Source organism: Contarinia nasturtii, unplaced genomic scaffold, assembly GCF_009176525.2.
Source record: "Contarinia nasturtii isolate CC-2019 unplaced genomic scaffold, AAFC_CNas_1.1 Cnas_scaffold_1371, whole genome shotgun sequence".
Lineage (NCBI taxonomy): Eukaryota > Metazoa > Arthropoda > Insecta > Diptera > Cecidomyiidae > Contarinia > Contarinia nasturtii.
In genome coordinates this window covers 4,487,322-4,604,182 of record NW_022198708.1, presented here as the reverse complement: position 1 = coordinate 4,604,182, position 116,861 = coordinate 4,487,322, and the positions used below count along the sequence as shown (strand labels likewise).

Below are 116,861 nucleotides of genomic sequence, written 5' to 3'. Positions count from 1 at the left end.
CCTCTGTTTCTCCGAAGATGTGCTGACTTATTGGCTGATCCACTGATGAAGATTTTTAGAAAGTCAATCATAGACTGTCAATTTCCAAAACAATGAAAAATCGGTGAAACTATCCCCATATTCAAATGTGGTAAAAGATCTGATATTTGAAGCGAATTTGGCCAAGGTCTTTGAGATTATTATTCATAAACAACTGAAATTGTCGATAACGCCATTACTGTCCAAAACCCAACATGGATTTCTTCCAAATCGAAATATCGAAACCAATCTTATGGAGTTATCATTGCACGCGACCAAAGCGTTTGAAGAAAAAAAAAGCAATTAGACATTTTTATGCTGACATCCAGAAGGCGTTTGATGTGGTAAATCAACCCCTGTTAATTAGAAAAATGGCACGATTTCCTATTAGCAATGATTCGCTTCGTTGGTTTATTTCCTACTTCTCAAATCGTAAACAATATGTGAGACTAAACGGATCAGTTTCTGAATCATTCGCGGCTCCATCGTCAGTTGGTTAGGGAACAATTTTGGGACCACTATTATTCTTGATTTTTTTCGATGATTCCGACAACAACAATGGATCAGTCTCGTCATTAAACTTTGCCGATGACAAGAAATTACTTAGAATAATTAGGAGAGAGGACGATGCATTGGATCTTCAAAATTCAATTGATGATTTCATGAGGTAGTGTGATTAGAATGGGCTTCAGGTGAACATTGCAAAGTGTAAATTATTGACATTGACACATATGAGAAATCCCATAGTTCATAATTATTTCATCAATGGGAAAATGGTTGAAAGAGTCACTGAAATTAGAGAATTGGGTGTGTTTATTGATTATAAGCTCAGTTTCTCTAAACATATTGAATTGATGAAAAATAAATCAACGTCAATGTTGGCATTTGTTAAGAGAACTTGTAGACGGAAATTCGGCATAAAATGTTCCAAACTACTATATAGCTCTTTAGTACGGTCTAATTTAGAGTTTGCCAGTAACATTTAGCTACCACATCACAAAAGCTACAGGATTTCGGTTGAAAGTGTGCAGAAACAAGCAGTTATCTATCTAAATGGTGATTATTTGAACAGAGAAGAAAACAACTATCAACTAGTGCCGTATTTTGTATGAGTTGGAACTAGTGACATTAGTTCGTCGTCGTTTAAATGCAGCAATTCTGTTTCTGCATAAAATTATTTCCGAAAAATATAATGATGCAATGATTCGCAATCAAATCCAGATAAACACTGGAAGAAGAACCATCAGGAATCCTGAATTCATTAAAGTCCAATTTTGTAGCACGGATTATGGACTAAATTCACCATTTAACATTGCCTGCCGAGCTTTTAATCATGCCTCGATGTTTATTGATCCAACTTTACCGTTCATTAATTTCAAATACAAACTTTTAAATGACGGATTACGGGATTATATCTGCTGCTAAATAAACTGAGTTTGATGAAGGAATCGATTGCCCATGATAACAGAAACAGACTTTATGACGATGATAATTTATGACTGATTTTAGAGTATTAACTGTTTATTTTGCTTAACGTAGTGCAAGAGACTAATTTTTTTGATATCTATTTGATTTATTTATTGACCAGCAACTATTGTTGTAATTTTTATTGACATCGAATTTTGTTTTGAATTCTATACTTTTGTTATTTACGTTTTGTAGTGAAATTTTGTGATAACTTATTTTGCTATTAGTATTATACTGATTAAATATTGAAATCTGAATTGATTTTGATTGAAAAGATCTTGGTTTTTAATGTGGGTATATTCCACTCTTTTCCAAGCATAACTATTGTACTGTCGTCCTGCTTTAGGTAGACATTAAAACCTCAAATAAATAAATAAAAAATGTTCAATTCGCTACAATTTCAATGGAATAATACTTGACGCTCAACTTACCCGAAAAGCATAGATTGCTTGTGAATCCGTGCGAAGAACAAAGATAAACGAAGACAACAATCGTAAAAGAACAAGTTAAAATTTGTTTCCAGAAAATTTGGGTAACAGAGAAATCAAATCGAACGATTTCTATGTTTGCTACATTTGAGAATGTTTACAGTGGTTGTGCATGTAGTTTTTATCTTTTTCGCAAAAAAAAAACCAACAGAAAATCGGTTGCCCATGTCAAATAGAAAAAAAGAACATTTGAACGCTCTAGAATAAAAACAACGTACAGAATGTTTGTTATATCAAAGCGGAACACAGCGTTTTTTTAACATAGATTTGTTGGTATGATTGTTTTTATTCTAGAGCGTTCATTTATACATTGACACTGGTAATGTTGTTTGAACTGAGTGTGTCACAGCAATGAAACGACAACAACAATAACACATATTTTTACTGTCAAAATTTTGATGTCAAATGGTGTCGACATTGGTGACGGTATTTTGAAACAGACTGTGTAATCCATATTCATCGTATATGGTCATATGTAAAGTTCTATACTTGATCTAGTTCACATTGCCGGTTCAAATCGTGTATGTCCACTAGCGAGGACATGGACTGTGTGTTTCTTCTGTTACATGTACGTTGTAATGGACAAGTATAGTAACATGGCGTCGTTTAAATAAATTTAAAAATCCGTCCACTCGTGTCGACACCATCTAGCACGGTATTAGGGATTTCATTGCTGTGGAGTGTGTTTGAAGGATTGCAATTTGTAAACATTCTATTTTTCGTAATGTTTGTCGTTGTTGGTTATTTAACGTGTGATTCCTGATTTGTATTTAATCAAGATTGAACTGCCGTTTTGTTCTTCCATCGAATTTGTCCATTTAAATTACGGAACACTTTTTGTAGAGAGTTTTAATTTTAATGGGTGTGAAACCATTTCACGAGCGAGTGGAACAAAGTATTAAATGAAAAATAAACAATTGAATTTAATATAAATGTTAACAACAAAGTTAGATTGAACCACAGAAATGTGAATGAATATTGTTAAATGATTCGCAAAGCTTTTCGAGTACATTGCCCATTTTCAGGTATTTTGTGCGTTGTGTTTGCATAAGTGATTTGCACCGCAACTTTTTTCCACATCACATTCAACGGATTTTGGTGCGAAGAAAGCATCAATTCTTAGGCTAGTCAAAACACAACGTACCAAATCGATGTCGTTGTTAAAACATCGGACGACTACTAGACACTCCATCTGCTCTAGACAAATCAATGAATTTAATTAAATAGAAACTTATAGCGAAAGTTGTAATTCATTTAGAGAATTTCTCACTTAGACCAACCCAAATAACACCCCAGAGATTTTTTGTTATTTTTCTATTCGTCCAGTGCCAAGCATCCACATTTACGTATACAATTTGATCAACTTCAATCAATAATGAATCCTTTTAGGCTGATAATAAATGCTTTCACTATAAATAATGCATTTAAAATTGTACGCGATACGGCTAATCGTTATTTTTAGTTAATTCCATGCATGGTCATTCACATTTCGTTCTGAAATTTCTAGAATCGAATGACATGCGGATAGATAACGAATGAATGAAATCAAGAGAGAAATTTTGAGAGATTGAATAGAGTAATGTTTGTTGCATTACACAATCATTGGCACATTTAATTCGAAAATGAATAAGAAAAAAATTATGTGTTTGTATTTTATGCCATATAAAATTATGTGCTATTTTATTTGGACATTATTTACGCTAATCTTAATATGAGTCTGGTTTTGGATATTGGAAAATACAACCAAATATTTACAGTACAAATGTAAATATGAAAATGCTAACTTACGCAGAAAAATTTCGCGTCTGAAAGAGAGAAGCGTTGTGTAATATCTTTATTATTAGTTAAGTGGTGGCATCAGTACGATCTATAGCATCCATCGTTGTCACAAATATACGAGCAAATTGGCTTTCATGAAGCAAAGCCAATTCACCACGAAACAATATATTCGGCGTGATGTATTTTCTCATTGCTTTTCTTCATCACTCACCCTCTCTCTCACTCTCTGGCAGCGTCACCTTGTTGCATGTAAATAAAAAAAATAATCTAATGAAATAAATATGATTTACATAATATTATGCGTGTCACATTCGTTATTTTTATCCGTCACTTGTGTTTTTATGTGTCTCTTGTCTCTTGAATGTGAGCATATTTTTGTCATCTACCAGAATCTATCGCCAATCACAAAACATTATGCTGTGCTATATGTTTTGTTTTTTTTTGAGTTAAACGTATAACCCTTCTATTGATGTTAGGCTACATGTTATCTGTATTTTGTAATATGTTGAATTTTGCCGCCAATTTTTCTGATTGTTTTAAGTTGTTTTGTCAATATTTTTCCATTTCTGAAATTTAATTCATTTTGAGTTTTTATCGAGGCTGACGCCACAATTGAGACGAGAAAAAAAACATATACTGAAAATTGTGAGTGAACAAAACGAAAAAAAGGAGATGGGCAAAAGAGCCAACTATGATTTATATAGCAGGCGTGCAATGCGTGTGCTGCAGTTGATTGGTGGCAAATTATTTGATTGACATAAGTAATGAAATTAATGCAAACTCAACCACCGAACTTGATTTAAGTTAAAACTTTTCATTACATATTCTTTTATTTTTTTTTGCTGTTGTCATTTTGGATTGCGGCTGTGTGTCTGTGTGTGTATGAAATGGTCGAAAATGTTCATGCAAATGGTCTGGTTTTTTTTAGTTAATGTTGGTCTTTCATAATTCCTGTTTAATGTGCTCAGCGCTAAGAGTTTTATTCATTCAATTGCATTTTTGTCTGCTCAAAAAAAGAACTTAATTTCCATTTTTTTCGAGTGCACCGTATGTTTTTTACCTCGTATAATTTTTAAATTAAAATGTTTAATATATAATTTTAAATCAATTTCTGAATTTTAAAAAGTACTTTGCCGGGCAAAGTTTGCCCAATCAATGCTCGCATATTAATAGGCTTAAAATCGACTTTCAGCGCAGAAAGTGCAAATAAGCTGGTCGAGCAGCATAAACAAGTACGATTATTCGAAATGCATTCGATCGAAAGTGGCCAATTCAATTGACTTCAATGATTTCGATGTTTTTGTTTTTATCATTTTGTTTGTGTATTTACTGGCTTTTGTGAACATTTTCCGTTTAAATTCGCATTTATGAAAATGACTTCATGAGCAAAGGGTCAATTTTAAATATTTATTTAGGGCAATTTGTTTGTTCACAGAAATCTGACCAAAATGTTCTTTATCATATCGCAATTCTGTATGATGAATAAATAGATTCACATCTCGATTTTATTTTGACTATTCAATTAAATGCGTTGAGAGCGGAGTGTTCCATATGTCAATGATGTTTTTGTTGATATTGCAAATTTCAACATCATTGGTTATATTTTCAGCCGGTGGTGGATTGGCAAAATGTTGAAAGTCAAAAGTTGAAAACGTACAATATTCCGTCGAAAGTACACCAAAAAAGAAAAGGGACGACAGAGAGAGAGTTTAGGGGGTGGGCACGAATTTTCACTATATGAAATTAGAAGTTACTAGAAAAATGTTTGTGAAATAATGTTCATGCCGAATCTTCCATAAGAAAAGTATTGGCGATATGAAACTAGCTACTTTAGAAATTGGTGTCTATACTTTAGGAGTGAAAGAGAGGGGTTAAAAGAAAACGAAAAAAATGGAAGTGAAACTAATATTTGAAGTTTTTACTGTGATGTCTTCTTTTAAAAATGTGAAATTATGCAAAATGTATGAAAGCATGGTAATCGAATACGTGACAATATCTTGCATTTCCTTTAGTACCATTTTTTCATCTCTTATAAATCCGGGCAATTTTTATCTCACAGTTATCCAAATGAATAACAAAAGTGCATCATGAACGTACGCTCAAAATGGCTTCCTCAATTCACATTCCTTTTTTCTCGGTTTTTTCTTTCTATCGAAGAAAATAGTTTGATTTAAATTGTTTCGTTTTGATATATATCAAACTGTCTTCGTCACATTTTCAAAATATCTATCGAAAACCATAAGCCCAGATGTAAACAAATATTTGTTTGGATTGCGTGAGCTTATTTTGTCCCCGTCGTTTACATATTTTCAGTGATTTGGATGATGAGTTCGCCAAAGCCACAACATCACAGCCGATGACTGCTGATACAACGCTCTGAATTCATAAGAACCGTGTAACCGCCGTTGTTATCGTCATCGTTGTCGTCTCTTAACGACCCAACGATACAACTAAATGAATGAAGATAAGCGCGTTAGAATCGAAAACAATACCGGCGGTTTTTTTCGCAATTTCTCTCATGCTCTTTTCAATGAAACAAAACTTATCAGAGATTTTCATAGGAATTCGTCTGCGAATAACCGAAACGATAACATAAAAAAAAGTTCAAAGAACACTAATGATAAAGTCCATTGATGACTTTCACTTTCACTCTCACGCTTGTTTCATCTATTTTTCGAAATCAATTCTCGTCTATTGCCAAAGTAATTAGCAAACATGTTCGAACGAGACGAAGACTTGTCAAATGCTATAAAAATGTTTATTGTTTCAAATTTGTTGATTATTGAACAAATCGTAACCACATAAGATCGTATTTCAGCGGCTTCGGCTACTCTATTTTAATAGATGAATTTTATCCACAACTCGACTTTTAATCTTGTGTCGCCAGAGAAGTTTTCCACAATCCCAACTGAATTGTGTCTAATAAATATGGTGAACAATTTTTGCACGTTTTCCGATGACGATGACGACCAGAATGACGAAGACCACGACAATGATGACAACGAAGGCAAACCGATAAAAATGGCATGCGAACGACAATTGGCGTTGATGTTCGATATGAATCGCATTGACAGAAGCACTTGCACATCCATGTGCCGAATCAAATCGATTGATGAATGAAATTGATATGTTTCAGGGTGTGTGATGAGCGCCGGCAATGTATATATAGCCGAAATATAGCATGCGGCACTTTTTCCAGCTGATTCCTATCAGTCAAATGTTGCTTGCAAATGTCTTAATAGTATTTGGTTAAATGCCAACGGACCCTATCCCACTAACCAATTTATATAACACCAAATGGATTTTACGTGTTTTATTCAATCACATCCATTGCTGATGTTCACTTTGACATTCATCGACATTTGCGGCGAACTTGTATCAATTTGAAAATACGGACCACAATTGAGCGATTAAGAACACTTTCAACTTATGTGAATAGTATACACATGGCACATTGAATGCCACCACCCATTATGACTGAGAGATAGTGAATGGAACGGAACAAAAACAAAATCGCACAAAAAAAATCATAAATAAATTTTTAAGCTTAATGATTTCATTTTTTACATCGCCAAACTATATTTCATAAGTAAGCGAAATGTGAGTTGTGACTATTTTTCTTTTCTAAATTACATTTTGCTTTGCCCAACATGCATTCGTACCACGAATTTCGTACTTCCGCATATCGACGAAAAATAGTATATAATATAACATACAACACTTCAAGTGAACTTCAATTTGTGTATATGCAGACAATATATTTGGATTTTGTCATCTGGATAATTCAGCTCATCTGGATCACGATTGTTGTATTGTATAGGTATAAAAATATACGAGGATGCGAAAGAAATATATTTGTTTCAGTTCTTGGCAACATATATCAGCTACTTTTGTTGACTTTCATTTCAATCAAAAATGTACAGTACAATATCAAACTTGAACGAAAACGAGTAGATTTAAATATTGTTGTCAAGTGATATGCTTCACACTAGTAAGCGTCTTTGATTTATATCATGTATGTTTTGTCGTTTTTTTTAGTGTGTTTTTATGCCTGAAGCGTGAATTTCAGAGAGTGTCTACGCAGGTAGGTATCAATCATATATTTTGATTTATTGTAAAGGAGTTCACTGAACATGATCGATACATGCAACATCCGGTATGTTTTGTATTTGTGGCCAACATAAAAGGATGACTTTTCAATGGAATGAATCGTGGATTTTCGTTGAATCTCTCTTCAATATTTTTTTTCTATATCTCCCATTTTCACTTTCCCATTTTCTCACACAAACACACATTAATCTAAGTTGAATAGCGTGATATAATGCGTGTAAAGTGTTAATTACAATTGAACAATTAAAGCAAAGAAGGGAGTATACACATAAATGGGTGGTATTAGACACGACATTTTGTATTTGACTTAAAAGACAAAAAATATAAATGACTTACTACTTATTTGATGCCTCAATATATTTTAATTGAATGGCGTCCGTATTAGTCTCGAAGCCACATTTGTACCACTCCAATTTGTCGACATTCTGATTAAATAGTATAAATTTACAATGAACTATTGGCATTCGTAGCGAATGGGACACAGTTAGAGATGAAAAGAAGGAGAGAGAGAGAGAGAAAGGACGAATGCTTGTGAGACTAACTGTTATCATTATGACTAATAGGTGTGACAATGCAGAGGTCACGCTATGTTCTCAATTTATTTATTGGATGTACTTGTGGTTTGGATTAGGTGAATTGTATGCCAATAGATAAGTCAATGAAAGGGCTCCCATCATGTTAGCCAAACTGATGTGTTCTTAACTATTGTCAGCGTTCTCTATTCACTCTCTTTCTCTTTCGGCATAATGACGTGGCACAATTATCATTTAAACTTAATGAATTTTCGGCAAACCAATATCATTAAATGACTTGCGGAGAAACTGGCAAAGCCCCTTTTCAATTTTCAAAAACCATGCCACTGTAGAACCAATTTTGATTGAACAACACTAACAAAAACAATTAATTTACCGACTTAAGCTACTTGCCTTCCATTCTCTTTATTCATCGTAGAATTTTTTAATTCCATTTTTGTGTATCCAACTGGGCTACAATTTTTTTAATTACTAATGACAATGTGCTGTGTAATTTTGTAATATATACGCATGTTTATATTATTTGAATTTATTGATTTCAATCGTCGACGTCAATCATCCGAGCACATCATAGAATTGTTTTCCAAGTTCGATAGCAATTTATATAAGAATGTCTTATCATCCATTATCAATTTTTTTTTATTGAAGCGAGAGAGACATTGAAAGCAAACGACAAATAAAATCAATATTCTCTAGAAAGTCTTCACGCGTTGAAAAATAAATGAAATTATTACAAAAGCTACTATTTATAGTTTTAGACAATTAAACAAACTGTTTTACTGCTATAACTAGACTAACCATATACAAGAAATAGTTTGCAATTTATAGTAATTTACACGGAAACAAATTAATATGTTCTACGGAACTGAATGAAACTTTTGCTTATGTTACCATGTTTGTAAGATGCGGAAATCATACATTTACATTTTACGAAATAAAATAAGTTTTGTAATAAATTCAGTCTGTAATCAGACGGTGGATAAAATAATAATAATAATAACTAGCCAACATACGTAACATAATTGCATATGAACATAAACATAAACATTATTGTTATGAGTTGACCTAGGAATTGACAGTAGTAGATTTTTGCCGGTTTTGGCATGAAAAAGAGGAGAGAGAAGAGAGAGGAGAGAGGTCTCAATACCTCTTTCCTTATGATAAATATATACGCGGTAAAAGTTACATATCCGTATCCACTGGCCTAAAACAAGATAATACAGACACATCCATCTATTCGCGAATACTGATACAATCAGTCAGTGTATTCAGTCCACCGTGGCGTCAGTATACGAATGTTTGAAATGAAATGATTTCTTAATATAAAAACATTAGCCTATCAGTGGAGTTCTGCTCGTATTCTTTCAAACCCATTATATACATCAATCCGGATGTATATATGAATTTGTTTTTATAGTTTTTTAACGGATTTCAGATAAATATTTTAAAGTACTATGCGAAATATCAAATGTGATATTTGTTGTTTTCTGCAAGCATCTTTATTTCCAACATTGTTAACTTTTGATGGAAGTAGTATATACTTTTTTACTACTGACGGAAGCATTAAGACACTTGATGAATTGGTCGCGCCTGTTGTCATCATTGGCGCATACAAAAGAGTTTATTAAGAAAAAGCTGAGGTTCGTTATAAATATTTGAAATTGTAAAAATTATTTTATTCCAGTCATATTTGCATACGATCTTTTGATTTCATTCCAGTAAAAAAATAAAAACAATTCACGACGATGAAAGACGTGAATTTGATGTTTTGGAAGAATCTATAGGTATCCGATCTTTTTAAAGTGTAGATGACTGATTATACGCAGTCCACCACAGTGGAAACATAATTATATGAATGCTTTATATTCTAGATTCTATGGCCTTTACATTTCAATTACGTGCAAATCAACATGTTCAAGAGCAAAAAATGCGCGAAATAGACCAAATTTGTAGTAGTTAGTTCATTGATAGTGAATTGCATAAATTTTATGAGTCTTTTTCGGCATTTTTGACTAAAATACGTATTCATCAAATTACCAAAGTAGATGATGACGAGGTTCAAGGTTTAACAGTTGAACAGTTCAAGAGCCCATTAATCATATTTTTGGTCCTTTCAGGAATAAGTTTTATTAAAATCATCACCCATCGCTTAAACAGGCGATTACGTCGTTTGAACTCACAATTTGAATATTTTTCGAATGTTTGTCATATTAATTGAAGTATGAAGATTGGGTCATTGTTACATTCGTGTTTATCACAACTGTTAATCGTTTCATTATGAAATGAAACCAGTGTATATTTTAAGAAGAATTTTATGATTTTTTTTCTCGAAACTTTAAAATTGAAAATCTAACAAAATAAAAAATCCAAAGATTTAAAATGTGACGTAATTTTAAGTCAATTTGTTATTTTTGGTCAGCCTTAGGTGGAACGTATCCGTTAAGGTGGATAAATTTAACAATACCTACTTAATTGAATGGTAAACACATTACTTTGAGTTATGCCATTTGTAATATACGCCATTTCGGAAACAAATAATTCCAAACATTCAAATATTTATACTTATTATGTTGCCTGCAGTCATTTTATTTACCTGCGAATGCTAAATGGGCTGCTCAAAATCACGATCTAAACAGCATTATTTTGGAAAATGATTTAATTTTAAATATATATTTGCAATCATAGAATATTGTAGACTCAAGTAGAATCCATTTGAATACAGTAATGTTGTTTAACACCATTAAAGCCATCGTGCGATATCATATGCATTATTGATAATTAAAATGTCGATAGGTTGAGCCGCTTGTGGTTTCAATAACAATCAATTTTTGGAAGTTTTGAGTGCATAAACATCACTCCAGACATAATATTACGCCTAATGTAATACTCACCACATTATTATGTTCATAAAATATACGTCTCAAACAATTCCGATCAAAGCTGAATGCCGTTATATTTTTCCTATGATAAAAACGGCTGAACTACTTTTTTTGGTCATTAATTTTGATAGTTTTGCGACAGAAAAACAGCAACATCAAGTGAATGTGGCAAATGCAGTTATATCACAACCATCGAGCATATGTTGATTACTTAACTTATGTGTAACTTGAGAAAGTGCCAGTTTGAAACACTCTTATCATAACGAGCCGCTAAACAATAAAAAAAGTATATAATTCTTTTTATTTGGCGGAACGCATTCATATTTTGGTGATGGTGACGTAGAGGTGAGTATCTATATTTATTTTCTTTTAAGAATATTGTTTAAATTGCGTGATTGTCTTGAGTCGAAATAACTTATTCACGGAGTTGGCATACAACGAATGTTAAATTATCGCCGAAAATATTTATCAAAGTTATCTAATGTCATGGTTATTACGATTTCGACAGTTGAACTCGAATATTGTTGGCAAATATTTAGTGGTGGATCTTGAGACGACTAAAATTATGGCGGTTTTTCTTGTGGCATTATAAAAGTTATACATAATATAAACCTCATAAAATTCAGTTTTCCCCGTTCATGGATTAAATTTTATTCTGCCTTCTATGCCATAAATTTTTTTCTCTTCACAAATTGTTTTCATGCCATTAAGCTCTCCCGCATATATATTCTCGCTATGTTTATCGACTGTAAACAGAACTCCATCATTTGCTTGCACGAACTTCCCGTTTTGCTGCGTAAAACGATACTAAAATGTAAGGAAGACGAAGTAAAAAATAACAAGTAAACCAAGTTTAATAAGGATTACAATTTATTATTTAGTTTGCCGATTATTGCGTTTAAGGCTCGTGATTCGTTTGAATTACAACGTGTTTTCAACCCATTTACAACAACCAGTTTCAGTGCGTTTTTTATATTCAAAACGGTCTACAATTTTATTGGAAGAAAATTTGATTTTGTTGCTATAATAAAAAAAAAGAAGACATTTGCGTATTCCGACGTAGATTGAATTAAACAAAGAAATTAATTCGCTCACTGTGGGTTGAATGGTTATGGTTTTGTCGCAAATGAAACATTTAAAACGGTCTAATTATTTTAAATGAACCTTACCGTCGGCCATGGCTGTCACGTCATAAATGTAAGATATTGTTCTTGAATTTCAGACGAATTGCTTTTTTTTTTAAATAATATCAAAGTAGTAGAAAATGTTTGATTGAAGTTTGGCTTCCCTTTTTTTTTAATTTAATTAATTCGAAATAAGGTTTTTTCGAAGGAGAAAAAAGCCACGTTTTTATGTAATTCGTAATAAACTGTGTCTAAAAGTTGTTGTTGATCGTCTTATTCACGAATCGACAAAAAATATACAAAAATGATTTCGGATAAAAACAAAAGTTGTATATTTTAAACGCAAGCTCGATTTTATCACATGTCTGTATTTTCACTGTGTGTATATATGTAGATATTTTTAGGAATTTGTCTTTTTAAACAACAATTACGATAAAACGCACAAAATCTACCTATGCGATGAGAAACCATACGCCACCCGTCGGTGCCGTTATTTGTCTATTACTTCATAACTTTTTGATGTATTTCACTCTCAATGCGAGAAGAAAGAAATGGAGACAACTCACACTATTTATTTTCGGATCGTAGGTAATACACAAAAAAGCACATCGCGCTATATATAATCACAAAGCACTAGGAAGACATTACGCATCAAGAGAAGGATTCATACAAAAATAAAAATAAGAGTAGAATTAATTTCAATAATCTTTCCAGGAATGTATATATTGTAAAAGCTTTTCGTTTGAATTGCAGCAAATTAAACCAAAATGAAAATCGAGAAAAGTGAGCGATTAATCAATATAAAATTGAAAAACCATTACTAATATTTGATTTAGTGGTTTTAATATGAGCGCAAACATGTTCTTAGCGGTGTTGTTGAAATACCATGGTAAGAGAAAAAAATCTTTTAAAATCCTACGTTCGTTGGCGGTATATGCATTCAAGCCAACCACATATTATGAATAAAATCGATATGAAATTTTCTCGATTTCTATGGAAAATAATAATATTGAGAGAGAGGAGACTGAGAGAAAGAATGAGGCAAAGAGTGTGTGTGTGAGAGAGGAAAAAAATGAGAACACATATGAATGGTTGAGAAAAATCATGACTCAAACTATTTTTAATTTTCAAAAGTGAAATATAGAAAAATGTGCATTACTAAGATTGAAACTTTATAAAACAACTCACAAAATCGATTCATAAGAAAAAAATTCCATTGAAACATAAAAAAATATCCCAAATGTAGGCAAATTTGAATCATAAAATTTGAACACGCAAGAGTGAAACAAAATAAATATCCATGTGGTATTTTATTACGTTTCAATTATTGATATTAATTTTCCAAATTTCATTCATATTTATATATTCCTTATATTTCATTCTTCAAATCATACATGGGCACGGAAAAAATTTAAGATGGGGTCCATCAGCCAACCAAAAACCCTAGCAAATCGAAAGAATTTTTCTCTCGACATACCTTAGCAAAACGGGATTTTTTCGTTTTTTTTAGAGATCACATTTTTGACGAAAATCCCTAGCAAATCGAAAGAATTTTTCGCGAAAAATCCTAGCAATTTTAAAGATTTTCTTCCATTTCTGATTGATTAGCAAAAAAAAAGATCTTCACTTTCCAGTGAAAAATCCCTAGCAAATCGGAAGATTTCTCTGCTGCCGTCGGGGGGGGGGGGGGTTGGCTCGGACGATTTAAGAGGGGGATTATCCGGGCTTACACCCCCCTGTGCCCATGTATGCTTCAAATTAAAAATATCTGAGTCATGATTTTTCTCAGTCATTCATATATGAACACCGTTGCAAACGATCTCTCCATATGTGAAACTATATTCTTCATCGTTTCCCAGTGTTCACACGATGATTACGTAAGCAAATGTTAGCATTGGCTGGCGCATAATATTATCATAATATCACATTTTTGTTTCTATGATTTTCCCATAAAACACACTCTAATTGCATTCGAGTGTAATAAGTGGCATTGCTGCGAGCACACGATTAAAAATGGCCCAACAAATACTGTTCACATAATAAAAACAAACAGGTTAACATGACATAATATTTGGCAAAAAAAAATTGGTTCTGGTTTTTATACGCCTATACACATTGTATTGATTGTATCTGAATGATAAAATCCTATTCACGGCGCAGTTAAAAGTGTGCGTACGATTCAGTAAAATATATCTGATATATATTGACAATGTCTTTTTATTTTCGATTTCTTTAGCTATGCGTGTGTATATATATATGTCAAACAGTGTTAAATGCATAGTTCATATAACCCATAACCTTTCCTTCCATCAAATTTAGCAAAAGCATCAAAAAATATGATAATGTATGCAAATACTCTTTCCATGGTTACTTTGCCACCGAAAAATGTCTACCAATATTTTCTCATATTCTTATAGTATTTATTTTAAATATTATTCTTCAGATGGAATAATAAGGACTAAAAATAGACATAATGATTATTATCTGATGAATTCCAAAGTACACAGGCACCCACCGCCTTATACTTATCCACAGTAGATGTTGAAAAAAAAAGAAGTTATTTCCAAAACGATGTTTTAAATGTCTATATTATTTGACAAAGACAGATGCTGATGACAATTTTCGTATGCAATTCGCGTGCACATTTCAATTTGGCATTCATTGAAAATGTTTTCAACTTTTGTTTTTGTCTGTTATTTTGTTTTTCGCTCATTCGCATGCATCTTAAAAAAATGGAATTGTTTTCAATGTTCGGCCCGCAACCAAATGGCATTCGAATTCGGACGCATTTATACTCTATTTATAGATAGGCAAACGATATCGGTATGATTGTACGTGAAAATAAAATTCATTTAACTGAAATTATTGTCAATTACGTTTCGTTTAAGTGTGTATATGCGTGTTTTTCTTGTGTCTAACGATCTGCAAAAGGACTTGCTATAAATAATGAGGACAGTGGTATCTTAGTCTCTTTTTTAATGATTTGCATAATCACACTTTCGTCGATGTTGCGATGGAACTGTTGCTGGCAACGACAGTGAATTCAGATTAAAAACGAACAATCTAATGTAATATATTGCATGAATAGTGATAAAAATAGAAAGTAATCAACGCAATAATACTTTGTCCGCATGAATTTTGAGGTAGGATGAAAGGACTGTTTTGAAAGGCTGTTGTATAGTTTGTGTTTTGTGTTGACACTGCTGAAATTATTAGAAAAGTATCATCATTTACTTTAGAATAATGGGCTATATTTTTTACTTTAAAGGTAAGACAAAATGCCCTAGGATCATTTGGACTACAAATTCTATATGCGAAATACAATATAAGTGGCGTCAAAAAAAGAGAGAAATTCTTATGCCACGAATAATACGTTTGGCAATCATCAAAGTGAAGCTTTCTAAGCTTCGACAATAATAAATCTTGTTAATAAGATGTCCGACCCTTATTTTCCCTTCTTTATTCGTATGTATGTGATCTTTTTTTTAACAGTTTATGACAATGGACTACTCATTCAACCAATAAGCGACATGAATTCCATCGAACAATGTATTCTCCATAAATACTTTTTTTTTCATTCATTCTATCGTGTTTCAAACAATTCGTCGTGTAATCAATGTGACATACACATAATGAAACGACCGAGTGACACACAAACGAAAACTAATTGCTGCATCAACATTGAATGTGCTGTTTATATTAATAAAAATACAATAAAAGCTTAAAATCACAATACGTGTTGAGCACCATCAACATTCTTTATTTTGAAGACTCTCAAAACTTTTCATTTGTTTTTCTTGACTTTTTCGGCTTTTTTTCTCTCTTCAAAACAAACTCAAACATAAAATAATACCATGTTTGCTATTATGTGTGGTAATTCCAAGCTTCTTTTCTAATTGTTTTTACTTTATTTTTCTTTCGAAATTTTTGGCCTCATCAACTAAGATCAACGTATATTCTTACAGTATCCGGATTATTTATCGCTGTGTAATGATGGCATAGGTGCCATTTTATGTCTATGCTTCTTCAGCATTTTGATCAAGTTGACTACTAAGTCGATGCAAAAGTACATACTCATTTTCAAAAAAAGACACACATACAAAACACAAAACCGCACCATACTCTTCGCTCGAAAAACTCTCTCGAACCAAAACATATGGATGGCGAAAATGTAAGGATATATTAATCACACAACAAAATAAACTCAGTGTTACGGAACGGTAGTAGCAACAAGGGCGAGAACATTAGATTGCCGTATATTTAATGATATCTATTTATGAAAAGAAAAACGAAAAAAAAAAAAAACAACCAACATACACTCACACAAAGTACTAATGAAACAGAATGTGCATGAAAATTTCTTTGATCAAAAGTGGAAAAGATTTACATTGAAACGTTTTATTTGTGAGATCGAGAGTATCACATGGTTTTCCTATCTACGATAAATCACATTAGAAGAAGAAGAAGAAGAAGAAAATATTTTGCGATGACGCTTTCTCTGCAAATACAACACACACACAGTAAGTAATAAGATATGATATTTTGTTTTCCCATTTGTGTTTTATGAAAACATTCACACAAATGACGAACATCCGTTACAAATTCATTTGAACATTTTCATCAAATGAAACCCTTGTGGAAATATTTCGACTTCATAGCCGACTATAAATTGACTAATTTGGGACAAAAATGGCTGATATTTCAGCCAGCTAAAGTTAACTATAAGTAACTATATGCGTCTTCATGTAACTTGAGTTGAGAAATGTCGATTGTGATCATAGTTAACTATAAGTATATGAAATTGACTTTTGTCAACTATGTCGACTATAATCACTTTTAGTTAACTCTGAAACATAACCGCGAGAGTCAAGCGCAATAAGGGCACACTATATAAACGCCATCTATTAATAACCGACTAACTACAATGTAAATCAAACGTATCTGTTTCCCCTTTCTATTTACTCCCTTCCCCTCTCGCTATACTTTTACATTGTAGTTAGTCTGTTTTACAAAGATGTCGTTTCTGTGTAAGATGTGTGACGTCACAATGTATTTATATGGATAGAGCTCGACTCTCGCATAACCGACTATATTCGATTTCAATCATCTATTGATAATTTTAACCGAATAAAAGTGATTAAAATTAACTTAATTTATTTTTTTTTTTTCACAAGGGAAAACATCACCATATGGCTTTTATGTTTTTATCAAAATTATCTTCTACCGATACAAGTCACACGCGTCTAATTTCGTATAATATGGTGAACTTTCAACCCATAACATGTCGTGACATACATTATATTGGGATGTATTATGACCGAATATTTACTTTGATGTGCTTTTATCGATGTGAGAGTGTCAGTAATAATAATAATTGTCACAATGTAATGAGTTTGTTATCCGTCACGCATTTATTGCGCTTTCATCAATGTAACATAAAAACTATTTTCACTATCACACGAATGCGTTAATTTGATTCATTTTCAATGCAAAAAGATAACATTATTTCAATAAAAATGCTGTGTAACGTTGTTAAGGTAAAACTATAAATAAAATCGTTGATAAGTATGGCATTGATTTCAAAATGTAGCTAAACAAAATTGTGTCTGTGCATTTACCCGAATCCCTCAGGCGATTTTATCTTAGCTATAATTGACTAAACTTTGGTTCTGTGTCTTTCCTCGCATCGAAACTAATAATATAAGCACTTGTGAATTTCGAATATCTCTACTGAAAAAGATTAGTAGACTTTTTGCTCTTGAATTTTCGTGTCTTGAATCAGCCTTAATCTTGAACTTCAGAAGATATGGCAACATCATAATCAAATGAATAATGATGCGAATGCAGAACATACGTAACAGATAACAGTGTGAATATGATTGAGCTACTTATATTTGGACACTAAACAATTTTTTATCATTTTCCTCATAGTGCAGAATTAGTGATGAATAGAATCATTGTCATGAGTGCTGATCGCTCCATTCAATTGTCTCAATCTCAAAATGATGAAATCACATGAACGATGCAGATAATAACAACATTGTTATTCAATTAACGATCCTTCTGATCTTTACAATCATTACATTTTCATCAATTATTGAAATAGAATACGATTTCAAGTGCATTAATTTCTGCAATACGTATATTGGATCTATGCACATACATAATACGTATTAATGAAATTGAAATTAGTCTTTTTCTCAAGGCAATATCTCTGTCATCTATTTTGGTAGAGCGAAACCAAACGCGAGAGTTTTTCCGTTAATAATTGCTTTGTAATTTCACATCATTCTACTTGAAGGAGCAAACGAAGTATGAAATGCAAAGGGCTTGGATAAGGATACGATTGAAATCACCTTACGGCTATTCAAGCAACGGTATGTGAACATTGCTCGGTAATAAATAAAGAAAGAGCGAGCTAAAAATATTTAAATTTAATCCTTAAAACTGGATCAAGATTCTTGAATCAAGAATCTTCCTCTAAACCTGTATCAATTTCGAACTGATACTGGAAAATGGAATGACACGCGTACAAATACAAAAGACGTGGTTACAAATGAAACGCAAGCGAATACATTTCAAACGCAGAATGATTTACTCAATTACTGACTCGATTTTGTGGAGTATAAAATAGGGACACTGAGTACGTGTTTGAAAATCCCGTTGAAATTAGATATCATGAATATCTAGATATCTTTGGTGAAACGAAGCACTGTCACATATTGTTGACTTTTCGCTTAAATTTACACGCGCCATAAATTCGTCGAAGCTGATGACGGCTTATGTTTGTCGAAGGATATTAGTAGAAAAAAACGAAATTGAATGATTTGCACATGATAATTCAATTTTAATTCTGCTAAACGTTACATATTTGATTTAAATGTCAATCTATTCCAATTGGCATATATGCGTAGCATGTTAACGATTCGTGGATCAAATAAAAATCTGTAAATAATACGATGATACGGAAAAATCACACGTAGCACGAACACAAAAAGGCGCACAAAGGATCTGGAACGCCTTTGACAGACGAGTTCAAATATAAAAAAAAAAAACAATAATAAATCACATTGAGGTACTTGGTATGCACGCATTGAGCTTTAATGAATAATTTTATTCGTGTATATTTGTCCATAGTCTGTGCGCTTGTTAATACTGAACACTGTTCAGTGAACAGTGTGTATCAACGTTTATTTTAAATTATACTCTTTTTCCGTTCCGTTGCCGTGTTGTGCATTTTGGCTGAACAACGACATACAAATGACTTACAATTTTAATTCAAACAAGATATATAATTATGCTGTTGAACAGATATAAATGCAAGATGCTAGGGGCAGAGTAGTACTAGAATAATAATTTTAGTCTAAAGTAATTCTACGTTGTAAGCAGTAATCCTTACTATTCCACAGTAATACACACTTGTGTAAATTCTAACAGCAGTGCAATGACGTTTCATCTGTATGTTGTCTATTACATTTGTTAGGAATAAAGCGATCGTCGTATATTGCGGATTGAAACAATTTATTCGATATTTATTAAATTAAATTCGATATTTTCCATTTTTTTAAGAATAAAATGTCTCATCCGAAATATACGGCGATCGCTTTATGCCTAGCAAATGTCATACACAACGTACACATGAAACGTCAATGCACTGCTGTTAGAATTTACGTAAGTGTGTATTACTTTAAACCAAAATGATTATTGTAGTACTGCTCTGCCCCTAGGCAAGATGTCATTCAAACTTCATCTTTCACTCTTTAAAAACACTCTTTGCATTCAATGATCTTAAGACGTGCCAGCAAATACATGTTTACATCAAAGTTTAAATATACTTGCATGAATCTACATATGCAACGCACATTATGCATACATTCCGAAGTGTTATAAACCAAATAAATTTTAAGCTTGAATCGAAGGTGTAAAACGAATTTTGATATTATTCAATAATGTGTGAATTTTATGTTGAAAAGAAGTTACCAATTTAACAGAAACTCGGTCATCAGAAAAAGTATCTAATAGAGTTTTGTCGGCTAAATGTTCTATTAAAAAGCTTTAAGGTAAAAGGCTAAATATTGAATTTAATTCGTTGTGCATTGAAGACGAGCATAGATTATATGCATTGCATTTAATCTCGACATATGTATCACAGCGGAAATGGTTTTTTTTACAAATAAAATTCAATGAAATCCAATAGAGTGTGGAGTCACGCATACCAAATTTGAACAGGTGGAATAAAGTGGATCTCATAGAAGAAGAAGAAAAAGAAACAAACGATGGAACGCATGTTAGTGTTGTTTTACAAAATATTTTTTCACATTCATCTATGTCCCATTGACTGTTGTAGCAGTTAACGTCGCTCAAAAATTAAGTAAAATATGAGCTATAGAAGAAACACGAGCTGCCAAGATTCGCAAGTGTTGTGTGGTGTAACGACGTTGGATTGTGTTTTATGGCAGTTTGAAGGGAAACGAGAAAATCATCAGATGTATTGCGCTTTATAAACTGACAACTGAAGTGCCAAAAATGTAATTTCATTTCATACAGTTGGTTGCGCACAAATAAAGCCATATCTATCATCATTTTCCCGAAAACATTGTGAAGCATGTAGAATGTATACTCTTCAAATATAGATTCACAATCAGAATCCGAATCCAGTTGGATGGAACCAATTTTGTGTTCTTTCAGCTCCGTAGCATGCTATCGACATTTTAAAGGCTCACCATATCTCATTCTCTTTTTTTTTCGATTTTATTTAATGAATTTATTATATTTAACATACACGTAGGCTGTTGACGTTATGTGAAGGTTTTGCATTGTTTTTAGCGGCATGGTTTCAAACTTTTTATAAGTGAGCCGGGCCTTAAGATTTCGCTTGGTAGGTACGGCGCTGATTTGTTTACTTTTTGCTCGCTTAGTAATTGTAGCATTGACAACATGTGCTCGTACATGTTCTTGACATTCATCATTAATGTCATAACTATATATTGTGGTGGTTTTGTAAGCACTTGTCGTTGTTGCTAGTGTGCGAGTGAGGGGCGAGACATAGAATGAGTTGAGTGAAAGAGCGTATTGATGCTGAACGATGCTAATCTATGTTTGCCTCAAAAATCCGCTCTGATAACGAATCCAAAGCAAACCAAATTTTCTATTTGCATTTTGATCAGATTTTCTTTCGCTTTCCTGCTTCAGTACAATCGCATTCAATTCCCTCTCCCTTTTCCTGTGTCTCTCAGCGCTGGCTGGATAATGAATTTTCACAATGAATGTTCATTGTGTTCGATTTGGAAAATTTACAAATTTTATATTGTCCACAAAAAGCGAACAACGAAACCATGATTTTCAATTCATTCTCTTTGGATCAAAACCACCATCTTTTCAAGGGAAAGTTAATTTATTTCTTTTTGTAATATCCAATTAGAAAAACAGACATTTTTTTTTTTTTTTGTTGCTCTTAAAAGCGCACAACGCTATAAATTTTGTCAAATTCTGTACGCTTATCGCTTAACTTGTGAAAATAATTTATCTGCCGACAAGCAGAAGCAGTTTATGGCTTCTCCTACAAAACAATGGAGAAAAAAAAATACGCTCACTTCCAAATATCAACGTCTTTGGGTGGGTTTATTGTCGAAGTAATGCTTCGAGCTAAAAAGAACAATTTCTATCTTTTTTCCGCTCTTTGGGAAAAAGTTGCATGTTATTTGTGCAGTTAACGGCTGCTTTCGTACAAAATTTTCTTACTTGTTTAGAAATGAGACAAGCAAACAAAAATAAACACATGCATACTGATATTTGTATTTCTGTTATTAGAATTCTCCATATGCGTCACAAAAATGTACGAAAATTTCAAACATAATTGCAATATGTTATCATAGAACAAGTTTGTTGCGCTCAATATATTTACGTTGAACCATGTTTCGTTTCGGTCTCTCTCTCTCTCTGCCCGCATCAATTACATGAATGTGCGTATAACACTTTTTCAGCGTATGTGTGAATTACTCTAAGGAACATTCATGATTTTGAAATTTAATATCATTTCGGTGGAACAATTTTCGAGAAATATCAAACAAAAAAAAACACATATACGTAGGTAGGAATACATTTTGTTGATAAAAGTGAATTAAAATCTCTGTAATAATGTTTCCGAAAAACGTATGAAAGTCAAATGTATTCGTTGATTTCGCTTTCGTTAATAACCGAAGATATTTGTCATTTTGTCCAATTTTTTTTATTGATTTTTGTTACACAAAACCGTCTCATTTTAATGTGTTACCAAAACTATGCATTTCGCACAAAATTACCAAACCTACCCATAAATTACATCCTAAAAAGGTTTAAGCTTTGATTAGCGAAAATGTCATTCGAACTTCGAAGAATGGTCCGGCTTATCGTAACAATAGCAACAGCAGTGAATCTCATAATTTTTTTTCGGCCGTCGCCCATTCAACCGACAACATTACGATTAATTGATTATTATTCCGTCAGAAGTTTTAGTCATTAAGCGATTTCTTAATGAATAAATATCCAATGTGAGATGCCCGACCAATAGTACCTTACTCTATAGTTCAGTAATTTTTGGTGTAGGGCGGCGCCACCGTATGTACATAGAAATTTACATTTAAACTAACGCCATCTAACGTGTTTGATAATTTTTTTCCCCAAAAAAGTGGCACTATAACCCGTCTTTGTGCCCGACAAAAATAACCAGATTGAACAATCGGTTTAATGAAATATATATATATGTGAAATGTGAATCGTTCAGAATGGGTAAATTCCCTTTGAATAATTGCGAAAAAAATGAACTTCACAACGAGAAAAATTTCAAATAAGAAGAAGATGAAACGCATCCCAAAAAATCCAAAGCACCGAAAATCGATTTTTATTTGTACTTTTGTTTGTATTTTTTGTCATGTAGCTTTTTTTATAATTCGATTCGTGCCCAAGTTTATTGATAAACTGTTATTGTTTATTGTTTGCTTTGATTGCAGTGTATAAGTATATAACACTCACATATATGCAATAAATAGCCAATTTTGCTTCAGGTTGAACTGATGCCGAGTGGTGATAAATTATTATGCGTGGACGTTGTTTAGCTCATATCAATGTCACATAGTAAAATAAAGCATATGCCAATAATCATAACGTAATGACTTCATGTCGAGTCACATTTTCGATAAATTTGATGAGTAGTTTTATCCATTAACGATTTTGCTTTTTGATTCGATACAATAGTTGAACACTGACGAATTTCGGTCAACGATGAAGTTGTTGCGAAAAAACTACATCAAAAATGTTCAAAAATTTGTTCGTCTTGTTTTCATTCGTTGTCCCATAAACTATAACTAAATAAATAGTCTTTGTATCATCAATTCAAGTGTATTCAACATAGGTTAAAAGTTCAGTCCATTGTGCTATAGAAGTTTGACGATCGTATTAAAAACATAAATTTAATTAAATATCTGTTTAAACTACCATAAAAGTTATTTTTTTTATACGAGCAACTCTTGAATTCCACAAAGTATTCCATTTTCATGTACATGAAACCAATTCTCGGCTTATACGTAAAAAGTGTTTCAATTTCATGGAAAACATCCGAACGATTTAAATCAATTGAAACACTCAGTATCTATGTGATAGTGTTTGTATGCGCATGGTATCCTGGCGACGATAAATTGGACGACGTAATAAATGTAACCGGCGACACAATCAAATTCATTGACCGCTAAAAGGATCCCCAATTGGACTTGTATGACGCAAATTTTCCGAGATAGCCATCGCATTGCAATGCTCTCATTTTGAATGCAGTATAGAAACCAAATATACCAATTAAATTAATATTTCATTGGATGAGGTTCGGAATAATGAGAAAGAGAAGGAGAGGTAGGAAAAAGAGAGAGAAAGGGAGAGACAGACGATATTTACGAAACTTATACATAAATCAAGATAAACATTTGTTCGAATATACATGTGTAGGTGATTGAAAAAATAAATAATGGAGATTCAGATCATTTGACTGTTTGTCCCTCAACGGGATGATTCACACTGATTCGACGAAGAAGTCGAACAAAAATAACATTTTTTGGCATATTGAGATGGATTTTATGTATCATTGTGATATGTGCGGTACATATTGAAAATATATAGTGAAATTGAATTCATTATTTATTATCATTTTATTAGATCAATAATATTACCGAATTGAGCTTAATTTGAACAGACTGCAAACATGCGTGGCTATAGACATAACAAAAAAGAATCGTTGCCGAATATTATTGAATATTAATATATATTTATATCAAAATCCATAGTCATCAATCAATGTGTTAGTTGTTGATTCAGCAAATATATGGGATAAATTTGACTTATCGACACATTTGTAAGCGTTGAAAACATGAAAATTCACTCATCTGAGCTTAATTGATTATAACTAATCAGATAATACGAACTTGTGCTCCGTCACATTTCTGAAATCAAATCAAATCAAAGACGATTGTTATTGGTTTTGTTTTCATACGTATGATTTTGTATTTCTCAATTTTTTTTTATTTAATTCTATAAATATTTTTTTTTATTTTATTAATAATAATATAGTAATTTTGCTGCTGACGCCAAATACATATTTGATTAGATGTAAAACAGTAGGTATATGTTGTGCTATAAAAAAAATCAATTAAAAACAACGGCTATTTAAAAAGAAGAAACAAGTTTTTTTTTCTGTCGTATTCGATAAAAAATAAATATCTAATGTTTTACAAAGGGTTCAGTTTTTGTTGTTGTTCTGTTTCTTTGTATTATCAATTCAATAGCATTCATTTTTTTTTATCGGTATCTCTCTTTCGACAGATTGGATTATTAATTTAAGCTAAACTTTTTATCTAAAACACAATTAGCGTAGCGTTCTCTCTCTGCTTTGATCTTTATTGCATTGTATTGTTCGTTTGCTACCATTTTCATTCACTATCATTCTCAGCTTTAAAAAAAATCATTCCGCCAAAAATTTATTTTGATACTATACTGACACCATTTGTTTCATTTTTGTTTGTTTTTTGTTCTACTTTTTAATTTTTGTTTTGTTTTTTTTTTTTTTATTAATTTCCTTACTAACATCAGATGCAAAAAATATGAAATGCCGTTAATTAATCAATTTATGTAACACAGCTATACCTATATTCATTGGTAATTTGTAATGCTTTTTTTGTCTAGCTAAATATCTGTTCGATTTAAATTAATTAATTTTGTTGTTTTGGTTTCGTCATTTTCTGCTTTCAATTTGTCAATTCTAATTTATTTTGGTGTCATCTACATCGTCATGGTTGTTGTTTTTTCGCTTCTTTTCCTTTCTTTCTATCTCTCGTGCAATATTTCCGGTAAACGGAAATGAAATGCACTTGCAATCCAGAGACGATGTCGAATGTTTCGTAACTTTCAAAAATGTTTGCTACCGTTTTCTATCTAACAAATGTCGTGTGTGTTTTTCGAAATTCTCTATTTTCTCTGTCATGTAGTTTCTTTTATTCGGAAATTTGGAGTATGCATTCCAGTGAGTGTGTTTGGTTGTGGGTGTGTGTTGAGTGTTTGTGTGCAGATTGAGACGAGAGTTTTTTTTATATATATTTTTATATATATATATATATATATAAACCGTTGTGTATACATTATAAAATTGGATTACCGAACTACAAATTTGTAAGGGAGACAATTTTGCGGTGTAACTGTACTTATTCTTGAGAATTAGATTTTAAACGGGATATTAAAGACATCATTGAAAGAGAATATAATAAATTTTTTTTGTTGTTGTTACTTGTCTGGTATATATGTTTGGTTTTCTATGTTATGCACGAGAATTGAAACTTCGGTTATTTGGGGGTTGTTTTTTTCTTTCAAAAAAATATATAGCACATTTAAAGAAGTGTAAAGTTTGTGTGTATATATGTTTTGAAAGGGGGCTGGGTGGTGAGCGTAAATGAGTGAGTATGTGAGCATTGCTTATCGAAGGATAATGAAATCAATGGGAGCTCGACAGTTATGTCGACAAATCCAAATCAAATACAAACAGAATCGTAAAATTCTTATTGATTATATAAAAGAAGTGCACATGTTGAATGCACAATTTTGCAACAAATCACCTTTATATATGTCTCCTATTTCTAACTAGATCTTGTTGTGTGTGTGTTTTTTTTTTGTTTGGATTTCCGTTTTTTTGTTATTTTTAGTTGATAAGTTTAGGTGGCATGAATGAAACATTTGATCACTAGCGTAAAGTCCGTTCCATTTTATTTGTTGTTGTTACAAGTTTTGTGAAATGTGTATGTTTTGTGTATACCGTCCAAAACATATATGCTTGACTGGTAGTTGCTGCTAGAGATTTGTTCAATTTAAATTTTTTGTGGTTTGTGTCGTGATTATTGTTTTCTTTTTATAGATGGCTCTGAAAAATTGTACGATCTTACAAAAAGCATTCTAGAGAAATATACGATTTTACATAGTGTTCGAATTTATATAATTGAATGGACTCGATTTTTCAATGAGATTTCTTCTCATGCTACTCATGTGTTCTTCTTCTTTTTCTTCATTTTATTGTTGTAGTTGAACGATGTTTGTTGCTGTTTTCTTCTGTCTGTCGGTTCGTGTTTTCTAACGGTAATATATTTCTTATTTTTATCTACCATATAAAAAATGGAATGGATTTTCTGTTTGAATGCCCATGATTTAATGGTTTTTTTTTTCTGTGTTCGTCTTTTTTAATTGGAAAGCTTTGTTTTAGCATATTTCAATCTAAATATAATAAAAAAAATGATGCGCATACGCAACGGTGTTTCATTCTCTTATACCTTCATTCATCTCAGTGACGCTAAAAAATGCACATAATGAATCGCACATATTGTAAAGTGGCATACATTCATTTGCGACAATCCCCTCCAATCTATCTCTTCTACCACAACACAGACAGTTTAGTTTTACTCTTGAACGGACGATTTATGTAAGACAAAAAACATGTCGTATGGAAAATAATTACACTCTTTTAATCTATATGTCATTTAGAGTAAAAGTTTTTCAAAAAAGCTGATAATAAAGTGTGAGACGGCGATGATGATGTAACTAGTCTTTAGCATCTGTTTTTGTTTGAATTTACTTATCGTTTTTCCTAAGCATGTTGTTAGCTTGATGTAATTGGTTGTTTAATTATATTCTTTTTGTTTTGATTATATCGGACATTGATTGATTGATTATATGTTGTTAAATAATGTTTAGACCAAGCCAAATTCACAAATTTGTTAAGGTGTGTGTGTGTGTGTGTTTTTTTTTTTTTGTGAGTGTGTGCAGATTGGACGGCAAGCCGAAATCCAGTGTTATTTTGTTAAATATCCTCATTAAATGGTATTTGTTGATACAATTATAACGGTGCGAAAACAATCAAAATGAAATGTTTAAATGGACATCGCAACGAAAGACGAACAAAATTAACAATTGGGCACATGTTTTTTTTCTCCTTTAATTTCGTTTTAAAAATAAAGCACGCATATTTTTGTTTTGTTTTGAAAAGCATTTATGATATGACAGACACAATTTGTATTTTCGCAATTTCAACTGCCTGTGTGTATAAAATTCGTGCCAAAAGCATCACGTTAAATTCATTGAGTATATATTTGTTTGTTTGTTTTTGTTCTGAATAGGCAAAATTGAAATCGTTAACAAAGATGAACTTCCTTCACACTCTATAAATCCGTTACAAATTCTCTCTTAAATGTTTACGGAAGCAGCAGTTATTGGCATTCATGTCATTTATCGATTATGAGTATATCGTCAACAACACTGTTGAAAAAAAACGTGGGAAAAAAACCAACATTCCAAAATACATCGAATCGAGCACTGAAGCCGTTCGTTTAAAGTGTCACACATTTTTGCTCTCATGTCTTGTTACATACACAGTTTTGTTGATGTGCTTGCCTACATAAATGCGAACTAGTGAACTAAATGGCAGTGCAGTTGCCTTCGACATTTCATGATGATTCTAATGTTCTGAATTAATTTTGTAATGTAACGCTCCGTATCTGGTTTCTCGCTTTTTTTTTCGAACAGTATTGGATTTCATGGATATGAAATGCATCCCGTGTAATGTGGTGTTGGTATTTTTTCTTTAATTTCTTCTTTCGCTATCTTTTCATCGTGCCATGGCACAGCGATCACGTTTACGGTACATCAGAATATCAAATGAAAATTTCGATATAATATTAGTGGCTTTTTTCTCGTCTAAACGAGTATCATTTGTTTTTTTTTTTTTTGTTTTTCCTTTTTTTTTTTTTTGGTAATTTTTAAATTATGATAGCTTTGTAATACGTGGTGATACAAATTCAACAACGTCGCATTGTTATGTTTTTTTTAAAGATTTTTTGTTTTGTTTTATTCTCATCTACCCTGTTTATATGTTGCACGTTATGGAGTTTAAAATTTTTCATCTTTGTCTTTGTTGCAACCCCAGAAACGATCGAAGCGATCACGAGCTTCATTTAGATCATCAGTAGCAGCTGGTCGGTCTTTAACTGTGGTTACAGACGATGTAATATCCGTATCAAAAGTGGGATCGTCTAAACGGCGCAATGTCGATCCTGGTATTGGTTTATCATATGGCACAGCCGATATAATCGTTGGATGTGGTGGCTCTTTTATGGGAAGTGTTTCCTCGAGCTTTTCATTTTTCCACGCTGTGAAAATCAAATTGAATTGAACATTTTATTTTATTTTTTGGTTTCAGCCAAAAATATACACCATTTCTCTATTTATATAGCACAGCAAGAGATACATTACCTTCCATTTTAGCTTGTTCGATAACATTTGGTGGTGCTGAAAGCGGTGCCGATGGTGGTTTATCGACTGGTGTTGATACTTTAAATTCACTTTGTGGACGAACAACTGGATCGCCTGCGATCGAGAATACAACTAAGTATTTGTATTTTGTTCGGTCACGAATGAATATTTTTTCGTTAAAATAAGATGTGTGATGTTGATGGGTTTTTTTTTGGGGAGTGGAGGGGGTTAAGACTACTTACCGTTACGAATGTTTTGTGTAACAGTAAACGTCTTGCCAGTATCCAAGGGAACAATCCAATTCACTGGGTCTGGCGAACGCATTAAAATTTGCTCAGGCGATTTAACGCGAGTCGGCTCTGGCGGAGATTTAACTATATGTTCGTAAATTTCGTGAGCTGGAATTGGACTGGCACTTGATAGAGATGTAACGCCATCTTTATCCGTGTCATCTTCATCTGTATGAGTGGGGAAAATTCAAATAAAAAAATAACAAATAGAGAGAAAAACAAAACAAACACATTCAATAGAAATAATCGATCGCGATCAGGACTCTATCTTTGTTCATCCCATACGCATTGATGGGAAAATTCAAATAACTAAATATGAATGCCTGAGAAAAATCATGACTTAAATATTTTTAATTTTAAGAATAAAACATAAGGAAAAAATAACTATAAATGAAATTTGGAAAAAAATATCAATAATTGAAACGTAAAAAATACCACATGGATATTTATTTTGTTTCACTCTTGCGTGTTCGAATTTTATGATTCAAATTTGCCCACATTCGGGATATTTTTTCTTATAAATCGATCTTGTGAGTTGTTTTATAAAGATTCAATCTTAGTAATGTACGTTTTTCTATGTTTCATTTTTGAAAATTAGAAATAATTCGAGTCATGATTTTTCTCAACCATTCATTCATATATAGTTGCACAATTTTTAAAACTCGTTCTGCCACATACACACACACACATACACACACATATCGAACCATTTTTTTTACTATGAACGTGTGTATCGTTTAATGTGTTGTTTTCTTGTGTTTGATTTCATGTTTAATTTCAGCTGATATGGGTGTATTACATGAGAGATGCAACAAAATGTCCAAAACCGATAAGATGAATTTGTATTATTCTAAGTGTTTCTCTGTGTGTGTTTAATGTGTGTTTATTGTTGTTGTTGTTGTTGTTGTTGCAACTAGATAAACGACTGCTCCTTGGATAGTAGAACAAAACATCAATCGAAATAAAGAGAAGATGCACTATAAACTAATGCGTTATTTTAACGGAATGTTATTTACACTTCCTGCATCATGAATGTTGATGATTTTCTAATAAATGAACGAACGCAAGCACATTGACATGTATAATTAAAAAAAGGAACCGACCTCCGTTTATGTCTGCATAATTTGAATACCCGCATCGAATTAAAATAAATACCTACCAAAATGTGTACGTGCTAAACTCGTAAAACCGATGCGCCATTTAATCCAGCTATTTTCAGCGCATCGGTTATCGTTGAACACGATTTTCTTGTTAGAATATTACTATTTTGATTGATCATATTGCGCAATGCATGAGAATGATGAATGAATCAATTGCAAATGTTAAGATATTTTAAGTATTGAAAAAAAATATGTGTTAAAGAATGAGTGCAATGAAACTAAATGACAAAATTCTAGAGTAACATATATTTTTAATTGAAAACTTTTTTTTTGGTTTAGTATTTTTTATACATGATTTATAATGCGATAAAACAAATTATATAATCTATATATTTATTTTTTATAAACATCATATGCTAAATTTGAAGGCAATTTAAACCGAAAATGTTTATAAAAGAAAAATATACAATATTAAAAGTTTAGCTTAAAAATGATGCTAAAAATGCTATTTCCTCCTTTTTTTCAACAAAACAGAAGCAATTATATTTTTAGCTTACGCTACGCAATTTATGTAATGAAATCCTTTTTTTCATATCTCTTCATAATTTTATAACATTTCTTTTTTTCTTCGGAATTAAAGCTATCGCAGAATTCTACAAAAATGAAGCGTGTGATATTTAGAAAAAACAATGACAACGTTTTTATTAAAAAAAAAAACACGAACACACGTGGTCCACAATTTATGGCGAGATTTAACGCGACCATGATTTATGAGATTTATGAGATGACTATCATTATCATGGTTTTTATTATACCGCGGTTGGTTTTGCAATCGATTTAGATGTTTGAGGCCGATTTCGTGCACTGTCTACACTTTTATTTGATGGTGTGGCACTTTTCGTATTCTGGTTAGAGCTCGCTTTTGAATGTAGCAATGGAATCGACGGTTTTTTTGCAGCATTTAATTTCGCTTTATCCGACGTACCTAAACGTGTTGTTGCCTGATTTCTACTACGTATGCTACTATTGTACGTTATGCTTGGTTGAAATCTTGGGCAGATTTCTCTTGGTTTTGGTTTTGGTCTTTCTTTTGGTGCCGAACCTACTCTATTGCCAATTCTAGTCGCGTTTGTATTACTCATCGCTTGCGGTCCTAAATCAACAAATTGTTTTTTATTTAGTTTACAACGATGAAGGTAAAAAAAAGGATGTTATTGCACAAATGAATGAGAGAAAAAAGAAAAATATTTTCTTTTTGCTTGACACCAAAAAAAATTATATTCAAAAATGCGTTTTATTGTTATTGTTATTATTATTATTATTGGCTGATTCATCTTCATTTTTTTATTTGTCTGAATGGATTGTAAATTGAATTGAACTGATAGGATAGAAACAAAAAACAAAACTTCAAAATGATTGAAATGAACTTTGTTCTACTCTCCATAAAAAGCAAGACTGGAACTCAAAAACAATTTTCAATTTGTCTAGTCATATATGTGTGTGTATGTGTGTACGTGAAATGGTTTAAGTGAAATTCTGGACATAGATTCAAGTGAATTACAATTACATTTAGTTAAGTGTAATACAAAATGGTTTGTGATTAAAAAAGAAAGAAAAGAAATTGAGAGATTTAATCATGAAAAACAGTTCCTATTGAAGAACGTTTCCAATGTTGTATGTGTGTGATAAAATCGAAACCAACTTCAAGTGAATACCAATTATTTTGGAGGCGGGGGCATTATTGTTTGTTTGTTGTTTTAATTTTTAATTTTCATTATCAAAATTTCGATATCGATAGTTTTGAATGCTTTCATCGTTTTCTTCAATGGGACTACTAGCTCATGAGAACAGTGAAGTAAATATTTATAGACAGTAAGCAGATAAAATGAAAATTCAAGCAACTTATAATTTATTTCGCCCAGGTTCCAGACATAAGGTCTTCACAAACATGTATTATTTATATATTTATATATGTATATAATTGAATTGTGTTAATGTGTTTGTGTGTGTGGAATTTAGATCTTTACTAAAAGAATCTAGTAAAAGAGACAGAGTTTCTGAAGTAAAACGTTATTTTTCAGCATATTAGTGATTTTTGATGAAATATAAAAGAAACAAACCATTTTTATTCTACGTTAAAGATAAGTTGATGAGCCCCATGTGGGTCCACAAATCTCCAAAATGGTAAAATTGTATAAATAATTGCACAGCATTTTGTTATAAATTTTATAAAAATCTGTGTGCACCCCCTCGATTAAGGAATAGGGACAATTTCGAACTATTATGTTTTTGACAAGTTTTTACAAAAAATACGTAATGTTCAAATTTACTCCAACATTCATTTACCGTAGTCAAAAGTTCTGTTTCTTTAAATTTTCTTTAAAAGCCACTAGCGTGTTTAAAAATGTTTTAGTATCGGAAGCTTTGAATGAAGAGATGAAAAGTCAACCTTTCAATTTATGAAAATGATTTTGAGCCAATTGATTGATGTTTTTGTGAATCGAATGGATGAATTTAATGTTAAATGTATTGTTAATTTGTTGTTTATGTTATGATAACTAAACTGTCGAAAAGTAAGTAGTTTTCTTTGTTTTAATGAATTTTCGCGAATTTGTTTACTTTTTTCAAATAAAATATTTTGTTTTTGTTTATTTAATCTTTGTAATGTGTATTTGTTTAGTATGATCAGTAAAAATAAATGCACGAACGAAGTGAAACTGAAAGCTAAAATAACAAATGGCACGAAATAAAAGAGACGTTCAAATCTAGGCGACAGTTGTTTCTATTTTTCATTCGGCGAAATTTTATACAAAATTCAAGCATTATGTGCATACAGAAACCAATGGCAATGGAATGGATTCGCCTTGATTCTTGAATTCTACACAATTTGGCATTTGAGTCTTTTTTTAGTTTATTAGATTTGCTCTATAAAAAATGCAATGCACTTTGAACCAAAAAAAACGTCCACACGACGGGAATTACAAACAATTTTGTTACACTTAAAACGGTAATGCGCACATCAATTAAAATGTAAATGAAACAAGAAAAGTCTCTTTGCAGCAAATTTTTTTTTTCACTATTATTGCGATCGAGCCGATTGTAAAAACACAAAATAAAGAAATATTCTGATGGTAATTGTGTAGTTTGGTGCAAGAAAAAGGCACATTTAAAATTCAAAAATTCGTTTCGTCAACAAAAAAGGAAATGTTCGAATTTTAAAATATAATGTTCAATTGGCTCAAAAATCGCATTAATAGTATAATGTCTATGTGAAATGGACGGCTCAACAAAAATATTGGCAATATAAAAGCTTTCACAACACCAAACATCGATTTCATGTTGAATATTGAAATAATTTGAATATGAAATTGGACTGATTGAAGCAAAACTTAGGTGGAACAACGCAAATGCAAACGAAACAGGAAAAATTAAAAACGAAAAGACGACATATTCAAAAAAAGAAAAGGAACGAATGAACAACGGAAAAAAACAATTCCTATCCAGTTTAAAATCGTGTGTGTTTTTTGTTGTTGTTTGTTTTGTAACGGGAAATTAAATTTGATCTAATTGGAATTACTTACTTCTCGCAGTTTTCTTGTCCTGATTTGTGACCTTTTGTGAATCGTTAAATATAATAGTCGATGCAGTCATTGGGTCGAATGTACCCATCACAATAGCCGATTGAGGTCTCTGTTTTGTGGTTGTTTTTGAGAGGATTCTTTGATTTGGATTGGATGGATCAACGGGTATTGTGTTTTGGGATGGTGATGAGAGTTTGTGTGTATTGTTTGGCGCAAAATTTTGATTTTGATGAGAGCCAGGAGTAGTTGAATGAGCTCTACCGATAGGCGGTATGGAACTACTTTTAGAGCGATAATGATTGGATGTGGAAAGGGTTGCTAGAAATATTTTCAGAAATTAATGTAATTCATCTACCAATACAAACATATAAATTATCAAGTAACTCAAGTTTTCTTCTGATCGAAATTTTCAAATTAAAATCGTACCAGTTTTTACTCGCTATTTAAATTGATGAAAATTTAATTTGGTGCTTAAGACTTAAGTTTCAAATTAAATTTCCATTGTTTCCATTTCATTTTCGTTGCTTTTTCTCAGATTCATTCAAAAGAATTCATAGATTTCACTCTATTCTCTCAAAATGCAATTGCATTAAAACTTTTGCACAAATAACATGAAGTGACACTTTGATGCCTTTTGAATGGGATTTTTCCATTATTGAATGGTTCAACATTGAAGACAGAACTTCAAATGAAAATTAAATTAAGATTTTGATGAAATCAATTTAAAGTTTATTCAAATTAAATTCAAAACTTTCTTTTTTCAATTCAATGTACATTTTCAATATGTTCCGTTTTGCATTTGTTAAAATGCATGAATTTTCACAAATAAAATTCACATTCAATGAATCTATATAGAATGTGTATGAACATGTTTAATATGAATGAATTTTCAAAGGAAAGTTTATTTACAAAGGTAGAGATTCAAAAGGCTCGCATTTTTCGAGAATGATGGTGTGATTTGTAATTTGTGCAATTTATCACCATAATTAAATCTATACAAATTTTATTTACAAACAATCTGATATTGTACTATGTTCACCGCGCGGTCGGTGGAAACATATTAGCAATATCGGTTGCTAAATGTATTGAATTTTTCAAAAGCAATTTCGAACGAAAACGAAACGAACATTTAATTTATCTAAATCAATTTTTGTGATATACATCGAAATATTAAATGCACATATAAAAAAATCAACGAAAAATAAATTGAATTGCTTAATGCAAAAAACATTGATTTTAAATTCAGTGTCTATCTAAATTGACTGTTGTTTCCATGTGTTGACATTTATTGTGAGGAGTGTTTGTTGCCTTGGTTTTTTTTTTTTAAATCAACATTTGTTTTGAAATCATGCGTTTCGTAGCATGCTCGGCATGTTAATATCCACATTTTAATGGGAAAAAACGTATTAATACACGCACTGTCTCGAAGTAAAATATAAACTTAAGGATAGTCCAATAATTGCCGAGTGCAATTCTTTTATAAATGACCCTAAAACACTATACAGAACAGCGAATGAAGCAAAACAAAAACGCACGTAAACTATACCGCAATTTCGTGGTACTAATACCCAAATTAATGTATAAACTATTTGTGAGCTAAATCGTTTGGCAGCCATTTTCATGAAGTATATGCCAATGCGCATTTTGAAAGGATTGTTGTAGAAATTCTCATTCAAAAAATTGTTGAAGAGTATTCGGTTTTTTCGCCATTTTAATAAATGATAATGAGACTATGCACAAGAGTTTTTTAAAATACGTTGCATTTGGTGTACTATTTTATGCTTTTTGAATACTTTTTTTTTCTTCATGCCGCTTTAGTTTCTGTCGAAACGGCCTGAATATTTTGTGGAAAATGGAAAATGTGTAATGTATAATTGAATGGGTCATATTTTATGAATGGATTTGAAGAGAGATCGAGTACACGATGTCTGCTTAAAAATGCAAATACTGTAGACTTTCGGAATCCGTAATTACTCATAGCGACAGCTTACACATTACAAAGTCTACTGAGAGATAAAAAAAAATGCACAGATATTATAGTAATTTTATGTTCTTCGTCAACAGTCGTTATCATCAGTTTGTCAATAACAATGAGTGTCTACAGGGTTTTACATTGTAAACAGTTGATGCGACATCTAAAATCATTTTTATGACAGAGAAAAGAAATAGTATAAAGCAACCCATATACACTAATCAAGATGCAAAAGCGAACTGCAACTTATGGTTTAAGAATAGGAAATAAATGTAAATGAACAAAAGTATAATGAACTTTTCTTTTCACTCCATAAATGTGTTGTTCATACAGAATGAATTTTTGTTTTGTTTTTTTTTTTAATTATTTATTATTAGATCCGAGCATCTACTGAATCTCTCAAGTGTGTAAATAAAATCTGAATTCATAAATTGTGATTGAGTTTTTGTGTCATTTATAAAGAAAATTGTTCTCTTCGAGTATATAATAATTATTGTAAGTTTATAGTAAATAAATTCAAATAAAACAAAAATAATAATAATGATAAATGAATAAAGAGAATGTATTGTAAGCAGTGTTTAACGTTATTTTTTGTTGTTGTTAGAGTGTCTGTGTTGGATATATATGACTCAGCCAATTCTCTGTTGTTGTTTTCTTTATCTCTTTTTTATTTTCAACATAATTTTCTCTACGGAATGTGTAAATTTACTTACTTGGTCGAGGGCGTCGTTCCACGATTGTTGGTGTCGATACTGGTGTTTTCTTGCCTACTTTTGTGCCAGCGATGGTGGTTGCTGGTGCAGCGCTACCTGAACGAACTTGTCGTTTCGGTGAGCTGTCCACATTTGACGGAGCCGGTCCAACCGATTGCGATCGATCTGCTTGATAAGCAATCACAATGAATAATATCAATTTTTTTTCACATTTCGAGAAAACACAAAATTTAATTACCAATGAAATACAAAGACGATATTGAATATTGTTGTTCGTTTCATTTCAAACACTTACTTTGTTTTATTGTCTTCTTTTGCATTTTTTGTGGAGATCCTTTTTGTGGGCTGCCATGCCGTGAGATAGCACTCTTCTTTGGGCTACCACGTTGTGAATTATAGCTTTCATCTTCTTTTGATTTGGGAATGGTTGGCATTAGCTTATCACGTGTTGGTGATGGCAATAATGCACCATCTTCCATATCTAAATTGTGCAAAAAGAAATGTTTTTTTTTTTAACCATATTATAATAAGACGCGATTTCATTCAAAAATTCATTCTTACCCAAGCCAGTGGTGCGCCCCAAATGATGACGAATATAAAGTGCACGAGCTGGTAATGCGGCATCGTGAATTAATTTATTGTCAATGAAATTAATTTGGCTCACATTTTTGGCCGACACATTTTTGATCGGTGAACTTTTCTTATTATTTGCGGCTTCTTTTTCTTCTTTAGTAATTGGCTTGTGTACGGCTGATGCCAGCTGATTGTTTTATAGACACATAACAATAAGTAAAAGAAAGAAAGACATTGAAAATAAGTGTGATGAGCTTACATGAAGAGCCGATAAGGAGCTACGACGTGAGACTTGATCCCATAAATCTTTTTGCTTTTTATATAGATCCGGATTTATTTCAGTGCCCCAACCACGATTCTATGTGATAAACGAAATAAAATGAAATGGTAAAATGTTTCTTTCTTTCGTTTATTTATTTATCTTTTTTTTTGAATGACAGCGCATACAAACGAAAAACATTTTTTTGACATGAAATGATGGTATATAGTTTTTACAAACCTTGTACTCTTCCGCTTTTTTACGCAATTCAACCACATCACGGTACCATGTTTGTGCTACGTGTCCACCATTGACTAAAGTCTTGTTATCTATTTTATTTTCAGCATCAGTCGCAAAGCCGAAATTCTCTCTTTCGGTATGACCATGTTTAAACTTGCTATCGTATGCGTACTGCGAAAATGGTCGCACCGATTTCTTTGCTGGAAACTCGCTTTTTCTGTAATAGACAAACAGACAGAGAAAAATGTGCATAATATTAGCATTTGGTGTACGGTGTTAGTTATTTGCATACTTTTCGATTTTCTCTTCGGCACACAATGGTTCCAGCTCTTGCGTGGATGCTATTGAAAATAGTAGAAAACATACATAAATTTATAAATATCAACCGTTTTTTTTTCATTTTTCTGCTTTATCATCTTGCAAACATTTGTCATTGATCAAAGCTAAATTCCATCTATATATATTTATTGCTAGATATCTATTTACATTTAAAAAAAAATACAAACTGAACGAACAAAAGAAAGAAACAAACAAGTACGTGTTTCATTTTCAACTGTATAAGTATTTAAGTGTGAACGAGAAACCAAAAATGGCAGAAAGAAAAGAACAGAGAACAGAAACATAAAACATTATTTCATTTTTGGATACTTTGTATTGTGTACTTTTGTCATAACAAGTCACAGGACAATGTAAAAAATTCTTCAAACCAATTGTATATATCTGGTAGATCGGAGGCTTACAATTTATTTAGATAAATGTATGAGAGATAGACAGATAGATAGAGTTAGAGATAGACAAATATAAGAAGTGAGAATATTCTATGTATATAAATGTATGCATGCATAAGAATATAATGACTTATTACATATTTCCCAACAAAATAAAATAAATGCACCAAAACTCATAATAAATATATAAGCTTGCGTTGCATGCATAAGTTTTGCCGGCTTTTCACTTAAATCGCCCGAAATATTTATGCTCTCACATTTTACGGCGTATATTATAGAGCCGAGATTTTTATAAAATATAATTTGTATTATATATATACACACTATACACATTTGAAGGTGTTGAAATTTTAATGGATATTTGAATTTCGATATAAGCCACATATCAAGAAGAACACTCAAGTATGAGAGAAGGAGAGAAAGTGAGCAAATCGAGTGAGTAAGTTGATAAAAGTGTGTGTGTATGTGTGTGTGTGTGAGTGTATGTTATTAGATCATAGGTTATTTATACACCATGAGACAATGTGATTTATTGAGATGTGGACGAATTCGAAAGAAAATGTTAGTACGTGGAATATTTCATTGTTGATGCGAAAATTCGTACATGTATTCGTAATTGCTCAGCAATACAAAGTATGTTACATATATATACAACAAAAATTGTATATTCAAGAAAAGCTGCGAATAAAATTGGTTTAATTTGTGTGCACTTCAAAGCTTTGTTGTGCTTTTTTGTTCAAATTTTTTCGTTTTCGCGTTTTACATGTCGTTCCGTTCGATATTTTTCTTTGGCGTGTGTGTGTTTTGTCGTTCGTCTGAAAATTTTACTTTTTTCGCAACCATTCCCGACTAAACTGAAATGCATCTCTTGCACCGCTCAGTTCAGAATTGGCGTTGAAATTCTAAAAATCTACAAATATCGTGTACATGATTTGGTTCGTACGTAGACATAAAGAGTAAATGAGAACAGTTGAACGGAAATGAAAGAGGAAGGTTAATGCACTGTATATGTATGATTGATTGTGTTATGAATATAAAAGTAGAAAAAAAAATTGGGGAAAAAACGTAATCATGCAATTCCTTATTTAATACTCATAGTTTCTATTTTCAGTGGAACATAATCCGAACAGAAGATAGATAGCTTTTGACATGTAAATGACTTAAAAGTTTTTCGTTTCGTTTTTTTTTTGGATGAAAGTTGAATTTGGGTTAATTTTGTTATTAATGGTTATTGGTACATCAATATATATAATGAATGATATATGTAAAATTGATTAAAAAACATCAAACAATATCAAAAATGAATAAAACCTTTGAGCTACGCATTTCGATTTAGACTTTTAAAAAAAATAACGATTCGATACAGAAAACGATTGATTTTGTTTGGTATTGCTTATCAAGTATTAAAACGAAAAATGCACGTATAAAACTCAATGTTTGGATGTGGTTTTTGTGATATTGATCGCAAAATTCCGATTCAAGATATTGTAAAAACAAACACACACCGCCTTTCAGACGATCATTGACATTTCATCCGAAAGGTGGTTAAAAATGAAAGAACTCACAGATTTGTTGTTTCGAATTTTGTTGGAAATAAAGAAAATTATGTCATTTGAATTTTGGACTCTCAACATATAAAATCGATTTTGAATTTTGAAAAGAAAAATGACAAACCAAAAAGTGAAACGAAGAAGAAGAATGAACACAAACACGACAACATGAAAACAAAAAAGCCAAACCAAAATAAACATATCAAATGGAGAAAAAAAATTAAGTGAAAATCAATTTTTCGAAGAAAGAGAAATAATAAATTTGAAAAAATCGAATGTTATACGGTTCTTTTAAAATGAATAACAAAAATGAAAAATCATAAAACGCACGACGTTTAGTCGCACCTTCTTTTTCGTAGATTGTTCGCTTTTTATGTACGGTAGGCATCGCATTTGATTGTGCTGCCTTTATAGCACCCATTGATAAGGATTTTTTCGGAATATCGATTTCGTCATCGCCTCTCTTTCGATCTTTTCGCGTGTGCGGCCAAATAAATTGTATTCGATATTCTGTGCTCAATTTTGATATTGTTTTTCTGAAAAGTCCGTTAGACTCACCCGCCTGCAAATAAGATTGAGGAATACAATTAAAATACAATACATTAATTAAAACAATATTTATATGTTTGTTAACTGCAAGAAGAACTACAACGACAAAAGAGAGAGAGCACAAAATTGATATATATGTGTGTATGTGTTCAAATAATTGTTTTGATTTTTAACGAGAGTTGAAAAAAAAAACACAAAATTTATACAAAAATTTGACAAATTGACCATTATAATTTATAGAATTTTATGAATACGGAACGAAATTAATTGCATTTATTATTTTTGCTATTTTTAAGTTGTTTTGGTTCGATTGTTGACATTGTGTGAGAGAATTTTAGTTTATGCATGTATTTATTGCACATATGCCTGGATTAGCCTGGATTGATCGTTGAAAAATCATTGGAATGGATACACATATGTATAATAGAAGCTATAGATGCATATATATATGGAGATGTATGTATGTCGATTGGTATAAACCATTGCCTTACCTTACTTCCTGTTTTCGGATGGCCATTTGGCTTATCCACGGTATCGCCTATTGGATAAGCGTCGCCATTTGGAATTCGATAAGGACCTTCTGACTTACTACGACGTGACGGTGTTCCACGCTCCTCGGACTACACCATTCAAACCCACATATAAAAGAAGAATATTTTATTTAGCAAATCAACTCGATGAAAATTGTTCATTAAAAGTGAAAATATAAACAACAAATTTGTCGCTGACACGTGACCATTCACTACTTACCCTAGCTCGGCCATTGTACGTACGGGCGTTTATATCATTTTTAGTTCTCGTCTCACCAGTTATAAATTCATGAGTTCTATATGCTAATTCAGGACACTTTTTACGTCTTGGCAATGGAGGTTCGTTGATAACACCTGAATGAAAATGTAACGGAATTGAAATGAAAGCAAACAGTAATTAATCAATAGAAAAGCGAATAAGTCGAACAGTGGGATTTTGCTGCGTTAAAAATGAACAGTCACGGAAGAGAATGAAAGCATTTACACGATTTGCACCACGGTGTGTGTGTGTGTTTTTTTTATAACAATGGTGAAGCACAGTACAAAACTGATATAAATGCGAAACAAAGGTAAAATCATAGAGCTGACTCCAATTGGTAACCATAAATATTTTCGATTTATTTTGCTTTTGTTACATTCTATTTGTTTCTGCAACAAAGATTATTTGAATTTACAATGGAAAATAGGGTTTCCATTTCAATTATTTAACATAGATATCAAATTTAATATTAACAAGCTTGTAAGGAGAGCAAGAAAGAGACAGAAATGAAGTTGTTTGAATGAAAAAGAATAGAAAGTAGTGAGAAAGTGGTGATTTCTTGCGAATACATTCAGCTCCATTTCAGCCAAATGTCTTTGCAAAAAAAACCAACAGCAATCACAACACTACTCGTGTATGAAAAGCACTTATATCGTTTCGCATATGTATATGATCGAGAAAATAAAACATATTTGATGGTCTTTTATGTGCAGTAAAATTGTACAATGACAACTGGTGAGTAAAAACGTTCGAGGTAATGATGATTTGATTTGTTTCAATTTTTTTTTTGATTTTATTTTGTTTTGTACAGATAAAATCACCTTCAACATGACGTTCTTCTTCCGTGGACTTGGAGAAAAAATGATCCGCAGAGCTGGCTGTTAATCGTTGCATGTTGTTATCGATTTACAAGTTTTACAAAAGGGGGTAAAATTGGTTATAGATTAAAAATAACCTTGATCACAATAAAAAAATAAATGAATAAAACTCTTTATCACAAAGTGGGAAATTTGATGTTAAAATCGTCATTTTCTTTTTCATTTTTTAACAAATTTCATTTTCATTTTTAACACACATATAGACAGATAAATTGGTTTCGTTCATTTAGTCGTCTTGCGTAGATGAAACCATCAAAAATCCCACAAAACATAAGAGCCATTATCCAATCAACGAATTAATCGGAACGATAAAAATAAAGACGTAAGTGTGTGTGAGAGAGAGAATAATAGACAGAGAGACAATGACATTTATTTTTAACTTACCGAATTGATTAGTTGCTGGCGGCTTTTTAATGACTTCCGCTCGATTGTTACCTGTATACTCATGCCAACGATAAGTACTACGGTATTCCGAATGGAGCTACAAAGACAATAAAACGACAATTTTAAAATTAAACGCTTGCATTACATATGTCACTTTGAAATTGTTTTAATCGAATTTTATTCAAGAAAAACAGAAGCTCAAGAAGAAATGAAACAAATTTGTCCACAATGTGTCAGCCGAAATGAAGAGGAGTAGAGGTATTTAATATATATTTCTTTTTCTTTCTTGAGATTTGTTAAAGTTACTTCGCCATTCCGGTCGATAGTTCCGTTCCGAATAAATACATGCATTTCCTGTGTCCTATGTTTATTTAATTTTCACCTATTCACCCAACAAGCACAAGCACACACATAGCCGACACATACAGACATAAGCATTTGGTAGCGGCAATTTATGTAAATGGCTCGTCGAATATAAACACGAAAAATCTCATGAAATGCAGTGCTTTCAATTAATTTTCATGCTTAATACACATACATACGGTATACCGTTTCACCCCCCCGTATATGCTCAGCTGTATTGCTTCATTTTTAGATAACTTATGGTTGCCTTAGTCATAATCATTAATGGAAGTTTATTCGGTTTGTCCTCGTAATGCGGTATTTTTTATGGCTAGTTTTTCCTGTGATACACACCACTATTGTATATTTACGCGATATATATATATATATTATATTTTTTTCGTTCTTCGTTATGTGTATTACATCATTTTCCCCACATTTCACACAAAGTTCCACAACAAAAAAATCGTTCGCGATTCGACGCTGACATGGAGTCAAATTGGCGAGACATCAATCAAACTTATGCGGATGTAAAATAGTAAAAAGATTATCGAGACAATTGATATTTGAATCGGGAACATCAACCAAAAAGATTTATAACCACATTTCAAAATGTCATATCAATAAAAAAACAAAATTATAAAATATGAGAAAATGTAATTGAGCCCACGGTCGAAATGCAATGGGCCAATTGAGTCGCAAACTATTCCGCATACACATTAGATCATCGACCGAATATTGGCATGGAAACTTTGTCAAATCTCCAAAAAAAGCGATTCCTATATGAAAGATGTTACACGAAAAAACAACAAATTGTTGCAGCAAATCAAGTTATTGTCGCATCATAATTACAAAGTTTCTTAATGGAATGTTATTTTAAATATTCCATTCTTCTTCTTTTTTAATAAATTCAAGAACAAGGCACAGTTTTTGTTGCTTGTTTTCAAGTCAAAGTAATTATGCGAACATTGAAAAGTACATATGGCAATTGTAGACTGTGTATTACTAACACATATTCAAAACACACACAAAGAGAGACACATACAACTCATTTGCCTCAGGCAAATTCAAGTTCCATTCCTGATTCTTGGTTCTTGTTTCATTTTTATTTTGTGTTATGCGGTTCTTATTCACATTGTTGTATGTAATTCTGTAGCAAATTCGTCATTAAATTTCATATTTATGGACATGAATAATGAAAGGAAAATGGCATACAAAGCAAATAAAAGAAGAAAATGCGAAAAAAGAGTACAAAACGAACGAAAACGAGCAAAAGGCAATGAACTTCCGTTTTGTGAATGGTTGTTACCTTGTCTTCAGGCATCGATGGGCACGCTCTACAGAAATTCCAAAATGATCCAATCATAAGGATGTTTTTATTTTCACTAAATCACTCACACACAAATATAAATATTTAATATTTTTGTCTAATTGATTGGAATTTGTAAAAAAAAACACGCACACACACACTCAATTTAGGCGAAACAACGTTCTTTTCAGTTGATTTAGATTCAGTTTTCGATTTTCTTATTATGTTAATTTATTCTTCTTTTTTTCTGTATAATATTCAAGGCGTTCACGGATTCGTTACTTGTTCTGTGAAATAAAAATGAAAGAGAGTGAGTGTTAGAAAGAGATAGAGAGAGAGAGAGAGAAAGAGAGATGAAGAAAGAAAAATTCTAGTTGAATATGTTTCCTTGGGCACACGAAATATAAGAGTGGAGCCGGTTCAATGTGGAAAAATATCGATATTCGTAGTAACACTGTGTGGTCAATTTCTTGGGCAAGAAATTTTCCAAATCGAAAATTCACACTGGACTGACTCGCTTTTTTCTCTTTACAATATGTATGGATTAAAATAAATTTCAACATCACAAAAACGAAAAAAATTTCCAGCGATTTTTATTTTTTTGTTAAATAAAACCAACACAAAATTTCCCAAAAAAATACTTTGTTTTTGAATTTTGTTGAAATGGTAACGAAAAAAATTGAGAAAATCACCGAGTAAATTATTTTACGTCTGACCTTTTGTGAAAAGTATATTTGTTTGAAAATAGGGGAAATCAATATTTGTGACTTTTATCGAGGGTAGTTTCACAATTTTCCTTTTGTATGCGTATGCGTACACAGCGCATACAAACAGAGTGTTTGGTGGAAAATGACATTTTCCAAATGGTTTATCGATAGCCAGTTGTCGCCTTATTTCCTATTCCTAGTCGATATTACACAGCATATCACGCTTTATGCTTTACAAATGAGACGGTTTCATTTTCAATTCATTCAAAAAAAATTGAATTTTTTGAAAAATTTGGATTTTTTTTCACCTTGTGGTGAATGAAAATTAAAATTCAACTTTTTCCATGCATCGAGTAGCTTTTATGAGAATAATAATTTTGTTCCGAATTAATCTAAACAATTGATGGTTGTGGTCGCTAGATGTCGACAGCAACAAATTATCTCCAAAATATTGAAATCACCAAATATTTTGTTTAAAATGATGACATTTTTGAAATTAATATTTTAAGACAATTTTTTCCTATTTTTTTTGTGGTTTGACACTGTGAAAAAATCGTTTGATTGAAACAATTTGAATATTAGTCCAATGATACGAACGGCCAATGCAATACAATCATTCGAATTTACACAATAAAAGTTCGAACTGTCAAATGTATAACATAAAATGTCTAAGAAACAAAAATTCAACTGTAGCAGCCAGTGTTTTCTTCCGTCATTTAAACGAAATAAATGCCAAAAACTAAATTAAATCGTAAAACTGTGTGGATGGTTTTTTTATATTACCTAAAAAACTACAAAAAACATTCACGAAAAGATGTCCAAACGTTGCTGTGCCGAAATGTGCTTTAATTCACAGACCATAAACAAAAATGTGACCTATCACGGTTTCCCCAAATACGAAGAATTGTAAGTTACTGGTTTAAAATTCAACCGAAATTTCGTTTGATTTGAATTTATTGTGTAAAAATCGTTCATTTGTAGCGCTGTAAAATGGGCAATAGCTGCAAATCGAGCGGATTTGCTGGAAAAGAAATTGAGTTGTATTACCAAATATTATTTATGTTCGGAGCATTTCAGTGACGATTGTTTTATCGATCCGCCGCATAATACACGGCTGAAAAAGAGCCTGTACCCAATAAATATTCCAGTGCCAACAATTTTTAAATGCAATATTGATAAATATATTCCAAGTTCACAACGACATACATCCAATGGAAACGAATTCACCGAAGAAGTAGAGGAACGATCGAAGCGAACACCAAACTATGGTCCAATAAATGATTTTTCACCGATGAATCGTACAAAAGAAGGAATTTCGATGGAGAGCTTATCGGTCTTTCATGACCACTACAATTATCCACTCGATATATCGAGTTGTTCTGGATCATTTTTCAATGATATTTCCGACAATATAAATGATTTGTCAAATGAAAATTCATTTGATAATATTGTCGATTGCGCTCCATTGAATTGTGATATTGAAATTCAACATTCGTTTTTGGTGTGTAGACTATGCGCTAAATCATTCACATCGGGTGAACATTTAAAAGATTTTTCAACAGATCCTGGAATATATGAAACATTAGAGTCAATTTTACCAAATCAAGTAAGCGATTGATTTAAACTATTCACAAAAACAATTTGCTTAATTTTCTTCTCTCTTCTTGTTTCGTTTTCAGATAAAGAGTGACGATAATTTATCTAAGTTAGCTTGTACAAATTGTTTAGAGAAATTGAATACGTGTATAAATATAATAAGTTCTTTCAAAGATGCTCAATCAGAAATGCAAAAAAATTACATAAACTGAGACGTAAAAATAAACGAATAAAACGAAAATAGTTCATTTGTGTTGTTTGTTTTGATCAATTTTAGGTTTTGAAAATTGTTTGTTTTCATTCGTAACTAGAATGTTGTTCGAATTGAATATACAAATACCAGATGTTGTTCGAAACTCTTTATTTTCGAAGTTCGAAACCAACCAACTCATGTTATGACTTTCGAAAATCGAATTCGATGTTCACTTTTTTTGACACATCCCAGTGGCAAGCGAAATTTGTACATATTTGCATTTCACATTTAATTTCTTTGGAATTTTTTTATACAATATTTCAATGTTATTGTTAGTTTTGATTTGTCAATTAAGCATATCATATAACATTGCATTGAACACATTTATATGATTAAATGGTGCAAACACTATTTATATTTGAATTACTTTGAATTGTGTGTGTTGGTCATTTTTATCAAATAAACAATAAGAAAAAAAAAACATAATATACAAAATAATGGAATTACATAGATTAGATTAGAACATAACAAATGAGTGCAATGCGAAAGAGAAACAGATATGGAAGGCCGAGGAACACTTTTTCGTGAAATTCACAAAAACACATGGCTAAAACGGGTTATTGCCGACAATCGAAAGATTCCCGTTGGCATAAAGGTTTGTAAAACAAAAATTCCATCTGATTCATGGGAATTCACATAGTGTTTTTTCGTCATCATTCGATCGTGTGATGTAAGGCGATGCAATTATGAAATTTCATCATTTCGCAATGCATTTATGTTCAAAACGTAAACAAACACAATGCGATAGAACGATTTTGAATGGTCTGTAATTTCACATGCTTGGATTTTTTTTCATACCTATATTTTTATATAAATATTGCTTGGTTGATTGGTGCTATTACGATTTATAGTTTTCTCTTTTGTTTCGTTTTATTTTATAAAGAAACCTGAGAAGTATTGGGTGGTGTTTTGTGTTCATGATGATTGTGAAGCATTATTGGAAGGCTATGCTGAACCGCGACAGGCCCCCTCACATTCACCCGATTGGACTGTTTCGCTTCAAACTACTTTACACATATCACATACATTAGTGCCATCCGAAAATGAGTATGAATTTGTAATTGCGCTCGCCGGCGAGACACTTCGATTCAATGCATCATCATGGTAAGCGCGTTCACTTTTCGACTTTCCAATTTAAATATTTGTTTTCGATGTGTAATCATGCGATTGTTTAATTTATTTGCTTTTCAAAAAAAAAAAAAACGAAAAAAAAATGTAGGGAAATAATGCAAGAGTGGGTAGACACGTTGCGCTTGAAATTGCGTGAAATGAAAATTTTATCGCCAAAAGAAAATTTATATAGTAAATTGCCAGAAGTTCGTCCACCATTGTTGCCAACTAGAGATCCAACAAGGGATCCACTGCCTGCAACACCGCCCGTACCAGCTGCCATTGTGCCAGGCGTTGAACGAATTGTAAATACAACACAAACTAGTCGAACACCATTGGCCGCAACCACATCCACCACACTTCCATTAAATAGCAATGCACTGCACGTAGCGACAGCAAATCAACAATCATCTGAATCGACTACATTAAACAGCAGCGATGGCACGGAACGAATTCAAAATCGTCGAAATACATCACCGTCATTGCGCAATCAAACACAACATGACAATGAAAATGATGGAAGCAGCGAAGACAGTTTTGCTGTTGAAACAATAATTACAACATCAACACCCATATCATCAACATCTAATACACTTTCACAGAATCTGATTAAAATGCTGTATCCACTCCCGAATTTTAGCCAACAAACTAATGAACCCGTCATTTTACAAAATGATCTAGAAAGCAATGATTCATTTGTATCGGATGCTTCAACATCGGATATTATCAGTGAACCAAAAAGCGATGAGAATAAAAATGAACATGTACATTCTTTGGCACGAACTTTTGCTGCCAATGTTCTATTTGATGCAAATACCAGTTCAAGCTCAAAACGTACACAGAATAATGTTGCTAATACAACAACATTATCGTCCAGCGCATTGCCCAACAATCGTGATGTGGCTGAAGGTAAAATCATATCTCTCTTTTGTCTTTAGCTCATAACCTGAATTGAATTTTCCGCTTCAGATTCAATCAGCGTGGACTCATCTGTATATGGAATATATCCAACACCTGAACCAATCGTTATTCCAAGGTAAATATTTTCTTGCTAAAATGTGGAGTTTTTTTTTGCACAATTTCATTTCGGTTTCAGGCCGCAAACAACGCGCGGATCAGCTGCAAAATCAAAAAAAGTTGAACCAGCCGACAGTCAATCGAATGATACAACGGCTGATGGTGCCGCTGCAACAACAAATATAACCATAATTCAAGTGTCAAGTGCAAATAAAATAAATGTAAATGCACAAAATGAAAGTGCTGAGAAACCTGATTTAAACTACATGAATAACGTCCAAATTATACCGTCCAACTATTTGCCGAACGATCAAAGTGCAGTGCAAGTCACAACAGTGCAAGTTACAAACGATTCAAATACTCCAAATTGTCAACAAATCAAGGAACAATCGGTTCTAACGTCGTCAGTCACTAAAAATATTTTAAGCACTTCGCTTGAAGCTCACGATGATATTCAAAGTGCACGTCAATTTGGGGCTGTAACAAATATTTCGATTGGTGCAAACGAGAAACAAGCCTTTCAGCAACAGGAACAATTACATTATGAACAAGTATTCATTACGCATACACCATCCGGCGCATCGATTTCAACCGGAAACAACACTGAATCGAATGAAATCCAACCCAAAATCAATCGAATTAAAGTCGATTCAGCACATAGATTGCCATCTGATGACTCCGCCGAAATTCGACCATCCACATCAACATCGAGTACAGTCACATTTTCTGTAGCAGCTATTGCTGCTGCCGCAACCGATACAAACATATCAAATTCAGTATCAAAATCAAAAGATTCAACTAAAAGTAGTCATGAAAATGATTTGTTATCATCGCGAAGACCAGTTTTATCAAGAGGCGTCACCGAAGCGGTTATTATGAGACCCAGTCGAAAAGACGTTAACATGCTACTGAATCGAATTAATCCACAAGGGAATCATGTAAGCTATGATTGGTCAAGTTTTTTTCTTTTTAAAAATACAAACAGAATAAATTAATTTTTCGTTTTATTGTAACAGTGTTCGCCATCTGAGTTCCACACAAATTCCCAACATCGTGACTCAGCCGAACAAAGAAAACGAAGTTCATCCACATCCGATACACAGAGAAATCGTACACGCTCAAACAATAATAACGTATCTTCCAGTGGTAATGCCTCAAACAATAATTCGGGTGTGTTTCGCAATGATGTAAAACGAATGTAAGGTTTTAAAGACATTTAATTTATAATGTTATTATTATTTTTTCACACAGAATTTCGTCGAACGGTAGCGCAGCCCAATCAACCATTTCGACCGAATGTCGATATATCGCTACGTGCTTCTGGTCGTATGACATTGCGTGAACAACAAGTGATGCAACTTCGACGTGAAATGTGTCACGTGGGTGGTGTTCGACTACAGCTACGAAAAAAAGACTGTACTAGTTCAATTGCCTTTGTCGATGCATTCGGTGCAGCATGGTGAGTGAGACCGACGTCTATTACCATTGATTTTCACTCATTTTTCTTCCTATTTCATGACGAATTTCAGGATATCTGGATGGAAACAAAAAGAACACCCAATGCTGTACAATGCACTGCATATCGGTGATCAAATCATATCAATAGGCGGAGTCACTGTGACGAATGCCAAAGAAGCGAATAAAATTATCAACAATTCAACTGGCCAATTCGTATGTTCCATTCACACTCCAAAAATTTAACAAAATCGATAACAATTAAAAATGGTGAAACATATTTCAGATCGAATTCATAATTCGACGAGTTCCATTTGGAAGAGTGTATGCAATTCGAAGGGAAATCGATCGTCAATGCTTGGGGTTAATTAGAGATGGTAATACGGCTACAATAGTCGATGTTGTGCCAAATTCATTGTCAGCAAGACATGGACTACCGCCAAAGGTATGTTGCATTGAAATTTTTTCAATCGAAAATTTGAAACACATTCAAGAATGATAACACAAACTAATTCGATTTTAAAATAGGCTCAATCTTGTGATGGACTATCGCTTACATTCTGGGTTTTAACGGAAATCAATGGACGACCGCTCAATCTATTTTTCAAGGATAATGAAGTCAGAGATCGGTTAAATGCCGTTGGTCGCGATATATCAATATTGGTTCAACCGTCCGACCTCGTATCGAAACTGAAAAAACAACTCAAATCTCTGCGAAACCATAAAGATTATATTGTGCAATAGCTATAACTATAACTACTTTCTCTTTACATTATTATTTTTTTACCCTTTATATTATCTTCAAATTTACTTTTTGTTCTGTTTTCTGTATAACTCTGTATTGAGGGTGTATGTAACATATGAATCTTTTTTTTTGAAAAATAACGTCGCGATAAAAAATTTAGAAATGAATTTTTGCTAATAGAAATGTTACACCCCATACTGTATCCATAAATTAATGAGCAAACCGAACCAGTAGCTTGTAATTTATAGCATTCCAATTATACACTTTTTCAAATGCTAATCATTCATTTCAAAAAGTAATGGACTCATTTTAACAAAAAAAAACATATAAACTCGTCTATTTCAAAGAAAAAAGACAAATTTTTTTAAAAGGCACTGCCGTTCTAGGATTGATTACATTGTAGTACTCATTCATATGGGTGATACATTTTTTGAGTGGATTTTATATGCATGTGAAACACACACAAAAAAAAACGATATTTTTATAGATGCAATTTATCCAACCTTTGACCATTGGTTTTCGAAATATTTTTAGACATTTTGTGAACGCTGAATCAATTGTATTAATTGTAATAACAGTATTGATTACTTTTGGAGAATATATACACAGTAATGCATACAATTTTAGATTCGATACATTATAAGTCATCATAGTCACAAAATCGTTAGCGTCCATACCTTTTTATCCCTCTGATAAACATGATTTCTCGTTTTCTAGGTAGGTCAAATTTTAAATGAAATTTAAACAAATGCAACGTGATTGAAAATATGAGAATAGAAGTGAGTGAGTGAGTGAGAGAGAGATGAAATATCGTGAAAGATAGCAAATTTTGTGATTTTAGATTTTGTTTTTTTGTCAACATTCGTATAAAAATTATTTTTGTTTTTATTATTATTTTTCTTTTTCATATTATTTTTTCCATTTGCATGTAAGTTTACTATTTGATTGCTCCATTTATTTAATTTATTGACAATATTAAATTCGAAATTTTTGATGAAAAACGAAAAAAAATTGTAAAAAATAGAAATAAAAAAACTGACTCGCAAATATCACTAACAAGAAGTAGTTTAGTTGATCAAAATTGTATTGTATCTTCTGAAGTTGGCCAGGGACCGGGTCGCGTATAATTTAATTTTATACTGGCATAAAAAACGCAGGCAGTATAAATATACAAAGTATAAACGGAGACGCAACATATCCATCGCTGTTCACTATGTATGAAGCATGTGACCGTGTATTGAGAGACGCTCGCACATACATTGTATTTATTGAGCGCAGCACAAAGCGAACAGTGACGGATATGTTGCGTCTGCGTTTATACAAAGTATAAATTCTATATGCGATCCGGCCCCCCAAGTTGGCGATCCAAGGTAATCACTTTAACCTCGGTGATCACGTTCGCACTGCGTTCCTTTTACCAGTTCGCGTGCATTTCCTTTCCAAACTCGAAAATTGTACTCATTCCAATTCATCTGAGAGTAGATCCATCTCGTCATTGTATTTGTAAACATCCATACATTCCCTTCTTGATCGACCTACATCAAATAAACTCGCTTTCAGTGTACTCTTTACGAAAAGATTAATTGATTCTACTCACACTTATATCACTTGGGTAGATCATTGTCCGGTTGTTATGAGCGAGTAGTTTGAAATTGTTTTGTACATGGGATTTTTTTGTATTCCAACAGCCTACGCCACTTGGCCAAATTTGCGTGTAAAAAATGACGCCCGTTTCTTTGTCAAAATCATGCATATTTGACTGAGTAAATGGTGCTCTTTGTCCAACGATCTGAAAAATATTAAAATAAAATTTTAAATCTCCAATTCAATGATTGAATTTGTAGTTAGCCAAACGAAATTTATTTACTTCGAAATCAGTTCCATGATTTGATCTGCCTGCATTTTGTTCATTTTGCAGCACTTTCGTTGATACCGAAAATTCTGTTACACTTTAAAATAGATTTATAATTGTAAACATTCTCAATATCAAATAAAAGAGCATGAAAGAAGGAGAGATTCGTTAAATACCTTGCCATTGCATGAAAGTAAGCTGTTCGATAGCCATCGGCATTTCGTTTTCCAAGTGTTATTGAGAAAATTCCATCGTCCCATTGAAAGGGAATTCCATCAATGTTAAAATCGCCATGAACTGGATCAAAATGGAAATAATTGTGCTGGAAAGTCCAAATGCGGTTTTGACTCAAGCTGGAACGGTTATTATCATTATTAAGTACAACTTTTATTTTTACGTCAATGGATTTGATTAACACAACTACCTGTATACATATAAACGATACGTTGCCAAATCTGGTATGTATGCATAAGTGTTTTGACAATTATTTGGGTCAGCATCAACTGTTATGCTAGCCAAACCATTTCCCCGTTCTACAACACTTTGTGCAATTTCAAAGCGATGAAGAACTTTTTCATTCTCCAAATCGTAAACCCAGATAGAAGGTCGCTGCACTTGAGTTGCATTATCTATGTCATGGAAAGATTTGAAAAACAGATTTAAAAAGAAACTCTCTCCATTTATCGCAATCCATGTAAAAAAGAAAGAAATAATTTATTTCAAACTCACTTGGATATTCCAGAATACCTGTTCGAAATTCAAATTAAAATCAATTTAATCGATCTTTTTATAATTCAACAATTAAGTTACCCGTATCAATCCACCACAGTCGATTGCAGTCATCTACCTAAGGGGAGAATCACAAAGAAAAAGAATTAATTTAAAATAATCGACAAATAATCGAAAAAGAATCAATAACAATTATTAAATAATAGGAAAGCAATTTTCAAGTGAAGGAATTTACCCGAGTTCTATAGACTGAAATAATTTTATTTGGATTCGGTTGTAGGTTTGGCTGAAACGACAATAAGTTGATTTTTTATTTTAATCCTTCTCATAAAAGACAAAACAATGTTATAAGCATGCTATTTACATCTAATTCGTTTATTTCAGCATTCGGGAAGGGTCTATAGCTTGGACTAGATCCTTTTGAAGATTTGGTGTAAATAAAGTTTAGGGTTGATGGAACGCCTACACGACGCCTGGGAGCTGTTAAAAATAATTTATTCTTATAATGTGATACTCCAATCGGGATTACATTGGTTGGTATGTAGTTGGGTTGTACATTTGATGTATATTCGTTATCAGGAAATAAGACGCCATCGTTATCTGAAATGGTTTAAGGTCATATTAAGGCTGGTTGTCACAAAGATCAGAAACAGAACATCCTACAATTTGGAAAAAAGAATCGAGCTGACTCGAAAATACTATTTGAACTTTTTTCATCGTCCATCAAGTGTCGGTCAATCAAAATGTTGAGAGCACCTTCTTCGGCTCTTTGTCGGTATAATTTATGTGGACTCTTTCTCTTTTTCTTGATCAACAAAAGAAGAGCCACCAATGCTCTGAAATCGGATTCGAAGAAATAAATTGCAGCATTATATGTCGCAATTTGATCGGAATTTTGCATTTTTTATTCGAAAGCACACAGACTACACAATGACAATGCAACAATGTAAAAAAAATTATCTGAAAAAGGCTTTCTGTTCTTTTCTCTGTCGTACACCCCAAAAATTTTCTGTTTCTGTTTCTGAAAACAGATTTTTTGATTCTGTTTCTGTTTCTGATGTTTGTGACAACCAAGCTTTAATATTCCAAGAAATTCTGTTGGTAACATCAACTTGAAATGAAAAGACATCATTTTATTTTTATTCAAATCACACGAATTAATTAACCGGGAAAAAATGAATTCGTTATTTTTGACATTTAGCATGAGAAAAATATTTTTCCATAATTTGATATTTTTGTGGATTTCCACTTTAGAAGCTCAAACTATGCATGCGAAGTCTGCGGAGAAACAACTTTGCAGTGCCTATAATTTAACTACAATTTGAAAATATCGCGTATCTCTTACATAGGTGATGACGAGGGTTCCTAGGGTTCGGATTGCCCCCCTCTAAAATACTTTTAGGAAACCTGAACAATTTTGGAAATGATGACCTTTTTTTGCTCTTCACTCTTTTTGGCCGAGAAAATTCTTTCGATTTGCTAGGGATTTTCGTCAAAAAAGTGATGAGCAAAAAAAAACGATTTTATCCTCATTTCCTACAAATTGTTGACATCGTCAGGGACCCCCCATGGGTTTATTCAGGGACCTCATACGGAATTTTGCCATCACCCCCTCCTAAAAAAGTTTCCGTCATCATCTATGTATCTCTAAATGTAATTGCATTATCTAAATATACAAAATAGCTGGCTCATTTGAAATGAATGTTCAGCAGAATATAACGCCTAAGCTTGTCGAATTTTCTTCACGTTAGAGATGTTTTTTTTTTTTGCAATATCGAAATTCCAATGTCATCATCTGACATTTTTGTTGTTCTTCAGAAAATCGGTCGTGGAACTTTTATGAATTACTAAAATCAATATAGTAGGTTTCCCGCATTCGATTTTCAAGAAAAAAATTCGGACAATGACATTGGAATTTCAATACTACGGAATTGCCAAAACTTTTTATCAAAAGTGAACAAAATTCCATAAGCCCTATAACGTCTGTTATGTGACAGTCTACATTTTAAATGTCGGTCAGTTTATTACTACAGCTCAATTTAATAAACAGCGGTTCAATAAAGCTATCAATTTTTTCATCCAATTTACTCGGAAAAGTCATTTATTTTTGTACACAGATTGAATTGTGACTGATAAGAGGTTATTCGAATTTGTTTTTTTCTGTAGGTTGAGCATTTTATTTTTAGTCAATTTGTTATTCATCTACCTAACAAGATTTTGCTCTGTATATTTGAATTTTAAAAGATAATAACCCAAAACCGGTTTAACAAAATAACAACAAACAAATTATTTCACTTTGTATATTTATAATTATTTAAAAGACGAAAAGTCAATCGATGTAAAAATACACTTCAAATGAAATATTTCCTGTTTGAACTAAAAAAAACCACTTTACCTCAGTTGACGTTAGCCAAGGTAGTTTCACGTCCATTAATAATGCAAATAAGCATTGACATTAAAATTTGTAATAAATTCATCTATAATTACCTCTGTTAGCAAATTGAATTTGCTTCCATTTATAGTATTCTTCAAATTCACAATTAACAAATATTATGCTGCTGATTATAACAATTAGCCAAGATAGAGTTAATCGTTGCGAACCCATCTTGACTGGTATGATCTATTAACTGACAAGAATCAAGATTTTTGGTTCGAATTTATAACCTTGACGCATTTCCATACGCAGCGGCCGAATTAATAAGCGTAACGTGGTTTGTGTCACAATGACCGCAATGTATAAACGGCGTTGTGATGATGAGCTGCAAAAATTGATGCGTTCTTCAAACAGTTTACGCACAAAACTTACTTTTAATGTTAAAAATGATGAAAATATGATACAAACAAAACCAACTTTAGCAAAACATCAATACAACTGATGATATGGTTGCGTCGCGTCAAGTCATCAAATCATTCTTATTGGTACTTTATTGTATTCAAATAATCAGAAAGGGAGAGGGAAATAAAAAGCGAGAAAATAACGTAGAACGAGATACCTATCTGTGTATATACGTATTATATTGTATATATTGAAGTTGTCTATATTGATAAATACTTGACTACATTATTGTTGACACAATCACCACAAAGAATCATCGCAAATAATTGTCGGCAACGAATCGATATTGACTATTGAATGTGAATATGTCTGTTGTAATCAATCTCATGAATATTAATGTAAACAACAGCAGTTATCACCACATTTAATGGAAAGTCATTTAAAAAATGTTTTATTTTGTATTGAAAAATGTGTATGTGACTATGCATATGATAATAATAACAAAACGCTTGAAGTATTTAAAACGCCAAAAAGCGAATCCCCGACTTATTCCGACTCAAGTGGAAGTCTGGCTGCGATTATGGATGGAAACCTGTATACATTGGAATCTCACAGGGTGTTCCGCGTATAGCACGTTGAACAGGTGCTCTCCATATTCTATAGTTAAACTCATTTGGATCAATTGTAGCGTAGTTATAAAGTGGTAAATTGTTGGTCATCACCCAAATAACACCTTCCGAATCGATCTTCACAATGAAATTGATAAAAATAAAATATTTTTTCAAATATGTTAATCATAAATCTATTGAATTTTAAATGGGTTTGCGTTTGGTCACGTACATTGATATCAGAAGGATAGATCATTGTTGTATTGTCTTGGGCGATTAAATGTAAGTTGTCTGGATTTAATGGCATTGTTGTGTCCCAACATCCAATGCCGTTTAAAGACACTTGTGAAAAGAACATTATACCGGTATTCTTATCATAGGCATCTAAAAATAAAAGAAAGTAATTTACAACAGACTCGAAAAGTGCAAATCTTTATGAAAATTATATAATTTAAGTCTAATCATTCAACGAATACTTACGCATTGCGGATTGACCGACTGTACTCCGTTGACCTACGTACTAAAAGAATTTAATACGAATTAGAAAAGAAAACGGATCATATCAATGTTTAAGCATTGTATAGAATAACATACTTTGAAATCGCTTCCATGATTTGAGCGCGTTGATGCCGTTTGATTTTTCAACACTTGCGTTGATACTTCAAATTCAGAGGTGCTGGCCATTGCATGAAAATAGGCAGTTTTGAAACCATCTGCATTCCGTGCACTCAATTGAATTGAAAAAATACCATCGTTCCATTGATATTGTACGCCGGCCACATCAAAGTCACCACGTAATGGATCTTGATGCAAGTAATTGTGTGAAAAGGTCCAAAATTGATTGGTTCGCAAACTGATGAAAAAAACAACAGATAGGTCATTGAATGGATTTAATTGGAGAGCGTGTTTATGTAGAGATACCTATAAACGTGTAAGCGATAATTCACCAAATCGGGTAGGTAGGCAAATGCATCATCGCATCTATTTTCGTCAATATCGATCGTTATACTGGCGATACCATGACCGTCAAGCACATTTGCCGTAGGTATTTCAAAACGACGAAGCATAAGGTCAGTGGTAAGATCGAAGATCCAAATTGACGGCGGTTGTACTTGAATCGTATTGCCGGGATATTCCAAAGATCCAGTGTCAACGAACCAAAGTCGGTTACATGAATCAATTCGTGAGCGATAGACCGAAACAATGCGATTTCTATCTGGTTGATTTTGCGGCTAAAATTCAATTTAAAAAAAAAACATTCAAAAAATTCGATATGCATTGTGTATACAAAAGTACTAAAGTTGATGTTGATTGGCTCATGTAAAGACAAAGACGAATCAATTTAAAAATCTGGTATTTATTCAATTAAACGTAAAAAATGCAATAGCGTTTACTACGATAAGACGAAAAAGGCCATTGAGAAACGATTTGGTGAACACAACCAAATAAATCAGCATTTGCCGATCATGCATTGAACACGAACCATACTGATCACGTTGTTCATGTGCGGGACATAAATAATATGGACTGGATGCGCATGAATATAGAAGAATATAAAACTTCAATCGGTGTTTATTGATTCACCAAATTTTATAAGTGTAAGTGTAAGATGTTATTTTCACTTTACTGGTGTAGTTATTTTTAAGAATTACTATTTTCGGTTAAAAACATTGAAATCAATTTTAATAGTAAATGTACGATTGATTTTACTTAAAAACACAAAATATTTATTATTTTTACTTACATGTAATTCGTTGGCCCGAAACGATGGATAGGCCTGTAAACTGGGACTGCTTCCTCGTGCACCATTTGAACTAACATATGTGATCGTGGCAGGCATTCCAATTCGACGTCTTGGCAAAGTGATGAATATCCGTTGTGATTGAGGATGATGCATCATCCCCATTGGCAGATTATTATATGGAATGTAATTATCACGAATATCACTTGCCGTTAAATCGTTAAGCCTTCTGTCCGCTAATCCAAAAAGTATCGACTCTAAAGGGGGGAAAAATTTAAATAAATGAAATATGATCATTCAATTTATGTTACATACCATTCTCGAGTGGTCGGTATGATATTTGCTTCCATCGATAAAACTCTTCGAATCGTGAATTTTCATAGTCGCTTGATGGTTTTAATGTATTTGCATTGATTTGGCGTGGATAATTCGCATTTTGATGATTCGCATTTGGATAATTATGATATTGGTCAGTTGGAACGTGATGTGAACCGTATGGATTGCCATAAACCGAACTGAAAACGATCATCACCGTAATACTAAATGCAAATACAGCACTCATTTTATGCGATGTTATTTCAACAGCTGATTAAACACAAATGAATTGTTCGCACATCTGCCACACTATTTAAAACGTTTGATAACCATAACGAATGCTGCCTTTTTACTGCTGTTCTATTCTGACCTTTGATATGTTTATTTTTTATTATTTTATTCAGTGGAAAAGAAAAATAAATACAGAAAAAAATAACAGGAATAACCAGTGACTGAATAAGAATAATTATATTCTTTACTTTTGAGCCAACATAGCTAACTCATAGAGTCGATGTATACAATTATGTACACCTTCCACACAAATATGTGTAATATTTTATTACCGCATTGGATTTATCCCGCAAATCGGTTAAATTTACCTTCATCTATCCAATTGATTTGCATTAAAGACAACACAGTGGACGGCAGTTCGCGTGAGTGACGATAATCCCAATCTGAAAAGCATTTTGCTACGATTGATGTATGGCTGAAAATCCCTTAGGCCATAGATTAAGAAAAAATGTTGAAGTTTAAAAATTGGTTCACTTGTCACCCAAAATATGGCCCTTTAAAAAAAATGAGTCAAAATTCAGTTTTTTTCTTCATTGCGTCAATATGAATTTACAGTGAAAAGAGAGGAATTTCTGCAACGTTTTGAATGTACAAATATATAAAAAAAAATATTTACCAAATATTTTCGTCACAAAATTGTGTGTTTCAAATTTTGGTTTAGTCACTGATTCTTCACCTCCACAGAGGTTTTTGTAAGAATAGATAAAAATTCCTGATTTTGTTTTCGAAATTCGAATACCATTTAAATTTGAATGAGAATAATACACATTTTTTTACATTTTTACGATGTGAATTGTTTTTATGATTTATATGCATGTTAAATATTTACTCATACCTACGTTTGTTTTCATAGCATCTATCTACAAAGTAATTGAATGAAAAACACACATTTTTGACAGGCTCTGGGAACAAAGTGATTGATTATGAACTTAATCGCATAAAATGACTTGTTGTCATGATAAATTACTTATAATACAAATATTATGCGATGTTAGTTAATAGTACTATATTTAGATTTGTTCTATTAACTTTGAATGTGATGCTAATTTTTCTTATTAATTCATGTGCCAAATCTATTGATCAAAACCGTGAAATTTCCAACAAAACGTAGTGAATTTGAAATTGAAATGTTTGATGCATTTCCACTGTTCATTGGAACTATTGTGGGAATTTATTATTATTTTTATGTGTGTCAAAAAGTGCAATTTTAATATTCGTTAATCAACCCACAATTATATAATTAATAATTATGAAATCATTCCCAAATTTAATAAGTATTTGTGAAAAAAGAGATAACATCTCGGGTTTACTCAATATTGTCCACACAGAGGGAATTTCCAAAGTAACGAAAGAGTGCAATCTCATGAAAAAAAATTCTACGATTAACATAGTGATACTAATACTACATACGGAAATACGAAAAAAACTGCAAAAAACGGGAATTTCCAAAGTTAATAATCAACAGAATTTATTGTAAATGTGTGTTTTTAACGTTGACAACAGAGTCTCCAGCTTATACGTAAAGTAAATTTATATAGCTGAGAATACATGTTATGCTAACATTAAAAGAAAATTTACTTATGTTTACGTTTGCCGCCAATTTGATTCTTTTTATTTTTATTAGTTTCGCCTCGTCGATTTTTTCCTTGTGAACGATTCCGTTTTTGTGTTGGCTTTCTTCGGAAATTGGCTCGACTGTTTTTAAGACGTTTACTCTCCCATTCGATTTGCTTCTCCGATGATTTATCTTGATTAAATATTTCACCAAGCGTACCATGTTTACTCGATTTACCAGTATCCTCCAACATTTCAGAGAAATCTTCGGCTGCAGCAAATAGCGAATTCATATCTATCGAAAATGGTTTGAATTGTTTAATAATGTATTCAAATCAAAACTGAAAACTATGAACAAATAATTCTTACTGCTTGTATTCTTTAGTTTCTTCTGGAAATCTTTGCTGCTAACTGATCTCGGGCGTTTAGCCTTTGGTTCATCCTCTGGATCTGAAACTTCAGCATCACTGTCTAGTTCTTCTTCACCTTCCTCATCACTTTCAAAGATATCCGAACCATCTTCATCATCATCGTCATCTTCATCAAGGGAAATCGAACCAGCATCACTGCCATCAAATTCATCGCTGCAAATTTAAAAGAGTTAAACATTTTGTTTTTGTGTCTGGATTTTTTTTCAACAAAAATTACCCATCGTCCATATCTGCCTTAGCATTGCCTTCACCATCTTCATCATCATCATCATCATCGCCATCACTATCCCAATCTTCACCATCATCTTCCGTCGTACCCTTTGCTTCGCCAAAATCGCCAAGAATATCAAATTCTTCATCGTCAAGACCATCTTTGCCTTTCTTTCCACCGAGCCCATCTAAATATGCATCAAATTCGTCATCGTCCACCGATTCGAAGCGGTCTTTTTGATCCAAACCGAGTGCTGCTTGTCGTGCACGTTTCTTATCCAAAAATTCAAAGATAAATTTCTCATCCTCGGTACAACTGGCTGAACTCAATTGCTTCACCGGTTTACCACGGCTTCCATGCGGTGTATAATTTTTATGATGGAACGCATGAACAATTGACACTGGTTTATTTTCGGCATCTTTCTTTGGATTCTTGAATGCAAAACGGTCCAGAAAATGTGTGAGCGAGAAATCAACCAATGGATCGCCATAAAATTTAATTGGTTTATCTGAATTTGAAAAGAGAGAATTATCAAGAGAATAGAATGAGTTGGATAAAAGCAAATAGATATATATATACCCTCAAGAATGTTTTGTGCAAAAACTCGAACGGTTGGATGATAATAATGCAGCAATGCCGCTAATTCGGTCCGTATGGAATATTCTCCGCCAGCGAATTCGGGTGCTCGGTGATATGGATCATAGCCATTTGGTTTGATTTTTGTTTCATGTTCAGTTGTGTCACCATGTTCATCGCTCTCAACATTGCCAACGTCATCTTCGATTTTCGGTGCAACTGCCAATGGAATTTCGATGCGATTGAGTTCACTTCGTGCCTTAATTATTTTACTTATTATAATCAGACAGCCGCATGTAATTGGTGCTGGCAAAAATAGTGCTACTTGTAGCAATCTCTTGATAAATGCCTGTGCTCTCGATTTATTTCGATCAACGTGAATGGCACGATGCACAATATGTAAAAATAATGCGGAATATTTTGAACCACACGTTGCCAACTCTGGATCCAATAGTTTTTTGTATAATGCATTATAAAATCGATTATGCTGATGTTCGGCACCCATTGCGGTTATCATTTGAAGAATTAATGCCAATGTCTGCAGTGACACTTTGATATTTGCAAAATGTACCAAACGATAAATTGTATCTTGTGTATCCTTGCTGATTAAACCACTGTCGCTGCCTGGTTTTGATTTATTCGCTTCAACAACATCAGTTATTGAGTGCTTCAAGCATAATAAAATGGCCTGCATTATTTTGCTGTTGATAAGACCTTTGTTGACCACCACTTTGAAAAATGACAACGAAACATTCACCAATTTTGTGCACACTTCAACATTGCCATGTGGTGCCAATTGTGATAGAAAACATAATGCAAAATGTTGTGCATGCTCGGTGATATTGTTTCGAAATAGAAATTTTTCAGTTTCATTCGCAATAACGCCACACATTGCTGGATGCTTGAATGATACTTCAGTCAAATGATGCAATGCTTTCGATGCAATCATTTTTGATGGATCACCCAATTTATTTACTAACATTGATAATAGCATTTGCTCCTTTTCCGGTGCATACGACAATAGTTTTGATGCACAAATAATTGCTTGTTTTTTGTTCGCCTCTTGACCACTTTGAATCGCATTTTGAATGTTTCGCAAAAATTCTGTGGAGAAGAAATTATAATTTTCACATTTTCTACTTTTTGTTTTTCGTATTCAATAGACACTCACCGAAATACTGATCCTTGATGATAGTCTCAAAATGCCAATATGCATAAATTTGATCTTTTGTCATTTTGTCAACGTTATCATTCTTTTTAAGCGCCTTCCAATCGGCACCTCTCAATGTAAATGACAACAATTTTCGATCGGGCGGCAAAAGTGCATTAATAAACAAATCGGTTGCTACGTCTGTTCGAAAAATTTAAAATATTCAAGTTTCAGAATATTAATTTAACATTATTTTATTCGCATTGTGGTAAATTACCTATTGAATCGGTGCTATTTTTGTTTGTGAGTTTTGTAAAACTTATGAGCGATTCAAGTGTTTCCAAATTTGCTAATGGATTTGACTGAACTAATAAACCGCCAGCATTGGCTCGATCTTTTGATGTACCTTTATGTAAGGCAGTCTGAAGCCATTTTACATCCGATGGATTGCCTACAAATCACATTGCGACTTAAATTTATTTTCATCAAGCATTCAATGCAACGCCACTTACGTTTCGCAAATGCTGTTTTCTGTTCTTCGTAACATTTTCCACAGTAATTTGTCAACTCTTCAATCTCGTTATTTTTCATTTCAACCAGTTCATCGGACGTATTGTATTCGGCAAACTGAAAGGACAACATTTATGGAACATTTCAAATCAAATCAATGCAAATCAAAAACCTACCGTTTGATACCATAATTTTCCAATTTCCAATGCATTTTTGCGATTCTTTTCACTCTTTTTCGATCCTTGATGTTTCTTTTCAGCCAGAACTTGTTTCGGTTCAACAATGACATCCGTTTCATTGTCTTCTTCGTCAAAAATTATGTGTTTACTTTTACCAGCAATATCACTCGATGAATTGTCGCTGTTAAAATTCACTTTTTTTGGATTCACGGATTTTGTTTTTAAAGCCATCGTGCCAAATAAGCATGAACCCCGTGTATGTATTTTTTGTAATGCGGTATGTTATTGTCTAGACTTTTTTGTTTCAACAAACGGTCGCACACGTGCACTTTGACAGACGTCAATATTCGAATTTCGAAGTTATACGATAAATTTTTTTTATTGATTATTTAACAAAATTAAAATGATTCGCAATATAATCCACCAAAAATAAAAAAAATATTTAAAGTGTGAATTTTTTCTTCGGTTGAAAAAACAAATTCATTTACATGTCTTACTACAAAATGAAAATAAATCGAAAATTAAATGTTATGTGAGTATGTGTGCTGCTACCATTGCCGTTGCTGTCAAATTCGATCAGATGCATAGCGCAATAATGTGATTTGTAACGTTGGCAACATTGTCGAAATTCAAAATGGCGAAAACTGCTATGTGACAACATTAGAAACTGAAAAATTGCCCGTAAAAACAATTTGTAAGAAAATTGCAGTACAATCGCTGACTACAGGCGAAGCATTTTTGTTGTAACATTTTATTTCATTTCAAATTCAAATGCAAAGAAAAAGTTCGCATAAAACATTTGAAATTTCATTTAAGCAATATGTAAATATCGAAGCGACTATAATGAAAATAAAATAATCCAAACAAATGTACATAACAACTGTTATTTTTTTGTTTCGCGACCGAACAAAAGAGTGAACAGAACAAGAGTATTTTAATGAAATATACTATATACAATAGTATACACACATAGTAAACGAAAGAAAGAAGAAAAAAAAAACATACAGAGAGAAAATCAAGACGAACATAAATTCATGTGCGAAATAAAGTGTACTCATTTTGTGTAAATATTTCTACAATTTGAAAAGGAAGGAAAATCAAACGAAAACAAAAATAGTGTTTCGGTTGAATCGAAACATTTCGGATTTGTTGTTTGCATCCAATTAAAAACAACACAGTATGGACAACAATGGATCTGGCGGAGTTTATGCGGCGGAAAAAATCATTAGAAAACGATATAAAAAGGTAAACCAAATACCATCCGAGTACATCTTGCGATAATCTAATTGATTGAATAAAATTGATGGTGCAATTTGTTTATGTTTTCAATATCATTCATTCAACTTCATCGTCATCATCGTCGTACATACACGTACTATGGGTGCATTGTCGCCATCTTTGTTTGATAAAATGTTTTTAGATCAAAATGCTGTCTTCTATTTTGCTAATAAATTTTTATTTTGTTTTTCATTTTATTGTTGTTCAATGAGAGTGGTTCGTTTCAATTTGATTTTAAAAAAAAAATGTAAAAGTGTCAGTGTTGTGTCGATTGCTATGACGGAAAAATATGTTATTGCTGAAATTAAAACCCGTCAAAACAAATCGAGTTCATGACATGTATTTTCATTTGTTTAGTGCTTAGTTGAGTTCCAATACATTTGTCACAGCATCCGAATAAATTCATCATATATTTGATTGGAAGAGGCGGTAGAAAAATAATAAGCATTTCGAGAGTAATTTGATCAATCGTCAATGTTACTGTGACAAACGTAATGGTATTGACTTTTTTGTGTAATAATATTGATTGATCGATTGTGTCAGTAAATTACTTTCAGTGTAGATGTTTGTCATTTCCTACTGTAGACTTTTAGTTAATGCCAAACGATCACTAACTACATTGAACCTATATTTAATGCATTATTTTTAATCAATAAATATAATAATTATAATTCGTTTCATTTTCATTTGTTTCATATAAAAACAGGGCAAAGTGGAGTACCTTGTAAAATGGAAGGGATGGACACCACGATATAATACATGGGAGCCAGAGGAAAATATTTTGGATACCCGTTTAATTCAAATATTTGAACGAACAAGTGATTTGATAGTGTCAAAAAAACAACACCGACCAAAGAAACGGGAACGCATTTTACAACCCGATACCGACGATGACGACGATGATGAAACAACAATCGGCGATCGTCTCGACAATTCGACGAGCCGTACGTATGACAACAGCCCATCATATAATAAATCGCACTCAATTGTGAATCAATCAATGGAGAAAGAACGTTCGTTTAAGCCAAAAAAAGAGAGTAAAACGCCTGCATCAAGTACGAATAATAGTAGCACCATAATACCAACAATAAAGGTGAATTCACTGTCTAGTAAACAACATTCAGTCGATTCAAAAGGCCGACAACCATATAATTCCAATGGCAGTACATCAATTGATATTCGATTAAAATCAGACTCGGGATCAAATCATCATATTAAGAAAACATCGCAAATATCACACCGGACATCATCAATTCTAAATGATGACATTGTCGATACGAATTCAAGTAGCAGCGATGATCAGCCATTGAGCCAATCGAGTGCTGGTAGTAAGAAACGTACAAAAACATTTTCAAATGCAACAACGACACCATCGACAACGCCAAACACAACCACCAAGCGAAAAGTCGAGGTGCTGTCAAAAGAATCGGGCAAAATTGGTGTTACTATAAAAACATCACCCGATGGACCGCCATCAAATAAATTATTATGTACAAATGTATCGGCCACACCGATAACTGTTCCAATTAAAACGGAACCAGCACCATTATCACCTGAAACGCCTGCCTCTCATCCTGAATCAAATACACCACCAGAGAAACCATCAACATCAACATCTATTAAAAATGAGGTGCCCACTGATTCACATCACAATCATAATCATCACAATCATCATCATTTGGGCGCATTTAAGTCAATTAATGCATTGGCTGGCGATGCATCCGTTCAAAGTAATCGAATTGAAAATAATTCAGAGACTGTAAATAGTAGTAAAATAGCAAATTCAGATTTTAAAATAGTTAAACGAGCGCCACCAATACCAACATCACCGCGACCGGCACCGCCACGACTCTGGATGCCCAAAACCAGTTTATCTGACCAAGTGATCATTACTGATGTTACCGTAAACAAAGAAACGGTCACAATTCGAGAGTGCAAAAAGGGTTTTTTTCAACAGTAAATTTGAACCGACGAATGAACGCAGAAATGAGACAAATGATAATGATGATGTGATGGTGATGATTATATTCAGTGAATGCGCACATCAGCCCATTTAAAAACATAACAGAAAAAAAAAACATTAAAATCAACTGAGTTTGAAAAATGTCCATACATACACATCTTCGTATATTTTGAATATATCAAATCCAGATATGCATTAACCAGTATTTATTCTAATCGTAATCAAACATTGTTATCAAATATTCGGTCAACATTTGACAATACAAGGATATAAGAAGGAAATGATCATGCGATCAATGAGATTGAAAACGGCACGACGAATGTAACGCTTTCGATGAAATGTATACATGCCGAGATCGACAGAAGGAACGACACGCCAAACGCACATTAATAGTGTGCGTTCGTATACATGTGTCTGTAAGAGGGAGAGAGGAAGAGAGCGAGAGAGAGAGAAAGAAGATTGAAGAAGGAAAATCTAACGAACAAAATGCTAACATGAAAGTAATGGAACAAGTCTTTAACAAAGTGGTGTGTCAATGGCTAATTTTATCAGGTAGTTAAATGTAGCCCAGATAGCACGGATTTTTTTGTTTCGCTTCACTCACTAAGTAGCTAAAAAAAACAACAAAGAATCAGATATACCGATTTAAATGGTTGAAAACCGTTTTCGATTTGTTAGTTTCATCAATCATAATATATGCACCCAGAACAAACAAACAGACAAGCAAAAAATGTGACAAAACATTGTAATTTTATTATATTCTTATTATCAATTATTATTATTATTGATTTATTGGTGACAAAACAGGACTACTTGAACGACTTGAGATGAAGAAAATAAAAGACACAATAAAAACAAAAAGCAAATAGATTAACTGAAATGCTATAAAATGAAGACGAATATAAGTGAGAAAAAAAAAACTAATTTATTTTAGTTGATTAAGTTTAAAATTAGTAATTATATTAAATGTAAATATTTGAATGTAAATCATACAAATAATAAATTCAAAAATATGCACAATTTTTTTCATGTTGGCCAGTTTTTTTTTTCAGTTTCCCCATTTAAAAAAAATGGCATTCTAGCTTGGCATGTATTTATGTATGAGTATCTGTTGATATAACCTGTGTGTAATGTAATCTGTATGTGTTCGATCAACAACAAAAATATGATTATTTTTTTTCTTTTGCAAAGAGACGCAATTACATTTTCGCATTAGAAATCAAATTGATATGAATAAGTGGTTGTCTTTCGTCCATTGGCGCTTCAAATATTTCAAACGCAATAAATACAGAGGATAAAAAGGTGTAAATAGCTTCAGTGCTAAATCATGTCAATCAACTCAATCGTGCATGCTACATTAATACATTGTCTATGAATTTCACGCAAAAAAAGAAAAGAGAAACATTTGAAAAAGAATACACACAATCGCAATATTGAACAGCAACAGTGAAAACGAGTGGAAGAAAAAAAAAGAACAATCACATCGTATCACATTTGCAACTGAATTCAAAGATTTAATAAAAAAATCCACATTCAATGGTTTCAAAAAGAGAAAAACATTATTTGTTTCATTATTCCATTCATTTCGGATGTTCGGCATCGTGTCTAGTCTATATTATGTGTGTGACACTGTTGTGTATGAATGTATGTGTGTTTTTCCTATTTTGTTTGTTTGTTTCAAATATTTCGGCTTTTTTTCTTCATCGTTCGAAGTTGGTGAATAGCGACACAGAGTGTGTTTCCCTCCATTTGCGCAAAACGCCATCGAACTCAAAGAATTCACGTGAACACACAATATACACTCACCACCACAACTAGCGTCATTTTGACAGTTCACTCAATATTGCTGTGTGTTCGCCATATTTATGAGCCATTCATAAGAGTGCTACAACAGAGAAAAATCATATTGTGTTTTTTTTTATTAAAATAAAAGTTTTTTTCTTACGCCGATTTAGTGCTTATTCCGATTTGTTTATGCGATAATCAATTAGTAGCTAATCATAATTGGATCGTTGATTACGCATAATTGAGGCACTATGTCATTTATTGAGAAAAACCCGTATTCGTCAAGCTATATTGACAAAAAGGAAAGCATTTCAGAGCAAGATTCACCTCGACGTCTCAAAGTGGCTTTGAAATATTTTGGATCGGATGAAAAGATTCACAACGATAGCCATTCGACAATAGATGCATGCACAAATAATCATATCGAAACAACTGAAATGAACGAAGCAGCCGCTGTCAATGAATCAGTTAAATCGTTCGATGGGATCGTGCCTAAGGTTAGACACACTAAAATTGTGCACTAAATAAAGAAGAAGAAAAAAAACCGTATATATGTGATATTTTGTGTATTGTATACAAAATACCAGGCGATATGGTGAATCAATGCAATTAAATTTGTTGTATATCTTAAACATGCACATCGCGCATCACCTATACACAATTTAAAAAACCGATTTATTTGTATAGTTTTTTTTTTGTATTTTCATTTTGTCGGCTGAATTTTGAATCCGATCGCAATTTCAAGCCCGTGACTACTACTATTTGTATATCAATATCTATCACACAAAAATCGCGTTTTAATTTAGTTCGAATGTGCTCTTCTTTGTGAATGTGCTTCAATATATTGCATTGGTGTCTGTCAACGATTTGTGTTTTTTTTATTCTTCTCACTATTATTATCATTGCTCTCTTGTGCATGACTTATATTTTCTGATATTATGTTATTTCATTTCTTTATTTCTTTGTGTTTTGCTCTCCCTCTCTCTCTTTCTCTCTCTCTCTCATTTCTTCATGTGTTTCATATGTGTGTGATATGATTATAACACGGTGACAGGATGATGACGAAAGATTCTGTTTTGATACGGACATATTTCGTGTTTATTGTAAATGTACCGAATGTCTGCAGTATCGTGAAGTTTTGATTCAATTAGTACTCGAAGACCATGAATACAACACGCTGTGGGATCGTTTGAAGGCTCTTATTCGAGAATTTTATGATGTTATTCCACAGTAAGTAAAGCAATGAATACAAAACAAAATCCCGCGAAATGATTCAACGAAAAATCAAAATGAGACGGAATGAATCAATTGTGTACTGGTGTAATTTTGTGTGTCTTTTTTTTCATTTATAGAAATCCAGTGCCGTATGAAAATTCAATGGATGCCAAGTACGAGGAGTTAATTAATATGCAAGCAAAATGGTTCACCGATGGCCACATTGATAAGCAGAAAAATATACAGTTGTCATTAAGCTCACAGTTGCCGCTTACAAATGAAATGACATTTATTCTGGTGTTTACAATGTGAGTTTGGTCGCATCACAAACACACAATTTATTCTTATTTGAATGTTAAATGCAACACTTTATGACCATATTTACCATATCTATGTTTATTCGTGCGAACAGGTTGTACACACGTGATCCTCATCAATTATTTCAATTATTGTGTATTCAATTGCGATGCATTTCGATTGCGTACAGTGATGGATTGAAAAAAATGCTAACAACCAATGGGGAGGATGAAACTCCAACCTATAATCCGGTTGAATTACTGATATGTATGTTCATACTTTTCACTTTTGATTTTTGTGCTACATTAACATTTCTGATCGTAACAATGATCGACTTTCTAATATCCGTTTTGTTTTTAGTCATCTTAGATGGTTATGATAAGTTTTGCAATACGGCCAAGAAATTATCGTCACTATTGATTGAATTGCAACGTGATCATTTGAAGGGTTTTTCATTGACATGGACAATACTAAATAAGCGCATGTATCAACGATATGTTTATATGGAAATTCAAGACCTAATACCGGAATGCATAATAAAACTAAAGGATTTGCTTGAACCGGAAGAGTACAGTACAATGGCACACAGACTGATTCGTTTCGATGAAGATATGACATCGACAACGAAAAATTGGTCACAAGTATGGTCATTGCTACAGGAATTTCATATGGAATTGGAAGATACGGAACGAAGAAAGCGAATAAGTTGTATTCAAGATTTATTGAAAGCGATTCGTGACTGTGAATTTGATTTTTCGCCTTATGAAAAACTCTTAAAACGGGAAAATTCCGAAAAAATGCAATGGATCAAAATGGAAAATCGTGATGAAGCCTGGGTTTTAACCGTCGACTATCTGAAGCGTGTTTGGCAGGAAAAGGACGACTCTCGTTTATATGCAAGTGTTCGAAATGAACAATGCATTACATGTGATTCGGAATTGGGAAGTCACTATACGTACGTATAATAATCGATTATTTTATTGGTTTTCAATTTTTTGTTTGTTTTATTTGTTCATCATTATAATATTCACATTTCATGGTTATTTATTTTATGCAGCGATTGTGATTGTGTGACTTGCTTATTTGCTGGTGGGCCTTGTAGCAATCAAGGAAAAGAGGTGCTTGAAAAATTCCACTGTACGAAGTGTTCATTTTATGATAAACTCGACTATATGGATTACATAAAAAAAGACATAAACAAACGGCTAAGAGGGACATCGGATAAATCACTGCCAAACACAGATGATGATCTAGATGATGAGATAACGTTAACAATGCTAGAAAATCACTGTTATCATCTGTCGTGGGCTGTCTTCAAACATATGCCATGTAATTAATAAAATACATTAATCTAGGATTTTAAGTTTGGATTTCATTACCATTTTGCATTCACATTTGGTTGCTTTTGTTCCCAAAACATATTTACAAACATCTAAACAAAACAAAGAAGCAATAGTTTATTTCATTTCATTTCAATAGCAACAATCATCTCATCCAAAAATTAATACTAAAACATACTTTATTCCGGTCTTCATGTTCTCCTCTCTTTTTCTCTCCACAGTGCGAAAGGTTTACAATGTAACGAATTTCAATGCGCGACATTTTTGTTCATTTCAAGATCCGCCATGCATGAGAAACGAATGTCGTGTTGCAACACATATCATCGCCGGCCTTTATCCGCTTAACTTTTCGAAGTTTTTGATAAAAGCCTATCAGCCACTAAAAGAAGAGGAACGCAAAGAGCTAATGAACATTCAAAAATTGTATTTTTCATATTTAATGCAAAAAATCAGCGACGATAAATCACAAAAAGTGGATATGCTACAGCAAATGGATCTATTATGGAATATCGATGATGCTGAGTATACACTATTCTGTGACATTGGTTCGGCGTTTGCTGAATGCTATTTGATTGATATGCCAATACCTGTACAGGAGTTGCTCGATTCGTGTTTCATTCTTGACAATGACAATGGTGACATTGAATTGAATACCTATTGGCTTGAATGTATCTATATGTTTAAAGAAAGTGATAATTCGCCGCTTAAGAAAATCGAAAATGATCCCAAAGTGCTGGAATTTCAATTACGCATGCAAATGGACCAAATTAACAGTATGAGTGATGTTGGTAAATTTTCTGCTGCCACAACAAAACTGCTGACAACAACCAAATTGCTGGAAGTTAAGAGTGGAAAATTAGAAAAAAACAACGATATTGATACCGATGAACTTGAATTTGCCCGTATCCGACCCGAATCGTATGAAAAATTAAAAGCCCTACTCGATGTTGTAAAACATGAATCGAAAAATGAGAAAAAATGTGATGACAATCTAACGAAAGAGTGTTCACATAATTCGACAGTCAATATAATAAAAACAAAGAAAACAATATCAATCAATTCATCGAAAGCCAGTGGTAATGCATCATCACCAACACCGTTCCGTGAAACAAAATGCAAAAAACATGATATTTGTGATAAAGAAGACGATTCAACATTTGGTGTAAACGATGCTGTCAAAATTCGCGTCAAACAACAACTTAATCAGTAAGTACAGTTGACATCTTTCGCATCTCAACATATAACATACATACACACACAATCCACTTTCGTTCAACCGCGTTCAACACAACAACAAACTAATCAACACCAAAATGCATAATAGATATCATAACCACAAAAGTGTGCCGGTTTATTGAAAGCGATTAGTCCAGCGCAAGCTAACGAATAAACCGTTCCCTCCAGATTTCTCTATTTTATATCGCTTGTCACCAAATTTTATATCGATCGCAACGATGCCAATAATTACAGTGTACATAAAAAAAACATATGAATTCGTTGAGTTTTTGTCGTTTGTGCGAAAGAAAATCTATTTTAACACGAAACAAAAATCAAATGTTTTTGTTGACACTTTATTGTGTGCGGTGTCAAACACTGTTTTTTTGTAGCATCAAGTTAAAAATCAACCGTCATTCGATACATACAACATCATTTTTCAATTCATTTTTTTAGAAACAAATATATTAATAATGTTAATTGTTTCCTTCGAAAATTTACAGAAAATTAGAAGCAGAGCTGAAGAGCCTGAAGAAAGAACACAGGTAGATTGAAAAAATATGAATTTTGCAAAGAAAATGCAAATGTCATTGATTGAGCGTCGTTTGACGAAAAAACCGTAATTTTTCATCTATCAATCTCTTTGTTCGTCTCTTTGGTAATGTTTATAGTGTACTTAAGGACATGGTTCGGGATCTTGAGCAAATCAAAGAAAATGATGACAGTCAATCGTTAGCAAAAAAAGAGAAAGGAAACAGCTCAAACAATGGCGCACATCACTGTAAGTATTTGAAAAATACCGTTTTTTCATGATTGCTTACTTGGTTTCAAACACTATAAGATTGAATATTACTGTTGTTTTTATCTTTTGTAGGTTGTTCAGAACACTCGGATTTATTGGATAATCAACAAAACCACCCCAAAATGTGTCATCGTGGTGATGGCCAGTGCACCTGCTACTACTGCACAATTTTTGGTCATACGGTAAGTTGAGAGAAAATATTTTCCCAAGCAAGAACAAATGAAAACGTTTGTTTCGTTCTATGTTGAACGATATTTTTCTTAAAAATTTGGTTGTTTGGTTTGTGTTTGTGTCGTTTGATTTGTATACGCTGATAAATATAAACAATTTCAGAGATAAAATATACAATGTTTATTGAATACAGAGAAAAACACACAAACACACACACGCACACAGACACATACGCACATACACACATACGTACAGGCAATCTTGTATACACGATTGACAATTGACAGTCGTCAAGCGCAAAGTGGTTGTGCACACACATTTCATAGTACACATGTTTAAAATTAAATTTAAAATAATTCCAAAAAATGGTTTGCCATTGTTGTTGTGTAAGAATTCAATGTATTTTCATTTTTTTGCATCCAGTATTTGTTCAAATAAACAAAAAAAAAAGAGTTTGAACAAATAAAAATGATGCAACATTTTAAAAGTGAACTTTTAAAGCATAATTGTTCATATGAAATCCCGATCAAGAATTATAATAACAAACATTTCATTTGCAATGTGTTTTCATTGAATTTACGACTTACAAATGATATTGACGGAGAACATTTTTTAACATTTTATTTGTTTGTTTCAGGAGTGCAACCATGGTAGAACAAATGAGACACGAGATCGTTTGCGAAAGCGATTACATCAAATCCACAGTAAGAGCTCAACAAAAACGATCACAACAAAAACCATAAAGAATCCACCTGGTGCTTTGAAAAAAATGCTAGCGTCAAAAGTGACAGCGACTAATAGCAGTGCCGGCGCAAGTGGATCACAGTGTCACATTTTACCGTCATCCATGGCAGCAACCGCATCAACATCATTATTGAAGCCAGTAGTTGAACAAAAAGAGAATAGCACAAATGAAATTCTCGAAGCTGCATTACGCGATGATTTGGGAAAAGTGATCACTGCCAATAATGCAAAAATGGCGTCTTCAAAGCCATCGTCGAGCAATAGTAATACAGCCACTGCCAACACGAGTACAATCAATGTGATCGATCCGAAAACGGCAAAAAAACGTAAAATAATATTGTCGAATTCCGGTGGTAAGGTCGAACATACGGGTGACTGTTGTGACACTGAATCCTGTGATGAAAAGAATAAGCATCGATCTGAAACGACTGCATCGAATTCTGACGCAGATTCAAGTTTGACGCGTAAAACTAAGCCAACACAACAGCCTGCCAACGATTTTGCATCGCTCGATGATATACTTGATTTTATCGAAGGCAACACAACCAATAAAAAAGACTCACAGAAAAAGGCCGCCAAAAAGGCAAAACAAAAACAAAAGAAGGAGGATGTTAAACGTATTGAAGAGCTAGAGCAACTTCGTGACCAATTCCATGATGCCTTTTTCAAGGAATTAGATGTTAAAAACGATCTGAAAAGTCTTCGTAGTATGAAAAAACGTGATAAAAAGAAAATTTCTGAACTCGACACAAGTATTAAAAAATATGGCAAATACAAAGCCAAAATCGAATCAAACATTCTGGAATTGATTGGCGTGCTGAAGGCAAACAATGCCGATTTTAAATTCGCTTATTTACCGACCAAGGAACAACAGCTGGAGAAACAACAGCAAGATAAACAGCAGCAAACTACACAAGGCAATCAACCGGTCATTGCCGAGGTGATAGGTATGTGTCATGATGAATTCGCTTCGCTTGAATTTGAATTTCGTGTTGAATTTGAATTCAATATTTTACATTTTTCTTTTATCGTTTTCCACTTTAAGGTGACCAAGTGAAGGCCCAGCAAGAAAAGAGCAACAACGTTCGGTTAATTCAGAATGATCAACGTCAAGAGACATGCGAATATACGCTTGATCAGTCGAAACGAATGGTAACCATTCGACGAATTAATGTACCGCATGCTGAACCACAAGTCACAGTCACGGCAAAAGGTATATCACCAGACAAAGATAAGCTGCTCTACACATTCATCAATGGCCAACTGATTCCAAGCACTAGTGTTGCATCACAAGCACAATCACAGCAACAAACTGCTTCGGTTAGTTCCGGTACAAGTGATAAGGTAACAAAATCGAAGCAAAATGTAAAAGCCGAACCTAAAGTAGAAGCTAAATCAAGTAAAAAACCTATTGAACCCACAATGCCTGATAAAAATACAAAGAAAAATGCAAAAGAAAAACAATTAGGTGAGAAAAATACAACAAAAGCCAACGATAAAACGAGTGGTCGCAAAACATCGCCGGAAAATACCAAACCGTCAACATCGAAATCAACAAAAACCACTACGAATACAAACACTGCCGCCTCAACAAAAGACAAAGACAAGAAGCAAAAGAAAGGCAAAAAGGATATTGACACTGAAGTAGATAGCATCACCAATTCCACCAAGGAACTGACCATCAACGAAGAGAAACCGAAAAAAGAAAAGAAAAAAGTGAAAGCAATTAAATTTGAATATGCCGATCCAAATTATAAAGTGAATCAATTCGATTTGTTGGACATGGACGAAGATGATGATTATTACATTGAATCGTCATCGGACGAATCAATTGAGAATGAACCGGTGCCTGTACCAAAACCAACGGTTAATGTTACAAAGTTGCAAACGCCAACGCTGTCACATCAATCGTCAGTTGAATCGCAACCCGCACAACCCGTACAACCAACACAACCAACACAAACCAACAAAAACAATAAAAATCAGCAAGCAAATAAGAATGCTAAGGCGATTGATACAGGGAAAAAGGGTAAAAACGATTCAAATGCAAAGGCACAGCCACAAAAAGCGGATAAAAAACCATCAACTGAGAGTAACACAGCACCATCAGCTAAATCACAGAAACTCAGTAACAATCAAGCACAACACACAAATGTGCCAACGAACAAACAAAGCAACGTTGACGATTCTAATTTGTCGAAGAAACAAAAGAAGAAATTGGAGAAGAAATTGGAGAAGAAACAACAGAATACGGCACAAGTACAACAACAGCCGAACACAGCACGATCATCGTCAAGAGCGGTAAGTTTTAAGAATATCCATTTTCAATCACTATTGTAGTGGTTTGATCGTTTGACGGATATACACCTGATTTGAATAACAAATAAAATGATAGGATCGATTTATTTCTGACATTTAATATATTCGTTTTTCCCCTATAACCAAAATAAGGATGCTGATTTCCATTCGATGAGTTCATCAATGCAAAGAATGCGCTTAGATTCTGATGCAAGTGATGCGACGAAAAATCAATCACCAAATACGGTAAGTGCAAAAATTCAAACACAAATTGAATGAAGTCGATGTTAATAATTTTCGGGAATCTTATGATTTAGAGTGCATCAAATGTAAGCATCATGGATCAATTGAATCGTGGAGTAAAGGTTGAAGGTCTTATGCTTCCACCAGGCATAACATTGACACGAGTCGACCCACAATCGGCAGAGGGCATGCGTGCCAAAAAAGAAGCGATCTCTCGCGTAAGTAATCTGACCATAAAAAAAACACCGATAAATCAGTTAACCGTTTAATTATTGGTAACATCCAATTCAAATCAAATTCAAATTTACAGATATCTCAACCAGTTCCTCAACAATATCAACAACCGTTGGAATATCAGCGACCGCCGCAATTCATAAGTGGCATGTCAATGCAGCCCAATGGTTTAATAATGGTTGATCCAATGCAGAATCTTGCGTCGTCCTCATCAACGACCGATCAAAACGCAGTGCAAACTCCGAATTCGAAGAAAAATCGCAAAAATCGAAAGAAAAACAAGAACAAAGCAGAAGAAGAGAGTGTCGACGAACAAACGAATCTTGTTACACTGCGAAATCCATTATTCACACCAGGCGATCCAAGTCGAACACAACCACCGGCACCAGTGCAACAACGAAATCAAATGGCAATGGGTATCAATCAACCGGCATCCATAACCAAGAACGACAATGGCATGTTTACCATTCGAAATATGGCCTTACAACAGGCCCTATCCAATGGTGCTGCACCAAATTATCGTTTGTATCCGAATGATCCGATTTATCAACCACAAGAAATGAATGTCGACAATTACTCGTATTTTTCGGGCAACACGGCCAGCAATGCGGTTACCAATCCAAATAATTCCACAAATCCAACATCAGCTAGTTCAGTAATTGGTCAAGAGGTTTTACAATCGAGCAGCTCACCAAAAGCATCGGCCACAGCAATCGGTAGCGAACGAAGCCTACGAAAACAACAACAATCATATGCAAGCATGAATGGTGGTGACATGTACAATAGCATGCATATGGACCAAAAACGGCCATACTCATCGTTTGATGTGAACACCAATTATGGTTTTAATAGTGATTTCATTGGACAAAACAATCCCGCGATTCAACAACAAAATCAATATTATCAACATGTCAATGGTGGATTTCCGTATGGCAATCAAACACAAACCGACAATACAACCAGTTTATTTGGTAGTCGAACACAAAGTTCATTATCGAACGCACATTGCTGTGATGATACTCCGCCAACGCATGATCCGTACAGAACAAAAACCGACGATAGCTCATTTTTCAAAAAGTTCGATGATGATTCATCGTTTTTACATGGCTTACATCCTGGACAACGATTGAACAGTGAGGTAAATTCACATTTCGTTAAGAAGAGTTTTTTTTTTTCAATTTCAAAATATTACAATGTGTAACATTTATTTTTAAGGTGACAATACATAATATCAATGACCCGAAATTCAATCGAAAACCAGCATCACTTAATTTAAGAGACGGTGTTGAAATAACACGGATCAATGGTCCCGATGGTGGTTTCACAAATCCAAATCTGGCTGTTGGCAGTCAGCGGCCGACCTCTTCTTCTATTGTTGTTGCTGCTGCTGCTGCGGCTGCAGCTGTCAATGATGATTTGAACAATAGTGCAAATTCTGAGTTTGGAGGTAGGTGTACATTTAGTTTTTTCGGTGGATGGATTTCAACTAAAACGGGCTGATTTCTTTGTTTCAGAAAATGTTTTTGTTCCAAACTCGGCGGTAAATCTCAGCGAACTTGAGACTGATGAGCGGGAAATTGAATCGTTCAAACGTTTTAACTACTATTACGAACCTCCGAAAAATAAACCAAAAGTAAATCTTGATGTGAAAGGCATTGTGGTAGCTAAAAAACAGCCTGCATCAAATAATTCCTCACCATATTTTGGCGAATTAGCTGGATCATCTCTCAGTAACACTCCGCGTCTCGACGACGACCTTTATCCCGAATTAAATGCATTTAAGTCGAATAGTGGCGATCCGACCATAGATCCAACAACTCGAATTCAATTGGACAATTTTTTACACGGTATCATTGGTGATGATCTGAAAACTGATCACAATTAGACTTTGATTGTATGTCAGAAATATGATACACTACACTTTACACCAAGAACAGTAACAATAAACAGAGAAACGAGATAAAATGAAAGAATATGTAAAAAAGAAAACAAACAGAAGCTTAAGGGAAGAAATCGAAATAAAAACAATTAAATCAATTTAGATTTGATTTTGAATGATATAAATCGTTTAATTTTGTTTGAATTATTTGTAGATTTTTTGAATTTTACCAAATGTAAACGATACTTGCTCTTATTTTTTAAGCCAACCATTTTTTTTTGTATTTGCAACTGGCATACACTTAACATCAAGCGTTCAGGATCGCATACATTTATGCGATACATTGAATGATGCATGCATCGTTTGATGCGAATCAAATAACGCAAACACAACGCTAACGATGTCGCTATGAGTACGGACCTGACAGCGCACGACGTGCTTATATGATACACGTAATGATGTGAATGTTCAATAAAGCAAGACCGTCGTGTGCTACTAGATCCGCACGTACAACGACAGCGTTAGCGTTATTTGATGCGCATGAAATGATGCATGCATCATTCAATGTATCGCATAAATGTATGCAATCCTGAACGCTTGCTTAACATAAAGTGATATTCGGCGTAGACAGCAGCGAGGGTTTGTATTTATACTGGATGCTGGTGTATAGTATACATTAATACATTACATTAATACATTATAGTTGCACCACTATAGATCTATAGATGCACCACTTACTAGTTGGCTGAAAAAATGTCAGACCATTTACTTAACTGTGTTACAAGTCGTTTTATTACCAACTTGTGGCTTTCGTTGTCTTTAGTCAATTCTTCCGAGTGATAATGACACGATAGTTGTAAGAAAAATTGAAAAAAAAAAAATGCGCTCAGCAACAGAATAATTACAGTGTCACTTGTATACAACAACAATAAAATTGTTTATAATAGGCTAGAGTTGTGAATGTAGTACGTTTCACAGTGGATTTGGCCGCCCGGACTTATAACTTGTACGTTTGATTTGGATGCGTTGTTGTTTGTGACAGTCAACGAATTATTGAATTCAAAGTGTGGAAGTATAAAAAAACATAATTTTTCCATATGGCCTCGAAAAAAATCCAACACCAAAATGTTTACAAATCAAATTAGTTCACTCGGTATTAATCTCGATTTGTTATATGAAGTTTTATGGTACCGTAACAGGCTCTAAAATGCATCCCAGTCTACATTTGAAGTAAAACCTTGTGAAGAAAAATGGTTGTTGTCACAATTTTACACTGAAACGGTTTTGGACTAGGGTGAAAATGACATTTTCCAATGTTTACCACTCAGTTTGCTCAGTTCAATTTCTCTGAGCAGGATTAAATTTATCACAACAGTCTATAAACAATGAAAACACAAAAGGTTGTAATTAAATATTTTTTTCTATTAATTATTTTTTTATTTTTTATGTAAATTTTTTATCACAAATATCATGTAGATTTTTTTTTGTTGCTGTTCTATTCTATCTGATTTTCATTTGTATCTGAGTCTCTTCAATCTACAATAATGATTATTATTTTTTTGAAACATTACAGGCATTTATATGTTTTTCCCGCCCCTAACTCGTATTGTGATACAACAATAATAGGGAATAATACAATAAAATTTATAGAAATCTCATCAACAGATTCACTTGGTTTCACCATTTCACAGTATGCAAATATCTAAATTTAAAAAAAATGAGAGTCAGTAACCAATTTTGTACATAAGATAGGCTTGCTTTTTGTCAATCGAAGGAAATTAAATAAAAAAAAAAGAAATTTCCCACGAAAAAAAAATATATATCGCATAAATATTGTTCTTTTCATTATCAGTTCCATTTTTCGCTCACAAGAAACAAATTTCAAAATCTTTGTAGAACTTTTTTCGTGTATCGTCGTTTTTGATTCGGATCAAAAATACTATACGCAAAAGTCTATAACGTTGACACTCTTACAAAAATTGAATTTGATTGCATCGATATCGAGTTATTCGTTTATCGTCACGCACTAAATGTTATTCACTAAATGTTAAATACTTAAACATATTTATTTGTGAATTTTAAAATATCTTGCTTCTAAAAAAACGAGAAATAATGAAAGTTTTGGAAGGGTTTTTATAACTGTTTTGTGTGTGAAGATCGCGTAGAAAAAATTAATCTTTAGTTGCACTGTAATAATAAATCGAATTCGCTTTTTCGAATATGTGCTTAAAAATGAAATCGAAATTTTAATTTAAAAAAACAATCGAATTGAATAAATCAAAATGAAAATTCCCGGACATTATTTTTAAGGTAGATTGGCAGACATTGTCAAACCCGGGGCTTAATTCACCTATATATAATATGTCATATCACATCATGGTTACTATTATAAGAAAAAAAAATTGAACTTGTAATTGGAAATGAATTACTAGCTGGGCACTGATTGCACAGAAAATGTTCTCCGAAGTACAGAAGAAGCATTATTTAAACTGAATCTCAAAATTGATTTTAACTATTGAATTTTTGATCTATATGTATTTGGTTGCGTGTGTGTGTGTGTTTTGCTTATTCTTTTTTTTTTCTAATAGACACAGCAAGTTTTTAATGTTTTTCGCTAGTTTTTTTTTTCCTTTTTTTGGTTAGCTCTTCTAATTACCACTTATTTGGCTAAATTCGATGTTTTTTTTATAATTTTTTTTTTTGTTTTTATGCAATTACATTCACTTGAGAAAGAAATCATGAAAACTAAAAAACAAATATATTTTTTGTTGGCAAATTGTTCATTTGTTGGAATTATATATTTTTTTTTGTTTTGTTCGAATTTTAAATAGAATTCAAACGCCCTAAATGCGTGATTATTTCATCATATAAATTTCGTTCATAACAAGACATTACAATATTATTTTCATTTCTTTTGAATGAATTTCCTATTTCACACATGTGTACACAATTCTTTTTTTTTTTTTAAATAATCAGACAATAATATAAATCAATATGAAACGTTCATAAATTGAAAAAAATTTACAAAATTAAAAGTGTATTCAACACAGCTTTTTTTGGTATAATGCTCCAAATCGAAGCAAAATGAAATGATTTGATTGACGCATAATTCGAGAATTATAATTTTTGATAAATTGTTAGAACTTGCTCATTTTTTTCTTCTTCTATTCGTTTGATTCGATAATAATGTTTGTTATTTTCATTGTTTTTCTTTCTAAATTGTCTCATTATTTTTGTTTTGTTTCTACGGTTTTCATTTCTTGAACTAAGATGTATTTTTTCATGTGTTGTCGTTTCTGTTTAAAAGTAAAGTTTTTTTTTTGTTTTCGTGTTTACAGGATTTTACGTTTATATAGTCGTTACGTATTTCAAATCGTTTAAATTGAGCTCTTTCTCATTGAATCGAACAAATCAAATGTTAATAGGGTGATGCAAATGTTTTTTTTTTGTGTGTGTATGTGTTACGATGGTATGATTTAGTTTCACTTTAGCCTACCGAGCCATGATGGGAAAAACTCTTGTGCCAATGGATTCAATTTTGAATTCGCAACGTCATGTGGATTTATTTCCATTTTTGATAGTTCAACATCATTGTTGTACTCCATAATCACCATTCTGCGAGAAACGAAATAAAAAAACCAAAATTACTTAAAATTATAAATCAAAACATGTCAAATTATTCAACATTAACTGTATACAGTTCAGCAACATACTCATTTTGCGCTGCTAGCCAATGACCATTCTCATTGTCAATCGCTTCATCGGTTTCATCGGCTTCTTCACCACAATCATTCAAGCAATTTTCCACTAGTGCTTCTTCGTCGAGACGCAACAATTCAATTTTATCGAATTCCTCTTCATTTTCCATCCACAAGTATTCCTCAAATGTGACCTCGGCGTTCTCATTTCCTAAGTCGTCTTGATTTTCACCATCGATATCATCCTGATCAAATGATCCATCGTGGTAACCGTTACCACTTCCGCTTGTGACAAATAGAAACGGTAGCTTCATGTTTTTTTCTCTTCTTCTGCAAAGAGATTTTAAAAGAAAACATAAGACAAAAAAGAAATTAGAAAACATTGTAATATTTTAAAATTGAAATGATTTCAATTTTATGTGGAAAAAAAATGTCATTTTGTAGATGATGACACCTATTTATACAATGTGATATTCGTAGCTGCGATTTCAGTGTACATATTTCAATGTGCTTGGCTGAATGTATTCAAAAAAATGAATAAATATTTAAACAAATGTTTATGTGCATTTTCAATTGCATTTTAATGGAATTTCCAAACATCGACGGTTTATAAATATCGCATAAAGTGTCGCTAAATAAATGCATTGATCGACGACATTTTGTTTGACCATTGCAACGGCTTCACATACCAATGTGCTTTGGCTACATTGAATTTATATTGAAAAGAAAGAAAAACCGTTGTATAAAAAATGAAACATGAAATGACTTGATTTGCCGTTACTCGAAAATTATTGCGGATATATTTCTTATTACAACGACAATATAATATAATCTATTGCGCATCGATAACTTCGTGTTGTTGTGCAAACACACTCATTTATACAAATTCTATGTTATTTGATCTAAATGAAAACGTGTTTAAATTAAAACGATGACACTGAAACGAACACTGCATGCAAATTTATCATACTTCAGAGTTCAATGTATTCGCAAAATAAAATATGAAATCAATTAAAACGGACAAGTAAACAAATAAATTAAAATTTTACTCAAAATATGGATTTATATGTTAAGTATTGCGTATGCGTCGAATACTAAATGATCAACAAGGTCACCATCACGCAAAGACACCTTTTAAATAAAAAAAAAAAGAGACACAGACTGTACCAAATTCGAATACACAAGAAAAAGAAAGAATGAGAACAAAAAAGAAAAACAAAACCAAAATTAGTCCCTGTTCGACGAGGCTGCTTATTTTCGCACACAATTAAATGTGTTTTTTTTTTCGTTTTTATATAACCACCACACAGTTCATACAAACAAATAATAAAAAAATAATGGAATAAACGTATAGCTCTGCTGATGTGAAAAATAAAACACTAGAGCAGCGACAACAACGACTACCATGAAGGCGACTATGATGAAAAAAAATCAACAACCGTTGCCTATATTTGAAGAAAAACACAGTTTTATGGGACAAAATTGAGCATTTTGGTGTCGAAAAATCGAACAAATCACTGATTATATTTATGAATATTGAAGACAAAACGATATTTTTAACTGTTTATTATGCATTATCGATAGATTGCTTGAAAATAAGACCATTACCTGTCTCTAATGCATAAAAAAACTATCATCGAATATATAATTAAGTTTTAATTCTTGAAAATTCCAAATTAAACTTGCTTACCGTGCTTTGTAATCTGGTATTCAATAATGTCGGCGTCACTGCAACCTTTTATTATTTGTTTTTGGATAATATTGGCGTTGAAATTGATTTTTTTTTCGCTCGATTCCCTAGCGTCTTTTTCAACTCGTGTACTTTTTTCTTTTCTCTCAATTATTGACTACGAGTTTGCTCAACAAACCAATGATAAATACAATTCTTTTTTCACAAGCTGCAAATTTATGAGAATAAATAGGAAATGAAAATGTTGTTCGCATAAAATTATAGACTAACTGAATCTAATATGTAAAAATTGAATCGTATGCAATGTAATGAAATCACAAAAACAAGAATTTTCTTCGTCTTCTCTAATAGACTTTTTTTTTTAAAGAATAACAAAGTTAATTTCGCAAAAATTCTTTATTTCATACCGTTCAGCTGATGACAAATAAGTACGATGGAATTATAAAAAAATCTTTTAATTTCTTCTTTAAAAATACTTGAATAATTTTTTTTCTCTGTTCGTTTCTTTTTCGCTATGTTTGTCTCACATAAAAATGAAATAATCTATACAACCAAATGCTGTGCAATCGAATAAAAGGCTTTCGACTCTAGGCGAACAAGTACAAAAACACACAACAGAAGCGAAATAAAAGACGAAAAAGAAGAAGAAATATCAGTAGGAGAAAAACAAAAACAAAGACTTTGAATGAAGTGGTATGTGTGCAAAGTAGTATATACACATAGACGACAGTGATGCGCTTCAGCGCGTTCGTTTGTATAAACTACCGTAAATCAATCACCAATTGCCAATCGCAATGAAGTTGGCCACTGACAGTTTTTCCGTGTGTATGTGTGTGCTGTGCATATATGACAATGTGTATGATTTGTTTGCGCCACAATTTAAATTTCATTCGACTGTGCATAAACAACGGTGGCAATGAATTTCGACCAATCGAATTATGGTATATTAATCCAATATTTAAAATTTAACTGCTACGAAATGGATTCAATCGATCCAAGTATATTTCGATGTACTTTAAATTATGCAATCAATCACTAATGGTTCCATCGGCTTAATTAATTATAAAAAGCATTTACGAATGAACCGAATATTGTAATCGACGTCAGCATTCAGCGTGGACATTTTTTGTCACTCTGCAAAGAACACATACATACGAATTGATTTTTTATATTCACCTCGTAAATATTATATAATTTCAATATATCGAAACAATCATCATTTCGGTACAATATGAATTTGGTTTGATCAGAGCATATTATAATTACATTTAAAGATTAAAGATTAATGATGTGTACAAGAGAAAAAGAAAACAACGTTTATATACAGTATTAATCCATGTCAAAAATAAAATAAAATAATGGACTTGCTATGAAAATCAAATGTTAATATCACTCAGGTTTAATCAAAGTGGTCATTGTAGGTAAAGCAATTTCAACTTAATTTATAATGTTCGCGGATTAGATATGAATAAAAATCAAATCGGTAATTGCTGAGTCTTTTTATCATGGACATCGCATTTTCACGCTGCTCATTAAGCGATATCGGTCTGTACAATTTATGATTTTCAAAAATAATACATATAATTAGCACACATTCCCAGGTGTATTTGAACGAAATATAAATAGTCGGTCCGAAATGTTGAATTGAAGCATTAAACGAAAAAAAAAACTACAAATATTCAAGGAAAAAAATGTCTGTAGCGTATGAGTTATTTTCGGTTAACAAAAATACGATGTTTATCATTTCATATGGACGTGAATGCATGTCACGAATAAATTGCGGCATGGAAAAGATTTCGATCGCCGTTAGCGTCTATCATGAAATATTTGGAATATGCAAAATGCTTGATTTCCGGGGTGCTAAAATACGACCGACCTTAACACATACCTTTTCGTATTACATTTTGTTTCGGAATTCTTCACCACCACACAAACTAAACTGAAATAAAAAACCATCGAGAACCTTGTGACTTTTGATACCGAGATTCAGTTTCAAAATTGCTAGTTCATTGAGAGTGTTTATCCCACCACAACCCTCCCCCTTCAAAAAATGGAACAAATGATAAAAATAAACGTTATTATTGGCTCCTTATCGATTTATTTATTCGATACGAATCGATTGACTTTCCACTATATTTGTTAATGTAAAGAATAATAAAAGGAAAACCAAAAAAAAAAAAAATAGTCAGCTTTGTATAAATAACTAATGATATATTGACTCAAATCAAAAATTCAAATCCATCTCTAGTATAGTAATACCAGCGCGGTCCTTATACATTTTTTTTTTCGAATTGCATTCATTCGAAAATATTCACTCGCCGAATGCACTTGCAATTGCCAGTGAATTATCGCACAATTTTTGAATAGTGAAACTTAATGAAATTTAGTCTTATTTAAATGTGTTAAGTGATAGTGTCAGTGCAAGGAAAGACGTTCCTCCCCTTTTTTGTATTTCGGCGCTTGAATTGAAACACAACAGATAGAGATAGAGTTACTCAAGTACTCTATTGAACGAGAGCGAAAAAGTGGAGAAGAAAGAAAAAGAAATAGAGAAAAATTGCGCACCACATTCTACATTTGGCTATATTTTTTCCGGTCACCCCAAATTGGAAATTTTTCGCCGCTATTTTCTCGTTTAGTCTTTTGCTTTAGGTCAGGTGTGTATTGTTTCTGTGTACTTGTACAGAAAAGTTATCATCCTACACATACTCAATATATATATAAATATATCTATATATTACCATTGTTTTTCCAATTCCATACAATCAAACTATTGCGCTGACCAAGACACATTTGCATGTTGGTATTACTTTCATTGTGTGTCGTCGTATAATATTTAGGTAATTTATTTGGCCACATCAATCAACGTGGTGGCGTAGACATCAAACCTGTGAATTTTGTTTTTCTTTCTTGACAGGAACATTTAAAGACGAAAGACGTACTAAACCAAATCGAAATAACAAAATCTTATCACTTCATTACGTGGTGAATTAGAGAAGAAAAAAAAGTTGTGTGAACTACTTATCGCTTTCATTTTTCTATTGACATTGTTGTCGGCGGTTTTGAAGGAGTGTTACAGTCCGAATTTTTGGCGGTTAAATGAAAGGTGTTTTTTTTTGAAAAATTAACAAATGACGTTCTTTTAGTTTTGTTTTTAAGTGATTAAATTTGAATTATCAAGTGAATGCACATAAATTATCTTTTACACTAATGAAGTTGCGAATGTTGTTTGATGGAATTTTTATATTGAATTTCTTGGAAACAATAAACTGTGTGTTGTGTTTTAAATGCAGTTGTTTAATGATAAAACGATAGAAAAGCTTTATGTCCAACAAAAATATGAGAAAAAAGAAACTCGGCTAATCAATATTGCGCCTAACATATACACAAACGTATTCAATACCATAAAAAAAATCGTTACAAATATGTGTAATACTATAACAATTATCCAGCGCACATCTATCTCTCGTCTCACTTAAGGTGGGGGGATTGCTTGAATTAGTTGGCTATTGTCGCCTTTTACAACCGCGCTTTTTGATATTGCCGCCATATGTAGTGGGGCTAGAAAACTAATAGAAATAATAATAAGGTAATATACAGAAAAATATACTGGGCTAAGACGACGAAAATCTAATGAAAATGTAATAATCAAGCGTCATCATCATTGTTTGCTCATGCACATCATCGGCTAGAATAACAACTATAAAAATTTAAAAGTTCAGCTGGCTGAATTATTTTGCTTGTGTGAATGAACATTGTGAATTATTAGTTGAAAAATGAGAAAATAAAACAACAGCTCAAGCAAACGTCAGTGTGGAAGCATTCACGGTGTGTTTTCGCTTAATATTTTGTCCTATGTGCACGCTGATATTTATTTATTTATTTTTTTGCTTCTATTGTTTGTTCGTTTATTCGTGTTGCGGTTTACATATGTACAACATTCGTGCGCAAATACATTGAAGTAATAAACATAAATATATGAATAATGGACGGTGTGTAAATGAACAACATATTTTTTTTTGTTAAGTGTGTGCAAATGTTTGTAAACGCAAAACGCATTCAAATTCCAAATAACATATATAATAATGCTAGTCATCCACCACAACCGATCCATTGTATGTGAGTCTCTCGCCAAGATGAAATATAATATTGCATTAATGAAGTAAATTAATTACAGTAAGTGCTGCAATAACCCGTTTCTGTTGTCGTCCACCTTTTCTTTTCTGGCCTCTTCAACGAGAGGGTTGAATGCACAAGACTACAATAACGTCGTAAAATCGGTGTAATACCAAGCCAAATTCTAACGTCATTAACATAAACAGTAATGAATAATCCTGGAGTAATAAATATTTAGTGATTGAGATTGAGTCCTTTATAATCGATATCGTTCAGTTAGCACATATATACAATACACACACACACACACATCAAGTGGAATTTTCATAAAAGATTCGAAATGTTTTGGGACTATTCAATGATGAAATGTAGTGCTTAAATTTTAAATAAGCACCGTGTTTCGATTGAAACACAAAAAGTGCTATGTATCAAAACGAAAAAAATGGTGTGTGCTTTTGCCATTGTTGTGTTCTAAATGCTGATAACAATGAACCGAAAAAAATGGTGAATTTATTGGGTGTATTGATTAATTTTTACCGTTTTTTGGGTGAAAATGTAAGTTTATTTTATAGAAACCGTACAATATTTTTTAACCAATGTATTGCCCATAGTTAGCTATGACTTCTAGCTATATTTCTGGTAGCATGTTGATTCCGCGTCGAAAGAAGTCTTCTTCTTTTGAAGCTATCCAGCCATCGACTCATTTTCACATTTTTTCAACATTTTGAATGCGTACATCGGCCAAGCTGATTTTGATCGATCGGAACAAGTGATAATCAGAAGGAGCAAGGTCTGGAAAGTACGCCGGTTGATCAAGCTGATCCCGACCGGGGTCCTCTATCTTTTTTTTTATCGATGTTTGAAATATATCGAATTTTTAAAAATCATTCGACTATTTTGTGTCGCAGTTTTTTGTCATTTTTCTCTCAGTACTCTGCGTATTGGTTGTAGTTGATACGAATCCCCCGTGACAGTTTTTCCCAGTTTCGGCAGGTCATAATACACCACACCCCTTTAATCCCGTCCAAACCATGAAAATTCGGCAATTCTGTCTATTTTGATTATTGTGCGGGATTGAACCCTGACTTTTACGTCTGGGGTTGCCGCAGCAGATGCCGTCTTCCCTTACAGATACAATACGATACAAAAATTCCTTCCTTTCGTATCTTTGGAGCAGTGTATAAAACGTGAATACACTCCTTACAACGACTTTTGGCTTCAATTCGCGTGGCACCCAATTTCTTTGTCCTTGCCTCATCATCAATGACTTAAAACGGCTGATTTATCAAAATATAATGCTTCTAGTGGTTTCTGATGCATTTTCATGCATCTTTATCGAATGAACAACGCCAATAGCCCATCATTCAACATTTTTGGTGAGTTCACAGTTTCTCAACAAATTCACCACTTTGTTTTTCACCAAATTCAACTTTTTCTGTGGAGATGAGAGGTCTCATCTCCCGCAAGTTTCCATAACTTTTTGTTGTATTTCCACTTTGTTTAAAGTGAAAAAATCGAATACAAAAGGACCCCAGGGAAAAACATAGAATCACGATCCATTTTGAATCGGTTCAAAAATAATGACACTGTGTCAAAAATAAATTTTTCTGCTCTGAATTAGATTGGCAAATGTCACATGTACAAAATGCAATTGGATTCACCTGTCAAACTTCATACAAGTTTAAGTGGCGACATCTAACAGTCAACGGTAAAAATTAATCGATACATCCAATAGTTTTTTTTCGTTATATATCTTAGTTCAATGTAGTGCTTTTAAGTGCAAATTATTCATCATTGTTCCAGAAACTGGAAAATTAAGTTTTCGATACGAATATCGTGTAAATGGCTTTCAAATACACTCTAGTCACAAAACAAATGCACAACAGGTATTCTTTTTTTGTCTTCATTTCGTGCAATCTATGTAAGCGGATTGCAAATAGAATGAAATTGGCTAGATATGTTCGTAAATTATAGTTGTGACTGTTTGTAAAGAATTCTCGCTACAATTTCGAATTGTTTTTTCCATTCATATTTGATCTTTTTTGAATTCAAATTCATTAGACGTTGTTTCGCACTCAATAAATGTCATGAAATCAAATTATGGCGCCATTTACGAATATATTCTGATAGATATGGTATTGCATGAATGAATAATAACGTTGATAGAATGTAATTCATTAGTGAAACGTATATCAAGTTACAACAAAAAATTCTACGACAAACTGCATAGTCAAAATATTCGGCACAATAAAAAGTTGAAAATCCGCATGAATTTATAATATGTTAATTAACCCAAATTGTCTGTTATAAAGTTATAGTTTCACTATGCACGCCAATCAAATGTTCTTTTGTGTTTTTTATTTTCTTTTATTTTTCGAAAAAAGAAAATTCAAATCAAGTAGTTTGGATTTTTCCACTTGAAAGAATGAAACCAAATTCGACGATATAAAATCCGCTGTATGTCGGCTGTTTTTTAAAATAGATTTGCATTCTATCGCTTTTCCGAAATGAATTCAATTCAAGTGCCTCGTTGAGTGTGGATGATTGTGACACGTAGACACAGTCAAAGTGTCTGTGTAAAATATTCAATTGCATTGAATGAAAGCAAAACATGCGATTTTATGTCAATTGAAATGTTTAACCTATTAATAGTAAATTCAATTCAACCATCGCTGCATGCGCATTTTCGAATTTACTTTGAATTTAATTGACATTTTGCTATGATGTAAATTTTTATTTAATAGCGAATAAAACATGGCTCACATAATTATTGGTAATTTTATTTTTCTAATTTCGATGAAACGTGTATTGTCTCGTTTAAAACTGATATTGTGTTGGTCATGTTGTCGTCGCAATATATTGTCTTAACACGCACAAATTAGAAACGGTTATTATCAACATTGCACACACCGTAAATATTTTATTAGCAAACATCAAATAAAGTACAACATATACATGTATTGTTATCATTATTATTAATAAAGTGAATAATGTAAATAAATATTCGGTGAATTGTAAAAAAATATGGAAAAGACCATTTGTTAAGCACTTGACATGAAATGGTGATATTATTACGGCATATATATTATTGGGGTGTTTTTTTTATATGCGTTTACCTGTTTTTCCACACACAATGAACGGCAACTATGTTGACTTGTCCGAATGTTTGTTGTTCTCTTTGGCATAGAGTACATTTCGTGCGTTTGATAAAAAACAACAACAATAATAACTGTTGAAAGGTGTTCGGTGTCATTGCGAATATATTTTGTAATGCATGCATTCAAATAGCGTTTAATAATATAATTTTCAGTTGAACTTTGTCAGTGAGTTCAGAAAGGACATTTGAACAAAACACCAATTGATTTTTTTTGATAGGCATATACACAGATGTACACATTTGTTTCAATGATTACATGAATTTTGATGGATTCGATAACAATTCATTGCTTGTTTTGTTATTAACACAATAATCTAAATGTTCACCAGGTTTTTATCGGCAAAGCTACTCGCAAAGCCATCGAACAAAAAAAAAAACGAAATAAATAAATGGACATCAACAATAGTTGTGTTAAACATTTATTTGGGCTGATATTATTTTATTCATTAAAAAATAGGGATGAAAATATCACATATCGAACTTCCGACAGTTTCATCGCATTCACAACTCGCATGACATTTTTACATCTGCTTAAAACACAAAGATAAAAATAGAAAAATGAAAACATTCTAGGTCAATCAATAGCATTATTTAAAAAAAAAAACAATGAAAGACTACAATATCAACCATGCTCACATCAAGCAACGAAATTGATGAAACAAGATACAATACACACATACATGCATATATGAGCGCGCTCAAATACACACATTGTTCATGGAACATATATTCACATACACACTTTTGCAAGGCGGTAGATTTCAAAAAGTGGTTATCGCGTGTTCTTTCCTTTTATTCATTTATTGGCCGTTACAATCATTCATAAGTAAAGGTAACAATGAATAGTTACTGAATAGTTGAAACTTAACAAATGCATATAAATTTTTACAAAGTGTAAATTCGAAAACATGATATTTTTCATTAATTTTCAATGAATTTTTGGTTTTTCATTTATTGTCATCCATTTTATCGTAAATATTTATAAATAAAGCGTGAAAAGTTGTCATTGCAATTACCTTCATCAATAAATAGCAAACTAAATAAATCGTTACTATCGAAAAGATTTAATTTGTACTACATAGACGTTATTTCATAATTTGTGATCAATTGATCACGTATCGAAACTGTTATGTATTGAATTGCTGGATTTTTGATTTTTTTTACAGATACAATAAAGTTCAAATTATACACTATGTTCGATGAATACCGAGATCCACAAAACCAATGAGTTCTTATGCTTTCCGGAGATCAATGTAATGGTGTAAGCGAATTGGCTGAAGGACATTCATACATTAGGGGCCGTTGTAAGCAGCTAGGCAATTTATATAGTCCAAGTCGAGATGATGGGCGTTGCTTTTACAATTCCGATTATGAATTTTTATTGCACAAAGACGAATTTGGATCACCAGTAGATGTTATCGAAAAACAATCGGAGGACATATGTCGTCGGGTGTCAATGAGTATATAAAAGAAAATAGATTTCTCTCTCTCTCTCTTTATTGTTTGTATTCACAGACATTTTTTTTATTTATTTTATGTTTGTGTATTAAATTTGTAGCACCCGGCGATGTAAGCAATAATCACGATATACAGACGCCCACCAATGAAAGACCAAGAACTTTGGCCAGCGTTGGTACTTGTACCAGCGACCGGCGAGCATCGCGTGACATTGCGGTACAAGCATTCAGCCTTGAAATCGAAGAGGAGAAAAAAAAATTGTATGATAGCCAAATTGAAAAGCAGCCGTCCACGTCTCAAGCCAAAATTGGTTGCGATACAAAACGCAAAGAATTTCGTAAATGTAAAGATTTTTTTCAATCATTACATTTTCTCTTTTACATTTGAAAGCCATTTAATTGACTTAATATAAACGCAGGCCCACAAAGCGAATCATATTTTATACGTGAACATCGACCGTCAATTTTTTTAAGAAGAGATTCGTGCCACTTTCATAAGCTTATTTCCCCACGAAATGAAATCGTTGTCGGTAAGTTTGTTAATTTAAAAAATATGAAACAAAAAATCTAAATGAAATCTTTATTTGCAGCCCATTGTCCAGGCACGACTCCAATACTAGAATATGCCGAGAGCTTTGAATCATACAAATCTCACGAAGGTATCATTGTAGTTTTAAAACTTAGTTTTAGCCGAAAAAACATCGATTGACAGAAGTCCCAAAAGTCAAAACATCCAAAAGATCAAATATAATTTCAAACAATCAAAGGTATTATGTTGTAATTCGTTTTAGGAGCGAATTCGATTGAAGTGTCTAATAATGAGTATCAGAAACCATGCTATTGTTTTGATCACTGTCATGATAGCATAGACAGTGCCGAAGCAGGTAAATTTGTTTTCCAATTTGATTACATACTATTGACAATAATTTTACCACAATTTATAATAATTTATAATGCATAATATATAGCCGCACATCGATATAGTACAAGTTCATCAGATAGTTCAGCCATAACGAAAATTGCCGTTGAAAATATCGAATCGATGACAGCAGCAGCGGCAGCAACAGCAATGCGTCGCCCAAGTAAATGGAAATCTAGTTTGGTGTACTTTATGGATCCATGCATCGAAGACTGTACGTTCAATTTTCAATTTAAACATTGAAATCAAACCTAATCACACAATGGATAAAATATTTAAATGTCATTGTACAAACATGAACCTTTCAGTCATAAACTAAAACTGATCAAGAGAAATTGATTGGATCAATTTTGCCACATGAAATTTTCTTTTTATCATGTTCGACAGCGATTTGTGAAATCGGCATATTACGCCCAGTTATCAGTTGAAAACATTTGTTTAATTCATTTAATAGCATTCGCTCGATTTGTATCGTGAAATTATGATGTGCAATATATTTTGCAGCCACTGGCAATATTGTGTGATTTCAGTACAATTGTGTCAGTTGTAAACTAAAATACAGACAATACATTTGGATTTTCAAAAATGTTGTTTGCTAAATTTCATATTCCAAATTCTTCCTATATTGCTAAGCTCACGCGCGTGAAAGTGTTTTTCAGGCGAAATGTATCACTTTTCCAACTTTGATGAATCCTTTTGAAAAATGAAATTTATTTTAGTGGAAAAAAAGAGAGAAATAATTAGACGAAATTAATTTAGATTCCAATTTTCAAATGAGTTTCTTTTTTCTGGTGTTGTTGAATATTTGTATCATATTTTGTAATGAATTTATGTTTGTCGTTTTTGCTCTTGTTTCTTTTTTTTATGTCTGCTCAATTTCATTTTAGCAGCTGAAAATGCGGTTGAAGGGGAATATAGCGAGAAAGAGCAAGAGAAACCATTGTTGGAAGAGCATGAAAACGGAAATGTACCGACCGTAACTACTTCATATGAAAAACGTTCAAATTATCGCAAAAAAAATGCTGACGATTCGAAAAGTCGATCGGCGGAGGGTTCAACTAATCGAAATGTTGAAGGTATTGAACTAGCAAATGAAGTGTGTCCATTTGGATTAGCCAAAAATTTAGAAAAGCAAATTTGTATCATACCATCACGAAAGAAAAGTAAGTGTCCAAATCACGCTTGAGAAAAACGCAATTTTTTTTTTCGAATTAATTGTCCTTTCAATGTTTTGCTATCAAAAAAAAGTGTTTTGACTGTAAAAACGAGAAATATTGATGTTGATAACAATAATCAATTACATAATAAATGCAGTCAAAATGTGTTGTTCTCATTTTTTTATTGCTACTTAGCAAGGCGATATGATGTAATGTTCGCATTAGAGAAGAACTAACGAATGAATGACATAAATTATATTTTTGTTTTTGTGTCGTTTTTCAACAAATAATATCGTATTTTTGTGCTGGTTTTTTATTGCATTTAATCACATGAGTCATTTAAATTTAATAATTGCAATTTGTACTCATAAATTTCATGTGTTTTTCTCTTTTCTTCTATCATATTCTTGTTACGTTCCATGTTCCGCAGAATCTTCCGGGCGCCCCAGCTTTCTGAAACTTGTGACATTAATCCTTATAGGCTCAGCAATACTTATAACTAGTGCAGCGCTAAAAGAAGCTTATTATTAACAAACACACAAATACACACATTCTCTCTCTCTCTCACACATACACACACGAAATATTATTATTATTTTAGAATTAATTGCTATGTATACGCGATTTAAAGCTGTCATTATAAAGTAAAAAAAATCAACTAAAATAGAACACAAATCTCGGTCATTATGCGATTTATGAATCATAAGTCTTAACGAGTCTTAAGTATATAATAATAAAAAAAAGAAAAATCACACAATATCGTTTCATTAATATTCACAAGATTTTTTCTCTGTTATTGTTATTGAAAATAAAAACAAACTTGTTCAACATCAATATGATGAAATACTGAAACAAACGAATCTTTGTGTATTTTACACAAAAGGAAATGAAAAAAATTCTTGATTATTATAAATACTGTTAATTTATTTTTGAAGAAGAAAAAAGAAACAATGAAAAACAAACAACGAAACGTATCGAAAACTAATTATATTATATCAATTTTTAACATTGTTTGTTTTAGTCGTAAAATATTTTTTTGTCGGAGCTTAATTCGAAACTCTTTTATCCATCGTACAAAATGTCATCACACATAAATTAAATCGATTTAGAATTACAAAAAAACACACACCTCGGGAGTTTCACATGGTCTATTGTAAATAAAAAAACGTGTCTTTCAATGGCATAAGAAATAAAATTGATTGGCTTTATCTTTTGCATATTTTTTTACAGCAGAACAGGTCTCTGGACGTGCGTTTGAAACTGAAAAATGGTTAGTTTATTGATGGTTTGTGTTAACACTGACATAGATATACTTTAAAAAAATGTGATTTGTCGAAAGGAAAAAAAAAACAATCGATTGGGGCGTCAAACAATTTTAAAATAAAAACGAACTTAAAGAGGATTATCCTATCAACCTATATGGGTTGATATTTTACTATTGGGATGGGATCTTACCACTATAAAAAAATTACTTACATATGAAAACTGAACCGTTTTTCTCGGTATGTATAAACACCGGTTAATATTTACTAAAATTATTGCATGTTTCATAGATTTGTATGCACATCAAATGGTGTCGTAAACATGCAACATCTCTTTGCCAAGTGTAAATCGATTTTCCGTTCAGTTTTCAGTGAAAACTTTTCACTTACGTTCATGTCAAGAAAAACAGGTGTTTGTTTACTTGCATTTTTTTCACTTTGTTTTTTTTTTTCTTTTTGAATGAGTTGAATTTAATCGAAATTACGATAAATATTCTATTCGAATTTTTTGATCAACAAATCATATTCGAATATAAGGATGACGTACATACAACCAAGATGTAATCAAACACCAACTAAAAAGAAAAGCTTTAATATAAATCCTAATCTTCAGATGAGGTCCATGAGAAGAATTTGTAATTTTTCCATTTTATTTAAAAACTCTCATATGTGATTCGTGAAGTTTTCTCTCGCGAAAAAACGGACTTTTTTATGAATAGTTTAGATATAAATTTGAATTTCCATCAAGTCTTACTCAATTTTTGTTTTTGTTTTTTTTAGTGGATTTTTTAAAATCTATGTTATGTTTACTAACCTTGTCGTATTTGATTGTTGTCGTATTTGATTATATTTAACATCGGCAAAAAATCCGAGAGGAACAAAATTCGATAAGGCTAATGTTTACTAATTGTTTATAGTTCAGTTTCATCTAATCTTGTGTTCCAAACATGATATAGTATTTATGAATATTTTATGCGTATTTTTGCCAAAAAAGAAGAAAGTTTGTGATATTAGTATAACTTGATAAACTTGAAATTTAAGTAAATTTTTTATAACAAAATGATTGGATCCACGTATATTCAAGTCCACGTTTATTTAAATTAACGAAAAAAGTTGACTTCAAGATTGATTCCCCACAGTTTGGGAATTCCCCACAGTTGGCTGCTATTTGTGTGAATGTGAAAGATAGGTAAAATAATTAAAACTGGTTTAAAATATATTCAGATACTGTTCCTCTTAGGTGGAGGATCGGTGAGGAGGAAAATAAGGAGGGGGAGAGCGCTGATGAGGAAATTATTTTGTATAAAAAAAAATGAAAAATACATTATTCGTGATGAAACAAAAAATTATTGACTAAAAAAACTTTTCCTCCTCACTTTAGGAGGAGGATCCTCCTCAGCGCTCTCGTCCTCCTCACCGATCCTCCTCCTCAGAGGAACAATCTCTGCATATATTAGACCCAGTTCGTCTCATCGTTGCAAATGAACCTCATAAAAGATATGCTTCATTTTATGTATTAACTCTTCGGCTGTGTACTCATATTTTTTTTTTCAAAATTTATTTTTTCAATTAAGTGTAGGAATCAAAGGTCGATTAGAAATATTTAAATGCCATGTCATGACTTCAAATATATGAATTCACCCGAGTGAAAGTGTTAGTGTGTAAACAATGCATTGAGAAATGAAAGTTGAAAAGAACGATTGAGTGGAAAGTCTGAAGAATTTCAAGTGAACTATAGTGAAAGTCAACATTTTTCACTTGGGAATTGATTGACAGCAAATTAAAATCCAAAAATTTAATCAAATTGTATAAATAAAATGGATATGATTGAAGTGTCAATATTTAGTGGAAGTTATTGAAAAGCAAGCATTTCACATTGCACAGCAAAGAAAGAAGACTAATTAAAACGGTGTTTAAATAAAACAATTTATTGATGCATGTATTTTTCAAAAATTAAACCACATAATCAATTATATAATTTGAATAAAAGTCGCTGTAAGTTTGATTAAAGAAACAATAAAGTAATTATAACGGCTTGCAAAGTTCAGCTGTAGAAAAAACGTACATTTCATTCCTTATTGTTTTTTTTGCCGATTGTTTTTTTGTGGTGTCGAGCGATTTGATGGTAAAAAATAGAATTGAGTGCGGCGAGTCGAATAATCATAATAATAAATGGTACGTTCGTTTTTTCTGCGTTCATTTTTAAGAGACTCTTAATAAGAGTGGTGTTGAAAACGAACAAAGAATCGAATAAGGGCATTTTTCAAGCTTGAATGAGAAAGGTAAAGGTCATCATGCACTCTTTCTTTATTTTTGTTCGGCCATTTTTTTCTGCTGCCATCTCTCTTCTCTTTTGCACATCGAAACAAAAGAAAGAATGGAAAAAAATGAACAAAGACGAAAGGAGCCGCGTAAGCCGCAATTAATCTTTTTCATAGTGTGTATGTGAGTGTGTCTGTGGTTGTTGTTGTGTTTGTTGTTCGGGCTTAACATATGCATACCCATAATTTATTCACTTGCTAATTTCAATTTGTAAACAAAGAAAGAACGATTTTCAAATTAAATTCAAAACAAATTGCTATTTAAATTAAACGAAGAAATATAAAATGTGAAGCCAAACACGAGTGTTTTTTTGATTATGCAATGACTATCGCAAAAAAAAGATGCATCCTAATAAATAATATAAGCTCAGATAATAAATGGATTTCATTCAATAAGTGAGTGACTTTTGAAAAAAGTGGTATAACGAAACGAAAATAAGTTGAGATTAACATGAGATTGAGCGTGTGTATTTGGTTTTGTTTATTCATTTGATATGTAAACTCATTCGCAATAAAATCTAATATGCTTTTCAATTGGTTGCCATTTAAAATGTACGGCCCGTCGATTTCAAGCATAGTGAATCTTTATGTGTCGTTGTCGCGAACTTTGAAAGTTTAGTTGCTCGAAAATGTTATGGGGCCACAATTTTGAATTGTCGATATTAATCATTCAGAATAGCATGATTGAAGTGGTTTTGGTGTGAAGGCGCTTTAATGCGTCATTGGTTTACCGAATAGTTTTACAATAGCGTAATGCTGATGACGCATACCCATTCGAAATTATTAGCTTTTTGGTATCCACGGTCTGAGGTCAAACACTCTCTATTTTTTCTGATGCAGAGACGCATAAGATTTAATTGGCAACAATATAAATGAATATTTTTGGTAATTACACATGTAAAGTCATAATTATAGTTCGTTTTACATGTTTCAAGCATTGCGTGAACTGGGGCTAAAAATAGTTGCCAGCAATTAATCAACATTTAACGGTGTAACAAAGCAAATATTGAATTGGCCATAAAATCAATTGCACCAGAATTGCAATGATTTAAAAGCAACAAAACAAAATCAAAATTAAAGTGTGTCATTGTTACTGAACGTTCTTCAATATTCACTTCAAATGCAATTACGGGAAATTAAAGTTCGGAAAAAAATCAAATGTGCAGGAGTATTGACGGTCAATTCGTAACGGAAATCATAATATCTGTAAAAAAAACTTGACCTGGCTACTATAGGCGCGCACCAATGGCTATTTGACTGAAGTGGTTGCTTCCGAATTATAGTTAACACTATTCTTGCATCGGCATTTCGACGTTACTTACGTCATTATTTGCGTGTTTTAAATTCGTTTCGACTTCAAACAGAACGAGAATTGTAAACCATTCCGAATAGCCAAACACGGATCGAGAAACGATGGTAGTTAGTTCCTGACTAGCGCACATAGATTTACAGAAAGATAACACACAATTACAATGGAGAGAAACACACACACACACATAAAACTAAATATATATTTATTTTGATTTCAATGCGAATAACATACGGTTGAAAATTGAAAAAAATGGTTCTCGAAATGAAATCGAAATGAAAACGATTTTGTGTACATAACATACAATTTAATACACACATCGAGACAATACACTTTCTTCCAACAATCAAAGCAATGGAATTTATCGAAAATCTATGCAAATTCCAGCGAATAATTAAAATACGGTGAAATTATCCTTTTTGCATGCGGATTTTTTTTCTTTTTCTTCTTCAAATAACATTTAAATTGGATCTTGTGTCATTGTATGCGCGAAAAAAGAAGAAAATGACACACTTGACCGCCGTTTTTTTGAAGTGATTGCTTTTTTTTTTTAAAAAAAGAACTAAAAAGAGTATCTAAGCCTTAGAATTTAAGGTCGCTTATGATATCTATAACGATCGCGATTTCAAAGAAAGAAATTGCATAATTTTCACTTACAGTATGTTTCATTATAGAGAGAGGTTGATTTTTTATAATAAAACTCAAGAGTTTTACAAAATTAATTTATATACATTTTATTTAGTATCTAAGCTACGGCGCCAAAAATTAATATTTAATCCATTCTCCTTCTTCCTCGATCACACGGGCACATCTGTTGGCCATACTTTTACTCAAATTTTCAGCACAATGAGAGGATGTGACTTCAAGTCTCTTTGAGCCGACGGTGGCGCACCGAATTTCAAAGGGGACGTCAATGTAATTTTACAACTCAAATCGAAACTAAACAGCGCGCCAATTTTAAAATTTGCTGTCATTTCCTCCCATTGTTTCAGCATATTCGCGTTGAAAACTATTCCACTGACGCTGAATGAATGAAATGAGCTGCTTCAACTTGCGGTGTGTTTTACCACGAAGCCTTGCCTTAATAATAGCCCCAACATTTTCGATCGGATTGCAATCGGGTGACTGTGGCGCCACTCCATTTATTTTATGTCATTTTCCTCTTTCCAAGCACTGCACAGACGACTTTTGTGTTTTGGATCGTTGTCTTCTAATAGAAGGCAATTCGAATTGTCGTTGCCATAGAACTTTTTGGCGGTGGGTAACACTGTCGATGCATAAAGTTGGTTCATCCTCATGGCGTTTAGAATGCCCGTGAATATGGTCAACTTTCCAAAACCAGCTTCACAGAAGCAACCATAAACATGCACCTTTTTCGGATGATTTACCGTGCGAACGACCACTCTTTTTTCGGCTCTAGACTAGGCATGGGTGCTATTCACCAGCCAAAAGAATGACTCGTTAGTGTATATAGCTTCGCTCCAATCTCCTGTTGAATTTTGATTTGCCCAGTCAATGTGTTTTTCTTCTGGTTTTCTGTCAAAAGTGATTTCTTCAATTTACTGCGATAACGAACACCGGCAACATCTAATCTTTTCTTGGCAGTGGAGCACGAGATGTCTGTTTGAGGATGGTATAGCCTTTCACCGTCTTGGCTCAACGACATACCCAAATTTTCATCGAAAGACTTGACTATCCGTTTATCTTGCTGTGGCGAGGAGGCTCGGTCTAGGGGACATTCGTAGCAATTCTAGTAAGCTAGTTTTATTTACGTATTCGCTAATCGCTTACTAGTATTACTAGTGAGTACACTAGTGCTGCTAGTAGCTGCTAGTTTTTCTAGTGTTTTGAAAATACCTAGACGTATCGTATGATACATAAAAGAAACAACAGTAATGCTTAAGTCGCTTGTAAACGAACCAAGTGAATAGCGGAGACGCACGATAACGAAGTGAGTGTATTGCGGCAACGGATAATAACGTTCGTTGTCGCTATTCACTCACTTCGTTTTCGTGCGTCTCCGCTATTCACTTGGTTCGTTTGCAAGCGACTTACGCATGCTACAATATATTTTACATGCCTCAATTCATTTGCTTTGGACTAAAATACGCTAGTGCTTGCTAGTCGCTGCTAGTTGCTGCTAGTTTCATTAGTTTTTCTAGTATGAATGTCCCCTAGGGCTCGGTTTGGCTTCAGATTGGGCTGGTCGTTCACATTTTTTTCATGTTTATACTGTTGGATTCACTTTGTTACGAACTCTTTTGACTTTTTAATGTAATTAGCAGTCGATGCAATCCTTTTGGATGCAAATACAGAAAAACGGCTTCAAACCGTGAATGAAAATGTTCGGAATTAATGTTTTCGTTGCACAACAAACACTGTACTGATTTGAGAGCTGTCAATATTAATTGGTGTAGTAGCTAAGAGTCTCATCTGGCAACACCAAAAATATTTTTAAGATATTTGAAATTTGTGGTAGTTTAATCAACCTCTCTCTATAATGAAACATACTGTATATCGTATTGATTCCATGTTCGTTGTACGAAAAAGGCAATCAACAAAACTAGATTCAACAGATTGTTGTTTATCGTGTTACCTCCATTAAAACGCAACCTACCTTTGCCTCTGTGGGCATATGCGTGGTGGCATTGAAATGTGCTGTACTTGAACGTATATGAAAATACACTACTGGATATAAAGGGGTTTCAATCGTTCAATAGTTCGATTTATTATAATAAAAACAAAATCGATCGTTTGGAATACAAAGAAAAATCATACATATTAAGCACGATAAAAATGAACAAATAAAAAGAAAACAAACTTTCGAACGGAAAATTAATTGGAATTGGGTGTTCGTGCACCCGATATATCTCTCTTTTTTTACGAAATCTAATATGCAGATTGAAGATTGAGCCAACCGATCAGTTGTTGCCAATGAATTTTGCTGTTGATCAGCAGCACGCTATGGTGTAGACGTGAATTACGGAAAAGGAAAAAGTTCATTCAGCCAATACCTACATAGACAGTTGACGTATATATGTCAACTGACTGATCAGCAACGGACCAAACTGGCTCGAGCTTAAATTAGCAAATATACATATATAATAAATGCAACTCGAAAATAAAGAAAACAATTGAAATAATAGATTACAAATCGCAAAAGTTCATTCGAATTCATGAATGTAATAAAAATATTAATTCCGGATTTACGAACGTATTTTTTTATATTTAGTGCGCAAAGACGAAAAATAAATAATGAGCATTTCGATTGTGATTACAATACGAGAGAACTCAATATTTTGCCACATACACACACATCTATATATATTTATATATTCAAATCAACAAAAGCCAAAATATAAACTCATTATTATTAATCGCCTATGGGTACGAATAGCGTATATAAAAATAAAGTGAACGTTTGAAGAAAATATATTATTTGCACGAACATAGTTTTTCGATTCTATTTTCTCCTTATTCTCAAAATTTCTCTACATCGTTGTGATGATGAAATATATACAAAGCTCTCCTTTTCACTGCCACACACCATGTTAAACAGTGAGCTTATTTAATAGTTTTCTTGTGTTGGTGTGCATGTGCAAAATGTCTTGCTTCGATGTATGTTCAAATTTATTTTATTTTTTTCGTTTAGAATTTTCTTAGTTTTCATATCGTTGCTACCACTTTTTCACATTACTTACAAAATTCGTTTATTTCCAAGTATTACTATTTCATTTCGCTCTCTTCACTCGTTCGTTCTTGCCGATTATACGCATGCGTTTTTTTATGGTAATTTATTTATTGGTTTTTAACTTTTTTTTTACTCTCTGATTACTTAGATCACGTTCTCTTTCGTTTCTACGATTTAATTTCACTTTTCTCGTGGTTTTCCATTAAGACGGATGTGTTTTGTTTATTGTGCGCTTGCAAAAGAAACGAAATTACCCTATTTCACGAGCGAATACGATTCTGATTTCGAACGATCAAAGCAAACAACGTAACGGTTTTTTTTCTGTTGTTATTCGAATCAAAGCATTACTTCGGTTGTTTTAAAATTAAAAATCAAATATCGCAGTAATAATCTTAATACGTTAAAAACATGTGGATTTTAATGACGGAGTAATTGAATATTTGTGTATTAATTTAAACAGATGTGATTTTTTATTCGATCATTAAGTTACGTGAGTTTATTTGGAACAGATTTATAGGGATTAGTCAATTAAAAAAACAATCCAAAGGCAATTCTTACATACTTTTTAAAGGAAAAAAAGTCAAACGAGTGACTTCGGAATTTTCATTCAGAAAAATAAAAGAATAAAAATATAAACACATATATAATAATGGAGCCACTTAAACGATTCACACAATGTGGAAGCCTGACCATGCTGTTTGCCGTTTTCATAGTATTGTTTGGTGTAAGCTCAACAGCACTAACAACATTCGGTAAAAGTCCACAAAATCCACCGCCGCCACCACCACCACCCACAGGTTTGAATTTACGCCTACATTTTACTTACGTTTTTGTTTATTTTCGAATGTCATCCTCGAATCTAAGTGAGAAAAAGGCCAAAACTACCAAATTAATGTTATTTGTCATTGATTTCTTTTCGAAATGAGTAGACTTGAACTTTCTTTTGGGTTTTCTTAAATTGAATTTAACATCAAATCGCTAAACATGGCAAGGTTGACCAAATCGCATACTTTACAAGAAAAAAATTGTTCTTCTTCTTTACATTAAAAGTTCTCTCATGTCCTTTATTTCATGAAATTTCCCCTGACAATTAATGTCATTTGAAATATAGACTATAGCTTATCTGTGTCAATGACAATAGCTTTATTATTCCAAAACTGAAAGTCTTTACTATAATTCAAAGATCTTTTAATAAAAGTAAGTTTTCATTATCTGTGAAATCTCGATGGGGGATGAATTTTAATAAAAAAGATAAACCATCACGCCATGTTTTTCTAGTAGATTAAGCCACCCTGAGTAACTTTGGTAGGTGTTTGAAAAGCAGAAATAAATCAATTCTTTTGGATATATAAATAAATACGATTGACTAGTGAAGAATTTCAACATTGAACAATATCCAATTCAAGGATCATTCTCTAACCCAACAAAGAAAGCAAAAAAAGATGAAAGACAGGAGAAAAAATCGAAATTTATACCCTCAGTAGTGGCCCACTTATATGAGACACTCTCTATATTGAGCCATATTCTAAACCCATTTTACTTATGAATGTTTGTTTATTTAGTTAAAGCACGTGAGTGTTCATCACAAAGTGATTGTGCTTCCATATCACACACCAGCTGTGTGCGTGATGGTGTGGAAAAAACAACAAGATGTCTATGCGGAAACAACAAAGCACCACAAAACGGGCAATGTGCGGATACTGTAAAACGTAAGTTTCACATGTTTTTTTTTTATTTACATTTTTTTCTCTCAAACTCATTTATTTTATTTTCGCTCATTTAATTTCATTCATTTGAATCGATCGATTCTATTTAAATATAAATGATCGGAATTAGTTATAGAAATAGATAAAAAGTCCGAAATCTGTATGTCGTGGGAAGACACAAGAAAGCAAAAAGAAAAGAAATGCAAGGTCTATTTTATTATGGAGAATTCAAGGAGGAAACAACTAATAAATTGTAAAAAAAATCCAAATATTGCTTGAAATCGCAACTCAGCTTAACTGTAAACTTCCTTAGAATGAACATATGATATCAAACTCATCGATATCATTTTTTACAAATCTTGAATATATAATTGAATTTCTTCGCTTTCAATAATTCTGCGAAAAATAAATGATTTCCTCCAAAGGTAAAATATTTCTTGTACATTTTCCATGTTTTTTTTCTTGTTTCGTTCTTTCATACAATACGTGTGGTTATAATACATGTATATGTGAAATATACACGGCCATTTTTAAAGTACGAATTAATTTTATGCTATTAAGTTCTTAGCATCTGTTTCTGAATTTGCATAAAGTTGATTGCATGTATTCTGGCTAATTGTGGACGTTGTCGCGAAAAGGCATAGACACGAAAAAGAAACGAAAGCAGCGCGCGCTGAAACTCAATCAGTCGGTCAATTGAAGTTCGAACTAATAATAAGGATGAATCGACAGGTTATATTCGAGTTGCGATCCAGTCAAAATAGCAAATATTGCGTGTCTGAAAACAAAAACCAAAACAAAAATCGCACTCGAATTCTGGTTGTTTGCCGCCAAACAATCCAGTTGCGAAACAAAATAGAAGGCAAAAACGCAAGAAACTACACTAGTATACATCTAATAGTTCCATCTAGTCAAAAATTGTTTTGCCATTCGCACCCCGTCACAACTAATTTTCGTGTCGCACAAATGTTATGAAATTACCACCCAAACACACATCACCCTGAGAAATCGAAAAAACACGAAAAATCCAGAGTGAAAAAGTCACTAGACGAAGAGCATGAGAGGTAGAGAATTTGAAGAAAAATTATAGAGCTCTTATCGCCATATTGTTGAGATGGATTTATTTGGCGAATATTTGCCAGCTATTTGGTAAAACGTTTGTGCCGCGTAAAATGTGTCCCGCAATCATTCAAATCATATGCGAATGGTGTATATTAACCAACAGATTTGGAATTATGTTAATTGGAAATAAGAAAAGTGAATGAAAAAGCACAAAAGTCGAACACAGTTGTGTGAGTTAATGAGTTTATTAAAATATCAAATCAATTGTATGCGAAAGAGAAATAAAAAAAAAATGATCCAAATGGAGAAAACACGAAACATACTTAAAATGTGTACCAAATGAAATCTTTCTCAATTCACACATTGAATTTTGATTTCATGTCACTTTCATTTTTATTTCATACTTTCACGAGGAAATGTATTATTGCCACAGAATGTTTGCGTTACAATAGCTAATAAACTTATCAAAACTTTTGACGATTCCTTTCACTTGTGTATCTTAATCAGTTTGAGCAAATCGAACACTTGACCTAAAAAAATAAAAATTATAAGCACTTTATCAAATAAAGAAGAAAAAAACAACAACAAGGAAAAATAGAAAATAAAATAAAAACACCCAAACAATGTGCACTTTGTTAATAGAAATATGAATAAAAGCTTATTCAAACACAAGTGATTAAAAGTTTAATAGAATTATGAAGCGTAATTACAGACTCAGCAGCAGTCATTGTTAATTTGTTTTCATTGAAACCCAGCACTTGGATACAGTCAAGAAACACTTCACTTCCATCTGATTGGTATATGTGTGTTTCGATATTGTTGTTGTTTTTTTTTTTTGCTTGTTTTAATTGGACATATTTTAACCACATTTTTTTCGTTTCTTTGCCAATAACAAATCAATTGTTCAGCAAAATCCACACAATTAATGGCGCAGCGAAAACATTATAATTTTTTCGCGTGAACTTAATGCTCCACATATGTTATGTTTGTTGTTCTTATTTTACCTCCTGCTGAGCAATTTTTTTTGTTTTGAAAGTCAAAGTCATTTTCTATGAAAATTTACGCAGTTTATTAAGGTTTTTTTCGTCATTATTAACTTTGTTACGAAACAAAAGAAAAAAGTTTTGCCGGTATTTCAATGCCATCAAACATTTGTACATCGATTTCACACTTTTATTTATTTTTTGTTTCATTTTATGTAGGAATTTAAATTAAATCGTGGTCTGATGATTCATTTATTGTGAATTCACAGTGTAATTGAATGGTTCGAATTAATCCAATTTGAGATTTGGTTGCTTTCATTTGTTTCTCTATTTAATTTTTTCTTTAGAATTGCGTCATGTGTGCAACGACGATGCGCAATGTGGTGACGAACTGGTTTGTGGTTTTGAAAATGCCACAAAAACAACCGGATTTAATCGAAATCCAAGCGCAATAACACCCATCAAAATCTGTTTATGTGACGAAATCTCCGGCTTCACGGAAGACATCGAAGATAATACTTGCAATGGTAAGTACAATTTTATAATCATTGGGTGCATTTCATTTATTTTTAATTCAATGCCATTTTTATCGCATTTGATCAAAACAAATTTAATCCGTCCGATGAATTGGAATTGAGAACAAAGTTGAAAGGAATTAGCACAATTGAATGCAATCATAAAATTTGAATTGAGTTTATGATTTTATTTCACCGCTTTATTTTTAACCAATCGCTTAGCAGACATTTTTTGAGCTACATTAAGTTCAAAGGATAATCACCACTCGCCAAGACAATGGCATACGACATCAGAAAATAATCTGAACACATTTTGCAACAGCTGATATAATATGGGCATCTGTATACAAAAAAGTGACTGACTGATAGCTGTTTACCTAATTGACTATATTCGTCTATTTGGGATGTTAGCCGGCTGTGATTGAAGTTAGAAATTTGACTTAGAGTTTTCTGTACTGAATTCAATTCAAAAGTCAAACTTACTGTAAATAACTTCAATCTCAGTTGGCTTAAGTCAATAACGATCCTAATTAGCTAACTGACTAGTCAATCAGTAGTTTTGCACGCAGGTGTTGATTGAACTATTTTCGTTCGTCTTCAAAATTTTCTCTTTTTTTTGAATATCGGCTCTTGAGAAATGCATAGGGTCATATAGACGGTCTAAATGAAGCTAACAAAAAAAGGAGCTAAACAACAAAATTACTGAATTTTTGAAGTATATATGGCCAGCATTTTAAGTACATTCTCTATAGATTTTACGTATACAAAAAAATAAAATTTTTGTTTGCAAACGTAGCCGGATAATTTCAAATTTCAAGAATATTTAGTAAAAATAAAATGTTCAATGTTTCAAAATAATAATATAATGGAAATTATGCGGCGGTCCAAATCCATTTTCGTTGATAGTACTGATTCATCTTTACACAATGGATGCCAAATTTATGTCCGAACCATTCTCATTTGTCCATTTGACACCTCTCTCAACAGTTGACGATTAAATTCTTTTTAGATTTTCATTCTTGCTTGTGATGTTATAACTTTTAATCAAGCAAATGCATTTCGTTTGTTTGTTTGCAGATTCCGGTCGTCTTTTCGCGGGTATTTTCGTTCCATTGGCATCAATGATCCTAGGAGTAATTGCATCGAGAAGACAATCGATATATTAATCAATGTAGCGAAGAAAATGAATCTTATTCCATTAAATTAGTTAAAGTTATTTAAAAGCTCTTATTTTCTTTAAAATTCACAGCCAGACAATATATTTGGCTGCCGTCATCTGGATATTTCAGCACATCTGGATGCCGTCAGCAGATGATGCGAAGTGAAAACAATAGAAGTGATTGTTATAGTAATACCAGTATATAATAAACGTATATACCTATAACAATCAATTCCATTGTTTTCACTTTGTATCATCTGCTGACGATATCCAGATGAGCTGTAATATCCAGATGACGACAGCTAAATATATTGTCTGTTCACAGCACCTACAAATAAAATAGTATCAAAATACACACACTGAAAATCAATTATTCCTAAAAACAAACCAAGATAAAATCAACAACACAATTCAAGTGCACAAATTCAATTTTAAATATTTGCAAAGGCATTTATAAATTTTTGTATAAAAATACCCAAAAAAGTGCTGCATTTGCTATGTGCTGCAAATTTACTTTTACATTTTGCGCAATAACCTGTTCTGCTTCAGTTCAAAAAAAGGGAAAAATATTTAGGATAATTTACTCTAACCAAACTATTTGGTTCAAATAATTATAATACAACTTTTAGTGACACTTGGAACTTTATTTGAATTAATGAATCACAGTTTCAATAATTTTTTTCGTTGAATTCAGTGTTTCATGAGAGTAAGTTTTTCACATTATATCCCACAATAATCAGATGATATATATCCTTTTTTTCTGAAATAATATGTAATCACTAGTAATACAGTAGATTAAACCAGCAATTCTCATTTTCTACGCAGATGAATGTTTTAATAATATTAAAAAAACATAAATAATAAATTAAAAGCTTTTTCATACGCAATTTTGTAGTGATAAAATATGTATTGAAATGTTAAGGAAAAAAAACGCTCGCTTAAATTCTATATGATGGCAAAAGAAATGTGCTTACCACATTCAATGTCGAATCAATTATGTAAGGCATACTAAATATTATTACAAAGTCAAATTTTGTTTTCCGATGAATTCATGTAATTGATTATCACATAAATATTGGTACATATTATGGACATTCTGTATTCTATTGAACTCCATTCAGCAAATGTCACAAAATTGAAATGTAGAAAAATTATCGGATGAATTTATTTTATGTTTTAAACAACAGAAAAACAGAAAGTGTTAATACAAATTGAACTCAAAAATGTGGTTGGTGTTAAATTGGAGGCGTGCAAGAAAGTAACTTACAATCAGTCATGTATAAATGAATTAATTTGGCTAGAGCCGGCCAAGTGGATTGTTTCTCATAGTTTTTCATACAATTTTTCAACTTATCTCAGTCGGTTAATATTTTTAGACATTGGTGTGATTGGGATATAATCATCACATTAAAGATATCTATATAAAAGACCGATATTGCCTTCAATCATATGTTTGATTAAACACTAGTGCATTGCATCTTTTTGCCCAGCCCATTTATTCCATTCAGCAATAAACTATGAAACAAATCATTATTTATTTACCATGTATATTCAAAAGTTCAGTCATGTCGCATTCCAAACTTGCGATTATATCCAAACAATTGTGTCTAAAATATACCTCAATTTTCTTTTAAAATGTACCATACTCATTTGGATGACATTTGAAGTTCAAATTACGGGATTTCCGGTATTATTCACGGTAAAATTAATAGAATATTCACAATATTGCCATTCAAACATTCAAATAATTGGCGCTTAGAAATTTCCGCACTGAGGAATTCAAAAAGTGATATTTCAATAAAAATAAAAAAACATATAAAATGATTGAAAAGAAATGCAATTTGCAAATATTTCAAAGGTGTTACAAATGTGTTTGTTTGCCAGTATTTTAGGTTGATATATTACATATTTATTCATTGCCTTGATTACATTCTCTGAAAATATGTGAAGTTTTTTGGAATGGTATGTGCCATTTAATTGCCATTGTTCACGAACTGTATTAGGTAATATGATTCCGATTTTAGAGTATACCGAATAAAACGTACAGAAAATTACTTAAAAATTAAGTTTCAAGTGCACTTCTTAATTCATAATAAACGAAATTCCGTAGAATATTTATAGCTGAAATCATGCTATCAATTACATGATATATATATATATATAGTGTGAATAAATTTGTCATTTATCTTATTCAAATCAGCCACACAATCAATCGAATTATATGTTTTTTTTTTCGTTTTTCAACGGATTTTTTGTTCATTCGTGCGTAACTGTTTGAATGGAGATTTATTAAAGCTTGCTTACTGTGTGATTATGAGCTTGAAATCGCTTTACCAAGAAGCTTCGACGAAAAGTTCATCGAAAAAGCTATCGCACATTGTATTCAAACAGATGTAGCTGTCTTACAAAATTTTAAACCCAATATAGATATCAAATTCCGAACCAAAATGACTTTATATTACTGAAATGTGATACATAAAGATATTTCATTTCATTAAGTCATTTGCAATGAAAGAAATGTGATAACATAAATATAATATAGAAATTATAATTAGTCATTCCATTCTGATTTCTCCTGAAATGGCTCTCTCAATATGCTTCAACAATTTTATGGAAATAAATGGAAAATGTCTAGGTGCAGAGAATATTTTGGTAAATTTAAAACATTTGCATTCAAACTTGTTTTTCTTTTAATTTCCGAAAAAAGTATGAAATTTCCATTGAAAAGTGGCATAGTATGGATATAGATAAGGTATATTCTGAAAAGGAACAAAACTAAGCGCCCAACTAAACTGTGCTGTTTTGTATGAATGTTTTGCATGTAAGTGTTTGCCCACGTCTCGCACATATCGCATATATTCATGTCTGTCGGTTGATTAATTTCAATTGGGGAGAACAAGGAGTGGCACAGCGGGTGTATCGCACTCAATGCATTGCAAAGCTTTTATCATATGTATACACATACAAGACATTCGCTAATTTTCAGCATGGAAGACCGCACGATCATTTTTTTATGGTCATAAGAATCCGTGTAAACAGTAGGAAAAAATGTATTCCGCATAAAAAAAAGAACATTTCATGCACGAAACATCATTTATGCGAAGAGGTAAGAGTAAAAATGACACACATTTACTATAAACAAGAAATACCATACGTTGTCTATGTGTTTTGTACAATTTGTCGTTAAAATGTGAGCAACCATAGTTTTGATATAAATTGGGGTGACGATTCATCACGATGGGTGATTTTTGCTCTTGGCGTTTCACATCATTACGCATTCACGTATACATTAATTATAAAAGAAAGAATGGAAAAGAATAGCACCAATATGGATGGTACACAATGTGTTGCCTTCACTGCGCAATTTTTTTTTGTTCGGTTGCTTTCACAATCAATCTTGAAGTCGATAGTTTGCTATGGGCTTGAGCATTCGCTTTGAAAATTGATAATTTTGTCGTATTGTGCAAGTCGATTTGAGATACGGCTAACGAATATCACTCTTCGTTTTGGTGTTATTGTCTAAATTTTGTTCATTTGTTTGATTGAGTTTAACATCAAAAGAATCTTCAAAAACAATGGGCAATAAAATCGCAACATTTACCGAGCAACAGTTGGACGATTATCAAGTGAGTTGAAGACAGAATTAAAAAAAAAAAAACAGTTGTAAAGTTTAAGCATAAAAAACACAAAAAAATGCATAAACTTTACTTGCTATGTGGGACTATCACAGTTGCGATATTAATTTTCACGATAAACATTCTCTTTCATCTATTTATAGGATTGTACTTTCTTTACGCGAAAAGAAATATTAAGGTAACTGAAAATGTGCGCGCGTGCGAGTGTGTGTGTATATGTATTATAGCAGCTAATAACTCTCATAAAATTTTTGAGAGTAATTTACATTTTGAGAGAATATCAAACAAAAAAGCACATTGCTTGAGTTGTGGAACATCAAAAAAATTTATATATATGAAATAGAGTGAATAAAACTGTTTCTTCATTTGGATTTATTTATAATGATTGAAATTGTACAAACATAAACATTTATCTTGTTCCTTTTTTGTGTATTTGTTGTTTACATTTGCATGGTGAAAAACAAAACGATTCATTCAACGAACTGAAACAAAACCAACAACAACAACAACTGAAAATTCAAAACGTGCAGAGTTTACAAACATTTTCGCGATTTACGGCCGGATTTAGTGCCAAAGAAAATGACTGAAGGTCAAGCATCGAGCATAAAGCTGTCGCATCAAGACATCACCGTTCTGGAAGAATTACGTGAGAATCCATTCAGGCAACGAATATGCGAAGCATTTTCTCGCGATGGAAAGGGCAATTTAACATTCGAAGATTTTTTGGATTTGTTGTCCGTGTTCAGCGAACATTGCCCTCGTGATATCAAAGTGTTTTATGCGTTTAAAATTTACGGTAGTTTTAAAAATACATCTTATTTCTTCTGTGTTGTTGATTCAATTCGTTCGTTCATTCGTATTTGTATTTTCGTTCGTTGTTTCGGTTTCTTTTTTGTCATTTGTGATTCGATATTGTGTTTTTGTTTTTTTTAGATTATGATAAGGATGGTTTCATTGGACAATCGGATTTGAAATCGGTCATTGAAGCGTTGACACGAAATGAATTGTCGCCAGAAGAGCACCAACAAATTGCCGAAAAAGTCATCGAGGAGGCGGATGTTGATGGCGATGGAAAGCTATCATTCTTAGAATTTGATCATGTAGTCACCAGAGCACCAGACTTTTTAAACACATTCCATATTCGACTCTAGACATTTTTTTTGGTTGTTTGTTGTTCGTAGTTTGTGTGTGTGTGTTTGTGCTCTTTCACATTCTTGTTTTTTTGTGACATAGGGTCACAATCTTAATCAATGTCGTTTTCGTTTAAGCTGAGCTCTTCACTCGGTGAGCACATATCAAATAGCATAAACCGAGCACAAAATTCAGAATAATGAATAAAAAAAAACAAAATTTATTCGAAGAATTAGAGATCTGTTCACCTGTTTACCTATATTTATATACATTTAAGATGGAATATTCGACCAAAATGTGGGCTTCAGATTGGCACGTGTCAAACGACACGGCTTTTTTATGTAGCTAAAAATATCATTTAAACCGATTTAACAATCTTTATCCAATTTGATTGGCTCTTTATGGTTTTTAATGAAATCTAGAACCAGATTAAGAGATGAAAAAAAAAAACATTATTTCAAATTGAGGAAAAAGGACGAAAAACGTAATACTTTGAGAGGATTTTCATCGCCAAATAATTCTGACAATTGTTGCGAACAATCGATCAATTTAAATCAATATCAGTGAATGCTATTTGCATATTAAACAAAATTACGAATGAAAGAATTCATCACATTTCACATTTACTTTAATAAACACGGACAAATGGAATGCATTAGCAACAGGAGAAAAAAAAACGAAAAAATAAATATCCTAATATAAACAAAAATATTTATAAAAAATACCCAACAAAATACAAATAATCAACCAATACTGTATGTTTTTTTTTATCTTGATTATAATCTATACGAAACAAAATGCTACCGAATCAAAAACAACATTCATTCACATTGCCTGTATCGAAGTGTAAATGTTAAGTAAAAACAACGGAAACAAATGTTAAGCAAAACATTTGCTTCTGGATTACAGTGGATCAAATCGTAGATTAGTCACTATTTACACGAATCAACTTCGATTAAATACATAAACAATCGATCAATGAGAAATCGGATATATCGATGAAACTTGCATATTTTTCCGGTACACAGCACACACGTATATATATGCAGCACATGTGCACACATTTCATTTTCAAATCTCGACATTTCACAGAATACAAGTGCTACAGAACAGAGACAAGTTTTACAGAAGACGGCATTTTCCATTCACATCGATCTCGTGAAATTGACCCATTTCCAACAGCGTTGCGTTATTCCACCAGCAAAATGAAAAAGGTACGTATATTCTGAATTTCATAAATTTCCAAATTTCTTTCACTCACCGCTTAATGATTTCATGTCACCATTTATTTCCTTTCTTAGGCATCAAATTCTGGTGATTTGCTCGAACGATTTGAACAACGAGCGATTCAAAGTGAGTTTATTGAAAATTTTTCATGTCTGTGCTCATCTGCATTCCGCAGTTATGGAACAATTCTAAATAAATATTGAATTTGATTTATGTCTCTCCCTTCAGGTGTTAATGCCGACTACAGTAGCAACGAGCTATTTTTTGTCTACAAAAATTTGTTTGAAACTCGAAATGGATCGAGCCCAATTGGAATTTTTGAGCAGCGTCACAGTTCGGGCAGTTCCGAAAGTTTAAAAAGATCACCAATATCTAGCGATTTATCAAAATAAAATCGTTTTATTTTTCTTTCGTTTGCTATTAAACATCTGTTTGGAAAAGTTTGTTGTCAGCACCTACTTTCTTAATCTTGTGTTGTGAAATGGCCTTTTTTTTCGAATAATAAATTGACATTTAAATCAAATTCGTATTCTGTTTACTTTGGAACTTTGGTTACGCAACAAAGTTCATAGAATTTTGGCGTAGGTTTACATGTGACACAAGACTTGTATTTCGAAAAGAGAGAATGAACACAAAAAAAAAAACAATTGAACCGTATCGGATTCACATATTTTCCTTTGCATTTGCATAACAAAATAATGTTAGCGCCACCACATGTGTATACATATATTTCAATTCACATGTAAACAAAATACACCTAAGTGTTTGCTTTCCATTTGAAAATATTCGCAACATCAAATAAAATCGATAAAAGCAAATGCCGAAACACACCACAATCACAAAGATAAATATTGCACGAATATATTTTCTTATAGTCATGCATTAGAAATTGAAATTCGCATTTTGTTTAGTAACACATTGTGAATAGTAGTTTC

The 116,861-nt window shown here is 32.5% G+C and overlaps 11 protein-coding genes across 33 annotated transcripts; 7 read left to right on the top strand and 4 right to left on the bottom strand.

The window, feature by feature from the left end:
* Window positions 1–27,695: 27,695 nt before the first annotated feature.
* Window positions 27,696–45,233, bottom strand: LOC116345606. 9 transcript variants are annotated; one of them, XM_031775070.1, is made up of 17 exons: window positions 45,154–45,226; window positions 44,462–44,748; window positions 42,811–42,907; window positions 42,370–42,426; window positions 41,510–41,643; window positions 41,251–41,379; window positions 40,556–40,772; window positions 38,225–38,273; window positions 37,933–38,149; window positions 37,693–37,791; window positions 37,422–37,620; window positions 37,156–37,341; window positions 36,861–37,028; window positions 34,176–34,493; window positions 29,447–29,662; window positions 29,205–29,318; window positions 27,696–29,101 (listed from the first exon to the last, which is right to left on the bottom strand). In XM_031775070.1, the coding sequence occupies exons 2-17, from the start codon at window positions 44,516–44,518 to the stop codon at window positions 28,842–28,844; spliced, it is 2,517 nt and encodes an 838-aa protein (XP_031630930.1). In that variant the 5' UTR covers window positions 44,519–44,748; window positions 45,154–45,226; the 3' UTR covers window positions 27,696–28,841. The 9 variants fall into 9 exon arrangements, with proteins under 9 accessions (XP_031630930.1, XP_031630932.1, XP_031630934.1 ...); XM_031775072.1 differs by having other exon boundaries at window positions 36,861–37,025; XM_031775074.1 differs by having other exon boundaries at window positions 40,769–40,772; window positions 45,154–45,224.
* Window positions 45,234–45,827: 594 nt separating this feature from the next.
* Window positions 45,828–47,005, top strand: LOC116345839. The gene is made up of 3 exons (XM_031775548.1): window positions 45,828–46,074; window positions 46,150–46,774; window positions 46,848–47,005. The coding sequence occupies exons 1-3, from the start codon at window positions 45,983–45,985 to the stop codon at window positions 46,974–46,976; spliced, it is 846 nt and encodes a 281-aa protein (XP_031631408.1). The 5' UTR covers window positions 45,828–45,982; the 3' UTR covers window positions 46,977–47,005.
* Window positions 47,006–47,261: 256 nt separating this feature from the next.
* Window positions 47,262–52,163, top strand: LOC116345739 (probable serine/threonine-protein kinase DDB_G0282963). The gene is made up of 10 exons (XM_031775388.1): window positions 47,262–47,612; window positions 47,901–48,121; window positions 48,237–49,036; window positions 49,097–49,163; window positions 49,224–50,082; window positions 50,161–50,314; window positions 50,396–50,603; window positions 50,674–50,815; window positions 50,886–51,044; window positions 51,128–52,163. The coding sequence occupies exons 1-10, from the start codon at window positions 47,517–47,519 to the stop codon at window positions 51,341–51,343; spliced, it is 2,922 nt and encodes a 973-aa protein (XP_031631248.1). The 5' UTR covers window positions 47,262–47,516; the 3' UTR covers window positions 51,344–52,163.
* A 110-nt stretch (window positions 52,164–52,273) lies between these two features.
* Window positions 52,274–59,659, bottom strand: LOC116345869. Its single transcript, XM_031775584.1, has 17 exons — window positions 59,366–59,659; window positions 59,054–59,307; window positions 58,231–58,541; window positions 57,904–58,162; window positions 57,790–57,829; window positions 57,542–57,693; window positions 57,294–57,447; window positions 54,589–54,828; window positions 54,290–54,525; window positions 54,161–54,211; window positions 54,007–54,043; window positions 53,926–53,943; window positions 53,621–53,825; window positions 53,373–53,549; window positions 53,212–53,293; window positions 52,942–53,133; window positions 52,274–52,879 (listed from the first exon to the last, which is right to left on the bottom strand). The coding sequence occupies exons 1-17, from the start codon at window positions 59,610–59,612 to the stop codon at window positions 52,724–52,726; spliced, it is 2,811 nt and encodes a 936-aa protein (XP_031631444.1). The 5' UTR covers window positions 59,613–59,659; the 3' UTR covers window positions 52,274–52,723.
* A 1,439-nt stretch (window positions 59,660–61,098) lies between these two features.
* On the bottom strand, window positions 61,099–64,686 carry LOC116345740 (CCAAT/enhancer-binding protein zeta). The gene is made up of 8 exons (XM_031775389.1): window positions 64,265–64,686; window positions 64,091–64,205; window positions 63,856–64,029; window positions 63,600–63,779; window positions 62,432–63,532; window positions 61,859–62,360; window positions 61,580–61,794; window positions 61,099–61,505 (listed from the first exon to the last, which is right to left on the bottom strand). Exons 1-8 carry the CDS (start codon window positions 64,496–64,498, stop codon window positions 61,231–61,233), a joined length of 2,796 nt encoding a protein of 931 aa, XP_031631249.1. The 5' UTR covers window positions 64,499–64,686; the 3' UTR covers window positions 61,099–61,230.
* An 85-nt stretch (window positions 64,687–64,771) lies between these two features.
* LOC116345741 (polycomb group protein Pc-like) lies at window positions 64,772–68,529 on the top strand. The gene is made up of 2 exons (XM_031775390.1): window positions 64,772–65,512; window positions 66,252–68,529. Exons 1-2 carry the CDS (start codon window positions 65,447–65,449, stop codon window positions 67,503–67,505), a joined length of 1,320 nt encoding a protein of 439 aa, XP_031631250.1. The 5' UTR covers window positions 64,772–65,446; the 3' UTR covers window positions 67,506–68,529.
* An 841-nt stretch (window positions 68,530–69,370) lies between these two features.
* Window positions 69,371–79,879, top strand: LOC116345609. The gene is made up of 17 exons (XM_031775084.1): window positions 69,371–69,790; window positions 70,348–70,523; window positions 70,646–70,816; window positions 70,921–71,072; window positions 71,166–71,760; window positions 71,863–72,134; window positions 72,367–73,351; window positions 73,864–73,905; window positions 74,032–74,141; window positions 74,235–74,344; window positions 74,971–76,024; window positions 76,123–77,378; window positions 77,529–77,621; window positions 77,693–77,836; window positions 77,929–78,990; window positions 79,068–79,299; window positions 79,367–79,879. The coding sequence occupies exons 1-17, from the start codon at window positions 69,545–69,547 to the stop codon at window positions 79,735–79,737; spliced, it is 7,071 nt and encodes a 2,356-aa protein (XP_031630944.1). The 5' UTR covers window positions 69,371–69,544; the 3' UTR covers window positions 79,738–79,879.
* A 2,423-nt stretch (window positions 79,880–82,302) lies between these two features.
* Window positions 82,303–85,676, bottom strand: LOC116345803 (polyadenylate-binding protein-interacting protein 2B). Of its 2 annotated transcripts, XM_031775491.1 has the most exons (4): window positions 85,527–85,676; window positions 85,120–85,327; window positions 83,445–83,759; window positions 82,303–83,346 (listed from the first exon to the last, which is right to left on the bottom strand). In XM_031775491.1, exons 3-4 carry the CDS (start codon window positions 83,741–83,743, stop codon window positions 83,214–83,216), a joined length of 432 nt encoding a protein of 143 aa, XP_031631351.1. In that variant the 5' UTR covers window positions 83,744–83,759; window positions 85,120–85,327; window positions 85,527–85,676; the 3' UTR covers window positions 82,303–83,213. The 2 variants fall into 2 exon arrangements, with proteins under 2 accessions (XP_031631351.1, XP_031631352.1); XM_031775492.1 differs by lacking the exons at window positions 85,120–85,327; window positions 85,527–85,676 and adding an exon at window positions 84,479–84,547.
* A 1,753-nt stretch (window positions 85,677–87,429) lies between these two features.
* Window positions 87,430–96,876, top strand: LOC116345922. Of its 12 annotated transcripts, none has more exons than XM_031775702.1 (10): window positions 87,888–87,959; window positions 88,037–88,225; window positions 93,559–93,852; window positions 93,951–94,193; window positions 94,269–94,379; window positions 94,440–94,508; window positions 94,641–94,733; window positions 94,818–94,982; window positions 95,656–95,931; window positions 96,356–96,869. In XM_031775702.1, exons 3-10 carry the CDS (start codon window positions 93,627–93,629, stop codon window positions 96,454–96,456), a joined length of 1,284 nt encoding a protein of 427 aa, XP_031631562.1. In that variant the 5' UTR covers window positions 87,888–87,959; window positions 88,037–88,225; window positions 93,559–93,626; the 3' UTR covers window positions 96,457–96,869. The 12 variants fall into 12 exon arrangements, with proteins under 12 accessions (XP_031631570.1, XP_031631574.1, XP_031631562.1 ...); XM_031775708.1 differs by lacking the exons at window positions 87,888–87,959; window positions 88,037–88,225 and adding exons at window positions 89,821–90,611; window positions 90,857–90,943; XM_031775710.1 differs by lacking the exons at window positions 87,888–87,959; window positions 88,037–88,225 and adding an exon at window positions 87,430–87,776.
* A 7,808-nt stretch (window positions 96,877–104,684) lies between these two features.
* On the top strand, window positions 104,685–110,290 carry LOC116345767. The gene is made up of 5 exons (XM_031775437.1): window positions 104,685–105,305; window positions 106,071–106,217; window positions 108,607–108,786; window positions 109,852–110,016; window positions 110,252–110,290. Exons 1-4 carry the CDS (start codon window positions 105,158–105,160, stop codon window positions 109,938–109,940), a joined length of 564 nt encoding a protein of 187 aa, XP_031631297.1. The 5' UTR covers window positions 104,685–105,157; the 3' UTR covers window positions 109,941–110,016; window positions 110,252–110,290.
* A 3,098-nt stretch (window positions 110,291–113,388) lies between these two features.
* On the top strand, window positions 113,389–116,407 carry LOC116345798 (calcium and integrin-binding family member 2). 3 transcript variants are annotated; one of them, XM_031775481.1, is made up of 7 exons: window positions 113,389–113,559; window positions 113,712–113,746; window positions 114,099–114,364; window positions 114,502–115,719; window positions 115,792–115,913; window positions 116,001–116,052; window positions 116,155–116,407. In XM_031775481.1, exons 1-4 carry the CDS (start codon window positions 113,509–113,511, stop codon window positions 114,717–114,719), a joined length of 570 nt encoding a protein of 189 aa, XP_031631341.1. In that variant the 5' UTR covers window positions 113,389–113,508; the 3' UTR covers window positions 114,720–115,719; window positions 115,792–115,913; window positions 116,001–116,052; window positions 116,155–116,407. The 3 variants fall into 3 exon arrangements, with proteins under 3 accessions (XP_031631341.1, XP_031631342.1, XP_031631340.1); XM_031775482.1 differs by having other exon boundaries at window positions 114,502–115,734; XM_031775480.1 differs by having other exon boundaries at window positions 114,502–115,913.
* Window positions 116,408–116,861: the final 454 nt, after the last annotated feature.

What these genes read in the sequence shown, in the direction of transcription:
- LOC116345609 (XM_031775084.1), top strand. Translation starts at nt 69,545, where the DNA reads ATGTCATTTATTGAGAAAAACCCGTATTCGTCAAGCTATATTGACAAA. An exon ending in CACGATCATCGTCAAGAGCG is followed by an intron (nt 77,379 to 77,528) that starts GTAAGTTTTAAG and finishes AACCAAAATAAG; the next exon opens with GATGCTGATTTCCATTCGAT. An exon ending in AAAATCAATCACCAAATACG is followed by an intron (nt 77,622 to 77,692) that starts GTAAGTGCAAAA and finishes CTTATGATTTAG; the next exon opens with AGTGCATCAAATGTAAGCAT.
- LOC116345869 (XM_031775584.1), bottom strand. Translation starts at nt 59,612, where the DNA reads ATGAGTGCTGTATTTGCATTTAGTATTACGGTGATGATCGTTTTCAGT. An exon ending in TGAGATTCCAATGTATACAG is followed by an intron (nt 54,829 to 57,293) that starts GTTTCCATCCAT and finishes CTTTCGAATAAA; the next exon opens with AAATGCAAAATTCCGATCAA. An exon ending in CTGAAATAAACGAATTAGAT is followed by an intron (nt 54,212 to 54,289) that starts GTAAATAGCATG and finishes TTGTCGTTTCAG; the next exon opens with CCAAACCTACAACCGAATCC.
- LOC116345922 (XM_031775710.1), top strand. Translation starts at nt 93,627, where the DNA reads ATGCTTTCCGGAGATCAATGTAATGGTGTAAGCGAATTGGCTGAAGGA. An exon ending in ACGAAATGAAATCGTTGTCG is followed by an intron (nt 94,380 to 94,439) that starts GTAAGTTTGTTA and finishes CTTTATTTGCAG; the next exon opens with CCCATTGTCCAGGCACGACT. An exon ending in GGATCCATGCATCGAAGACT is followed by an intron (nt 94,983 to 95,655) that starts GTACGTTCAATT and finishes ATTTCATTTTAG; the next exon opens with CAGCTGAAAATGCGGTTGAA.
- LOC116345798 (XM_031775481.1), top strand. Translation starts at nt 113,509, where the DNA reads ATGGGCAATAAAATCGCAACATTTACCGAGCAACAGTTGGACGATTAT. An exon ending in ACGCGAAAAGAAATATTAAG is followed by an intron (nt 113,747 to 114,098) that starts GTAACTGAAAAT and finishes CAAAACGTGCAG; the next exon opens with AGTTTACAAACATTTTCGCG. An exon ending in TTATGCGTTTAAAATTTACG is followed by an intron (nt 114,365 to 114,501) that starts GTAGTTTTAAAA and finishes TGTTTTTTTTAG; the next exon opens with ATTATGATAAGGATGGTTTC.
- LOC116345606 (XM_031775070.1), bottom strand. Translation starts at nt 44,518, where the DNA reads ATGATTGGATCATTTTGGAATTTCTGTAGAGCGTGCCCATCGATGCCT. An exon ending in GGGGCGCACCACTGGCTTGG is followed by an intron (nt 37,342 to 37,421) that starts GTAAGAATGAAT and finishes TGCACAATTTAG; the next exon opens with ATATGGAAGATGGTGCATTA. An exon ending in GGACAAGAAAACTGCGAGAA is followed by an intron (nt 29,663 to 34,175) that starts GTAAGTAATTCC and finishes CCACTCATACAG; the next exon opens with ATGAAGATGACACGGATAAA.
- LOC116345839 (XM_031775548.1), top strand. Translation starts at nt 45,983, where the DNA reads ATGTCCAAACGTTGCTGTGCCGAAATGTGCTTTAATTCACAGACCATA. An exon ending in TTCCCCAAATACGAAGAATT is followed by an intron (nt 46,075 to 46,149) that starts GTAAGTTACTGG and finishes GTTCATTTGTAG; the next exon opens with CGCTGTAAAATGGGCAATAG. An exon ending in AGTCAATTTTACCAAATCAA is followed by an intron (nt 46,775 to 46,847) that starts GTAAGCGATTGA and finishes TTTCGTTTTCAG; the next exon opens with ATAAAGAGTGACGATAATTT.
- LOC116345803 (XM_031775491.1), bottom strand. Translation starts at nt 83,743, where the DNA reads ATGAAGCTACCGTTTCTATTTGTCACAAGCGGAAGTGGTAACGGTTAC. An exon ending in TGGCTAGCAGCGCAAAATGA is followed by an intron (nt 83,347 to 83,444) that starts GTATGTTGCTGA and finishes CGTTTCTCGCAG; the next exon opens with AATGGTGATTATGGAGTACA.
- LOC116345741 (XM_031775390.1), top strand. Translation starts at nt 65,447, where the DNA reads ATGGACAACAATGGATCTGGCGGAGTTTATGCGGCGGAAAAAATCATT. An exon ending in TTAGAAAACGATATAAAAAG is followed by an intron (nt 65,513 to 66,251) that starts GTAAACCAAATA and finishes ATATAAAAACAG; the next exon opens with GGCAAAGTGGAGTACCTTGT.
- LOC116345740 (XM_031775389.1), bottom strand. Translation starts at nt 64,498, where the DNA reads ATGGCTTTAAAAACAAAATCCGTGAATCCAAAAAAAGTGAATTTTAAC. An exon ending in CATCAAGGATCAGTATTTCG is followed by an intron (nt 63,533 to 63,599) that starts GTGAGTGTCTAT and finishes TCTTCTCCACAG; the next exon opens with AATTTTTGCGAAACATTCAA. An exon ending in TGCACAAAACATTCTTGAGG is followed by an intron (nt 62,361 to 62,431) that starts GTATATATATAT and finishes TTTCAAATTCAG; the next exon opens with ATAAACCAATTAAATTTTAT.
- LOC116345767 (XM_031775437.1), top strand. Translation starts at nt 105,158, where the DNA reads ATGGAGCCACTTAAACGATTCACACAATGTGGAAGCCTGACCATGCTG. An exon ending in GCCACCACCACCACCCACAG is followed by an intron (nt 105,306 to 106,070) that starts GTTTGAATTTAC and finishes TTGTTTATTTAG; the next exon opens with TTAAAGCACGTGAGTGTTCA. An exon ending in ATGTGCGGATACTGTAAAAC is followed by an intron (nt 106,218 to 108,606) that starts GTAAGTTTCACA and finishes TTTTTTCTTTAG; the next exon opens with AATTGCGTCATGTGTGCAAC.
- LOC116345739 (XM_031775388.1), top strand. Translation starts at nt 47,517, where the DNA reads ATGGAAGGCCGAGGAACACTTTTTCGTGAAATTCACAAAAACACATGG. An exon ending in TGCCTCAAACAATAATTCGG is followed by an intron (nt 50,315 to 50,395) that starts GTGTGTTTCGCA and finishes TTTTTCACACAG; the next exon opens with AATTTCGTCGAACGGTAGCG. An exon ending in GATGCATTCGGTGCAGCATG is followed by an intron (nt 50,604 to 50,673) that starts GTGAGTGAGACC and finishes GACGAATTTCAG; the next exon opens with GATATCTGGATGGAAACAAA.